Raw genomic sequence first — 124,747 nt, 5'->3', positions numbered from 1 at the left:
AGGTCGTTGGGTATATGTATGGCAGAGATTGATAGGTTCTTGATTGAACATGGCATCAAAAGTTATGGGAAGAAGGCCAGGAACTGGGGTTGAGGAGGAGATAGATAAAACAATCATCCATGATTCAATGGTGGAGCAGACTCGATGGGCCAGATGGCCTAATTCTGCTCCTATGTCTTATGGTCTTATGGTCTAACAACAATATTTAAAAAAACATTTGTACAGGTGCTTTGATAACAAAGGCTCAGAGGGATGTGGGCCAAGCATGGGTAAATTGGATTAGTTCAGGTGGAATATCTAAAACCAGAAGGTTTATGTTTAAGATAAGGTTTTCATGATTTAGAGGGAATTTAAGCAGTTTTTTAATACAGAGAATGGTTAAAGATTTAAACACACTGCTTGAGGAACGTTGGAGGCAGATACTTGTTAAGTATTGAGATGAGCATGTGAACCCTTGTGCAGAGAATGTTCTTGAGAAACTGAAAGGTCCAAAGGTAGATAAGTTATTTGGACCAGACAGTATACACCTAGGATTCTAAAAGAGGTGGCTGAGGAGATGGTGGAGATATTAATAATGATTTTTCAAGAATCACTAAATTCTAGAATGGTTCCAGAAGACTGGAAAATTGAAAATATCACTCCACTCTTCAAGAAGGGATAGAGGCAGAGGAAAGGAAATTATAGGACAATTAGTCTGACCTCAGTGGTTGGGAAGATGTTGGAGTCGATTGTTAATGATGTGGTTTTGGGATACTTGGAGGCACATGATAAAATAGGCCATAGTCAGCAAAGTTTCCTCAAGTGAAAAACTTGCCTGACAATTCTGTTGGAATTCTTTGAAGAGATAACAAGCAGGATAAATAAAGGAGAATTGGTTGATGTTGTGTATTTGCATTTTCAGAAGGCCTTTGACAAGATGCCACACATGAGGCTGCTTAACAAGCTACGAGCCCATGGTATTACAGGAAAGATTCTAGCATGGATAAAGCTGTGGCTGACCGGCAGGAGGCAAAGTGTGTGAATAATGGGAGCCTTTTCTGGTTGGCTGCCGGTGTCTAGTGGTGTTCAACAGGGATCTGTATCAGGGCCGGTTCTTTTTACATTATATGTTAATGTTTTGGATGGTGGACTTGATGGCTCTGCTGCAAAGTTTGCAGACAATACAAAGGTAGGTGGAGGGGCAGGTAGTTTTGAGGAAGTAGAGAGGCTAAAGAAGAAAAGACAGCTTAGGAGAATGAGCAAAGAAATGGCAAATGGAATAAGTGTTGGGAAGTGCATGATCATGCACTTTGATAGAAGAAAAATCTTCTTTCAATCGTGATTCAGTGATGCCTACAATATCATACATGTCAATCTGTAACTGTGCTACAAGTTTATCTATCTTATTCCATATAATGCACATATTCAAATATAACACCTTCAGACCAAATGCTGGAGGAATTCAGCAAGCCAGGCAGCATCTATGGACAAAAGTACAGTGATATTTCGGGCCGAAACCCTGCTGAAGGGTTTTTTTCAATGGATGCTGCCTGGCCTGCTGAGTTCGTCCAGCACTGTGTGTTGCTTGGATTTCCAGCATCTGCAGATTTTCTCTTGTTTGTGATTTGACAACACCTTCAGTCCTGTATTCACTCTTTTCAATTTTGTCCACCTTTTGCTTTGCAAATTCATCCTGATGACTGCAATTTTGTCCTATCATCAGCCTCTCCATGCTAGGAGCTCACAACACATTGCATCTCTTTGTAAACTAATTACCTCATCTTCAGCATTATCATTCTTCCCACCCCCCGCTAAATTAGTTCAAACCTACCCAAACAACTCTAGCCAAGCTGCCTGCAAGGATATTGGACCCCTCGGGCTCAAGTGTAACCTATCCCTCTTTGTGCAGCTCATACCTTCCCAGAAGAGATCCCAGTGATCCATAAATCTGAACCCCTGCCCACTGCACCAGCTCCTCAGCCACGCAGTCACCTGCCAAATCATCCTATTCTTACCCTCACTGGCACATGGCATAGGCAGTAACCTAGAGATTACTACTCTAATGGTGCTTTTTTTTCAGCTTTATACCTAGTTCCTTAAAATCTTTCTTCAGGACCTCCTCATCTTGTCTACCAATGTCATGAAGTCCTGGTGAAGGGTTTTGGCCCAAAACATTGACTGTTTATTCCCAGAGAAAGCAGGATCTCCTTCTTCTACTACCCATTGTTTTCCTGCCTATGACGTCGATGCTTCCTCTCCCCCACCCTTTCGTCTTTCAAATTACTGGTCTTTCAACTGAACCTACAAGCATTCTTCAAATCCTTCCACCTCCTTCATTCTTCAGTCCTAACAAAGGATTCTGGCCCAAAACGTCGACTCATCATTTCCACTGATGCTGCCCGACCTTCTGAGTTCATCCAGCGTACTGTAAGTGTTGCTCCCTTCCCATGATCCTCTCCCTTCTCCAACCTTGTATCCCTTTTGCCAATCAACTTTCCAGATCTTAGCTTCATCCCTTCCCCTCCTGTCCTCTCCTATCATTTCGGATCTCCCCCTCCCCCTCCCACTTTCAAATCTCTTACTAGCTCTTCTTTCAGTTAGTCCTGACGAAGAGTCTTGGCCCGAAACGTCGACTGTACTTCTTCCTATAGATGCTGCCTGGCCTGCTGCGTTCCACCAGCATTTTGTATGTGTTGTTCGGAGTTCTAGTACAGGATTCCCCAGCGGTTAACTTGTAGGCTGAGTCGGTGGTAAGGGAGGCATATGCAATGTTAGCATTCATTTGCAGAGGACAAGAATATAAATGTTAAGAAGGATGTAATGCTAAGACTTTATAAGGCTCTTTTGGAATATTGTGAACAGTTTTGGGCCATATATCTAAGGAAGAGTGTGCTGGCATTTGGGAGGGTCCAGAGGAGGTTACAAGAGTGATCCTCATCGTGAAAGGTTTAATGTATCAGTAGTGTTTGATGGCTTTGGGCCTGTACTTGCTGCAGTTTAGAAAAACGAGGGTGATCTCATTGAAACTTACCGAATATTGAAAAGTCTAGCAAGAGTGTAGGTGAAAATGATGTTTCCATTTGTCGGAGAGTCTAGAACCAGAGGGTACAACCTTAGAATTCAAAGATGTTTGTTTAGAACAAGGATGAGGAGGAATTTCTTTAGCCAGAGGGTAGTGATTCTGTGGAATTCATTGCCAAAGGTGGCTGTGGAGGCCAAGTTATTTGGGTATTTTTAAAGCAGAGATTGATAGGTTCTTGATTAGTAAGAGTGTCAAAGGTTATGGGGAGAAGACAGGAGAATGTAATTGAGAGTGAAAATAAATCAGTCATGGTTGAATGGCACTATTTAAGTTATGGATTTCCTTTAGTTATCAAACCACTTGCCTCCCTTGTGGACTAATTGAGTCCACTCCACTTTTTCCTCCATGTTTACTGTATAAGCCCACTTGTCCAGTGAGCATAACTAAGCCAGCTGTCAAAGTCTGGTCAACATTTTGCTGGGCAGAGCCCATTATGCCCCACACCTTGTTTACATTGAGAAGGTCTGTCACCATGCAGACCCTTGCTGTTGCTTTTCAAGCTTGCCTTTTCCAGCAAATGCTCATTAGGAATTGCTAAAAGCTAAATAAGAACTTGACCATCATCAAAAACAACGATATGCTTATAATCCTGCTTAATGAAAATTAAATTAACTATTGTTTCATCAGGGCCATGTTCAAGTCCAAATATTCCCAACATGACACCACCCAGAAGATCTTCATAGAGAGATGGAGAATCACCGAATATTAGATGTGCACAGCGGTTCAGATTGCAAAGAAATAAAGTAATCACATGCAAGGATGGATAATGGTTTGCCGACCAATCTTATCCAACTTGTATTGGTAACTTGTCCATATTATTACTAAAATTAAATGAAAATGATGATAGAACTATGGCAGCATACATCAAAGTTGCTGGTGAACGCAGCAGGCCAGGCAGCATCTCTAGGAAGAGGCGCAGTCGACGTTTCAGGCCGAGACCCTTCGTCAGGACTAACTGAAGGAAGAGTGAGTAAGGGATTTGAAAGCAGGAGGGGAAGGGGGAGATGCAAAATGATAGGAGAAGACAGGAGGGGGAGGGATGGAGCCGAGAGCTGGACAGGTGATAGGCAGAAGGGGATACGAGAGGATCATGGGACAGGAGGTCCGGGAAGAAAGACGGGGTGGGGGTGACCCAGAGGATGGGCAAGAGGTATATTCAGAGGGACAGAGGGAGAAAAAGGAAAGTGAGAGAAAGAATGTGTGCATTAAAAAGAGTAACAGACGGGGTACGAGGGGGAGGTGGGGCCTAGCGGAAGTTAGAGAAGTCAATGTTCATGCCATCAGGTTGGAGGCTACCCATACGGAATATAAGGTGTTGTTCCTCCAACCTGAGTGTGGCTTCATCTTTACAGTAGAGGAGGCCGTGGATAGACATGTCAGAATGGGAATGGGATGTGGAATTAAAATGTGTGGCCACTGGGAGATCCTGCTTTCTCTGGCGGACAGAGCGTAGACGTTCAGCAAAGCGGTCTCCCAGTCTGCGTCGGGTCTCACCAATATATAAAAGGCCACATCGGGAGCACCGGACGCAGTATATCACCCCAGTCGACTCACAGGTGAAGTGATGCCTCACCTGGAAGGACTGTTTGGGGCCCTGAATGGTGGTAAGGGAGGAAGTGTAAGGGCATGTGTAGCACTTGTTCCGCTTACACGGATAAGTGCCAGGAGGGAGATCAGTGGGGAGGGATGGGGGGGACGAATGGACAAAGGAGTTGTGTAGGGAGCGATCCCTGCGGAATGCAGAGAGAGGGGGGGAGGGAAAGATATGCTTAGTGGTGGGATCCCATTGGAGGTGGCGGAAGTTACGGAGAATAATATGTTGGACCCGGAGGCTGGTGGGGTGGTAGGTGAGGACCAGGGGAACCCTATTCCTAGTGGGGTGGTGGGAGGATGGAGTGAGAGCAGATGTACGTGAAATGGGGGAGATGCGTTTAAGAGCAGATTTGATAGTGGAGGAAGGGAAGCCCCTTTCTTTAAAAAATGAAGACATCTCCCTCGTCCTAGAATGAAAAGCCTCATCCTGAGAGCAGATGCGGCAGAGACGGAGGAATTGCGAGAAGGGGATGGCGTTTTTGCAAGAGACAGGGTGAGAAGAGGAATAGTCCAGATACTTGTAAACGCAGTTGCAACATGCTGTAGTTACTCCACTGATTATGACACTGTTCAGACAGTCTGAGTGTTTTATTCAATAAGTTTGAGCTCACCATATCTGATTTTACATATTCTGCAATATCATTTTGAAAGACAAAATGACATGTTATAATACAATCCAGCATAACAGGAGCGGCCATTCTGCACTTAAATGTTTTCGGTTTCTGCTCATCCTTGAATGGACTCTTGGCAAATCTGTCTGCATGTCCCACAAAAGTATAACATAGCCCAGTTGTCACCTATGAACAATTGCGATACTCCAGGCCATCGCACGGCCACATTACTCCTGAAAGTACAGAGTATGAATCTACCAACAAGAAAAAAAAGAGTCCCATTTTTATACTACTCAGCTATTCTCAGTCAGGACAATTCTGAAGGTGTTTGTGCTTGTTGGATGTTAATCATCTCAACAGGAAGGTATTTCTATGGAAATTTCATCAGCCAGACCAGTGACTCCCTCCATTAGTGGCTCATATATTAAGTTTACCATCTTCAAAATGCACTGCACTAATTCACCAAAACGTGTTCGTCAGCACCTTGCAGCCTGAATGCTTGTTTCATGACCTTGCAACTTCATTACCTGGACTGTGGCAGTTCAAGACAACGACTAAACAGCAGCTCCTCAATGGTACTCAGGTTTATTGGCCAATTGATCCATTCATGACTCACGAAAACAACAGCTTTTGGGGTTACTGAACAACATTTTCTCTCTATTAATACTTTTGCCTAGCAAATAGCTCCACTCTTGCCATAACAGGACATACGTTCAATCAAACCACAATTTAATGGTCAGTTGAATAGGGTCCATCTATCTAAATTATGGATTTCCCTTAGTTATCAAATCACTTGCCTCCTTTGCAGACTAATTGTGTCTCCTCCACATTTACTTTATGGCATATTGGATATAAATTAAGAGTGTCTTTTTAATTTTAAGCATTTGCTACTTTTGACCAAGACAATTTGAGGAGGAAGAGTGATTTTATTTATATAATACATATAAGTTATTTATTTATATAATTCCTTTCTATGGGCCCAACCATCCCAGAGGATACCTATACTAATAGATTTGAGGTGTTGTAAGTATGATGGCCTTGCCTGTTTGAGGTTCCTGTGCTGGTGCCGAACTTCACCTCAACAGAGTCCATGGCCTGCCATGTGCAACACCTGTCTGATACGAAATCGATGAAATAGGTGGGAACACACATATTTGTGGGCAGCTCATGATCTGATAGAAAGTGGAAAACCCTATTTTAAACACAATATAAGATGCAGCAACAGAAACTTAAGCACAAAATATTTGTCTATAAGATATAAAACTTAGAATAAATACCAGCTTGTGGCATAAACCGCTGTATAGGGAGAGCAGTCACTTCATATTCTGAATGTGTTTAAATATTTGATGTTATAATTACCTCACAAAATTATTTTGCAAATGTCTACAATTCCATCCTGGACTTTAAATCTGATTACCTTAATAGAAGTGTAACAGGTATCAAGCAACGTTGATTGGTTGAAACAAACTGATTTCCAAAGGTGTGTGGCAAACACAACAGCCCAAGTAAAACTGAAAATAGTACTGATGAGAAGCTCTATTCTCCAGTAGCTGGCGTCATAGCTTTCACTGGAGATGATGGTTGGTGTTGCTTGAAGCTACTTATCTCAGAACCAGAATGATACCCTAGAGCAACGTTCCTGTCTTGATTATTATAGAAACATAGAAACATAGAAAATAGGTGCAGGAGTAGGCCATTCGGCCCTTCGAGCCTGCACCGCCATTTATTATGATCATGGCTGATCATCCAACTCAGAACCCAGCCTTCCCTCCATACCCCCTGACCCCTGTAGCCACAAGGGCCATATCTAACTTCCTTTTAAACATAGCTAATGAACTGGCCTCAACAGTTTGCTGTGGCAGAGAATTCCACAGATTCACCACTCTCTGTGTGAAGAAGTTTTTCCTAACCTCGGTCCTAAAAGGCTTCCCCTCTATCCTCAAACTGTGACCCCTCGTTCTAGACCTCCCCAACATCGGGAACAATCTTCCCGCATCTAGCCTGTCCAATCCCTTTAGGATCTTATACGTTTCAATCAGATCCCCCCTCAATCTTCTAAATTCCAACGAGTACAAGCCCAGTTCATCCAGTCTTTCTTCATATGAAAGACCTGCCATCCCAGGAATCAATCTGGTGAACCTTCTTTGTACTCCCTCTATGGCAAAGATGTCTTTCCTCAGATTAGGGGACCAAAACTGCACACAATACTCCAGGTGTGGTCTCACCAAGGCCTTGTACAACTGCAGTAGTACCTCCCTGCTCCTGTACTCGAATCCTCTCGCTATAAATGCCAGCATACCGTTCGCCTTTTTCACCGCCTGCTGTACCTGCATGCCCACTTTCAATGACTGGTGTATAATGACACCCAGGTCTCGTTGCACCTCCCCTTTTCCTAATCGGCCACCATTCAGATAATAATCTGTTTTCCTATTTTTGCCACCAAAGTGGATAACGTCACATTTATCCACATTAAATTGCATCTGCCATGAGTTTGCCCACTCACCCAACCTATCCAAGTCACCCAAAAGAGTCTAGAAAAGAGTCATGATGCATTTGCATCACACATAAATCATCTTGAAAAGGATGCCTATCCAGCGCCTCTTAACCTTCAAAGGCAAAATTGTCATCAGCTACTCGATTAACAGCAGTTTTCTTAGTTGGAAGTGGTGGAAATTTACTTCCATCGTAGAAATCCATTCACACTGGTTAGGAAAAGGAAGTAAGCATGGGTCAGATACAGATAATTGGGATGAAACAAATCCTTGGAGAGTTAGAGGGATGCAGGGAAGAAATCTATTTTAATGTTAGGAGCATTGTAAGAAAGGTGGATGAGCTTAGAGCATGGATTTATACCTGGAAATATGATGTTGTAGCTATTCGTGAAACATGGTTGCAGGAGGGGTGTGATTGGCAACTAAATATTCCTGGATTTCATTGCTTCAGGTGTGGTATAATCGGAGGGGCAAGAGGGGGAGGTGTTGCATTGCTTGTCAAAATATAACAGTGGTGCTTTGGCAGGATAGATTAGAGGACTCGCATAGGGAGGCTATTTGGGTGGAATTGAGGAATGGGAAAGGTGTAGTAACGCTTGTAGGGGTGTATTATAGACCACTTAATGGGGAGCAAGAATTGGAGGAGCAAATTTGTAAGGAGATAGCAGATATTTGTAGTAAGCACAAGGTTGTGATTGTGGGAGATTTTAATTTTCCACACATAGACTGGGAAGCCCATTCTGTAAAAGGGCTGGATAGTTTGGAGTTTGTAAAATGTGTGCAAGATAGTTTTTAGCAGCAATACATAGAGGTACCAACTAGAGAAGGGGCAGTGTTGGATCTCCTGTTAAGGAATGAGATGGAGCAGGCGACGGAGGTATGTGTTGGGGAGCACTTCGGGTCCGGTGATCATAATGCCATTAGTTTCAATGTAATTATGTAGAAGGATAGGACTGGACCTAGGGTTGAGATTTTTGATTGGAGAAAGGCTAACTTTGAGGAGATGCGAAAGGACTTAGAAGGAGTGGATTGGGACAATTTGTTTTCTGGGAAGGATGTAATAGAGAAATGGAGGTCATTTAAAGGTGAAATTTTGAGGGTACAAGATCTTTATGTTCCTGTTAGGTTGAAAGGAAAGGTTAAAAGTTTGAGAGAGCCATGGTTTTCAAGGGATATTGGAAATGTGATTCGGTAAAAGCGAGGGATCTACAATAAATATAGGCAGCTTGGAGTAAATGAGGTGCTTGAGGAATATAAAGAATGTAAAAAGAATCTTAAGAAAGAAATTGGAAAAGCTAAAAGAAGATATGAGGCTGCTTTGGCAAGTAAGGTGAAAATAAATCCAAAGGGTTTCTACAGTTATATTAATAGTGAAAGGATATGAGGGATAAAATTGGTCCCTTAGAGAATCAGAGTGGACAGCTATGTGCGGAGCCAAAAGAGATGGGGGAGATTTTGAACAATTTCTTTTCTTCGGTATTCACTAAGGAGAAGGATATTGAATTGTGTAAGGTAAGGGAAACAAGAAGGGTAGTTATGGAAAGTATGATGATTAAAGAAGAGGAGGTACTGGCATTTTTATGGAATATAAAAGTGGATAAGTCTCCGGGTCCTGACAGGATATTCCCTCGGACCTTGAGGGAAGTTACTGTAGAAATAGCAAGGGCTCTGACAGAAATATTTCAAATGTCATTAGAAATGGGGATGGTGCCGGAGGACTGGCATATTGCTCATCTGGTTCCATTGTTTAAAAAGGGTTCTAAGAGTAAACCTAGCAATTATCGGCCTGTGAGTTTGACATCAGTGGTAAGTAAATTGATGGAAAGTATTCTTAGAGATGGTATATATAGTTATCTGGATAGACAGGGTCTGATTAGAAACAGTCAACATGGATTTGTGCGAGGAAGGTCATGTTTGACAAATCTTATTGATTTTTTTTGAAGACGTTACTAGGAAAGTTGACGAGGCTAAAATGGTGGATGTTGTCTATATGGACTTCAGTAAGGCCTTTGACAAGGTTCCACAAGGAAGGTTAGTTAGGAAGGTTCAGTCGTTAGGTATTAATATCAAAGTAGTAAAATGGATTCAGCAGTGGCTGGATGGGAGACACCAGAGAGTAGTGGTGGATAACTGTTTGTCAGATTGGAGGCCGGTGTCTAGTGGTGTGCCTTAGGGATCTGTACTGGGTGCAAAGTCATATATATTAATGATCTAGATGATGGGGTGGTAAATTGGATTAGTAAGTATGCAGATAGGTGGAGTTGTGGATAATGAAGTAAGTTTTCAAAGCTTGCAGAGAGATTTAGGCCAGTTAGAAGAGCGGGCTAAAAAAAGATGGAGTTTAAAGCTGATAAATGTGAGGTGCTACATTTTGGTAGGACTAATCAAAATAGAACATACATGGTAAATGGTAGGGCATCGAAGAATACAGTAGAACAGAGGGATCTAGGAATAATGGTGCATAGTTCCCTGAAGGTGGAATCTCATGTGGATAGGGTGGTGAAGAAAGCTTTTGGTATGCTGGCCTTTACAAATCAGAGCATTGAGTATAGGAGTTAGGATGTAATGTTGAAATTGTACAAGGCATTGATAAGGCCAAATTTGGAGTATTGTGTACAGTTCTGGTCACTGAATTATAGGAACGATGTCAACAAAATTGAGAGAGTACAGAGGAGATTTACTAGAATGTTGCCTGGGTTTCATCTCCTAAGTTACAGAGAAAGGTTGAACAAGTTGGGTCTTTATTCTTTGGAGAGTAGAAAGTTGAGGGGGGACTTGATAGAGGTATTTAAAATTATGAGGGAGATAGATAGAGTTGATGTGAATAGGCTTTTTCCATTGAGAGTGGAGGACATTCAAATAAGAGTACGTGAGTTGAGATTTAAAGGGCAAAAGTTTAGGGGTAACCTGAAGGGGAACTCCTTTACTCAGAGAGTGGTGGCTGTGTGGAACGAGCTTCCAGCAGAAGTGGTTGAGGCAGGTTCGATGTTGTCATTTAAAGTTAAATTGGATAGCTATATGGACATGAAAGGAATGGAAGGTTATGAGCTGAGTGCAGGTCCGTGGGACTAGGTGAGAATAAGAGTTTGGCACGGACTAGAAGGGCTGAGATGGCCTGGTTCCGTGCTGTAATTGTTATATGGTTATATGGTTATAACAACAGAAGAGGTATTAAATATCTTAAATATTTGAAGGTGGATAAATCACCATAGCCTGATCTGATATATTCAAGACCATTATGGGAAGCTAGTGAAGAAATAGTGGGAGCCTTAGCTGAGATATAAGCACCATCATTAGCAATGGGTGAAGTGTCAAAAAACCAACGGGTGGCTCATGTTGTGCCTTTATGTAAGCTGAGCTTAAAAAATACATGGGAACTATAGATGTGTAAACATAAGGTAAGGTTCTAGGATGGATTCTGTGGAATATGATGTACAAGCATTTGGAAAGACAGGTTGGTTTAGAACAGTCAGCAAGACTTTACACATGGGAGATTGTGACTCACAAATTAATATAAGTACTTGAAGAAGAAACCAAGAAGACTAATTGGTGATGGCAATATATATAATCCACATACACTTCAGTAAGGCTTTTGGTAAAGATCTGTATGGTAAGCCTCAAACAAAAAGTAAGATTGTATGAGATCCAGGGGGAACTAGAGGGCACAGATTTAATGTGAAAGGGGAGAGATTTAATCAGTACCTGAGGGGAAACTTGTTCATTCAGAAGGTGGTCAATTTATGGAATGAACTGCCAGAGGAATAAGTTGATGCAGGTATATAAATAGCAGCTAAAAGGGACTTGCCCTAGTACTAGGATTTAAAAATAGAGGTTTATGGCCAAGTGCGGGCACATGGGATTAGCTTTGGTGTAGGACAACTTCCATGATGTATGTCTCTGTAAATTAATTTATAATCTAATAGATCCAAGGATGAATTTCATTACCTTGAAAGTAGTTATAATGTAGAACTAGGTAGCAGGAGAAATATTGGACCAAAGAGCAATTATGCATTGAAGTGGAAGTTATCAATGGAAGAAAGAAATGGAAGGATTTATTCCTGAGGTTATATGAAGTTATTTGTTTCCACTTCACAAGAGAAAACCCCTGTGAATTATAAACATGGGATGCTGGGCTAAATGGACCATCTTTATGCTGTAAATGAAGTGTAACTTTTTGACACCTATACAACGTTTGAAAATAAGCATTACCTTGGATGTAACATTCTTTAATTGAAACTGTAATCTTGCATTTGCTGATGTGAGTTGGGTGTCTCTAAGTTATCACATGGAAGTATTATAATCTTCTCCCACAAAGCAGAAGTTTGTACCTGTTGTTATTATTGTCCATTGAGTTTCCCACATTACCTGCAATTTCAGTGGTGGAGGCAGATACACTAGTGAAGTTTAAGAGACTACTAGACAGGTATATGGAGGAATTTAAGGTGAGGGCTTATACGGGAGGCAGGGTTTGAGGATCAGCACAACATTGTGGGCCGAAGGGCCTGTACTGTGCTGTGTTATTCTATGTTCTATGTTCTATGTTATCTCAAGGGTATAAAAGTTGGCATAACATTCAACAAACTGTATCTCTCTCTCTCTTTCATGCACCTTATATGTTCTTTGTATATGTTTAGGAAGTGCTTTTCATGTATTTATATCTGTTGTCTTATGGATCATATTAAATGTTACATTAAAAAGTAGTACAGCCTTAGATTTGATGAAAGGAGTCAACATTAAGACTAAAAGCTTGAAAGTTGGAAAGGTTAATGGAAAGATATTGACATAAAATATTTTCGGTGCAAATCACTTCCTATGAAAGTCAAAATTAATACTTGATGGATAAAATTGCCTTATTGTTAAGCATTATTAATTCAGAGTTACTGCTGTAGATTCTGAAACCAATACACATTTCAGCCGGTGTATTCTGATTGTGAAGAGGGGGATATTTTGGAGTATGGATTGAGTGCCAGTGGATAAAATTGAGTTTCCTTTGTATACTTGAATTTCCACTATGTTGCACATTCATCTATGGAGAATATTCAAAAAAGGCTTGAGCCAGCCACTGCAGTTTTTTTCTTAAAACTTAGTCCCAGTATTTATGCATCTGAGCCATCAGCTTCTGGTAGTCGTGTCCCCAACTCGTTTTCCAAATCCCATTACATTGATAATGAGAAACTGAGTATTGGGAATTCCAATGAACCTGAAGGAGATGTAGTTTTTCTGTCTCTTGTTAATAATGCACAGTCCTTGACTAAAGCTTGAGTGGGGGAAGTATTATTTGTTATTGATGCAACCAGTTTAGGTGATTCAAAAAATTTGATTGTTGCATTTTATTTTTGAAATTTATACTTGTGCTTATAATTCTGCTCAGGATCTGAGAGACTCCGTGATGATAATGTTGCCAATCATGATTTTGAAAGAACTGCATTCAAGTTCCTTTATATGGCTTTTACTGTCAAGTTTACACTGCAATTCAGATCCTAAACAAACTGACAGTCTGAATAGGTTTTTCATTCCTTTTCCTGATAATTTCAGGTACATTCTGTACTTTCTACTGTACTTTCTCTGTGTGCGTATTTTTTGTCATGAAAGGAATAGCTCCCCGCTGATCTTTTCCCACGGCTGCACAGAAATGCCAGTCTTGGTACAGAAGTGCCCAGTGTCTCCTGCCCCTCTTGCTGTAGTGACTCAAGAGTTCTTGGCAAAAGTTGGCAGACTGCTGCAGAAAGCAATAATTTTTATTGAAATATGGAATTGATCAAGAAAAGGTTATATTCCCCTACACTTGGTATACTTAATACATATTTAATGGCTACCAAATTCCAATGGATCAATAATAGGTGTCGCTTCAAATCAAGGCTCCACTGTCCCCTTAACGATCATTCATCTTTATTATCTAAAAATGATGGATGCCTCTTGTGAACAGTGTGTGCTCATAAAGAGAAAACAAACGCTATTGAGTTGGGGTTGCACTATTCTCAAATTTGCAGATTAAAGGTTTGTATCACCAAACATCCCTTTAAGACAAAAGATAGCACACTACTCTCATAAAACTTCGTATTCACCAAGAGTTGGAAATACATTGCATTTTTCAGCTCTTCCTCACATGCTCTTATTATTTCAAATATTATTTATCTATCAAAAGTTTAATAATTCTTCTAAAGCTGCAGTCTGCATTTAATGTTATTATCATGTTAGTACATTTATGATCATTTATTTATTTATCCATAACAGATGTAAGCTGTGGAGTTACAAGACAGAGAAAAGGCAATTAACTGCTCCCAAGAATTAAATATACAATATCCGAGTGAAGAAATTTAAGGATTGCTTCTTCCTTAAGTATTAATTCTAAAGCCGAAGTATGATTTTTGTAAACATGCTTAACTATTTCAATTACTGAAACTTTGCGAGGCTATTTCTGGAATAATAACGCATTCGACATAGTTTTAGTAAGTATCAGAACACTGATTTATTTTCATTAATATTAATGAAAACAGCAAACTCCAAAGCTTTGAAAAATGTTCATCTATGTGTGAAGCTGCGTTTTCCAAGGTCTCTTTTCATTTACTGTTAATGAATAATCTCTATGTTATGTAATGAAACATAATACACCTTGTGTGATCACTTCTTTGAATCCACAATGAATGAACCAGATGACTTAACATCCAGTTAAACTTATACGACATGAGAATGTTGATGAGGACATCATTTAGAGCAGTAGAGTTGTACAAATGTTACTAAAATTTAATAGCTGCTATATTATCTTATGCCACAGTTGCTTTTCTTGGATTTAGATTAATGCAACTATTACATGTATTGGTTTTATTGCAACATCACAATAAATATATTAAAATGTAACAATGTATTTGTTGATGAAAATTATAATCACATGAAAAAGTTATAATTATAATTAAGAATTATAATCACGTCAAAGTGTCTTGTGTTTTATGGTTGCTACCTGAAAGTCTGTGGTTTTCATAATAGCATTTCATAAAGGAGAAACACTCTGGGTACAGGTGTTCATTAAATTCAGTCAAGCAGTAACTCTAATATAGCTATACATTTCCAATTAGTAGGAACATTATTATACAAAATAAAGGATTAAACCACATACACTCGGTGGTCTCTTTATTAGGTACACCTGTACACCTGCTCATTAATGCAAATATCTAACCAGCCAATGATGTAGCAACAACTCAATATGTAAAAGCATGCAGATATAGAAACATAGAAACATAGAAAATAGGTGCAGGAGTAGGCCATTCGGCCCTTCGAGCCTGCACCGCCATTTATTATGATCATGGCTGATCATCCAACTCAGAACCCAGCCTTCCCTCCATACCCCCTGACCCCTGTAGCCACAAGGGCCATATCTAACTTCCTTTTAAACATAGCTAATGAACTGGCCTCAACAGTTTGCTGTGGCAGAGAATTCCACAGAACAGACCAAACATCAGAATGGGAAAGAAATGCGATCTAAGTGACTTTGACCATGGAATGAATGCTGGTGCCAGAAAGGGTGGTTTGAGTATCTTGGAAACTGCTGATCTCCAGGCATTTTCATGTGCAACAGTCTCCAAAGTTTACAGGGAATGGCGTGGAAAACAAATAAAAACACCCAGTGAATGGCAGTTCTACCGATGAAAATGCCTTGTTAATGAGAGGGGCTAGTGGAGAATGGCCAGAGAGGCTCAGAGAAGGTGACAGTAACACAACAGTGGCGTGCAGACGGGTATCTCTGAACACACATGTCGAACTTTGAAAGGCTACAGCAGCAGTAGACCATGCACATACACTCAGTGGCCACTTTATTAGGTACAGGAAAGGTTTTGGGAGCTGATTTCAGCAAGACTTAGAACTCCAGCATCAAAAAGCAGGACTGGCGATGGAAATCAAAGTTGAGTGTGGGGCCAGAATTAGAGGCCATGATTTGTAGGTCATGACGGGGCCACAGCAACATGTGCAGGTCAGAGCACAGAGCGGCCTTTCTCAAACTTTTTGTTCTGGAGGAACCCTTGAAGCAATTTCCTGGTCTCAGGGACACCCTGCATAAAAATGAATATATCTACGGCTCACAGTACGTTAGTGTGATCAGTACCTTGTGGATATAATAATTCAAAAATAATTGTCAATTCTCCTTTGAGTAGAGAATGAATTTTTAGCCAACCTTTCTTGAAAGAAAAAAAACAGGTAGTTAAGTTTAGTTTACTTTTCTTGAAATTAATTTCTTTCTTCCCTTTCCTCGCTCTCAAGCCCAAGCAGCAGTGGAAACATTTCAAGATTTCCTTTGGCAATATAATTTTTTCAAAGATTCACTTTCCTTGTAAATCCAAGAATCTTGCCACTTGAAGGCAAAACATTTTCTCCAGGGCCTTGCTGAGACTTGTTCAACAGGTTCATATGATGAAAAAGTTCTGTTAAGTTCTGTAGGCTAACTTCTGCAGCCATTCTTCATCTTCAAAGCACTCACCAAAATCTAGCCTGCTATTTTCTTGTAAGTACTCCTGCAATTCACCTTTCATCCTGTTGCAAAGTCTTCCCCTGCTAAGCCACTAGATTTCTGTATGTAGCAGGAGATTGGTGTGCTCTTTGTCCAGTTCTTCACACAGTTTTTTAAACATTCTTGAGTGAATTGGTCTTAAAGCTACTACATAACTTGCTACCTGAAAATTTTTGCTGACTGTGACTTCTTTTCAAAAGCTTCAATCTGTTTGTTTTGAGATTCCTATAGTTGTTTAAAATAATCAGCACTTTTCCATATCATATGGCTGTGATTTGTAGTTAAATGTTTTTTTCAATTTCGCTGGAGCCATTGCTACATTTGTAAGTTGTTTGCCTCTGCTAGGCACAATGGAATAGGACAACTCGGATCACCAGTCCATGTAAAACACATTGATAAGTATCTTTCACTGTAAAGATGGACTTCTTTTGTGTCCATTGCTGCACTAGTGCAGTGAAATGACTTCAGAAAATCGTAATTCTTCATCATTAACCTTATCAGAATTGTCTGTAGGCTTAGGCCCGGAATTCACCTCTTCCATCTCGCACCTCCTCCTCAAAAATTGCCCTACTGGACCATCTTTAGAATGAAATTTTCCTCCAATTTCCTATTACACTGGCAGCTAGTTTTCTCCCTTAAGTTAGTCAATGGTGCGTAAGGGGAAGTTGGAGGAGGTAATGCAGAAGGAAAAGGTTGACATCACAGCCCAAGTTGGGCAAGTCATTCAATGCTTGGAAAGCAGCCTACCGTCCTCCCCTCGTGCAAGGCAGTGCTCACCAATGAGATGATGGGGCTATCGGGACTTGAGACTTTTTTTTTAACCGTGCTCATGGTCTGCTCTTTATCAAATTACAGTATTGTTTTGCACTGTTGTAACAAGATGTTATAATTATGTGGTTTTGTCAGTTAGTCTTGGTTTGTCCTGTTTTCTGTGATATCTCTCTGGAGGAACATTGTAACTGTACAGGGTCTTTCTTTTTTTTGTATGTTAAATTTAAAATGGCTTCTTTGTCATGTTATACTGGGGAATGCTTCTTTGTTATGTTAAATGCTGAGAAAGTCTCTAGCTAGACAGTTGCTTGGGTTAATACAGATAGCAGGGTGCTATTAGCCAATGGGTGTTCATGTATCATTTCGTTTCCGGATGACAATGCTGTCTCATATGACTGGGGACGGGGTTTTTGGGGGGAGTCGGAGGAGAGACGGGGAGGACGGTGGATGGGGTTTTGATGGGGAGTCGGAGGAGAGACGAGGAGTCAGAGGAGAGACGGGGAGGACGGTGGAGAGACAGGGAGTCGGAGGAGAGACGGGGAGTTGGAGGACAGACGGGGAGGACGGTGGATGTGCGGAGAGGCTCCGGTCGATCACTCTGGGTGGTCCCGAGCCGTGAGTCGACAGGATCCGGGTGGTCGTCAGGAATCGATTGAGCTCCAACGGTTGCGCGCAAAGAACTTGGACTTTGATAAGTCTTGGCGCCTTTTTTTTCATTACTTCCTTTTCTGTATCGAATTTATATTAATGTCATAGATTTAGTAATATCTATAAAGTGTACTTGGTAAAACGCACTGGGTGTGCTGGATGATGATTGATTGATTGATTGATTCGGGTGGCAACCGACTCCATGGGAAGCGTTGAGGCAGGTGCTGGGTGGGATTTCCCCTAGACATATACGAGCCAATATAAATGAGCGTTACATAACATTTTTTAATGCATGCATTTCTGAGTGTCCTCATAATCTAAGGTGGGAGGTCAGCCAAGTATTTTCTGAAATCTTCAAAGTTTGAATTTTGTGTTTATTGCTCTAGATTTCCAGCATTTGCAGTCTCTCTTGTGTCTCCATTTTTCTACTCCACTGTAAAGTCTTTTTGAGGTATTCCTACTCTGAAGAAGTTTCCCTTCTCTCTCTAGTACAAGTTCTGTGAGACCCACTCACTAAACTTCCATTTGAGAGACACCTCATGCCACAGCTGGATCCTATGGCCCTTAAAATTCTTCCACCACCACTTTCCACCCACCCCTAGACTCACACATTCCCTGCCTCTCATTCTTCCTTCACTCCTCCGAGACCCTACTTCCTCCTACACCACCTTCCTTGACCCCTCTAATCCTCCTCTCTCCTCTGAACCCTCCAACCCTCTACCCTTGCCTGACCCAACTCCAATCCCTGCCATGTCTTCACTATGTCCTCTGAACTTCCACTCTCTGAGGCAAAACGTTCTGTCCTCCGCAGGGGCCTTGCCTATGTTCCTCTGCACCCACACTTTGATGAGTTCTGTGCCAGCTATGACACCAAGCTCTTCTTCCATTGCTTTTATCTCTGGGCCTCCTTCTTTGGCAAGACTACCTCAAACTCCACCAATAACCCCTTCTTCTGCCTTCAGCCCTCCTCCTCTTGGAGTCCCTGCTCTGGATTTTTTCATCATCGACTTCTGATAGGACATTAACTGTGTCGACCTCACCACTCTAATCGCCTTTTCCAAACTGACCCTCTTTGAACACACTGCCCTCCACTCTCTCTGCACTAATCCCAACCTCATCATAAAACTCGCAGGCAAGGGTGGTGCTGTTGTAGTCTGGCGGACTGTCCTCTACCTTGCTGAGGCCATACAGCAGCTCTCAGATACCTCTTACTTACAGCTGAACCAGGACACCACTGAGAAGCATCATATCTCTGTCTCCCACACCATCACTGAACTGATCGCCGATGGAGATTTCCCCTCTACAGGCTCTAAATTTATAGTTCCCCGACCCAACACTGCTTGCTTTTACATCCTAACAAGATCTATAAAACTATGTGCCTTAGTAGGACCAATGTTTCTGACTACTCCTTTTCCACTGAACTTGTATCTTTGTATAACTCCATTTTGACCTTCTTGGTTCAGTCCCTTTGCATCTACATCCATGGAACTTCATACGCTCTCTTCCATTTCAACAGTCCCCTGAACCTGCCCGCTTCATTTTCATCAGACATGTCCAATCCTTGCACACTTCCATCCTCCCCCCCGCACCCCCCGGAAGGCCTCAAGGCCCTCTGCTTCTTTCTTGATAACACATTCAACCAATTCCCCTCCACCACTGTCACCCTCCGTCAGGTAGAAATGGTACTCGCCCTTAACAACTTCTCGTTCAGCTCCTCCCACTTTTTCCAGACAAGAGGTACAGCCATAGGCATTTGCATCAGTCCCAGCCATGCCTACCTTACCATTGGCTAGGTGAAAAAGGCGAACGGTATGCTGGCATTTATAGCGAGAGGATTCGAGTACAGGAGCAGGGAGGTACTACTGCAGTTGTACAAGGCCTTGGTGAGACCACACCTGGAGTATTGTGTGCAGTTTTGGTCCCCTAATCTGAGGAAAGACATCTTTGCCATAGAGGGAGTACAAAGAAGGTTCACCAGATTGATTCCTGGGATGGCAGGTCTTTCATATGAAGAAAGACTGGATGAACTGGGCTTGTACTCGTTGGAATTTAGAAGATTGAGGGGGGATCTGATTGAAACGTATAAGATCCTAAAGGGATTGGACAGGCTAGATGCAGGAAGATTGTTCCCGATGTTGGGGAGGTCTAGAACGAGGGGTCACAGTTTGAGGATAGAGGGGAAGCCTTTTAGGACCGAGGTTAGGAAAAACTTCTTCACACAGAGAGTGGTGAATCTGTGGAATTCTCTGCCACAGCAAACTGTTGAGGCCAGTTCATTAGCTATGTTTAAAAGGAAGTTAGATATGGCCCTTGTGGCTACAGGGGTCAGGGGGTATGGAGGGAAGGCTGGGTTCTGAGTTGGATGATCAGCCATGATCATAATAAATGGCGGTGCAGGCTCGAAGGGCCGAATGGCCTACTCCTGCACCTATTTTCTATGTTTCTATGTTTCTATGTAGACAGTGTCAGAATTAAGTGTAGTCGCTATTACTAAGGAGACGTTGTTTGGGAAGCTGAAATGTGTGAAGGTAGATAGGTTACCTGGACCACATGGATTACACCCCAGTTTTCTGAAAGAAGTAGGTGAAGAGATTGTGGAGGCATTAGTAGTGATTTTTCAAGAATCCCCAGATTCTGGAATGGTTCCATAGAACTGAAAAATTGCAAATGTCACTCCACTCTTTAAGAAGTGAGGGAAGCATAGGAGAGGAAATTATGGCCAGTTAAGATGAACTTAGTAGGTGACAAGTTGTTAGAGTCCATTATTAAAGATGAAGTTTCTGGGAATTTTGAGGCACCTGATAAAATAAGCCAAAATCAGCACGGGGAAAGGGGAAAGTTTGCCTGACAAATGAAATCCTTTGAGGAAACAATAAGCAAGATAGACAAAAGAGAGTCAGTTGATGTTGCTTACTTTGATTTTCAGAAGACCTTTGATAAGGTGCTGCAAATGAAGCTGCTAAACAAGATGAGAGCCCATGGTATTACAGGAAAGATACTGACTTGGATAGAAGGCTGGCTGACTGGCAGGAGGAAAGAGCAGGAATAAAGGGTGCTTTTTCAGACCGGCTGCTTGTGACTAGTGGTGTTCCCCAGGAGTTGGTGATGGGTCCACTACCTTTCACATTATGAGTTAATAATCTGGATGATGGAATTGATGGCTGTCTGGTCAAGTTTGATGATGATACAAAGATAGGTGGAGCTTAGACAGGTTAGGAGAATTGGCAAAAAATGGCAGATGGAATGTAACATGGGGAACTATATGGTCATTTGGTATGGCAATATGGTAGAAGGAATAAGGTATAGACTGTTTTCTAAATGAGGAGCAAATCCAGAAATTGGAGATACAAAGAGACATGGGAGTCCTCATGCAGAGTTTCCTAAAGGCTAACTTGCACGTTAGTCAGTAATAAGGAAGGAAAATTCAATTTATTTCATGGTGATAATGGAATCTCTTTATTAGAATTGACATACTAGGGATAAAAATTCAAATGGCAGCATTTACAAATGCAGCATCCAGACTGGTTATCTGGTGAAAACAGTTGAAAAGTTGTCAAAGGGCAAAATATATCAATGGTATTTACACATGGGGTAAATTCTGGTTCTTGCTTCAGACCATATTAATACTTTTACCAGGAATAGATTCTTCTCTTCAACTGCACACTCCAGATCTACTCTCCGTCCTTCTCTGGCAGCTAAGCTCATAAATGTCCAATTTTATTGATAGACTGTCAGAAAATCCCATTGAGCATAAGTATAGGAGGAGAGAGATCTTTTAATGTCCTGTGATCACTGTTTGGCTGTACCCAGGGCACATTTTTCTTTCCAATGTAATCCCAGAATGCAGAGTTCATATTTCCAATGTTCTTTCTTATGCACAATATATGAATCAGATATTAAATCAATAAAATCAACTGTTTAAAAGTTAGCACATTAATGGCTGGACTAAAATATATTGCACAAAACTGTAACACCATGTGTAGATCAGAACCACATAATTTTGTAACAGTATTTGGAAATGTGCATAGTTTTAATCAGCTGTGACAGATCCATGAAGCTTTGGTCGAACTGACCACCATTCATTTCTTGTATGGACTTCACATGCAATTAAAATCATGTTTTTTTTAAAAATATAATTTTTATTGAGTTTTCAAAAAGAATACATGAAAAGATAAAATCTACCCTCCCCCCTCCCCTTAACCCTCCCCCCCCCATATATATAGTCCTAGCTAAAAAGAAAGAAAGAGAGAAAAAAGAAAAGAACCGCCTGGGTATTGGAAGGTTTCCACATGCTCCATGGGATTCAAAATAAATTTGGTATAATTATTTGTTACTTTCCCCAAGGGACCAAGGTCTTTATCGGAGCACTTAAATATGCCATCCTATCTTTTGTAAATAAGGGCGCCACATATTCAAAAATGTTACATATTTATCTCTTAAATTATAAGTAATTTTTTCGAGTGGAATAGAACTAGCCATTTCATTATTCCAACGATCCATATTTAAATACGAATCAGATTTCCAAGTAACTGCTATAGTCTTCTTAGCTACTGCCAATGCAATTTTTATAAATTCTTTCTGATATTTATTCAATTTAAGTTTCGGTTTTATCCCTTCAATATCACCTAATAGAAATAATACAGGGTTATGTGGAAGTTGAGTTCCAGTAATTTGTTCCAATAAGACTCTTAAATTTATCCAAAAGGGTTGAATTTTAAAACAAGACCAAGTAGAATGTAAAAAAGTACCAATTTCTTGATTACACTAAAAGCATTTATCAGATAGATTTGAATTTAATCTATTTATTTTTTGTGGTGTAATATATAATTGGTGTAAAAAATTATATTGTACTAATCTAAGTCGAACATTTATTGTATTTGTCATACTGTCAAGACACAGTCTTGACCAATTTGTTTCATCAATATTAATATTCAAATCTGTTTCCCATTTTTGCTTTGACTTATGGGTTCCTTGTTTAATTGTCTGTTCTTGAATCAAATTATACATACAAGAAATAAATTTTTTAATTTTCCCTTTTTGAATTAAAATTTCAATTTCATTAGGTTTTGGCAAAAACATTGTTTGACCCAGCTTACCTTTTAAATAAGCCCTTAATTGAAAGTAACAAAAGAAAGTATTATTAGATATTTTATATTTATCCTTTAATTGTTCAAATGACATCAATATACTTCGCTCAAAACAATCTCCTATAAATTTAATTCCTTTTTGGTACCAATTATATAAAAGTTGATTGTCCATTGTAAAAGGAATAAGTCTGTTTTGAAACAAAGGTCTCCTTGCTAATAGAGATTTCTGTGTTTCATTATCATCATTTATCTTATTCCATAAATCAATCAAATGTGTTAATATAGGAGATTCTTTCTTTTCCCGTATCCATTTAGATTCCCATTTATATATAAAATCTTCAGGTCTAGTTTCTCCTATCTTATCTAGTTCTATTTTAATCCATGCTGGTTTTTGATCATCGAAGAAAGATGCAATAAATCTAAGTTGATTTGCTTTATAATAGTTTTTAAAATTTGGAAGTTGTAACCCTCCTAACCTAAATTTACATGTCAATTTTTCCAATGATATTCTTGACATTTTACCTTTCCAAAGAAATTTTCTCACACATTTATTTAACTCTTGAAAAAATTTCTGTGGCAATTGTATTGGTAATGTTTGAAACAAATACTGTAATCTAGGAAATATATTCATTTTTACAACATTGACTCTACCTACTAATGTTATTGGTAGTATCATCCATCTGTCAAAATCTTCTTGAATTTTTTTCAACAGTGGTAAATAATTAAATTTATATAAATTCTTTACATCATTATCAAGTCTTATACCTAAATACTTTATACCATTTACCGGCCATCTAAATTGGGTTACTAAGCGACATTGACTATAGTCTCCTTTAGTAAGAGGTAAAATTTCACTTTTATCCCAATTTATTTTGTAACCTGATACCTTCCCATATTCATCCAATCTAGAAGATAGTTTATGTAACGAATGTTGTGGGTTTGTTAAATAGATCAAAACATCATCGGCAAAAAGATTAATTTTATATTCCTCCTGATTAACTCTAAAACCCATAATATCTGGATCAATTCTGATTAGTTCTGCTAATGGCTCTATCGCCAGTACAAATAAAGCAGGTGATAATGGACAACCTTGTCTAGTTGACCTTTTTAACTGGAATGGTGTTGAAATTTGAGAATTTGTCACTACTTTAGCTTTAGGGTTAGAATTTAAAGTTTTAATCCAATTTATAAAAGATGTTCCCAACCCATATTTTTCTAATACTTTAAATAAAAAATCCCATTCTGATCTATCAAATGCTTTTTCTGCATCCAAAGCTACTACTATACTCTTCTCATCCCTTTTTTGTGCCAAATGAATTATACTGAGTAGCCGGGTTACATTATCTGCCAATTGTCTATTTTTAATAAATCCTGTTTGATCCATATGTATTAATTTTGGTAAATACTTAGATAATCTATTCGATAAAATTTTTGCTATTATTTTATAATCCGTATTCAATAAAGAAATAGGCCTGTATGATGTTGGTTTCATAGGGTCTCTGTCTTTTTTTGGCAATACTATTACAATCGCTGTTGAAAAAGATTCTGGAAGTTTATGTATTTTTTCTGCTTGACGTATTAGTTCCATAAAAAGAGGAAATAATAAATCTTTAAATTTTTTATAAAATTCAGGTGGAAAACCATCTTCTCCTGGAGATTTATTACTTTGGAGTGATCCTAAAGCTTCTTCAACTTCTTTTAATGTAAAAGGCATATCTAATCCCTTCTGTTCTTCCAAATTCAATTTGGGAAGAGAAATTTGTGATAAAAACCTTTCTATCTCATTAACATCATTTTGGGATTCTGATTGATATAATTCAGAATAGAAATTTTTAAAAGTTTCATTTATTTCAAGAGATTTATAAGATATTTTATTTGCCCTTGTTCTAATTGCATTTATTGTTTTGGAAGCTTGTTCTGTTTTCAACTGCCAGGCAAGAATTTTATGTGCTCTCTCACCTAACTCATAATACCTTTCTTCAGTTCTTATAATTGCTTTTTCCGTTCTATATGTCTGAAGCGTATTATATTGTAACTTCTTATTAACAAGTTGTCTTCGTTTTTCTTCTGACATATATCTTTGAGATTCTTTTTCTATTTTTGTAATCTCTTTTTCCAATTGATCTAGTTCTGCCATATATTCTTTCTTAATTTTAGACGTATAACTTATTATCTGGCCCCTAAGATATGCTTTCATCGCATCCCATAATATAAATTTATCATCCACTGAATGAAAATTTGTATCCAAAAAAAATTGAATCTGCTTTTTCATAAAATCACAGAAATCTTGACGTTTTAATAATGTTGAATTAAATCTCCATCTATAAGCCACTTCTTCCTTATCAGCCATTATTATTGTCATTAATAAAGGGGAATGATCTGATAATATTCTTGCTTTATATTCCATATTTTTCACTCTGTGTTGAATATGCATTGATAATAGAAACAAATCTATCCTTGAGTAAGTTTTATGTCTATGGGAGTAGAACGAATAGTCTCTTTCTTTAGGATTGATTCTTCTCCATATATCAATCAAATTTAAATCCTTCATCAATGATAAAGTTAAATTAACTACCTTCGATTTTATAACAGCCTTGGTTGATCTATCTAAGACTGGGTCTAAGCAAAAATTAAAGTCTCCTCCAATTAATATTTTATCATGTGCATCCGCCAAATTCAGAAAAGCTTCTTGTATGAATTTTGCATCATTTTCGTTTGGTGCATAAATATTCATAAAAGTCCATAATTCAGAAAAAAGTTGACAATGTATAATCACATATCTCCCCGCAGAATCAGTTATTACATTTTGTATTCTAATTGGTAACGTTTTATTGATCAAAATTGCTACTCCCCTCGCTTTTGAATTAAAAGAAGCCGCAACAACACTACCCACCCAATCTCTCTTTAGTTTCTGATGTTCTGTTTCTGTTAGGTGCGTTTCCTGTAAAAAAGCTAAATCTATCTTCATTTTTTTAATATGTGTTAAGATTCTTTTTCTTTTTACTGGTCCGTTGAGCCCATTAACATTAAAACTCAAAAAATTCAATAAATTAGTCATTATTCTTAACAAAGTTACTCCAATCTAAAACATTACTTATCTTCTCAACTCTCATAGTTCCTTGGGGAATCTCTTTAAACTTCACCATGTTGTTATGTGTTTCCCTCCCAACCTTCCAGGCAAAAAGAAAAGATAGAAAGAATACAAAAAAAGAAAAAACAAAATACCCCCCCCCACTAATGTTGTGAATGAAAAGATACACAACACTACCCCCCTCCATTTTACGGGTTGTGGCAAAAACCACGCTTGCACACATGATTAGCGTAGCAATCGATCAGTGCTTCTTCCAGCTCCCCAGCAACAAAAAAAAATTATATATATATAGGCAAAATTAATGTTACTATTCCCAACTAATATTCCTCCAGTTTTAACCTTTCTTACCCCCCCGTATAATTAATGATATATTTATACATTCATCCAGCTTCAAAAATCCAACAAGTCCATTCTTTAACCCAATCTTCATCTTCAATCTATCTCGCTCCCCTGGATTTGTTCTTGTATCTGGTGAATATTCAGAGAATCTCGCACAAACTGCTCTGCTTTCTGGTAGTCATCAAAAAATCTTTTTTCTCCACCAGGCAAAAAAATCTTCAAGGTTGCAGGATAACGCAGTATAAATTGATAACCATGATCCTATAGGGATTTTTTTCACTGGATTAAATTTCTTCCTTCTCTTCAAAAGTTCATAACTTATATCAGGGTAGAAAAAAACTTTTCTCCCTTTAATTATCAATGGCCCTTTTCTATCCTTGGCAGCTCGAGCAGCTGCCTGTCGAATCCTTTCCTTGTCTTGAAATCTTAAGAATTTTATTAAAATCGATCGTGGATATTGGTCATCTTTTGGTTTTGGTCTTAGAGCTCTATGTGCCCGCTCAATTTCAATTGGTCGAACCTCCTCTTCCATTTGCAAAACATCCGGGATCCATTTTTGAAAAAATTCTATTGGTTTTTCTCCCTCCATACCTTCTTTAAGACCAACAATTTTAATATTATTACGTCTACTGAAATTTTCCAACATGTCCACTTTCTCCAAGAGTTGATTTCTTTCCGAGTTCCAGACAAGCAAATCATTTTCTGTTTTTTCCACTCTATCATTCATATGCCCCATTGCTCTTTCCATCTTTTGAAGCTTCTTATCCATTTTGTCCTGTCTTTCCATAACTTTATTATAGCACATCTTCGTATCTCTAAGCTCTTCTCTTACTTTTCTTAGTTCAGCCGTTAATTGCAATATAGCCTCTCTTATGTCTCTATCATCTCCTTTACTTCCAATCGCTTCCAATTCTTCCTCCTCTTCTTCATCTGTGTTCTCTGCAGAATCCAATTCTGACTCTGAGTCATTTTCAATTGCAGTGGCTGTCGGTTCTTGTAGTTTGTGTTGTGTCGGTTTGCGCGTGCACTCTTCTTTGCGCATGCGCATTTCCAGCATCTTCTTCGGAGAGACCGCTACCGCCGCCATTGCTCCCTGTTCTACCGAAGGAGATCCAACCTGAGTCCGAGGCTCCATCGTTGCAGTAGGCCCTTTTTTCTTCCCCTCTCGCGGCTGCTTCGCAACAGCAGACTTCTTTTGTTGCGGTTTAGGAGGCATATCATAAAGTAGTCTTACAAAGTTTATAAATAGTTTTCAGAAAATATTTATTAACTTTGTTTTGTTTAAACGGTACTTTACTGATTTGTTGCGGGAGAGCTGGATTTACACGTCTCAATCCCACGTCATCACGTGATGCCCCCCCAAAAATCATGTTGAATGGGAAAGACTGAGAACAGATCTGGATGCTCAGATTGGCTTTCTGGACATACTAAGGACCATTAGCAGCAGTAGAAATGTACAACCTATAACATTTTACTTGGCATAACAGTAATACCATTATAATCACCAAGTCAGGGGATCAACCCTGATTCAAAGTGGATTGCAGAAGGATCTTGTCAGAGCAGCACTAGAAATATCTCAAGGGTTGAGGTTTCAGCCTGATGAAATGTAGGGTTTACTGCATACCACGTTGAAAGGAATAAACAGATCTGAACGTTCTTATAGCCAATTGATCAGATTGGAGCTCCACATGATAGTGCACATTTACTGTGCACAATACATCATGGATCCTCAGTTTTAGGTTTCAGGAGCCATCCTGAGTGTATTCCACTTACAGGAATGTGAAGCCACATAGTTTCAGTGTGAACATCAAATTTGTTTTCACAAGGAAATTGCAATGGTCACTTCTACAAAGCTCTTACGGACAGATGTTTCTGGTGAGGACAAGGTCATGAGCATGCCCCAAATGCTGTTTTAATATCAAAAAAATTGAGTCCGCTTCTTTGCATGACAATGTACTTTTTATTTGTGACTGATGGGCTGAATTGTTCAATTTAACATCATATATAACTATATAACAATTACAGCACGGTAAAAGGCCATCTCGGCCCTTCTAGTCCATGCTGAACGCTTACTCTCACCTAGTCCCACTGACCTGCACTCAGCCCATAACCCTCAATTCCTTTCCTGTCCATATACCTATCCAATTTTTCTTTAAATTACAATATCAAACTTGCCTCTATCACTTCTACTGGAAGCTTGTTCCATACAGCCTCCACTCTCTGAGTAAAGAAGTTCCCCCTCGTGTTACCTCTAAACTTTTGCCCTTTAACTCTCAACTCATGTCCTCTTGTTTGAATCTCCCCCACTCTCAATGGAAAAACCCTATCCACGTCAACTCTATCTATCCCCCTCATAATTTTAAATACCTCTATCAAGTCCCCCCTCAACCTTCTACGCTCCAAAGAATAAAGACCTAACTTGTTCGACCTTTCTCTGTAACTCAGGTGATGAAACCCAGGTAACATTCTAGTAAACCTTCTCTGTACTCCCTCTATTTTGTTGACATCTTTCCTATAATTCGGTGACCAGAACTATACACAATACTCCAAATTTGGCCTTACCAATGCCTTGTACAATTTTAACATTACATCCCAACTTCTATACTCAATGCTCTGATTTATAACGGCCAGCATACCAAAAGCTTTCTTCACCACCCTATCCACATGAGATTCCACCTTCATGGAAGGACACCATAGAGGAAAACACTGATCTCCAAAAAAACTTTGCTGTACTTCTCAAATCTGCAAAATACCGCCTGCTTTTTCCACAACACTCTGGAACAATGCTCTGTGGATGGATGAAACAAATATTGAACATTCTAGCAGAAATGCAGACCACCGTTTGGAGGAAAACGGGCACCTCATTCCAACTGTGAAGCATGGTGGAAAGAGCATCATAGTTTGGGGCTGCTTTGCTATCTCAGGGTCTGATCTGCTTGCAATCATTGAGGGAACAATGAATAAAAAATTGTATCAAGACATTTTACCAGAGAATGTCAGGGTGGTGGTCCATCATCTGAAGCTTAATAGAAGTTGGATGATGCAACAAGATAATGAATTGAAACACAGAGTAAATCAAAAACAGAATGGTTTAAAAAGAAGACAATTCATGTTTTGGAATGGCCAAGTCAGAACCCAGACCTTAACTCAATTGAGATGCTGTGGCATGACCTGAAGAGGGCTGTTCATGTGAAGTATTCCAGAAATACTGATGAACTGAAACAGTTTTGTACAGAGGAATGGTCTAAAATTCCTCCTCACTGTTGTGCAAGTCTGATCAGCAGCTACAGGAAACATTTGGTGGAGGTTACTGTTGCTAAAGGAGGTTCTACCAGTTATTAAGTACATGGGTTCACATACTTTTTCCAGCCTGGACTGTGAACAATTAAACAATGTATTCAACAAAGACGTGAGAAGTACAATTCTTTGTGTGTTACTAGTTTAGGCAGATTGTACAGTTTGTCTATTATTGTGACTTAGATGAAGATCAGACCACATTTTATGAAAAATTAATGCAGAAAACCAGGTAATTGCAAAGAGTTCACATACCTTTTCTTGCAACTATGTTCATAAAACCAAATTGTAAAATTTACATACAAGATTCAAGGTTCAGGATTCAAAGTGCATTTATTATCAAATAATTTATTAATTATGCAACCTTGAGATTTGTTTGTTTATAGGTAGGGACAAAGCAAGAAATCTGAAAAATCCAATTAAAGAAAAATAAAAATATATAAATAAAATAAAAGACCAACATCCGATGACTGTATGTGGGAATTCGTTTAATAGTTCCTTTTATGGAGTTGGCTAACACTTGCTAAACTTTCATGCCATCTCAATGTCTTCCTGTCATTAAATTGAATGACATATTTTGAGAAACAATAACTTCTCTGAACACTTCACTTAAGACATACTATCACTTAATTATTGTCTATACGTTCACATGTTCTGTTTCTTTAAAGAGCTTAATAATGTCCATTCACAACTTACATATTTATAATTGGCACCGGTATTTCGTGTGCGAATGCTACATGAGGTTTTCTAAAAAATTGTTCATTCTAAGTCTCAACTCAACAGAAGCAAGCAGTTGTTGGGTGTGTTGTTATGCTGATCACAATAGTTTGTTTTCTTCCTGGAATTGCTGCAGTCACGACATTATTAAATATTTTGAACAACACAAGTGGTCTTCCTTCTGCCTTCATAGTAGTGACTAAGGGAGTGCTCCACCTTTATAATAGACACTGAGACAACAGGAGTGGTTAGTCATGGGCAGGTGTGAAATGGGAACAAGACTGTAACAGCCTCAACTACCCTTGACCTGGCCCTGAGGATGGAGAACTTCCCTCCTCCACTGTAATTTCTCTACCAGAACATCTTATGAAACATCTCTCAATCTTTGATTCTATACCTTTGTTTCTGAACCATCCTGATACATGATTATCCATCATATCTTCTGCAGCAAATACTCATTTAGTGTGGGGGAGTGAAGACTTCACACCACGATAATTGTCCTGATCTGTGATTTGATGTTGGATATGCAGCTGTCTCTTTAGCGCTTTCAGCTCCATCTCTCTAGCAAGCGATGTCTGCTTGTTGTTCACACTGCAGTCTGTCTGTTTCCATTCTTTCTAGCTACAGAAGTAGAGAGATTTGATTGCCTAAGGGTGGTTGTGGGGGCTGGGTGGTGGTGGTTTGGGAGGGAGAGGTAAATTGACACAAAGTGTGTATGTGACCATTATGCTTAATGAGTATTTTGTTGGCAATGTTGGACCTCCACCAGCCTGTCCCCAAACCCCATCTGCAGCAGCTTTCTCCAGGTTCTTAATTGGCATTTTATAAGGACAGTCATTAACTAATTTCAGTTCACTTCACTTCCATACAACTGAATTCAATGCAATTCCTGAATACTGAAGCAAAACTTTAAGGAGGGCAGTCCATGCAAAGGGAACTTGCTCTGGTCTAAGTGTGTTCCAGGACCAGCACGCTTAAGTACATCCTAAAATAAGCAATGCATTCCACAGTATATTTGTTCAGTAACAGTTCTCAATTTGTTTAATACAATTAGTTACTGAATAATTACTCATTATCGTTTCATGAATGTAAATTCCTCAGAACTTGACCAGTTGTGCACTATTTGATAAGCTGGAAGTAATTTTGCAATATTTGCAATGATGTTTGCATGTTACTCAAAGAGAAAATTGTTCAATAATTGAATTTCTGAATGCACATTTAATTTTGCCCATAATGTTCTGTATTAATTCTGAGCTACGCTGAAGAACGAGGCAGCTGGGAGAAATCAACCTGTTCTTCACTGTCCAGATAGACAATAAGTTTATTCCTGTGATCATCATCACCATAAAAGCCTATCACTGGTGAACTTGATTTACTTCACAAGATATGAAGGAATAGCTAAAAGCACTGAATATAGCCAAAACTGGAAAATTGCCCAGGTGTGACCTGCTCACAAAAAGCAGAACAGATCTGCTTAGTGTAAAAGACTGTTGTAGGTTAAAATTTGACATTGACAGAATATGAAGCTGGGCTGAGAAGTGGCAGAAAGAGTTCAATCCAGTAAAGTTTGAAGTGATACACTACGGAAGGTTGAACAAAATGGAAGTGTACAACGTTACTTACAGGATTAGCAGTGTGGAGAAACAGTGGGATCTTGGGGTCCATGTGCATAGATCCCTCGAATTTGCCCTGTAAGTTGATAGGGCTGTTAAGAAGGCATGCAGTGCATTGGGCTTCATTAGTCAGAGTTCAAGATCCATGAGGTAATGTTGCAGCTTTATAAATCTCTGGTTAGACGCACTTGGAGCAGTGTGCTCAGTTCTAGCCGTCTCATTATAGAGAGGAAGAGGAAGCTGGGGAGGAACAAGAGCGCAGAGGAGATTTATCTGAATCCTGCCGGGAGTAAAGAGTTTGTTTTATGAGGAAAGGTCGAGTGAGCTAGAGCTTTTCTCTTTGGAGTGAAGTAAGATGAGGGAAGTCTTGATAGAGGTGAGTAAGGTGATATGAGGCATAGATAGAGTGACTATCCAGCGCATTTTTCCTCGGCTGGCAGTGGCTAATAAGATAAGGATGTAATTCTTAAGGTGATTGGTGGAAAGTCAAGCAAGGATATCAAAGGTAATTTTTTTTCCAGAGCAGTGGTGCATTGCACTGCTGGAGGTGGTGGTTGAGGCAAGTACATTTGGGACAGTTTAGAGAATCTTACATAGGCACATGGGTGAAAGAAAAATTGGAGGACTGTGTGGGTAGGAAGGGTTAGATTGATTTTGGAGTAGGTTAAAAGGTCAGCACAGCTCAGAAGGGGCTGTACTGTGCTGTACTGTTCTATGTTCTAAATCATTCTGGCTAATTACTACTCACTTAGCCTATTCATCATCATCAATGAAGTTGTGAAAACTACCAGCATCAGTGCTATTAACTGTTATTAATGTTAACTTGCCAATTTACCATGCCTAGTTTGGGTTGGACCAGGAGAACTCTGTTCCAGACCATGTCACATCCTTGGGCTAAGCATGAAGTTGATTTCCAGAGGTGAGGAGTGACCTCCTGCCCTTGATTTCAAAGTATTATTCACCTGGATGTGGCATCAAATCAGCCTTATAAAAGCGAACTGACATCAATGTATAATAACTCCAGCTATTGGAATCCAACCTACCATTAGCAAGACTGGTTGTGGTTGAGTGAGATTGACCATCCAAGCTTTGGATCATCATTGTAGAAGCTGGTCAAGGTAATAAGCCCAACCATCTTCAGCTAGCTCTTGCCATCATACTGAGATGTTCATTGATGATTGCACAGTTATCAATTCCACTAGCAACTCCCCTCTAAGTGAGGTGGTTCATACAGCAAGTCGCAGACAACATTTAACCTTGATGTGATTAGTGGCAAGTAATATTTGAGACACGTGCAACACATACAAAATGCTGGAGAAACTCAGCAGGTCAGGCAGCATCCAAGAAAACGAATAGCCAATGTTTGGACTGACACCCTTCTTCAGGACAGTCAACATAGATGCTGCCTGACCTATTGAGTTCCTTCAGTATTTTTTGTGTGTTGCGTTGGATTTACAGCATCTGAGGAATTTCTTGGGTTCATGATTTGTGTCACAGAAGAGCCAAGTAATGAGCATCTCTCCCTAGAGAGTCTAACCATATACTCTTGACATAGCATAACTGAGTCGTCCAATCATCCATACCTGCTAGCAGATTATTATCTGAATGGTGGCCGATTAGGAAAAGGGGAGGTGCAACGAGACCTGGGTGTCATTATACACCAGTCATTGAAAGTGGGCATGCAGGTACAGCAGGCGGTGAAAAAGGCGAACGGTATGCTGGCATTTATAGCGAGAGGATTCGAGTACAGGAGCAGGGAGGTACTACTGCAGTTGTACAAGGCCTTGGTGGGACCACACCTGGAGTATTGTGTGCAGTTTTGGTCCCCTAATCTGAGGAAAGACATCTTTGCCATAGAGGGAGTACAAAGAAGGTTCACCAGATTGATTCCTGGGATGGCAGGTCTTTCATATGAAGAAAGACTGGATGAACTGGGCTTGTACTCGTTGGAATTTAGAAGATTGAGGGGGGATCTGATTGAAACGTATAAGATCCTAAAGAGATTGGACAGGCTAGATGCGGGAAGATTGTTCCCGATGTTGGGGAGGTCTAGAACGAGGGGTCACAGTTTGAGGATAGAGGGGAAGCCTTTTAGGACCGAGGTTAGGAAAAACTTCTTCACACAGAGAGTGGTGAATCTGTGGAATTCTCTGCCACAGCAAACTGTTGAGGCCAGTTCATTAGCTATGTTTAAAAGGAAGTTAGATATGGCCCTTGTGGCTACAGGGGTCAGGGGGTATGGAGGGAAGGCTGGGTTCTGAGTTGGATGATCAGCCATGATCATAATAAATGGCGGTGCAGGCTCGAAGGGCCAAATGGCCTACTCCTGCACCTATTTTCTATGTTTCTATGTTTCTATAAATAATATGGCAATGAGAACAGATTAGAAACTTGCTATTCTGTACCAACTGATTCAGCTCCAGAAACCCCACAGTCTTTATGGAATATAAGGGAAAACTTTCCACTCGCCTAGATGATTTGCAGTATCAACAAATCTTCAAGAGCTTAGTTCCATCCACCACAAAACAGCCTGCTTGACTTGCACCCATCTGCCACCCTGTGTTCATTCCTTCACCCGCAGGTGCACCAGCTCTGCTGTGTGTTCCAATCATAAAATCGAAGCAGTCCAGGCAACTCCCATAGCACTCGGCAAACATGTGACCTCCACCACCAAGAACAGTAGGTACATGGGAAGATCGTAATTTGAAGGTTTCCCTCCAATTTGCACACTACTCTTGTTATGTATTTGATATCTGAATACTATTTGAGTAATTTTGCATCTATATTGGTTGATTAAGCATTCTTGTTTGTTTAAATAATTAAATACAAGTGTATGTGCGAAAATATGTTAATTGAATACATTATCATGCTAACACATGGTACATGCCTTGCTTAAAGTAAACTTGAACTACACCTGTATCTTCAGACTCCATTTGAATTAATTTTAATGTTTTGAAATTGCAAAACATAACAGTTCTGACTGAGAAATATAATGCCGGCTTCTTTTTATTGCTTAGTCTAACTCATTGAGATCTGTGGGAGAACCTTCACCAGAAGCAGTGAAGGATCCAATAAGATGGCAACCATCATTTTCTCAAAGCAAATGTGTCTCGAGCAATAAATGCTGGGCCTGCCAGTGAAATCTGGATAGTAAAAATTAATTTTGAAAATCTCATGTTTATTTTTAACCTCCTATCAGTATCAAACAATATATTACCTACTTTTTTCCATGTGTGATGGTGCTTTTAATTGTTTTGAAATTTTCAAAATAATCCTGAATTTTTAATGCTTCCAGTCTGTGAAGGCAAAGGCAAATAATCACTTCAGTAACATTGCAACTGGCTATCAAAGTCTTTCTGAAGGCATGGCTGGTCACATGCATTGGGAAAGGCCCATGTTGCATTGTGCTTCACTGATTCACACTAATGTAGATGAAGCCAGCTCCGCAGCAAAAGCCCAGGTCCATACTGGAAGAAACAATATGGCCTTAGAGACAATGATTTTAGAGCAATGAATGACCCACCCCATTACTTTTGCTCACTGGGACATTTTAATTGTTGCTAATAAAATTGGATATTTGTGATATTAGTTTCCAGAGAAGGAAAAATTGTAGATTTGGAGTCAACACAATAATTTGAAGGATCTCAGTGGATTAGGTAGCATCTATGGAGGGAAAGATGTAGCTGACATTTTGGGTTGAAACCATTTCTGGGTTGCCTTCAATGCCACATTTTGATAGATCTGAGTGTTCAGTTGCAAGTCACTGAAGGGAAGAATCCACTCCAGGTAACAGTATGAATGTATTTCACTCTTGGATTATTTTTACTCTCTTTCTCCCCCAGGAAGCACACTTCTGCATTTTTAAAAGTCATCATTTGCTGGTTATCACTTCTGATAAGCATGATGAAATACTTTTCAATTGAGGCTGTTTGCAACATACATTGCACTTTCGACTATTTCAGCAAACTCTAGGCTCACCTCCTACTTCATTCTTTCTTAAACACGAGCTTATACAAAAACTTGCTGTCCTTCCAAATAGTGTCAAGTCCAGTTCACCCATCACCTGACTGATGATGATGTTGACATACCTGTTTTAAAAAGCTTTGATTGATTTTTAAAACTCTTTATTCCCTTCTGTTACATGTGACGTCTATGATTTGTGCACATTGCTAATTCTGGCCACTTGCCCAGTCCTATTTTCAGCACTTGTCATGCATTTGAAAGCCAGGGCCCTTACTCTAAACTAATGAAACTGTCTCTCAAAATCTCTCCACCAAGGCAGTATTTTCTCATTCCAATACTACAAAGACTTACTGTAAATATGTGGTTTGATCTGTAATCTTTTAAACAAAGTTTCTGTTAATTGGAATGTTTATGTATATTAAGTATGCCACAAGGGAATTTTAATAATGTTTATGATCAGAACATGCTGAAACAAGGACAATGATTTTTTTTTTCAAAGTTTCAACCCACAAGATAAAGATTACCAAATATAAGGCTCTAATCTTGGAGTGATTACAGTTCTCATTAAAACAGACATATATAGTATTGCTAAATTTTAAGATGCACTTAATTTGTAGTTACACTAAAACCAGGGCATACAGAAATTAAATTACAGTAAAACAAATTGCAGAAAAACAGAAGCAGCATAAAACATTTAATTAAATATTAATAAAATTGGGAACTAATTGTATTGCAATAAATGGTATGGCCAACAATATTTTCATGCATTATAATTAAAATTTCATCATATATTAAATGAGCCTGTTTATCCATTCCTGATACAAAGAAATGAATACACAATATGCTTTTCTATTGTTACACAATATAGCTGACAATAGAGAAAGGAAGTCTGAAAAGTAACTTGATTAATTTAAGCTTTTCTCATCTTTTAAAAGATTGTTTCCATTAATAATAATTAAGGCAATCCATAAAAGGAAAGTAAAGTTTGAAAATTCTAATATTTCCTAAAATCAGATGAATCTTCAAGAAACATTCTCCAGATGTTCCAGCATAATTCATACTTTGCTTCACAATTAATAGATGTGTAAGGATCTATCCTATTAATAACCCTCATTCAGAAATCAAATCCTTATAACTTGGGAGAAGTCAGTCGTCATTTCTTGAAGTTTGTAACAACCCATCTTGCATCTGTTATTGATGTAAACACATACTAAAAATCATTTATCATTTGTGCATTAAAGAAGAGAATGCAAAAATACAAAACAAACAACAGCATTTAAGATAATAACTGTGACTTGTGTGGTACAAGGGTATTTTAATTTAATGTTCATATTTAAAAATTGCTGCATATTAAAATCAGGACAGTAATCAACCATTCAGACTGCGGTCCTCAGTGCACAACTGATTTTTACCAAGTATTCCATGGTGGTTGCACCATGAGTGACAGGAGATAGGAAAAAGAGACTGAACATTTCTGAAATCAATTCTGACATTTATATGAAACTGTGGGAAATATTCAGCAGGGAACTGTAATACCATAAGACATAGGAGCAGAATTGGGCCATTTGGCCCATTGAGTCTGCTCCGCCATTCAATCATGGCCAATCCTATTTCTCCCCTACTCAGCCCCACTCCCCGACTTTCTCCCTGTAACCTTTGATGCTGTGACCAATAAAGAACCTATCTATCTCCACCTTACATACACCCAACAAAGTGGCCTTCACAGCTGCCTGTAGTAACAAATTCCACAAATTCACCACCTTTTGGCTAAAGAAATTTCTCCGCATCTCTGTATTAAATAGATGCTCCTCTATCCTGAGGTTGTGCCCTCTTGTCCTAGACTCCACCACCATGGGAAACATCCTTTCCACATCTACTCTATCTAGGCCTTTCAACATTCAAAGGGTTTCAATGAGATCCCCTCTCATCTTTCTAAATTCCAGTGAATACAGTCCCAGAGCCATTCCTCAAATGATAACTCTTTCATCCCTAGAATCATCCTTGTGGGCCACCTCTGAATCCTCTCCAATGCCAGCACAACTTCTCTTAGATGAGGAGCCCGAAACTATTCAGAATACTCAAGGTGAGACCTCACCACTGCCGTATAAAGTCTCAGCATCACATCCCTGTTCTTGTATTCTAGACCTCTTTAAGTGAATGCTAACATTACATTTGTCTTCCTCACCACTGACTCAATCTGCAGGTTAACCTTCAGGGTGCTCTGCACAAGGACTCCCAAGTCCCTCTGCGTCTCAGATTTTTGGATTTTCTCCCCGTTTAGAAAACAGTCTGGACATTTATTTCTTCTAACAAATTGCATGACAATGCATTTTCCAACATTGTATTTAATTTGCAACTTTCTTGCCCATTCTCCTAATCTGTCTAAGTCCGACAGCAGCCTTTTTGTTTCCTCAACACTACTAACCCCTCCACCAATCTTCATATAATCTGCAAACTTGGCAACAAAACCATTTATTCCATCATCTAAATCATTGATATGCAACATAAAAAGAAGTGGTCCCAACGCCAACCCCAACAGAACACATTTAGTCACTATCAGCCAACCAGAAAAGGATCACTGCCTCCTACCAATCAGCCAATACTCTAACTTTGCTAGTAATTTTCCTGTAATACCATGGGCTCTTAACTTAGTAAGCACCCTTATGTGTGGCAACTTGCCAAAGGCCTTCTGAAAATTCAAATATAGAATATCTATTGCATCCCCTTTCCCTATCCTACTTGTTATCTCCTCAAAGAATTCCAACAAGTTAATCAGACAAAATTTTCCCCTAGGGGAACCATGCTGTCTTGTCCTGTGTCACCAGTGAGTCCATAACCTCCTCCTTAACAATTGCCTTCAACATCTTCCCATCCACTGAAGTCTGGCTAACTGGTCTATAATTTCATTTCTACTGCCTGCCTCTTTTGTTAAAGAGTCAAGTGACATTTGCAATTTTCCAGTCCTCTGGCACCATGCCAAAGTCTAATAATTCTTGCAAGATCATTACTAATGCCACTACCTTTTTTAGATCCCTAGGTTGCAGTTCATTTGGTCTGGGGACTTATGTACTTTTAGGTCTTTCAGCTTTTTGAGCTTCTTCTCCCTGGTAATAGTAACTGTAATCATTTCTCTTCCTTTACACCCTTCAACACCTGGCTCACTGCTAGTGTCTTCCACAGTGAAGACTGATGTAAAATACTCATTTAGTTATTTAATAATACTCATTATTATTTCAATCCACCATTATTATTTCTCTGGCATTACTTTCTAGCGGTCTTATATCCACTCTCATCTCTCTTATTTTTTATATACTTGAAAAAGCTTTTTCTATTTACCTTGATATTGTTTGCTAGTTTGTTTTCCTATTTAATGCCCCCCCCCCAATAACTGTTAAGTTTTTTCTGTAGGGTTTTAAAAGATTCCCAATCATCTATATTCCTGCTAATTTTTGCTTTGCTGTATGCCCTCTCTTTTGCTTTTACATTAGCTTTGACTTTCCTTGTCAGCCATGGTTATATTATTTTCCAATGCAAGTATTTCTTTGTTTTCAGAATACGTCTATCCTGCACCTTCCTTATTTTTCCCAGAAACTCACACCATTGCTGCTGTGCTGCCTTTCTTGCCAGCATCTCCTTCCAATTTATTTTGACCAACTCCTCTCTCACACCATTGTAATTTACTTCACTCCACTGAAATACTGCTATGTTAGGTTTTACTTTTGCCCTATCAAATTTCAAGTTGAACTCAATCATTTTGCGATCACTGATTCCTAACGGTTCCTTTACCTTAAGCTCCCTAGTCGTCTCCAGTTCATTACATAACACCCAACTCAGTATAGCTGATCCCCTACTAGGCTCAAAAACAAACTGCTTTAAAAAACCACCTTGTAGGCATTCAACAAATTCAGTCTCTTGAGATCTATTACCAACCTAATTTTCCCAATCTACCTGAATGTTAAAATCTCCCATGACTATCATAACATTGCCCTTTTGACATGCCTTTTCTATTTCCCATTGTAATCTGTGGTCCACATCCCAGCTACTGTTTGGAGGCCTGTATATAACTGCCATCAGGGTCCTTTTACCCTTGCAGTTTCTTAACTCAACCCACAGGATTCAACATCTTCTGATCCCATCTCACATCTTTCTAATGATTTGTTGCCATTCGTTACCAGCAGAGCCATCACATCTCCTCTGCCTACCTTCCTATCCATCTGATACAATGGTAACCTTGGGCGTTTAGCTCTCACTACAACCATCTTTCAGTGATGGCCACAGCATCATACCCAACAATCTGTAAAAGTGCAACAAGATCATCCACCTTATTAATTATACTCCATGCATTGAGATATAACACTTTAAATACTGTATTTGGTACCTTTTTTGATTCTGCATTCCTAATACTCACCTTGCCGGCTGCAATTTTGTCCTATCATCTGTCTGTCCTTCTTAACTGTCTGACTGCACACTAGCTTTGCTTTTTTACCATCTGTCCTAGCCTGAATCCCTTCACTCCAACTCCCACCTCCCTGCCAATTTAGTTGAAACCTTCCCCAACAGCTCTAACAAACCTGCATGTGAGAATATCGGTCCCTCCCTCTTGGGTTCAGGTGCAACCCATCACTTTTGTACAGGTCATACCTCCTCCAGAAGATATCCCACTGATCCAAGAACCTGAAGCTCTCCCTCCGCACCAGCTTCTCAGCCATGCATTTATCTGCCAAATCTACCTGTTTATACCCTTACTGGTGCGTGGCACAGGTAGCAATCCAGAAATTACCACCCTGGAGGCTCTGCTTCTCAGCTTTCTGCCTAGATCTCTAAAATCTCTCTTCAGGGCTTCTTTGTTTTCCTTCCTATGTCATTGGTACCAATCTGTACCAAGACATCTGGCTGCTCTCCCTCCAAAATGCTGTGGTCTACACTATACATGGTAAAGAAATAGACACATTGAGTCACAAATGCTGTAGCAATAATTTAGCTGATCTGATGAGAAAAGGGAAAGGAAAAGTAAAATCCAGCCTTACTGTTGCTGTAGTTGGGATTTGAATTGTGGAGTGTGCTTTAGTATTAGAACTCCCGTGACTCGCTCAAACCTCCTTTAATACCTTTCATTTGGTTATGTAGATTCAAAGAGTCGCACAGTTTGGAAACAAGCCCTATGGTCCAACTGGTCCATGGCAAACAAGATTCTCACCCAAACTAGTCCCATTTGTCTGAATTTGTTTCATATACCCCCTCTCCTGTCCAACTCTCTTTTAATGTACCTGCATCTACCACTTCTGTCAGCTCATTCCATTTACTGACCATCCTCTGGTATACAAGTTGTCCTTCAGGTTCCTGTTAAATTTCTCCCTTCTTATCTCATGCTCTTTGGCTCTTAATTCTCCCACCGTGGGTAAAAGATTGTGCACGTTGATTCTAGCTCTGCTCCTTGTGATTCTACACAGCTCTACAAAGTCACCCTTCATTTCCCCTAGGTTCTAAATGAAAAAAGTCCCAGCCATCTTAAGCTCTCTCCAAAACTCAGTTCCTCACGTTCTAGCAACATCCTTGGAAATGACCTACGCACCAGCTTCATGGCATCCTTCCTGTAATAGGGTGACCAAAACTGAAATCCAAAATCTTGTACAAGAGCAATGTAGCAACCCAACTTCTATATTCAAAACCTTGACTGATAAAGGCTTCCATGACAAAAGTCTTCATTACCCTGTCTATCTGTGTCTCCACTTTCAGGGAACCATGTACTTCTCTGCCTCAGTCTTTCTCTTCTACAATACTCCCCAGGGTTTTACTAGTCATTGTGAAAGTAATACCCTTGATTATTTTCCCAAATGCAACAAGTCATACAGATATCTCAAGGATGTCTTTTAGTCCATGCTCAAATGTCATCTATAAATTCACCTATGATACCACTGTTTGTAGAATCTCAGATGGTAAAGAAAAGGCTTACAGGAGTTAGATAGATCGGCTGGTTGAGTAGTGTTAAATACAACAACATCACACTCAACATTTGCAAGACCAGTGATCTAATTGTAGACTTCAGCAAGGGGAATTCAGGGGAACACACACATAATTCTCGTTAATGGGTCAATGGTGGCAAGGGTGAGCATTTTGAAGTTTCTGGATGTCAACATCTCAAGGGATTTACCCTGGGCCTAATGCACTACTGCAATCATGAATTAGGCACATTAGCAGCTTTACTTTGTTAAGGCTTTGAGGATATGTAGTATGTCACCAGATATTCTTACAAATTACTAGATGTGTGGTGGAGAAGGTTCTGACTGGTTGGACCACTGCCTGGTATAGAGTCTCCAATGAACAGGACTGCAAGAGGCTGCTGGGATTATTGACTCAGCTACTCCATCCTGGGCACAACCCTGCACACCACTGAAGTAATTTACAAAAGGCGATCCCTCAAGAAGGTGGCAACCATCATTAAGTACCCTCACTGTTGAGGACATGCCCCCTTTTCGTTACTGCCATCAGATAATCGGTACAGAAGCCAGAAGACACACAATCAGTGATTTAGAGACAGGTACTTCTTCCCCACTATCAGATATCTGAATTGTCCGTAAGCACTACCTTGTTATTTCTTACTTTGCGTTATTCATTTATTTTTCTAATTTATATATTTTTTATGTTTTTGCACTTTTCTGCTGCAAAACATCAAATTTCATGTCATGTCAGTAATAATAAATTTGATTTTCATTTTGTTCTCACCTTGCACCCAAAGTGTGACACCTCACATGGTGGAGCTCCAGTCTACTGAAGAAATTTAGTGCTTATCAACTGGCACTCTTTCCATGTTCCAATCATCCACCTTCTCACATGAGAATATGGTGGATGCAGTATGTATTGCCTATTATATTAAAATATAATAATACTTGTATGAAGAATGTTTGATCGCTCTGAGCCTATACTTGCTGGAGTTTAGAAGAATAAATAGGGATCTCATTGAAACCTATCAAATATTGAAGGGCCTTGATAGAGTGGACATGGAGAGGATCCTTCCAATAGCGGGGGAGTCTAGGACCAGAGGGCACAGCCTCAGAATACGAAGACATCCTTTTAGAACAGAGATAAGGCGGAACTTCTTTCGCCAGAGGTTCGTGAATCTATGGAATTCATTCCCACAGACGACTCTGGAGGCTTAGTCATTGGGTGTACTTAATGGGAGATTGATAGGTTCTTGATGAGTAAGGACATGAAAGGTAATGTGGAGAAGGCAGTAAAATGGGGTTGAGAGTGATAATATATCAGCCACGACTGAATAATGGAGCAGAGTCGATGGACTGAATGGCCTAGTTCTGCTCCTATGTCTAATGGTGTCATGGTCTTAAGAACAAGTCAATTTTGGTAATCAAATATTGATTCTGACTTTCCTAGAAGGTGATTTGTACCAGAAAAATATATATTTTTTGTCAATATGGTCACTTACCATTTCAACTTTCAAACTTTTAGCTCTCATATTGACTTTTTTTTATCAAATCTAATCCTGAAATTTCCGGAGAATGTAACATTGAAAGTGATCTACAAGACAAAAATTATAAACGCACATCAAACGACTCTTCCAAAACATACACAAAAAGCACATAAAGTACATGGGGGTCAGGGAGAGATGCACTTTTTGAACGTATGCCCTTGAGGTAAACCAGATATCTGTGCAGCCAGTTACCTAACTTATGCAGACAAATGTGGCAACTGATTTCTGCTCAGCCAAACCCCACAAACTGAAAAGATATGACCAGATTAACTATTTCAGTGCTGTTTGCTGAGAGTTGTACATTGGCTAGGATGCAGAGAATTCCCGTGCACCTTTTGCTTGAGTAGTGAAATTAACTTCTTTTTGCCTATGTACAAGAACCAACAAACCCAGCATCCTAATTTAAAAAAACAATAATGTCATCTCCAGCAGTTGTCATCAAATAAGCACCCAGGACCTTCCTCTCTCACAACTGTATGTGGATTATGCCCGATGAGTAGTCTTCTAATTAATGTAGGAAGAGTAATGGATTCAAGCTGCAAACAAAATCCTTTTAGAATAAGAATGAAGAAACAAAATCCTTTCAGAATAAGAATGAAGACATCTTGAGCAAACAGATAAAAACAGATGCTGGACTATGTCATTAAGCATCTCCCATCTGCTGAGAGTTGACCTTTTCCCACAGCATCCTTTACAGTACTAATCCTGTATCTCTGATTCACTTGTTCCCAAGAAAATCTGTTTGATTTGTCTTGAATGGTTTCAGTCACTGAGCTTGACAGCCTTCTAGGGGTGGAAGATTTTTGAAAATTCCCTACATGTGTGAAAAAAAACTTCTAATCTTAGTCCTGAATGTCCAGCTCCTTATAGGGATCCCTGGGTCTGCACACTCAAGCCAAGGGAAATATCATCTTTGCACCTACTCTGTCAAGACCTGAAAGAACATTGTAAGGTTCACTTCTCTTTCTTCTAAACAACCAAGAGTACCAGCTCAGTCTGCTAAATCTCCTCTCATATTCAACTCCATCATCCCAGGACTCAATCCAATAATACCTTCAGAAATACATCTTTACTCCTCTACTCAGTTCCTTGCACAATAAAGGCTAGGCCATTACTCAATTTCCATCTCTCAGCATTTTAAGACATATCCACCCTTTCATTTCTTTGCACAACATCCTACCTTCCATTACCTTGCTATTCATATATCTTGTCCATTTTCTTTTGAAGCTTTTCTGCATTCTCCTAACAACCTACATACTTCCCAGTTTCCTATCACCAGAAAAGTTGCAGATATTATACCTAATCCATTCAAACAAATTACTGATATAAATGATGAACCAGCTCCCCCCATCTCTCCATAAGCTGCAGCCCTCCATCTGAAAAATAACCCATCTACACTTCAGATTCAGATGCAATTCAGATGTGCAGGAACATAAAGCAACTGAAGAGAATAGTGAACTCTGCCCAATACATCACAGGCACATTTCTCCCCACCATCAGCACTACCTACAGCAGGCACTAGCTCAAGAAGAAAACATCCATCATCAAAGATACCCATCAACTGGGCCCTGCCATCTTTACATAGCTACCATTTGGGCAGGAAGTACAGAAGCCTGAAGGCCCATATCACCAGGTTCAAGGACTACTAATTCCCTTTAACCATTTGGTACTTGAGACAACTGACAAAATCATAATCACTAGAGTTTATTGACTGTGAACACTTTAAACACTTCGCAGTAAAATGGACTTTGTTTTTCTGTTGCAATTGTAATATTTTTTCTTGTAAAAATTGTGTATTATTTATGTTTCCTGTATAAGTTATGTTTTTCTTTAAAATATTGTTTATATAGTTCCATGTGCCTGTGATGCTCCTGCAATTAAGTTTTTCACAGAGAGTGGGAGATGTGTGGAATTCACAGCCAGGTTCAGTGGGAGAGGCAGATACATTAGGGACGTTTAAGAGGCACATACACTTCACCAGAGGACAGAATGGAAGCAATTCTGCATTCTCCCTGTACCGCAATCTCAAAGGCAGTGACGTTATAAAGGGAAGTACAGATCAGTATCCTTACAAAATTATTCTGGGGAATAATGTACTGTGAAAGTTAATGTAATTACCTTCTGAAATCTCAATTCATAGTTTTCCTCAAGGCTATGATGTTATATAGAGGGAAGTGCGTATGTGTATACTTACTGTATTAGTTCTGGTAAATGGAAAGCAATATTCTCCTACTGCAGGTTGTTCATACAGTATGCTTTGAGGCTCTGTGCCAAATATTACTTCCATTTTTGCATTTTTGGATTCTTTTATAAAAAACTTTAAAGTGGTTTTTCTCGTTGCTCTGGTAGTCTTCACTGAGAACAAAGCATTGCTCTTTTTTCCGTGACCATCTAATAAAACTGTGCTCAGATCTATGTATTGAAACAAGATATTTACAGATAAATCAGAGAAAATAGAAAATATGCATAAAATCAAAATATATTCCTTTATTTCAACAACAAAACAAAAACTGCAACAACTAACAAGCAATAAATAACATTTTTTCCAAAGTCAATTAAGCCTTTTCATATGAGAACTTCTGAATGTGCAAATGTTTAAAAGGCTCATTCAATCAATTTGGCATCATGGGTTGATGCTGCAAAGAACATAGTCCAGGCTCAACTTTAAAATTGAGATTAGTTTGGCTTTGCTGTGAAAGGACCTCAAAAGTTCATGAAATATTAACCCAGAAATGTTACAAAAGCACTACTATTGAGACTGTGAATTGACTTTTAAAAATGAAGAGCAATTACCAAAAGGTAATCTCTGGATATATTCGAAAAATATCTCCTTGTGGTAAATTGAGATGTGTTCTCACTAAGAAGATATAAGTAGATGGAAATCATATTTTTAACCACTCCCAGATGCTTGGAAAGATGAAGAGATCATTACAACTCCCTTTGTTGAATTTCTGAAAAGTTATTGAGAGTCACAGATTTTTAACTTTGAGGCATTTGAGATTCTTTAACTTTTTAATGTAGTTTTACTTATGACTACAGAAATATAGCTTAACAAATGGAAATTAAGATGGGAGACGTCCTCAGCTGCTGCTCTGCAGGTTCATCCTTGCTTTGCTTTCTGACAGTTGCAACAAGGTTGCTCCAGACTAGACAAGATGCCACAGATATTTTTCATTTAATACTTAATGCATTATTATTGCACACCTGAATCAATTGCAAGATACTGTACTATACTAGAAGGGACATTGGGAAAAGAAATTACCTGGTCTTGTTATTGATACCCTTTTTGAATTATATTCAGTACAGATTTCATCATTTCTACATGATTGGCAAGCAAAATATTCTAAATGACTGCATTCATTCCTAACATCTGCAGAAGAAAAAGACATGTTAAAGATGGTACTAAAAGCTAAACATTAAAAGCAAAATAATTCAAAAGTACTACCATTAAATATTAAATCCACCAAGTTTTAGAAAATGTGGGAAACTCAACAGCCAATAATAATGACAGGTACCAATGCTCCAATAAAAATCTTCTCCTTTGTGCCTTATTACTTCCAAATGGTAACTTAGATGTATTCACTTCATGTCAACAAATGTAGTATCATAGTTACAATAAAGAAATTTGTTACATTCAAAATAATACTTATGTTCAAAAGTGTGTCAAAGACAATGAGTTACTACTACTATTGCTACTACTACATCGACTCAGGCCTAGGGGGCTGGCGTCGGGCACGATGACGGACTCTCCACTTCTCCCTCTCCCTCATCAGTGTGTTCAGTTCATCTACATTAGCCGCGCCGCTGTCTTCTATGAGCGTGTTGACCACAGTCTTGGGAGGGCACTCAGGGTTCATCCTCCCGTGATTGGGCTCCCATATGATGACTAGGCTGGCAGGTAGCTCGGGATGGCGTAGACAGTGCCCCGCTAGTTGCAGTCTTCTCGTCTTGATTTTAGTGGAGAGCATCAGTAGATTGTTATAGAGCTCAACGTTCGTCATGTGCTGTTGTCAACTCACTTCAAGAGGATTCGTATATAGCAACCATCCAGAGACTTTCACATCATCTTGGTGAGTGTCCACGTCTTGCATCCGTACGTGAGAATGGACTCTATGACTGCTTTGAGTTACACCTTATTTACTGCATAGAAACGGATATTTAGCCCAATATACCAATGTTTAACATGTTTTCTCTTTTGAAGTTTAAACAAATAAACTTATAACCTCCTGAATAAAAGCTTCCATTCCTTTCTCCCATCTGTAACCATCATTGCTCTTTGCTCCACCATTTCTCCTGTTACCTAATTCTAAATTAAAACTACTTTCAAGCTGGTGACATTCATCCTGTGATCTCTACTGGATTAGTGATAAGTGTTTCATTTTTCAGGTCTCTAGTTCTGGTTGCATGAGCTGGATGAACTAGCCTTTATATCTTTAATGTATAAACCTGAGCCATCAGATCCTATCTGAGACATTCTTTTCCAGAGAATCAGCATTTCCTGATAGATCTGCTGCCTCAGTTCCATTGCCATTTTAGGAAATAGTTTTATCGTCTTTTCCAGTACAACTACATTCTCTTAACGACATCTATAGATTGTGTTGTGTAATTAACCCATGCAGACAGAATGTAGCTTTAATGGTTTTGGCAACAATGATGTTAATAACTTTGCTCGATGCATGTAGCACATCTCATTGAGAACCACTTACTGAATCGCAAGCTTTGAACTTCATTAAAATGTACACAGGAAAATTGTTCCTTGTAGCTTTCTACTGAGATTACATTTACCCTTTTACCTTTTACTTCTTTGAGTAGGATGTCTTGTATTTATATATTTATTTATGTTGCACTACAAGAGGAATGCCTGTATATACACAGGTCTGTTATAACTATATATAGTTATTGCTGACATCAAGACAGCCCACCAGTTCCTGTGCAGCTGTGGCCTGTAGACTTTGTCAATTTCAAAGCAGTTTATAAGCATCAAACATAACAAGCACTCATTATAAATCAATCAGAAACTAACCAAATGATCAATGATCTCTTTAACTAGATGGGTAAGTCCTTTCCACAACACACAATCTTCCACAAGTGCTATATGTATGTAGTATGTGCAATATTGTGCTCCATTTTGGGAGAGCTGATGTTAAACAGAGATGCTTACAAACTAACATCAAGATTAATCTATTTGCCGACAAATACAATGTGTCCAAATCTTTTCCTATCATTTGACCAGCGCTACAGTAAAATGCCCATACTGCACTTCAGATAATATACTGGAACTAAATGGCAAATAATGTTTGCAGCGTTGCTGAAATATGGAAGTTCAACAATAGGATCTTTTAAACTCAGAGCATTTTTAAGACTTCCAAATGTGGTCTCACTAAATTTTATGTGTTCTACACAACTTCTTTGATTTTCATTTCTACCCCACTGTAAATACGTGACATAGAAAATTCACCACGGAATTGGGCTTCAAGCCCAAACTGTCCATGGTTCTGCTTACGTGGTAGGTAATAAGTTTCTTCCACAGTTAATCTGCTTTAACAACATGATCCTAAAGCTATTCACCTAGAAGTGAACTCCACATTTGCAGCGCTCTGTGGGTAAACACTTTCAAAGTAATTTTTATTTTGCAACAATCACATTGATGACCACTGCTTTTGTTTGCTTCCAGAAGCAAAAGGTCTCCATTTTAGCAAAACATCTTTATTAAAGTCACACTTGAGATTTCTCTTTCCCTGAGGAAGGATTCACCCGCTCCATCCTATCCAGTAAGGAATAAACTTGCATTCTTACAGTATATTGTACTCAGGTAGCTAGCTGACGCCCATATTTAATTCCCTATAACCTATCCTCTCACACATGACCATCAACTTCATCCTGAGTATCCTATTACATCAAGGTAACTTACAGTAGCCAATTAACCTACCAACCCTGAGTTCATGGCTTTCTAACATAGTGTACTACATTTAACTGAAGTTCATTCACTTATTCAAAATTCATTCTGAAAATTCTAATGACATTTTTTTTTGTTTGCTGTTACCTGCAATATTTTTAATGGAAATCATGGGAAACATTGTTCTCTCTCCCAAAGATACCTGTCTCTTACTTACAGGGGCATTTTCAGCTGCAAAATTCCTCTGTTGTTTTCTTTAACAAACAATGCAAAATTAAGTTATTTGTTGAGGTAGAGGTTAAATAAAAAGCTAAATGGCAGTTCAGTTTTATTTACATTGATCAGTTTCACTTACCACTAATGCACCTGGGAATTTCCAAATGTCCATTACGGCAGTATCTCCGTGCTGGAGGTTCAATTTCATATCCTTCACGGCAGCTGAATTCTAAAACATCCCCATCTTTCACATCTATTCTTGTTTCGAATTTCCACTTCAATGCTACACCTTTATTTGTAAAATCTTCTTTTGTCAAAATACATGGTGCTAAATTACAGGGAAGTATCAGTGAAACATTTACAGTTGAAATGCACAATTTTTACATCAACAATTCTCATAAAATATCAATTTATATTGACTAAATCCTGTGAACTATATTTAAATGCCTTGATTAAAATACTATTTCCTGTTTTTGCAACCAATGTCTCATAAAGTTATTGAAATCATGAAATGAAAAATTACAATAAGCTTCAGGAGACTGTGTTGTCTCTTGGTTGGATAGCAGACTTTTCCAGTGGGACATTTTATTGGTGATGGCCAAAGACTTACAGAGGAAGCCTGGACCACAATCTTACAACAAACCACGCCAATCAGCAGACTTTCTTGGAGAGTGTCAGTATATGATAGAATGCTGGGACACTGTGACAGATTTAATGAGAGCCAAAGAAATAGTGAACCATTTGCAATCTTCTGTGCATTTATACTACATGCACCAGCAAAGCCATCAAAGGATATGCCTTATTCTTCTTGCTCCGTGCTTTATTGTGGAAGCCCATCAGGTTCAATGGTTCCATTTAATATCACAGAATATATACAATATATAACCTGAAATTCTCACTCTCCGCAGACATCCTCGAAAGAGAAGGAAAAACCCCAAAGAACGAATGACAGGAAAAAAAGTACAATCGCGAAGCCTCTTCCCCCTCACCCATGCACATGCAGCAGCAAACAGCATATATCCTCCCACTCCCCCTCCCCCCACTTATTCTAGGATGAAGCATCAGCATTCCCACCACTCAATATGTAAGCACCAGCAAAACTCCAATGAGAGACCATGGTCTACCATACATCAAAAACAAACCGTTCACTCCAATATTTCAACATCCCACAGGCTCTCTCTCCCCCTCTCTCTCTCTCACTAACAAGGGAGAGACAGATATCACTCCTTCCACAACGAGGAATCATCCACTTCAACAGTGCTTATGAGTAGCAGAAGCTAAAGCAGGGCTTTTCAACCTGAGGGCCTTGCTTAATGGTCGGGAACCATTAAAAAAGGCTGGGAACCCCTGGGCCTTTAATCCTCACGTCACCAGTTTTATTGACAATACGTTTATTCAGACTACTAGTGAATAATCTCTGAGGTGCTATAACACTGAGGGATATTCTGCCAACGTAGATGTAGTAGAGGCCACAGCAAAAACTCATGATATCAATGCACACAATCCTGGCAGGATTAGTTAGCAGTTGTTTTGTTTGAAAATAACAGAAGAACACATTGATGGCTTCTCAGTCTGCAAGGAATTACTTTTGAACAAAACAATTTTGTTTTTAAAACAAAATTGTTCTGGAAACAGCAATGAAGAATCTTTCTACGTCTGTGTGTGAAGGTATTCCTGAGTCTCCACCTAGCATGTGCATAGCTGACAGCAGTGAAAACAGAGGAAGCTGGCTTGATGAAGGAAGCCCTGAACACTGCCAAGACCAAGAGCAAGATTGGTTTTGATAGCCAAGGACACATAGAGATGGAGGACAGGACCTTCATTGCTGTCCTAAACACCAGTGGTGGAATGGCCACTAAGCAAGTTTCCAAGGTGCCTTAATATAATAGATTGAAACTGGAAAAATGGACACTGAGAAAAAAATGAAAGATTAGGAGACATCTAGAGAAGTACAAGACATCATGAAAATTACTGGTATATCCCCAGAAATATCTTGTTTCATTAATTAAGATTCCAACCAACTGACTGCAGTCTAGCTACTCTAGCTCTTTGCAAAAGGTTTCGAAAGTATCATTACATGGACATTGGCACTGGTTAATCCCTTTACCATCTCACAAGTTTATCTGTGAAGGATGCATCCACCTAGGACAACACTGGATCACTGCATAGTCCTTATGGAGAGAAAATCTCATTCCTGACTGAAGTAAAGCTCCATAATACTACAGTGGTGCCAAATGGCTGGCACAAGACTTTGCATCTGTGAAAGTTTTGCACTATCAAGCAGAAGCAACAATGTATTTCATCTTATGGTTCAGAAGATCACTTCTTTGCTTCTACAATCTAGCAAGGAGATGATCCTGGTTCAATGAGAAATGCAGAGAGGCATGAGGTTTGAACACGGGGTTAACCTAACAATCAGATAGCAATTGTCAAAACTGTACTACAGACAAAAGGTGTTGGAAATCCAGGCCAACACACAAAGTGCTGGAGGCAATCAGCAGGTCAGGCAGCATTTATGGAGGGGAATGAACAGTCGATGTTTCAAGCCTTAATACATGCTGACTGATCTGCCGACTCCTTCCAACACTTTGTTTGTTGCCTCGTACCACAGAGCTACATACATGTGCCAGGTGACAAAAGTCGCATGCAGTAGATGGAGCTTTGTGTTCCTATGTTCATTAGGCCAAATCATTACTTGTTTGTGGCCTGCCATGTCTAATTATGAAGCATGGTGGACAATAAAACAGTTGATTGGAGGAGATGATTGAAAATGATCCCCACCCTCAATGCCTACAGCATCTAGGGTGAGAGAAATTGAGTTATTTCACAATCAGGTTTGTTAACACCGGCATGTGTCGTGAAGTTTCTTTACTTAGCAGCAGCAGTACAATGCAAACATGATAATATAGAAAGAGAAGAAATAAATAATTAAATCAATTACAGTATATCTATTAAGTAGTTAGATTAAAAAGTGCAAAACAGAAATAATACAAAAAAAAGGAGGTAGTGTTCATGGGTTCAATGTCGATTTAGGAATCGGATAGCAGAGGGGAAGAAGCTGTTCCTGAATCACTGAGTGTGTGCCTTCAGGTTTCTGTACCTCCTTTCTGACAGTAACAATGGGAAAAGGGCATGTCCTGGTGATGGGGGTCTTTACTAATGGACACTGCCTTTCTGAGGCATCGCTCCTTGAAGATGTCTTGGATAATATGGAGGCTAGTACCCAAGATGGAGCTGATTTATTTTACAACTTTCTGTAGCTTATTTTGGTCCTGTGCAGTTGGCCTCCCCCTCCCACCCACTCAGAATGCCACACAGTGATGCTCCTGTCAGAATGCTCTCCATGGTTTTTGAGTTTTCTTTGGTGACTGTCAGGAAGCTGAAGCAGGGAGCCCATCACAGACCACGTCCTGTGCGCACTGTGATATTTACTGAGTAGCAAATCTGGGGGTGGGGGGGGGGCAACAAAGTCAGTGCCAAAGCTCAGGCAGAGATCAAAAATTCCAGAGAAATCCAAAAACCAGAACTGGGAGACAGGCAGAGTCGATATTCAGATGGACAGTGCTCACTGCAAATTGCAGTGGGTCCAGGTCCTTGCTGAGGCAGGAGAACAGTCTGGCTATGACCAATCTCTCAAAGCATTTCATCACTGTAGATGTGAGTGCTACTGGGCAATAGTCATTAAGGCATCACACTACTTTCCTTGGGCACTGGTATAATTGTTGCCTTTTTGAAGCAGGTGGAAACTGCTGACTGTAGCAGTGAGAGGTTGAAAACGTGCTTGAGTACTCCTGCCAGTTAATTGGCACTAGTTTTCAGTACTACATTGCAGACTGCAGCCTTGCAAGGATTCACCCTCCTGAAAGACAGCCTGGCATTGGCCTTCGACTCAGAGATAACAGGGTCACCGGGTGCGGCAGGGATCTTCACAGCCATAGTTATATTCTCCCTTTCAGAGCGGGCATAGAAGGTCTTGAGCTCATCCGGTAGTGAAACATCATTGCCATTCATGCTATTGGGTTTTGCTTTGTAGGAAGTAATGTCCTGCAAACCCTGCCAGAGTTGACGGGCATCCGATGTTGCCTCCAGCCTCACTCAGAATTGTCTCTTCACTCTTGAAATAGCCCTCGGTAAGTCATACCTGGTTTTCTTGTACAGACCTGGGTCACTAGACTTAAATGCCACAGATCTAGCCCTCAGCAGACAATGAACCTGGTTCATCCACAGCTTTTACTTTGGGAAGCAACAGTCACCACACGCTGGAGGAACTCAGCAGGTCGAGCAGCATCCGTGGAAAAGAACAGTCAACGTTTCAGGCTGGAACCCTTCGTCAGGACTGAAGGGGGAAGAGGCAGAGGCCCTATAAAGAAGGTGAGGGGAGGGTGGGAAGGAGAAGACTGGTAGGTGCCAGGTGAAAAACCAGTAAGGGGAAAGATCAAGGGGTGGGGGAGGGGAAGCAGGGAGGGGATAGGCAGGAAAGGTGAAGAAGGAATAAGGGAAAGCACAATGGGTAGTAGAAGGAGGTGGAACCATGAAGGAGGTAGTAGGTAGCTGGGGGAGGGGGCAGAGTGAAACTGGGATAGGGGAAGGGAGGGGGAGGGAATTACCGGAAGTTGGAGAATTCTATGTTCATACCAAGGGGCTGGAGACTACCTAGACGGTATATGAGGTGTTGCTCCTCCAACCTGAGTTTAGCCTCATCATGGCAGTAGAGGAGGCCATGTATGGACATATCTGAATGGGAACGGGAAGCAGAGTTGAAGTGGGTGGCTACCGGGAGATCCTGTCTGTTTTGGCGGTCGGAGCGGAGGTGCTCGACGAAGTGGTCCCCCAATCTGCGTCGGTTTCACCGATGTAGAGGAGGCCGCACCGGGAGCACCGGATGCAATAGATGACCCCAACAGACTCACAAGTGAAGTGTTGCCTCACCTGGAAGGACTGTTTGGGGCCCTGAATTGTGTCTTTCTCCTTACTGGTTTTTCACCTGGAGCCTTCCAGTCTTCTCCTTCCCACCCTCCCCCCACCTTCTTTATAGGGCCTCTGCCCCTTCCCTCTTCAGTCCTGATGAAGGGTTCCAGCCCAAAACGTTGACTGATCGTTTCCACAGATGCTGCCCGACCTGTTGAGTTCCTCCAGTGTGTTGTGAGTGTTGCTTTGACCCCAGCATCTGCAGATTATTTTGTGTTTTACTTTGGGAATGTACAGCAAGTTTTTGTAGGCGCACACTCATCCACACAGGTTTTAGTGAAGTCGGTAACAACTGCAGCATACTCATCCGGATTCAAAGGTGAATCCCTGAATACTATTCAGTCCACCGATTCAAAGCAGTTCTATAAAAGCTTCTGCGCTTCCCTTGTCTATACCTTCTTTAGACAGGTTTATGGAGGAATTTAAGGTGGGGGCTTATGTGGGAGGCAGGGTTTGAGGGTTGGCACAGCGTTGTGGGCCGAAGGGCCTGTACTGTGCTGTACTATTCTATGTTCTATGTTCTTGGTCCTCACTACTGGCGTTGCAGTCTTCAGTCTCTGCCTATACTCAGGGAGCAGAGATACAGCCAGATGATCAGTCTTTCCGAAGTGAGGGTGTGGAATAGCATGGCAGGCATTCTTGATGGTGATGTAACAGTGGTCCAGTGTGTTGTTTCCTCTGACATTACAAGTGATTTGTTGATGGTAATTATTTCATGATTTATTCAGGCTGGCCTGGGTGAAATTCCCCAAAATGATGGTGAAGGCCACCTATGCAGCTAAGGCTTAGAAGTGCTGAATGGATGATGTGCCCGAACCTCTTCCTGAGATACACATGCTCACCAAAAGTAATTTCCAGCCAATTGAATTCATTCCACATGTTATCAAAGGAAAATGAACAGGGCTTTGGGGTAGCATGCTGGTGCAGCTGACAGAGTTGCTGACTCACATTAGTGACCTGCATTTAGAATTGATGTCCAATGCCATAGAACAGAAAACAGTACAGGCTTTCAGCCTGCAATGTTGCACCAACCCTCTGATCTATTCCAAGATCAATTTAACCATTCCCTCCCATAAAGCCCTCCATTTTTCTTTCATCCATGTACCTATCTAAGAGTCTTTTAAATGTCCCCAATGTATCTGCGCCTACTACAAACCCTGGTAGCACATTCCATGCACATATAATGCTCTGTGTAAGAAAACACTACCAATGGCATCCCTCCAACCACCTTAAACTTATGTCATCTTGCATTAGCCTTTCCACCCTGGGATAAAGTCTCTGCCTGTCCACTTTTATATCATCTTGTATGTCTCTATCAAGTCACCTCTCTTCCACCTTCTCTCCAAAGAGAAAAGCCCTACATTGCTCAACCTATTCTCATCAGACATGTTATCTAATCCAGGCAGTATTCTAGTAAATTGCCTCTGCACCATCTCTGAAGATTTCACAGCTTTCTGATAATGAGGCAAACAGAACTCAACAGAATATTCCAAGTGTGGTCTAATGAGGCTTTTAGAGAGCTGCAACGTTTCCTCACAGCTATTGAACTTAACCTCCTGATTAATAGTCCTATATGCCATATGCCTTATGCCTTCTTAGCCAACCTTTTACCTTGCACTGCAAATTTGAGGGATTTGTGGAAGTGAACCCCAAGATTTCTCTGTTTCTCCACATTAATACTATGATTAACCTGTATTCTGTCTTCAACCTATCCAATTGTCTGCAATTAGGCCCTTTCCACTGCCTACCTTCTCATAGTCTCTCTGCAGGTTGCATCAAAATGGTCCCATCCTCTGACCGATCATTTTAGTTCCCTCCCCCTGCCAGTTTAGTTTAAACCCTCTCCAACAGCTCTTGTAATCCTACTCACAAATATATTAGTCCTCCACAAGTTCAGGGGTAACCTATCCCTTCCGTACAGGTCATTCCTTCCCCAGTAGGGACCATAATGATGCAGTATCTACAACTGTCTGCATGACATTTGCACACAGTGATTTCTTCTAGGTGCTCTGGTTGGCTCCTATATTCCCAAAATGGCTCAAGCTGGTAGAAGCCTCATAGGAAGTCATTCCTGCCTGTGGCCATCAAACTTTACAACTCCTCCCTTGGAGGGTCAGACACCCTGAGCCAATAGGCTGGTCCTGGACTTATCTCCTGGCATAATCTACACATTATTATTTAATTATTTATGGTTGTATATGGCTATATTTTTACTCTGTTCTTGGTTGGTGCAACTGTAACGAAACCAAATTTTCCTCGAGATCAATAAAGTATGACTATGACTATGACTATGAATAACTATCTTTGGGGTATAGAGTCTGGGAAACCCTATGATGGGGACTTGGACTAAATTAAATACGTGTCAGTGGATGCTTGACAGTTGCCATGGACTCAGTGGATTTAATAGCATATTCTCTGTGTGGTATAACTCTATGGCACTGGATAGCAAAAATACTCTGGGACCAGAAAGCAACCTGGCAATAGCACTGAAGATTTGCGCACCAGAACCATCCAAGCATGGGTGTAATACAATGGAAAATTATCCAGATATGCCCAGTCTGGAAGGAGGACAAGTTGAATTTGCTAGAGTATTTCAGAATCAGCCTACTTGCCAGCAAACTCATGGAACCTGAATTCCAAAGGCAAGAAGGAGTTACTGTCTTTAGCCTGAAGGTAACACTTAACTGAGTGTGGCGTCAGGAGTGCAGTAAGAATGAAGCCCATGGGTATCAAAGGAAGTAGATCCCAATGGTCAAAGCCACATCCTGCATAAAGGAAGGCAGTTTCTAGTGTTTCAGACATTACTACAGGAGTTCCACAGGGAAGTTCCTGAGGCCATTTATTACCTGTTTCATCAATTTTCTGTCTTTCATCATGAAATCAATAATCATAATGGATGCTGACAATGTTTGAATATTCATTTCCATTGGAACCATCCATGTCACCAAGGGTGGAAAAGTGGCTTCCATCATTTGCATCATGATACGTACTGACCATCTCCAAGATAGGAGTGCCAAACTACCCCTTAATATTCAATGAAATTAACATAGTTCATTTCATCATTACTATGGATAGGGAATGCAACTGGACCAGCCATATAAATGACTTGGTTATAACAGCTGACCAAATGAGTGTTTCAACACCTGACACAGCAAGCCTTTTCACCATCTTCAAGGCATATATGAAGCATAGAATTATTTTTACTCAAAGCACCATGTGCTTGAATGGCTCCCTTCCTCCACCATAAACATCCACTCCCTTAATGACCATTAATCTTGATTTCTACTAAAGGTTACTTGCCCAGACTATTCTGTCAATATAACCTTTATCACCTAAAACCACTTCAACTGCAAATCTTTTGGAATACCACCACCACCAAGGTCAAGATGTCACTGAGCTGCGACATTTGTTGAGTTGCGGCTCAGAGTTAGTTGTTTTTAATTGTTTATTGTAGGTTCGTAAGGACGGATTTGAGAACAGAGAGGGGAGTTAGGAGTCAGAATTAGAATTAGAATTTATTTAAATCTTACATCCATCCCACAATGTAAGAGAGTAATATTTTTTGTGTTATGACTCTGTTGCAATGCACAGACATGTGAATTTAAAAGTCTAATGGCTTGTAGAAAGAAGCTGTCCTTTAACCCACTGATCCTGGCTTTAATGCTGTGGTAGCATTTGCTAGACAGAAGCAGCTGAAACAGTTTATGGTTGGGGTGACTGGTGTCCCTGATGATCTTCCAGGCCTTCTTTCTGCACCTGCTGCTATAACTGTCCTCAGTGGAGGGAAGTTCACATCCTCAGATGAGCTGGGCTGTCTGTACCAATCTCTGCAGTGCCCAGTGATCAAGGTTGGCACAGTTCCCATACCAGGCAGTGATACAGCCAGTCAGGATGCTCTCAATGGTGCCCCTGTAGAAGGCTTTGAGGATTTGGGGGCCCATGCTGAACTTCTTCAGTTGCCTGAGGTGGAAGAGACACTGCTGTGTTTTTCTTTGCCATGAAGCTGGTGTGTACAGTCCAGATGAGATCATCGGTGATGTGTATACCGAGGTACTTGAAACTACTCACTCCTTCAACTGCAGACCCATTAATGTTGATCAGGCTGAGCCTGTCTCCATTCCTCCTGTAATCCACAATCAGCTCTTTTGTTTATTGGATATTAAGGGAGAGGTTGTTACCCTGGCACCACTGTGTCAGAGTGTCAATATCTCTTCTCCAGGCTGTCTCATTACCACTAGAAATAAGGCCAATTAAAGTTGTGTCATCTGCGAATTTGATCAGCAGATTGGAGCTGTGTGTGGCAGTAGAGTAGTGGGTGTAAAGAGAGTAGAGAAGAGGATTCAGAACACAACCCTGGGGCACCTGTGTTGAGGTGCAGAGGTGAGGGAGTCCATTTTTACCAACTGTCGGTAATCTGATGGGAAGTCTAGGATCCAGCTGCACAAGGTGGGGTGCAAGCTGAGGTCTCTAAGCTTTCTATCAAGTCTGGAGGGAATTATTGTGTTGAATACTGAACTGTAGTCCAGGAACAGTTCTAATGTATGCATCCTTCTTCTCCAGGTGAGTGAGGACAGTGTGTAGTGTTGTGGCGATGGTGTCATCGGTAGACCGGTTGTGTCGGTAGGCGAATTGTAGGGGATCCAGTGTGGATGGTAGCATGCCGCAGATGTAGTCCTTGATCAGCCCCTCAGAGCATTTGCTTAGAATTGAGTGAGTGTGACAGGGCGCCAATTGTTCTGACATGCTCCCTTGGCTTTCTTAGGTACACGGACAATGATGGATGATTTGAAACAAGAGGGCACTACACACTGGGAGAGGGAGACATTAAAAATGTCCATAAACACACCAGCCAGCTGTTCAGCACACACTTTGAGGATGCGCCCTGGGACGCCGTCCGGCCCCACTGCCTTGTGGCTGTTGACGTGTTGGAATGCTCTACATTCCTCAGCCTCGGAGATGGCCAAGGTGTAGGTCTCATTGGTGGCTCTCCTCGGGGGTAAGTAACATTTAGCTCATCCAGGAGCGAGGCAGCAATGTTGGCTGTACTGTGCTTCCCCTTGAATCCGTGATGGTGTACAATCCTTGCCGTGCTCTGCATGTGTCACCGTTGCAGAGTTGTGACTGGATTGCCATTTTGCCACCTTGAAGGCTCTATGTAAATCATAGTGGCATCTCTTGAGCTCCTGCTAGTCTCCGGAGGTGAAGGCTTTATCCATTGTACTGAGAGCAACACGCACTGAACTATTTATCCAAGGCTTCTGGTTTGAGTAGGCCCGGTTCAGGCACAGTGATATGAGGGAGGCAGTCAGGCTGGTGTTAAGTCTCCACTCCACATTCAAAGGCTAGCGACGGTGATGAGGGACATTCGTGGTTAGATATTGGGCCAGCGGAAAGTGGACAAGGGGCATCTCCAGTCAGCAGCTTCTGGAGTTGGAGTTCCGTGTCACCAAGAGGAAAGATTTCCGATGACCCCTGGGTTCATGAATCAGAGAGACCGGAGTTCAAGGCTTGTGCTTGAGGTCTCGTTATCAGCGAGTCTGAATGTCGAGGCTTGGTGTTCAGTGGTCAGCATGTCCTGGGATCGCAGCTGAGGACTGAGGCCTGAGGGTGGAATTGCAAGTCCACTAGTCGAGGGCTGTTGCCAGAGCCGAGTTGGTGAAACTATGAGTCCACTGGGGTAGTCAAGGCACAATGGTCGCAGGCCGAAGTCCGAATCTGATTCCACTGGAGGCTGGTGGCCTGTCCTGGGGTTAAAGGGCTGTGTATGTGGCTTGGCTGGGAGGGACAGGGCGTGTTTTGTTGCTTGTTGTGTTGTTGTTCTGCTGAGCATTGTGGGCAAGCTCTGTTGGTTCCAGAAAGTGTGGGCTGCCCCTAGCACACCCTTGGGCGCATTGATTGTTCATGAAAGCAATATATTTCACAATATGTTTTGATGTACACATGGTAAATAAAACTGAATCTTTAATAAATTTGAATTTTGAATCCCCTCTAAATAGCACACCAGCCTGACTGCGAATAAATGTCATTCCTTCATTGTTGCTGTTATAAACCATGGGAACTAATGCCCAACAACTGTGGGACTGCACCAGATCGTTCATCACCATCAATAAATGCTAATCTTCTCTTTATTGCTAGGTTATATGTGATATACAGGATTAAACAAGACTGCATCTAAAAAACATCGATTGTTGAGAATGAATATTTTCATCAAGAAAGAAATATCTATATAAAGGAGTCAAAGTCAAGGCAGAATTATGTAGATATGTCATACTGGAACTACATGAGAAGAACTGACACTTTGCAAATACCCTGCATTGGTTATTTCAAAACACTGAAGGCAGATGTCAGTGATAAAGTTGAGGTGAACCTGAGGTTTGATAAAGCAGTGGCTCTGAGACTTGGGAAATCAGGTGCCAGCAGAATTGTAATCAGTGTCCAGGATTGAGAGCGGACTGTGAATGGACTACTGTGACAGAAGTAAATTTCCACCATTTCCAACGAGGAGAACTGCTGTATATTGGGTAGTAGCTTGTACACATGCTGAGGGGGTTCACACCCACCTTTCGTCCCTGTCAGTTGTGCTACTTGTTGTGAAGCTCCACAAGAGATTTTGTTTTTCTGAATGCGTATTGTCTAAGAGTGATATGCCTCTTTTGTGTTTTGGTTAAGTGTTTTAAGGATCTGGAATCCTGGAATTGACAGTTGGAAGTTTTGATGGTCCAGTGTCTGGTATGTTTATTGGTCCCTAATTGAACTAGCATTGCAGGGTATCAGCAGGCTGTGCAACCCGAGGCATAGCTCACAACAAAGCTGTGCTGGAACCTGAATTGTGGGCTCCATGCGTGACTGCAGCAGGGTCTGCGATCTGGAAGACACGTGATCCTGAAAATGGGAGGGTTTGCAACAAATGTTGGAATCTGGAATACTTCAATATATCCCACAGTCTTTATACCCATCTGATTCACCAGAAATGTTATTACATGTCTGTGTAATGTGTAAAAGAAGTAAAATAAAAGTGTGTTTGGGTTTTAATAGGAGAGACGTTCAGTTGTCTAGAGAGTCTGCACACCAGGCTCCACTAAAGTCCCAACAGAGCTGTATCATTACAGTTTTACTCCAAAGAGAAATTCCTTTTCATTGTTATAAAGTTTATACTGGTAGTTTTAGCATTGTTTTGCCATATAAATTAATAAGATCACATTGGAAAGTTTATAGAAACTTAGTCTCTAACTTCTGTAAAATTCTGTGCTTCAAAGGTTGTCATATACTTGCAAAAGAGGGATAATGCCAAGTCAAGGGGAGCCTTGTTTTAAAGTTAATGCACCCATATGACCCAATACGTTTCAGTATTCCACTGTAGGAACCTAGATGCTCATGTTATATTATATTTTATATAAATGGCTGAAAAAGTGCTGTAGCTATTGAAGATTATAATGAATATAAAACATTACTCACCAAGGCAGTGTGGAGGTTTTGTCCATTTTCCACCAGAACAGGTAACTTCTCTTTTCCCTTCCAAGACATAGAAATTCTGACACTGATACGTTACTTTCCTACCATGACGATATGGTGGTGAAGTGATTTCTATTGTGTCTCCATTTTCTACTTGAGGTGGAAGATCACAGTCTTGATCAGGATCTAATGGACGAGATACAAATGCATTCTTTATCATTTTTGGTCTTAAGTGATTTCAAGAAATCGTCAGAGGGCATGTTACAAAGCTGCTTATGCACATGTGCTAAACACTTGATGTATGATGGCCAGCAGATCATAGCTGTAGATGATTAATTAAGTTTTTTCTTATCTATTTCACTGAGAGTGAGCAAAGTACCCAATATCACTATGGTAGCCAAGTGCAGAATATGAGGAAGTGTCAAATAAATGAATGGCTGCAGAGAAAAGGATGGTCTGGCTTATCATCAGGCCTCAAAATCTTTCACACCAGTATCTTTAAATTCCATTTGAGGTCTATTAAATCAATTCACTTATTTCAGTATCTTTGAAGAAAACTGGTGATGAACACTCCCCTCCCCCCCCCACCATTCTTCCACTGTAATGATCAAACATATCGCATTCCTAAATACTCGCATTGTCACATTTTGATCATTTATTTCACCTGGAGGAGCATTGCACGTTGGAGGGTCTGACCAATTTCCATTAAGACACATTACCACATCTGAGCCGTCCATAATATATCCAGCACGACATGTATAAATTATTTTGTATTGTTCTACAAAACCGATGTCTCCGTGTTCTATTAATGGATATGAATCTGGACAGACATTTTCCACATCTGTAAGACACGTAACCAATTTGAAATTGTCCTCTAAATCAATGGTTGCATTTTTTTTGCCAACAAATATAAGGTATCAATTGACAGGTACAGGAAAGCACCAATTTGAAATAATGTCATCCACAAACTTTATTTCCTTTTCAGAAGGTGGGAATCAATGGACAGGTTAGAACAGCATTTATTTCATATTTTGAATTGCCTTTAAGAAATTGTTTTTGAATTAGTTAGAAATTGTTTTTGATTTCAAGATGGTCCATAGGTGACTCAGAATAAGAAGAAGAAGGAGCTGGACGTGGTGGGACAAGGTAAGTTTGCAAAAAGTAAGGGGGGAGATAGAGTAGGAGCTTTGAGCAGTGGCCAATCCAGATATCAGAAGTTTGAGAAGAGGGGATTACACTTAGTTCCACTGCCCGAGTAGAAAAAGGGAGCAGCAGGTTGCGGAATGTAATAGAGCTTTGACCAGTGACCAATCTGTGTCTGAGATTGATTAGCAAGAGCAAATTAAAGGAAGGCAGGGCAAGTGCAGTGGCCGTCGTTGGAATGAACAGTCAGAATGGTGATCCTGAGGCTTAAGCTCTTTGAGGTTTCAGTCAGAGAAAGCAAGGAAAGAAAAGCTCAAGGTTAAATTATTTTTTCCATTTCCTTCTTTATATCTGCTGAACTAGGACAGTAGAGATGTCAGGCAGGATAGTGGAATGCTCCTCTTGTGGGATGTGGGAAGGCACATTGTCCAGTGTCCCTGACAATTACATTTGCAAGAAATGCATCCTGCTGCAACTTCTAACATTCTGCATTAAGGAGTTGGAGCTGGTACTGGATGAACTCCGATTCATTTGGGAGGCTGAGGGGGTAATGATCAGGACATATAGAAAGGTATATGTACACCAAGGTACAGGACATAGGAAACTGGATGACAGTCAGGAAGGAGAAAGGGATTAAGGAGGCAGTGCAGAGCACCCCTGTACAGAAGGGATGGTTTGCACCTAAACTGTATGGGGACTAATATCCTAGCGGGAAGGTTTGTTAATTCTGCATGGTGGGGTTTGAACTAGAATTCAGGGGGACGGTAACCACACTGCCAGAACAGGTAGTGAAGAAGCTGTGGTGGTACATATTAGTAAGACCTCAGCCAAAGTTAAGAATCAAAAGGGTGAGTGTGGTGTGACAAGTATCCTAAGAAGCACATACTTCAATGTGAGAAGTACTGTAGGAAAGGCGGATAATAGTGCTGGTTTACAAACAGAGGCAATGTGCAGTGAGGAGAGGCTGTTGACGGGGCAAAAATGCAGTCAATAGGATGAGTTGCAGGGATGACAAAATTGAAAAGGGGGGAATACAGGACTGAAGGTGTTATATTTGAATGTGCATAAAATACAGAATATGATAGATGAACTTGTAGCACTGTTACAGACTGGCATGTAGGTATCTCTGAATCATGGCTGAAAGAAGATGATAGGTGGGAGCTTAATGTCCAAGGATACACATTGTATCAAAAGGACAGGCAGGAATGCAGAGGGGGTGGTGTTGCTCTGTAGTAAAAAGTGAAATTAAATTATTAGAAAGTGGTGACATTGGGTCAGAAGGTGTTGAATCATTATGGATAAAGCTAAGAAACTGCAAGGGTAAAAATACCCTGATGGGATTTGTATACAAACCCACAAACAATCGTAAGGATGTGGTCTTCAAAATACAATGGGAGAAAGAAAATGTATGCCAAAAGAGCAATGTTATAATAGTCACAGGGAATTTCAATATATAGGTGGATTGGGAAAATAGGGTTGGTGCTGGATTCCAAGAGGAGGGATTTCTAGAATGCCTATGAGGTGGCTTTTTAGAGCAGCTCATGGTTGAGCCCACAAGGGGATCAGCTATTCTGAATTGGGCAATAAGTCAGAATTATTTAGAGAGCTTAAGGTAAAAGTGATCATAATATGATTGAATTCACCCTGAAACTGGAGTAACAGAAGATAAAGTCAGATGTATCAGTATTACAGTTGAGTAAAGGGTATTACAGTGGCATGAAAAAAGAATTGTCCAGAATTGATTGGAAAAGAACACTGGTAGAGCAGCAATGGCTGGAATTTCTGGCAGCAATTCAGAAGGCACAGGATATATACATTCCAAAGAGGAAGAAGTATTCTAAAGGTAAGGTGACACAACCGCGGCTAACAAGAGAAGTCAAAGCCAACCTAAAAAGCCAAAGTGAGGGTACATAATAGAGTAAATATTAGTAGGAAGTTAGAGGATTGGGAAGCTTTCAAAAACAACAGAAGGCAACTAAAAAAGTAATTAAGAAGGTAAAGATGGAACATGAAAGTAAGTTAGCCAGTAATATTCAGATACATAAAGTGCAAAAGAGAGATGAGAGTGGATGTCGGACCATGGGAAAATGATACTGGAAAGGTAGAAATAGGTGACAAGGAAAAGGTGGATGAACTGAATAATCAATCTTCACTGTGGAAGATACTGGCAGTACGGTGGAAGTTCTAGGTGTCAGGATCCATGAAGTGTGTGAAGTTACCATTACTAGAAGAAAGTTCTTGGGAAACTAAAAGGTCTGATGGTATATAAGTCACCTGGACCAGATGGTGTACACCCAGGGTTCTGAAACGGGTGGCTGAAGAGATTGTGGAAGCATTAGTAATGGTCCTTCAAGAATCACTAGATTCTGGAATGGTTCTGGAAGACTAGAAAATTGCAAATTACACTCTACTGTTCAAGAAGGGAGAGAGGCAGAAGAAAGGAAACTATAGGCTAGTTAGTCTAACCTCAGTGGCTGGGAAGATGTTAGAGTTGATTATTAAGAATGAGGTCTCAGGGTACATGGAGGGACATGATAGATTAGACTGTAGTCAGCATGGTTTCCTCAAGGGAAAATATTTCCTCACAGATCTGTTAGAATTCTTTGAAGAAATAACAAGCAGGATATACAAAGGAGAATTAGTTGATGTTATGTACTTGGATTTTCAGAAGGCCTTTGACATATGAGGCTATTTATCAAGCTACAAACCCATGGTACTACAGGGAAGATTCTAGCATCGATAAAGCAGTAGCTGAATGGCAGGAGGCAAAGAGTGGAATGAAGGTGATTTTTCTGTTTGGCTGTCAGTGACTAGTGGCGTTCTACTGGGGTTGGTGTTGGGACCAATTCTTTTATGTTATATGTCAATGATTTGGATGATGGAATTGATGGCTTTGTTGCAAAATTTGCAGATGATACAAAAAAAGGAGAAGGGACAAGTAGTTTTGAGGAAGTAGAGAGGCCATAGAAGCACTTAGATGGATTAGGAAGAATGGGCAAAGAAATAGCAGATGGAATACAGTGTTGGGAAGTGTATGGTCATGGACTTTGGTAGAAGAAATAAAATGATAGACTATTTTCTATCATTTACAAATACAAAAAACTTGGGAGTCCTTGTGCAGGATTCCTTAAAGGTTGATGTGCAGGTTGAATCTGTGGTTAGGAACATAAATGTGATGCTAGCATTTATTTCAAGAGGACTAGAATATAAAAGCAAGGATGTAATGTTGAGACTTTATAACGCACTGGTGAGGCCTCACCTGGGTATTGTGAGCATTTTTGGACAGCCTATCTTTGAAAGGATGTGCTGAAACTGGAGAAGGTTCAAATGAGGTTCACAAAAATGATGTCAGGATTGATGGCTTGTGATATGAAGAGCATTTGATGGCTCTGGGTCTGTATTCACTAGAATTCAGAAGAATGAGGGGTGACCTAATTGAACCCTATTGAATGGTGAAAGGCCTTGTTAGAGTAGATGTGGAGAGGATGTTTCCTATGATGGGAGAGTTCAAGACCAGAGGACACTGCCTCAGAATAGAGGGGCATCCATTTAGAATCAAAATGAGGAGGAACTTATTTAGCAGAAGAGTGGTGAATCTGTGGAATTCTTTGCCACAGGCAGCTGTGGAGGCCAAATCTTTATGTATATTTAATGCAGAGATTGATAGATTCTTGATTGATCAGGGCATGAAGGGATATGGGGCGAAGGCAGGAGATTGGGGCTGAGAGGAAAATTGGATCAGCCATGATGAAATGGTGGAGAAGACTCGATGGGCCAAATGGCCTAATTCTACTCCTATATCTTATGGTATTAAACTCATTGTCTGCACTTACTGTTCAAAATTACATCCCCTAAATTTAAGGGAATGAAATTAAGGGCTGCATCAGATAAGTGTTGAGATGGAGTAAACACTTTAATGGACAAGGAAGGTGGAAATGAGATTTTTGATGTACAAACAGTAGCTGCAAAGAAGTTGCAGCAAACTAAAAGGCAAATGTTAGACTTTGAAAATGCTGCTTCAAGTAAATTACGGGAAGAACATTTCAAGGAGTGAACACCTCTAGAAATTAGTTGTTACAAACATTGCAAGATGCTGGATACCTGTTACAAGTCCATTAAATCAATTAGATTTAAAGTGCAGGGGGGAATTATAGACATATGGAATAGAATTGTAACATCATAGATTCTGAAGACATTTAAATACATTCAGTATATGAAACAAAGGCTCTCTCTTCACAGTGCTTTCTGCTGCAAGCATGTACTTACAAGAAGCTCGGAGGTGATAGGTGGAAGAAATAAAGGGCTAAAGAAGAAGTAATCTGATAGTAGCAGACAGTGGGCCATGGGAGAAAGGGAATGAGGAGGACACTAGAGGAAGGTGATGTACAGGTGAGGAGAAGAGAAGGGGTATGAAGGGAGCCAGAATAGGGAATGGAAAAGGAAAGAAGGGCAAGAGAGTGAAATTACCATAAGTTAGAGAAATCCATGTTCATGCCATCAGAAATCAGGCTGGTACCCTCCAGCCTGATTTCTACCACCTCCCCCTTCGCTCCTGCCAGATTAGATTTAAGACCATAAGCCACAGGAGCAGAATTCGGCCATTTGGTTCATCAAGTCTGCTCTGCTATTTCATCATGGCTGATCCATTTCCTCTCAACCACATTCTCCTGCTTTCTCCCCATAAGGTTCGATGTCTTTACTAATCAAGAACCTATCAACCTTCACTTTAAATATACCCAATGACTTGGCCACCACAGCTGTCTGTGGCAACAAATTCCACAGAGTCACTACCCTCTGGCTCAAGAAATTCCTCCTCATCTCTGTACAAAAGAGATGTCCTTCTATTCTGAGGCCGTGCCTCTGGTCCTAGAGTTCCCACCTATAGGAAACACCCTGTCCAAATCCACTCTATCTAGAACTTTCACCAGTCGATAGGTTTCAATGACGTCTCCCCTCATTCTTCTAAATTCTAGTGAGAAAAGACCCAGAGCCATCAATCTCTCCTCGTATGATGAACCTTTCATTCCAAAACCATTTTTGTGAACCTTCTCTGAACCCTCTCCAAAGTCATCACACCCTTCGTTAAAAAAAGGGACCCAAAGCTACTCACAATACTCCAAATGAGGTGATATCAGTGCCTTATATAGCCTCAGAATTACATCCTTGTTTTTATATTCTAGTCCTCTTGGAATGAATGCTAACACTGTATTTTCTCTCCTCACCACTGACTCAACCTGCAAATTAACCTTCAGGAAATCCTGCAGAAGAACTCCCAAGTCCCTTTGCACCTCTGATTTCTGAATTTGCTCCCCACTTAGAAAATGTTATTTGCTTTTGTTCCTCCCACCAAAGTGCATAACCATGTACTTCCTGACACTGTATTCCGTCTATCATTTCTCTGACCACTCTTGCCCACTTTGCCACATCTTCCACTCCACCGCCCCCCCCCCCACCATCTTATTCTGGCTCCTAGCTACTTCCCTTGTGTGTGTTGCTTTGGTGTTGTTTCAAATGGGTTTTGTGATTGAACAATAAAATACTTTGCTTACCAACACAAGTAGGTTCCTGTGGCCATCTATTGGAAATACATTGCAAGTGACTTTTTCCAAAAAGTTCAAAGCCTTTCTTACAAGAGTAAGTCACAGATTCACGTTCAGCATAATTACGTCGATGAGGAGTAAATTCTCCATTTTCTATGTTTGGTGGTGTCGCACATCCCTGTTCTGCAGAGTAGTCATTTAAATTAGATCTTTAGGCATACAATTTTCACATTGAAAACTGGTACAACATCATGAATTATCAAATCTTAATATTTCCCTCTTTGTCACTTTTATTATCTCACTTTCTGCCAGATCATGAGATGCCCATAAATATGTGTGTTCTCACCTACGACATCATCATATCAGCAAAATATTGTACTTTCCAGCTCATGAACTTTGCTGACAGGAGGCACTCAGTAGAATCACAGAAACTGTAGGCAGAGGGGGCCTTGGCACTTACAGTTTGACATCCCAATTGTTCTTGGTTCTGAGATTTTTTTAGGGGGATATTCAGTGCCATAAAAAGAATTGTATAAATAAAATTACTGTCCTCCTCAAATTGTCTTGGAGCAAATGCTTTTAGTGTAAGTTAAAAAGGCACTCTTAATGTATGCCCCGTGTTCCATGAGGAGACTCATTGATCCCTGATGGGAGGCAATTGAATTGATATCTGAAGCAGATACATAGGTGAAATGATGAACTGAGCATTAAGCTGTGGCTTGATTGAATGAACATTGCATTGTGGGAAGAGTAGAGCTATTTGCTTGGAGAAAAGGTAAACAGTTAGAACTTGGTGTTTGATCCCAAAATACTGTTGTTTTCATAAGTCATGAACAGATCAATGAGCCAATGAGTCTGAATTCCCTTGAGAAATTCTGAGTCATTATCTGGACTATAACAATTCAAGACAATAAAAGATCAGCCATAGAGTTTGAGAGGAGCTGATGAACAAGCTTTGGATTAATTACTGCAGTGCCTTTTGGAAATGGTACACATTATAGAAAAACTGAGCTATTGATGGGAGGAGTGACTGTTTTGTTTGCTGAAATTGCCATAGAAATGCTTTCCTGTTGAGATGGTTGACATCCAAAAAGCACAAACACCTCAATTTCTGTAAGGATTGTCCTAACTAAGAATAGCTGAATAGTATAAAATGGGACTTTTGTCTTGTTGGTGGTGGATCCATTCTCCGTATTGTGATGGCCTGGAGTATCGCAATTGTTCAAAGGTAACAACTGGGCTACGTGCGATGCACAAACAGATTTAGCAAGAATCCACTCAGGGTTGAGCATAAATCCAAAAACATATAAGCAGAGCTAAAAATGGCCACTCCTGATATGTGAGATTATATTATATCAGGTCATCCTGACTTTCAAAGTAATATTGCAGAACAAATATGCAAAACCAAATATTGTGAACCCAAACTTATTGAATAAAACACTTAGACTGTCTGAACAGCGTCATAATTAGCGGAGTGACTACAGCATGTTGCACCTGTGTCTACAAGAAAATGTTAGTAATTCTGCTAATTGACATATTTCTATCATCATTTTCATTTAATTTTAGGAATAATATAGACAAGTTACCAATACAAGTTGGATAAGATCGGCCGATAAACCATTGTCCATCCCTGCATGTGATTACTTTAACTCCTTGCAATCTGTACCCATAAGCACATTCAATACTCAGTGTTTCTCCATCTCTGTATGAATAACTTCTGGGTGGTATCATGTTGGGAATATCTGGTCTTGAACATGGACCTGATGAAACAATAGTTGATTTAATTTTCATTAGGCAGGATTATAAACATATCGTTGTTTTTGATGATGGTTCTCATTTAACTCTTAGCAGACCCCAATGAGCATTTGCTGGAAAAAGCAAGCTCCAAAAGCAACAGCAAGGGTCTGCACGGTGACAGAACCTTCCCAGTGAAAACAAGGTGTGGGGCATAAGGGGCTCTGCCCAGCAACATGTTGACCGGACTTTGACAGCAGGCTTAGTTATGCTCACTGAGAAAATAGGCTTATACAGTAAATATGCCAAAGTAGAGTGCTGTTTCTGACATTTTGAAAAACTTTCCTAGGCTTTCCTAGTGTTGGGCACGTGGCCAAGTGGTTAAGGAATTCGTCTAGTGATTTGAAGGTCGCTAGTTCGAGCCTCAGCTGTGGCAGTGTGTCGTGTTCTTGAGCAAGGCAGTTAACCACACATTGCTCTGGTGTCTGTGTGAGGAGTGGCGCCCCACACAGACTTCCAATCTGTGCCTTGTAAGGCATGAAAATGCCTGATGCAGGCCTCTCATGGTCTGAGTCAATGTTCCCTCTTCCTCCCCTACTCCTCCCCCTCCCCCTCCCCCCTCCCCCTCCCTCTTCCCCCTCCTTCCTGGACTACAAAAATTTAATAAAATATCTAAAACAAGCCTATTTAATTTCAATAAAGAGATAATATTTAAATATTAAAAATATTGAACAACATTCAAAAATGTTCAAATGCTTTAAAAAAGATTGTAAAATATAAATATTTACCTCAATCTCTACATCCATCACTTTCAATTAATATCAAGGGAAGAGAACTCGCTGAAAGTTGCCTAACCTGTTGCAAATAGTTTTTTTGTTGGATTCTCCAATGGGCATGTTGCAGCTCTATAAAACCCTGTTTAGAGCACACTTCAAAGTTCAAAGTAAATTTATTATCAATGAAGGTATATGTCACCACATATTCCTCTGAGATTTGTTTTCTCGCAGGCAATTCACAGTAGAGCAAAGAAATACCATATATTCAATGAAAAACTAAATACAAAGACTGACAAACAATATGCAAAAGATGACCAACTGCGCAAGTACAAAAAAAATAATAATTACATAAGATAATATATAATATTGAGTACATGAGTTGTAGAGTTGTTATCCACTCTGGTTCAGAAGCCTAATGTTTGAAGGTTAATAACTGTTCCTGAACCTAGTGGTGTGGGACCTAAGACTCCTGTACTTCCTTCCTAATGGTAGCAGTAAGAAGACAGCATGGCCTGGATGGTGGGGGTGTCCTTGATGATGGATGCTTCTTTTATGTGGCAGTGCTCCTTGTAAATGCGCTCAATGGCAGGGAAGGTTTTTCCTTTGATGGACTGGGCTGTATCCACCACTTCCCATTCCTGGGCATTGGTGTTTTCATACAGGGCCATGATGCAATCAGTCAGGATACTCTGCATTGTGCATCTATGGAGCTTTGTCAAAGATTTAGGTGACATGCTGAATTTGCGCAAACCTTTAAAAAAGAACCTCTACGTTGGTGGCATTTAAGTCTGGTGACCCAGGTCTGTACGTGACTTTTCAAGGACAATTTCAAGAGTGAAAAACATTTCAAAGCGAGGTTGGAGGCAACATCAGATGCAGGACAACTCTGCAGGGTTTGCAGCACATCACTTCCTACAAAGTGAAACCCAATGGCATGAATAGCAATGATGCTTCACTACCAGATGAGCTCAATGCCTTCTATGCCTGCTTTGAAAGAGAGCATCTACTCTAACTACAGCTGTGAAGATCCCTGCTGCACCCGGTGACCCTGTGATCTCTGTCTTGGAGGCCAATATTAGGCTGTTTTTAAGGAGGGTGAATCTTTGCAAGGTGGCAGGGCCTGATGGAATACCTGGTAAGGCTCAGAAAACCTGTGCCAACCAACTGGCGAGATTACTCAAGGACATTTTCAACCTCTCACAGCTATGGTCGGAAGTTCCCACCTGCTTCAAAAAGGCAACAAGGTACCAGTACCGAAGAAGAGTAGGATGAGCTGTCTTAATGACTATCACCCAGTAGAACTCTACAGTGATGAAATGCTTTGAGAGGTTGTGACGAATCTACAGTGATGAAATGCTTTGAGAGGTTGATAATGACGAGAATAAACTCTTGCCTCAGTAAGGACGCGGACCCACTGCAAATCTGCAACTTGCCTATTACCACGACAGGTCTACGGCAGATGCAATATCAATGACTCTTTACATGGCCTTAGATCACCTGGATAATATAAACACTAATGTCAGGATGCTGTTCGTTAATGATTGTTCAGCATTTAACACCATCATTCCCACTATTCTGATTGATGCTACAGAATCTGGGCCTCTGTACCTCCCTCTGCAATTGGATCCTCAATTTCCTAACTGTAAGACCACAATCTCTGCGGATTGGTGATAACATTAGCATGTGGCTAGGTATAGCTCAAAACCATCTATAAATTTGCTGATGATACAACCATTGTTGGTAGAATATCAGATGGAGATGAAAGGGTGTACAGGAGTGAGGTATGCCAACTAGTTGAGCAGTGTCACAGCAAAAACCTTGCACTCAACGTCAGTAAGCCCATAGAGCTGATTGTGGACTTCAGGAAGGGTGAGACGAGGGAACATGAACCAATCCTCATAGAGGGATCAGAAGTAGAGAGAGGGAGCAATTTCAAGTTCCTGGGTGTCAAGATCTCTGAGGATCTAACCTGGTCCCAACATATCGATGCAGCCATAAAGAAGGCGAGGCAGCTGCTATATTTCATTAGGAGCTTGAATAGATTTGATTTGTCACCTAAAACATTTGAAAACTTCTACAGATGTACTGTGGAAAGCATTCTGACAGGCTGCTTCACTATCTGGTATGGAGGAGCTGGTACCGCACAAGACTCAAAAAAATCTACAGAAATTTCTAAAATTAGTCAGCTCCATCTTGGGTACTAGCCTCCATAGTATCTAAGACATCTTCAAGGAGAGGTGCCTCAGAAGGCAACGTCCATTATTAAGGACCTCCATCACCCAGGACACGCCCTCTTCTCATTGTTACCATCAGGAAGGAAGTGCGAAGCCAGAAGGCACACACTCAGCGATTCAGAAACAGCTTCTTCTGCTCTGCCATACAATTCCTAAATGGACATTGAACCCATGAGCACTATCTTACTTTCTTTAATATATATATTATTTCTGTTTTTGCACCATTTTAATTTATTTAATATATATATATATATATACTTACTCTCACAGCTACCTGAACTATACCTTGTCCCACCCTGTTACTTGTTAAAACGCCATCCTCTTGTCTCAATTCCATCGTCTCTGCCACAACTGCTCCCAGGATGAGAGAACGAAGGAGATGGCCTCCTTTTTCAAAGAAAGGGCCTTCCCTTCCTCCACCAATGCTGCCCTCAACCGCGTCTCTTCCAGTTCACGCATGTCTGCTCTTACCCCATCCTCCCGCCACCCTACGAGAGATAGGGTTCCTCTTGTCCTCACCTACCACCCCGCCAGACTATGTCCAGCACATAATTCTCCAAAATTTCCACCACCTCCAACGGGATCCCACCAACTAGCACATCTTTCCCTCCCCCACTTCTGGCTTTCCACAGAGATCATTCCCTTGTCCATTTGAACCTCCCCACTGATCTCCCTCCTAGCACTTATCCTTGCAAGTGGAACAAGTGCTACACCTGCCCCTACACCTCCTCACTCACTACTATTCAGGGCCATAAACAGTCCTTCCAGGTAAGGTGACACTTCAACTGTGAGTCTGTTGAAGTTATATACTGTTTTGTCGGTGCTCCTGGTAAGGCCTCTTGTATATCAGTGAGACACAATGCAGATTGGGAGACCACTTCACTGAGCACCTATCTTCCATCCATCAGTAAAAGTGGGGTCTCCCAGTGGCCACCCATTTTAATTCCACCACATTCCCATTTGGATATGCCCATCCATGGCCTCCTCCACTATCGTGATGAGCCACACTCAGACTGGAGGAACAACACCTTATATTCCGTTTGGGTAGCCTCCAACCTGATGGCATGAACATCGATTTCTCAAACTTCCAGTAATGCCCCCCATTCCCCACCACCTTCACCATTTCCCATCCCCTTTTCCCTTTCATACCTTATCTCCTTGCCTGCCTGCCCATCTCCTCCCTCTGGTGCTCCTCCCTCCCTTTTCTTTCTTCCATGGCCTTCTGTCTCTTTCACCAATCAACTTCCCTGCTTTTTACTTCATCCTTCCCCCTTGAGGTTTCACCTATCATCTTCTGTTTCCCTCTTCCCTCTCCCCACCTTTTAAAGCTACTCGTCAGTTTTGTTTCTCCAGTCCTGCCGAACAGTTTCGGCTCAAAACATCAACTGTACTCTTTACTTGGTTGCTGCCTGGCCTGCTGAGTTCCTCCAGCATTTTGTGTGTGTTGCTCAGATTTCCGGCACCTGCAGGTTTTCTCTTGTTTACATACTTACTGTAATTGGTTTTCACTCTATATCATCACATATTGCATTGTACTGCTGCTGCTAAGTTAACAAATTTCACAACATAATAAACCTGATTCTGAAAGTAGAGTTGCTGCCATGCCTTCTTTGTATTAGCACTTTTGTGCCAGTCCCAGGAATGATCCCCTGAGATGATAACACCAAGAAATTTAAAGTTACTGACACTCTCCACCTCTGGTCCCCAAATGAGGACCGGCTCATGGACCTACCGTTTCTTTCTCCTGTAGTCAATAATTAACTCTTTGTTTTTGCTAATTTTGAGTGAGAGGTTTTTGTTGTGGTACTATTCGACCATATTTTCATCTTCCTTCCTATATGCCAATTCATCACCACCTTTGATTTGGCAACTACATTGGTGATGTCAACAAATGGCACTGGAACTGTACTTAGTCTCACAGTTATAATTGTAAAGCAAATAGAGCAGGGGGCTAAGCACACAGTCTTGCAGTGCAGCTCTGTTGATGATGATAGTGGAGGAGATATTGTTGCCAATGCAACATTACTCTGGTCTACAGGTGAGGAAATCAATGATCCAATTGCATAAGGAGGTATCGAGGCCGAGGTCTAGCAACCTAGTGATTAGTGTCAAGGGGATGATAGTGTTGAATACATAGCTGTAATCAACGAAGAGCAGCTTGATGTGTACACCTTCATTGGCCAGATGTTTCAGAGCTGAGTGAAGATCAAACAAAATAACATCTTATGTTGACCTGTTCTGATGGTGGGCAAGTTGGAAAGGATTGAAGTCACTCCTCAGGCTGGATCTGACATAAATCATGACCAACCTCTCAAGGCACTTCATCACAGTGGATGTAAATGCTGCTGGTTGATAGCCATTGAGACAGGTTTCCACGCTCTTCTTGGGCATGATTGAAGCCTGTTTTAAAAACTGCCAAAATAAGATGTCGAATTGAAAACACTCCAGCCAGTTGATTAGCGTAGGACTTCAGTACTCGATCAAGTACGTAGTCTGGGTTCACACTCCTGAGGGATTCTTTCAGATTGGCCTCACAGACTGAAATCACAGTGTCATTGAGGGCTGAGTGAGTTATTGAAGGTGTGACCATGTTTTGTTGGTCAAAGCAAGCATAAAAGGCGTTGAGCCCATCTGGGAGTGAAATCTTGTTGTCACATATGTTGCTTGGTTTTGCTTTGCAGGAGGCTTCCTTTACCTCTTCTTTCTAACTCAGCTGTGGCTCTGCTAATGTTGGAGCCTGTTATCTACATTCTGGTGGCGTGTTTTCCAGCCAGTCGGGTGATCTGGTGCCTTGCTGTCTCCGAGAGGGTTCCATGAGGTTGTGATCAAAGCATGCAGCTTGGAGGCCGGAAAGCCAAGAGGTGGGGACGAGCCCATGTTCAACTCTGTCTCTCACCGATTAAAGCTCCAAGGAAGATTGAAATCATGGAAGTGGGTGCGAAGGGTGAGCAAATGTTCAGCAGCATCTGTCAGCCTCTCGCTCGCTGCTGTAGGAGGATGGTGTCTGTGTGTGACGTTCTCTTTCTCCCTCTTGCTGCTCCCGAGGGAATGTCCTTGCATTCAAGTGGTCTCTCTCTCCTCGATACTGTTGGAGGTTGATGCTGGAGCATGGTTTGTGGATTGTGGACTCTAATTCATGTATGATGTGTTTCTATTTTTACAGATCGCTCCTATTTTTGTGGCTACTTTGGGTGATTTTGAATTAGGGAGTGATTATCAGTGCAGATAATGAACACTGCGCTGAACTGAACATGCCTTTTAACATTGTGTTTTATATTCTGTGTTTTCGCTCTCCTTTTGTTGCCGTTTGTGTGTTCAGTTCTTTTTGCATGTGGGGGGGGGGAGTTAGTGGGTTGATGTTTTTTTCTCTTTCAGTGGGTTCCATGGTTTTTCTTTGTTTTGAGATTGTCTGTGAGGAAGACGACTTTCAGAGTTGTATTCTGCATGCATACTTTGATAATAAATGTACTTTGAATTTTCAAATGGCATTCAAGCCCTGGCACAGCTGTTGAGCAGTTTTCTGTGTTTCATATTTTGTCTAGAATTGCAACTTCGCATGTGAAATGACTTTCTGGAGGTCATACCTGGACTTCTTGTCTCTTCCTTGATCGCCAGACCTAAATGCCACTGATCTAGCCCTCAGCAAATTGCATATATCTTTGTTCAATCAGACTTATACTTGGAACTTCCAGTATAAGACTTCACACTTATGAGGATGTTGCCTGGATTAGACAGCATGTCTTATGACCATTGGCTGAGCAGGGTAGGGCTTTTCCTTTATGTGTGAAAGATTATCAGAAGTGACTTGATGGATGTGTACAAGATGACAAGAGGTATAGATCAAGTGGTTAGCCAGAGACTCTTTCCCCCCTAGGCTGGTAATGGCCAATACAAAGGGGAATAAACTTAAGGCGATTGGAGGAAAGTATAGGAGGGATGTCAGAGGTATGTTTTTTATAGACAGGGCGTGATGGGTACATGGACATTTAAGAAACTCTTAGATAAGCACATGGATGATAAAAAAAACATGGAAGACTATGTAGGAGGGAAGGGTTAGATTGATCTTAGGGTAGGATAAAAAGTTAGCACAATGTGTGGACCAAAGGGCCAGTACTGTGTCATAATGTTCTGTGTTTCTATGGAATCATCTCAATATCATGGAGTCACAGGAGACTGCGGCTGCTGCAATTGGGAGCAGAAAACGAGCTGATAGTACCAATTCAGCATGCCAAGAATAAGACGTTGATGAGAGCTAATTTGGAGTAACGTGTGCAGTTTTGGTCACCTACCTACGGAAAAGATATCAATAGGATTGGAAGAGTGCAGAGAAAATTTATAAGATATTGTTAGGACTTGAGGGCATAAGTTATAGGGAAATGTTGAATAGGTTAGGATTTTATTCCCCTGAGCATAGGAGAATGAGAAGAGATTTGATAGAGGTATACAAAATTATGAGGGATATAGATAGGGTAAGTGCAACCTGGCTTGTTCCGCTGAGGTTGTGTGAGGCTAGAACTACAGGTCACGAGTGACTGGTGAAAGGTGAAATGTTTAAGGGGAACATGAGGAGGAACTTCTTCGCTCAGAGGCTGGTGAGCATGTGGAGTGGGCTGCCAGCAGAAGTGGTGGATGCGGGTTTGATTTCAACACCTAAGATAAATTTGGACAGGTACATAGATAGGAGAGGTATTGGGGGGGGGGGGGAAGCTATGGTCCAGGTGCAGGTCAATGTGACTAGGCAGAATAATAGTTGGACATGGACTAGATGGGCCACAATGCCTATTACTGTTCTGTAGTGTTCTAAGACTTTAGGACTCTAAGAATAATCTATGGAGCAAAATGGACAGTCAATGATTCCGTCACAGTGCCATGCTTTATAATTGTCTGTGGTGTACAGGTATGAGAGAGCACCCTTTCAGTCATTAGTGTTGATGGTGGCTCCATGACATCTTGTGCCACTGGGTTAGATATGATCAAGCAAACCTCCTCCTCCATCTGCTGATGAATCAGTACTTCTCTTGGCTGAGCAACACTGGAAGGAGCACTGAACGTGCAAGGATTCAGATGGTACCAAGGATGGGATGTTTAATATCCATCACCAAGAGTGACTAGGCAGGAACACCAGTCTAACTTAGCCAAATGCTGAAGGACATAGCTTCCTGAGTGTGTCTGCACTAGGCTGTGTGTCCACCAACACCAAGGGTTAAAACAGTTGACTTGTTCTTTAACTATCTATCTGGGGAAGGTGCAGTTGTCCATGAGAGCTTTGGTAAAAATGACAAGTTGTGCAGTACTTGTGGAGATAAGGTCCCATCTTCACTCCGAGGACACCTTCCATTGTGTTGTGGCATAACAGAAGTGCTAGAGGGCGTAGACTTAGAATGGATTTGCTATCTTAAACTGGAGATCCACGAAACACTGTGGACCATCAGCCACTACAGAGAAATACATTAACACAATCTATTACTGCTATGTCCCACACTATCATTGTTATCCAGCCAGGAAATCAACCTAGGAGTGCAGAAAGGCCTGCTGAAAGCAGCACTATGCAGAACTAAAGATGAGATACCAGCCTTGTGAATCCATCATGGTAAAGAACTGTAGACTAAACTCTAGAAACAGGAGAACATTGACAGAGCCATGTAATCTCACAACCAAATGACCAGATCAAAGGTCTGCAGAACATCTTCTCACGAATGGTGATAAATAATAGTCAACAGGAGAAGGAGGTTCCTAGTACTGTATATTCCTTTCTTCAATGAAGCGAGACCCAGCATGCAAGTGCCGAAACAAAGGATCAATCATCCCGTTCCCATTCATCCAGGAATTCCGAATGGCTGATCCATTTCAAATTTCTGCAGATAGTGCCAAAGGTAGTCTCCAATCCAAGTGATATCAAAAAGTAGGTGAGAGTTCAGAAGCATCAAGCTACACCCATAACAGACGACAACTCACCCTAAAATTGAAGAACTACATGTACATTTAGCCAAGTTGTTCTAGTTCAATAGACGTGACAAATTTTTCAGGCGTTCTCATCTCAAAAAGCAGACAAATTCAGCCCAGATAATTCCCAGCCAATCAGTCTGTATTTGGTCATCAGAAAAGCTATGGAACTTCTGCTTGACAGTGCTAACATCTACGACCTACTTATCGACAATCTGCTATCCAGTTTATGTTTCATAAATGTCACTATTCCACTGACACAGCACGCTGCCTAAGGCAGCAGGAGAGATTTACCAGACCCCTTTAATAATTCTCATTTTGAGTTTTCACATCATTATATGCCATTATCATTTCTGTGAATGAGTAATAGTTATGGTTCAAACCAAGAAAGGGCTAGAGTGAGCATATTTCTTGCACAAAGTTCAGTCTCATTAGCCATGGACATTGAAACTCTCGGAGAGTGCCTAAAAATTGTTGAATGCTGTGTTCGTGAATATTTCCAATTGCATTTCCTTAAGTGCTGCATTATGAAACTCACAGCTATTATAGAATTTGGGAATAATTTTTAAAAGCAAATGCCAGTCCATGTAAATACAAATGATGTGGATAGGAAGAGAGATGACGTTCTGCAACGTGAGTTCAAAGTTAAAGGGCGGGACCTCCAGGGTTCTGATCTCAAGATTGCTCCTCATGCCACGTGGTAGTGAGGCCAGAAATAGGAAGATTATACAGTTTAACATGTGGCACATGAATACGTGTAGGAGAGAGGGCATCAGTTTTTTGAATCATTGGGTTCTCTTCCAGGGAAGGTGCGACCTGTTCAGAAGAGACGGCTTGCACCTGAACTGGAAGGAAACTAATATCCTAGCAGGAAGGTTTGCTGGTGATGACATGGGGGGGGGGCGCGGGAAGAGGGTGGGTTAGACTAGAGTTGTAGGGGGGATGGGAACCAAAGTATCAGAACAGATAGTGGAGAGATTGTGGAGACAGATGTTGTTAAGGCCTCATACAAAGTCAGGGATCAAAAGGTTGGGCATGGTGGGACTAATGTCCTGAGCTGCATATATTTCAATACAAGACATATTGTAGGAAAGGCAGATGAGCTCAGGGTATGGATCAACCCATTGAATTAGTAGCTATTTGTGAGACTTGGTTCCAGGAGGGGCAGGACTGGCAGCTTAATATTCCGGGGTTCCATTGTTTTAGGCGCAACAGGGCAGGAGGGATTAAAGGGCAGAGGGGTGGCATTACTAGTCAGGGAAAGTGACTCAGTGCTCAGTCTGACATGTCAGTCAGTCAGACTGAGAGGTTGTCTAGTAAGTCTTCATGGGTGGAACTGAGCAATAAGAAAGATACGACCACGTTAATGGGGTTATGTTATTGACCACCCAACAGTCCACAGGATTTCGAGGAACATGTCTGTAGAGAGATTGCAGACTGTTGCATGAAACATACAGTAGGTTATTTGAAATTCCAACATATTGACTGGGACTCCTGTACTGTAAAAGGACTATATGGAATAGAGTTTGTCAAATGTGTTATAGAGGAAGAGGTATTTGTTGTCTTGTGGCAAATTAGGGTGGATAAATCCACACAAGATGTTCCCTCAGACTCTGTGGGAGGCTAGTGAAGACATTGCAGGGGCCCTAGCAAAGATATTTAAATCATCATTATTGACAGTTGAGGTACTGGAGGGTCGGAGGATAGCTAATGTTGTTACGTTGTTTAAAAAAGGCTCTAAAAATAAACCAGGAAATTTAGACCAGTGATGGTAAAGTTATTGGAAAATATTCTAAGGGACCCAATATTCAAGAATTTGGATAGAGATGGACTGATTAGGAATAGTCTGCATAACTTTGTGTGTGTTGGATCATGTCTAACCAATCTTGTAGAGTTTTTTGAGGAAGTTACCAGAAAGGTTGATGAAGGCAAAGCAGTGGATATTGTCTATATAGACTTTAATAAGGTATCTGACAAATTCTCACACGGGAGGTTGGTCAAGAAGGTTCTGTCGCTCAGTATTTAAGATGATGTAGGGAAATTGGATTAAACATTGACTTCGTGGGAGGAGCCAGAGAATGGTGGTTGCTGGGACTGGAGGACCTGGGTTATAAGGAACAATTGAATAGGTTTGGAGTTTATTCCTTGGAGCATAGTAGATTGAGGAGAGATTTGATAGAGGTATACGCAATTATGAGAGGTATGGCTGAGGAAAGACAAGCAGACTTTTTCCACTGAGGGTGGGTGTGACTACAACTAGAGGTCATGGGTTAAGGGTGAAAGGTGATAAGTTTAAGGGGAATACGAGGGGAAGGTAAGAGGGGTACGGTCGATACTTCTGCTGCTGCTTATGCGTGGAGGGCCGAGGGTGGCTTTGGGGTTCTGATGTTTCTGTTACTCATTCTTCGGGGTATACTGTCTACTGTATACACTCTCTGATATTAAATTGAAATGGAACTATTTGAAACTTCTTCACTCAGGGTCATGAGAGTGTGTAACAAGTTGCCAGTGCAAGTTGTGCATGAAAGTTCAATTGCACTGTTTAAGACAAGTTTGGATAGGTACATGGATGATAGGAGTAAGGAGACCTAGGGTCCTGGTGCAGGTCGATGGGACTAGGCAGTTTCAATAGTTCAGTCTGGACTAGGTGAGCTGAAGGGCTTATTTCTGTGCTGAACTTGTCTATGACTCCATAACTAGAAATTAAAAAATAAGATTCTGTAGATATTTTTATTTCCCATGTATGTATATGATTAGGGATAACTTAAGATATACATCTCCTTTTAATTGACAATGTGCTAATTACTCCCTCCTTTGAAGGACTCCAACAGTTTTATGTAAGCAGACTGATTAAGATTTTATTCAGTGAAATATCAAATATTTGTTTATACCAGATTTAAAAATCATTTATTTTATTTTATCATTTCTCATGGACCAATGAAAAAAAAGGACACATACCAGTGCATTTAAGAGGGGGTTCCCATCCATGTTCTGTGCATCTAGAATTGTGTGACGATCTATCAACACGGCAGCTATATCGTATCCAGTCTCCAACTCGTTTTGCCCATGAATTCGGGTAAATAGCTGCATCTATTTCTATGTAGCATCTGATTTCTGAGGACAGTCATATGACATTATCAAATGTTATTGTTGAAATTGTTCATGGCATTGCAACCAAAACAAGTCTAATAATTGAATGATCCTCCCATTGTCAAAAACACAACTTCTATTCTCTGAATGAGATTATGCTTAAGAATATCTTCAAACTTCTCCTATAAATGCTCCAGAAATTCCATATGTCTAGAATACAGAATAAAATAAAAACAGAAACAAACAAACCCATTCATAAGCATCATTTGATAATGCTGTAATTACCATTCTTTCCTGGGAGATTTTATTTAGTAAGTTGAAATGAAACATATGGCCATTTGCTCATGGTGTGTAATGAGTATGAGTTTGTTTTTTTCAACCATCTCGTTCTACATCTCTGTTTTCTATTTGCTATTTTCTTCTTGCTCTGCCTTTTACTTTCTTTGAGGTGAGGGAGAATGCTAGAATGGGATATGACACAAAAAGTGCCAACAGTGTTTAGGAAGAAGTTGAAGGAAACTATGGCTCTCCATGGACACAGGTTTTGTATTAGGTAACCAGTCTTCTAAATATATGTGAAAGGGAATTTTAATAATGACAGGAACTCACCAAGTGGAATCAGCAAATTGCCGGCACTTAAGTGTTAGGGTTCATGCCTGGATTTAGGCGCAGGAAAACACAGAGACTCAGAATAACTGAATTAAACTCAGAGTTTAATTAAACAAGTAAAGCAAGGACACAGAGAACAGAAAACCTCGATCAGAAAAACTCCAAACTGGAGTCAATATTGGCTGAGCACTGAGGGGAGACCGTTGCCTCTTTAAATCTCAGTGCACGAAAAAAATTCATGCCCTACTAACTAACCCGCAAAAATCAGACAAAACAATAAACTCAAAAAGTCAAACAAGAGTACAAGTTAATGAAGGCCCAATGCCAGGCCAACAAGCCTCCACCTAAATGCAAATTATACAAAGACAAAACATTAGTCAAACAAAAACCGAACCTATTAAATTTAACACCTGCAAGGTCATGGCAAAATCAGAAACCATTACAACAGCCACAATGTGAGGCAAAACAATTATTGATACTCTAATCAAGAAATAAAAACAATGAAACTGTTAAAAAAAAACATGAACCCTCAGAAAACATGATTAATGACCCAAGGTTGTGACATTTATGCCTTCAAACAGGCTGCCCATCTTAAAGAAAGGTGGAAAATTAAACGAAGTTTGGTTTGGAATGGATCTGAAGGGAAGGCAGTAAAAATAAGAAGGATAGATTTAAACAATAGAGAAATATCAAAAGCACAACAAGCAAAATTGGCTGGATTAGTATAAGCTTAAGGACATGTATCATTGCTCATTCAGTGACCTGCACTGCAGACCATCCACATAGTACTTGACAATGGTGGAAGTGTATGTCCAAAACACAGGCTGAGTTTTGGTACTGAGAGAGAGAGAGAGAGAGAGAGAGAGAGAGAGAGAGAGAGAGAGAGAGAGAGATGAGATACAATTTCCAATGTTAATTTATGTTCACCATTAAAAATATAATTTCAATTAAAGAAAATCATTCATGTACTAACTTCCAGAATCTTTCATCATGTTTTGTTGATAAAGGGTCTTTAATTGAATAAAACATTCCAAAATTCACTATCACTATTTGACACCAAGTCAAACAAGAAGATAATGGGAAAATTTTGATCAGATCACAGTGACAAAAATAATCTTAAGAAGTGAAGAGAAGAGTTGGAAAGGATTTCAAGAGCTCTTGGTCTCGTCATGACTGTCAGTGATGGAGCACTTGAAAATTTATAAGGGACATGCATGTGAAGGCATTGGATGTACGCAAGATTCTCATTGCACATTTTGTACCCTTCTGCACAGAACGGGGAATTATATCGATGTACTAGTTATGTTGAACAGCGATGAAGCAGTGTATGGGATAAAAAATGATACTTGACAAACTGAAAATGTAAAAATCTGTTGGTCTGTAAATCTGAACCAAAATTATAAAATGCTGAAAACACTTTGCACCTGTGAAAAGGGAAACAGGTATAACATTTCAGGTCATAAGAACTGGGACTAGGAGGAAAAAAAAAGTTTACACTGCAGAGATGAGGTTGGGTAGGGAGGAATGACAGATACAGGGAGGGACCAATCTGTGACTTGTCAGGGCCAGGATAGCAATGAGAATGAGTTGTAAATGGGGCAGTTGGAGGGTGACAAGTATCTGTCTTGGTTTATGCAAATAGCAGTTCAGAGTGTCAAATACAGAGGGGAAGAAATCTGAGCTGATTTTACAGGTCAGCTGATATGATGAAATGGCCATTTTGGTACAGATAGAGGAAGTGAATTATTGGAAGTTGGAGAATCCGATAGTGAGCCTGGAAGTCCTGCAATGTGCCCATGGAAAGACAAATTATTACGTTATTTATGATATCTGAATGTGAATAAATCCATATGAAATGGACAAAATTATATAGGCACTGATTATAGATTTTCGATCATCGCAGGCTGCAGCAGTGATGCGAGACACGCATGCTGGTGTACAAAAATAAAAAGGAATCGATCACAGATCAGTTTCATTTCACTGGTGCAAATGGTTACAGTTAATTCTCAAGCACTGTATGATTCATTTAAGGAAATACATATCATGCATGGACTTATTAAGGAGAAGTGGTTCATATACCCTTTGAGGAGTTCACAAGTTGTGTAGGTGAGAGTAATGATTTCGAAGTAGTGCAAATGGATTTTTACCAAGGCTTTTGAGAAATGGCTACATTGAAGATCGTTAAAATATGAAACCCTATAGGATCTAAGGAAAGTGACAAATTAGATCCAAAAATGATCCGTAGCAAGGAGCAAATGTTTTGTGAGTGGAAAGTTGTTGACAACGGAGTTCCATTCCTTTTTTAAATATATGTTGATGTTTTAAGGAGAATGAGAAAACAATTTGCAGATGATGCAAGAAAATATGCCATGCTTGAAAGTGAGCAGAATTGCATTAGGTTGTGAGAAAATATTGATGGTTTACTCAATTAGGCAGAAAAGTGGCGAATGGAAGTTACTAATACATTTGAGATGGTGCAATCAGATAAAGGAATACAAGAGAGGACATCGAATATTGAGGAGGAACAAAGAAGTCTTTGTCTAAGACAAATGGATAGATCAAAAAAGAAGGCATGTAGTTGTGCAGAACAGAAGTGAGTCCTTCATCACACCACATAAAAAGATTTGGGTAGTTTATTTGGCAAAGAAACAGTGGTCGTCCGTGCTATTAAAATGCACTATGATCAAGCAAGTCCTTTCTGGTAGATGATATTTTTTAGTGCCAGATATGGATGGATAGCCTTTTAATTATATGTGGTTCTTCTGTACAAACCTTCTGATTGCTCCATGCACAAAGTGTTACAATTCTCAAGGCTTTGTGCAATAACATCATGAACGATATTCTGTAATTTTTATTTTGAGATGCAAATAAATTAAATGCTACTCACTTTAAACTTGCAGATACTGTGACATATTGTTTGGATAGTGATTCCAATTATGCAATCTAATCTAGTTGAGTCAGTGGTGAAGAAGATGAATGCAATGTTGGCATTCATTTCTAGAGGAATAGAGTATAGGAGCAGGGATGTGATGTTGAGGCTCTATAAGGCGCTGGTGAGACCTCACTTGGAGTACTGTGGGCAGTTTTGGTCTCCTTATTTGAGAAAGGATGTGCTGACATTGGAGAGGGTACAGAGAAGATTCACTAGAATGATTCTGGGAATGAGTGGGTTAACGTATGAGGAATGTTTGTCCGCTCTTGGACTGTATTCCTTGGAGTTTAGAAGAATGAGGGGGGACCTCACAGAAACATTTCGAATGTTGAAAGGCATGGACAGAGCAGATGTGGCAAAATTGTTTTCCATGATGGGGGAGTCTAGTACGAGAGGGCATGACTTAAGGACTAAAGAGTGCCCATTCAGAACAGAAATGTGAAGAAATGTTTTTAGCCAGAGGGTGGTGAATCTATGGAATTAGTTGCCACAGGTGGCAGTGGAGGCCAAGTCATTGGGTGTATTTAAGGCAGAGATTAATAGGTATCTGAGTAGCCAGGGCATCAAAGGTTATGGTGAGAAGGCAGGGGAGTGGGACTAAATGGGAGAATGGATCAGCTCATGATAAAATGGCGGAGCAGACTCGATGGGCCAAATGGCTGACTCCTGCTCCTTTGTCTTATGGTCTTATGGTCTAATCTTTCAACCAATTCATTAGATTGGTGCCTACCTAATTATTTTGACATTTATTCAAGTTTGAAATCAAGCCATCTTTAGCAAAGTCAGTCTTTATTGCCAGTGAGAAGATGGTAGTTGAGCTGGGTTCTCAAACTGTAGTGGTCTTCTGGGGAAGATACTTCAGTAATCCTTTTGTGGAGGGAGTTCGGGATTTAGACAGAAGAATGCACAATAAATGAAGGTTTATTTCCAATGCATTAAAAATGTAGGAGAACCTGCACATGGTGGTGCTGATATGCACCTGCAGTCCTTGTTCTTTCTTATGGTAAAGGCCAAGGACTTGGGAAGTGCCCAAGTGAATAACTCAAGATAGCAGAAGACTATATTGATGAAATCTCAGGAGCAAGCTAAGTTGGGTCATCTATTCAGCACTTCCATTTGTACATAATTACAAATACAACCAAATTTAATACAGCAATCTAGGAAAGCAGTGCAAACATCAATGGGCATTCTCACTTCTGACATAATGTTGTAATGAAAGCCATTGACATATTGGCTGAAGATTGATGGCCCAATGAGACTGTTTTACAGTAATGTCCGGGGGCAGGTCTTAGGTCTTGATTGACCTCCAACAAGCACAACAGTTTTCTCTTGTGCATATCTTTGTGCAAATTTATTCAAATCTTGAGAATTATTTTCAGATAACAGATTAAAGCATTCTTACAGAATATGAAAATCATCAATTATCTTGTCACTTGGATAAATCCAAAGCCAAGATAAATAGATGTCAATTGATGTAAATGGTACAGGGTGGACAATGCTCAAAAGAGTCTGTTTTTAACCACCTTTACATTAAAGTAACCTTCTTCAGCATATTACACCAAATATTTTAGCATAATATATCATTGCATACTGTGGAAGATACTTATTTTTAAGTTAACCTGATGAAATACACATCTTGATAAATTGATGTAATAATGTAATGTATTTTATGGAATGTGGGCAAGCCACATGACCTGTGTTCATTTTGACTAATTAGTGATGTATTAATAAATAAAAGTTAAAAGTTAATTACCTACACAGCTTGGACTTGGTGTCAACCCTTGCTCTTCACACCGAACTTCATTTGATACTAGAGGTTTATAATTTCTGTTACAAACAAATTCCACCGTTTCTTTATGGGAAAATATCCACTTGGTGGTTTCAAAATAACCATTTTCTATTGGTGGTCTTGAACATATTATTGCTGAAATACAAGAATGTTAGGCTTTGAACTGGAAACTGGCAGTAGTATCTGAACATTTGCATTTCTTTTGATCATTTTGATTAAAGGCAATGAAAATTGCTCGGATGGATGTTCATTATATCAATGGGACCAATACATAAAATAATTGACTACAATAACTTTCAGTTACCACTGCTATTATTTAGAAGATATTGTGATGGAACACAGCGGGTGGAACTAAAACTTTGTGCAAAATGAATGCAAGGAAATCAGCAATCTTTTTTACACTGGTCTAGATTTAAATTCTAATTGAAGTCAGCAGTTTATTTAATGATGTGACAATAATTGCAGTGATTCAGTCAAATAGCTACGGTAATATTCTGATATTGGCTAACTAGAGTCAAAGGATTTGATTTGGTTCTTATTCCCCCCCTTGCCCAACTGATGCCTACCAGGAATTTTCACTGATAAATTTAGATTTTACTTCCCAGGAAGCTTTTATGAAGAAAACAACTGTAAACATTTAAAATTAAACAGGTTGTACTAGGCGCATACGTCATGAGTCATACACAGAGAAAATACACTGAATGATAAAATATGGGAACCAGAGCACTAGAGCAGATAGTGGAGTGGTTGTGAGGAAAGATGTCGTTAAGCCTCCATGCAAAGTTAGGAATCAAAAGGTTAAGCATGGTGGGGCTAATTTTCTGAATTGTGTATATTTCAATGCAAGAAGTACAGAGAATGAGCTTAGGGCATGGATCAGCAAGTGGACATTGTAAATATTCATGGGAAATGGTTGCAAGAGGGTCAGAACTGGACCTCAATATTCCTGAGATCCATTGTTTTAGACATGATAGAGCGAAAGATACTAAAGGGGAAGTGTGACATTACCAGACAGGGAAAATGACACAGCGGTGCTCAGTCACAACAGGCTCGACTACTTGTCTACTGAGGCTATATGGGGGTAACTGAGGAATAAGAAAGTATGACCATATTAATGGGATTATATTAAAGACCATCCAACAGTCAGAGAGATGTAGGGGAGCAAATTTGTAGAGAGATCGCAGACTGTTGCCAGAAACAAGGTTGTGATAGTAGGTGATTTTAACTTTCTGTATATTGACTGGAATTCCCATTCTGTAAAAGGGCTGGATGGGATAGAGTTTGTCAAATGTGTTCAGGAATGTTTCCTTAATCAATACACAGAGATCCCAACTAGAGAGAGTGCAATACTAGACCTCCTATAAGGGAATGAGACAAGGCAGGTGATAGAAGTTTGTGAAGGGGACACTTTGCATCAAGTGATCATAATGGCTTTAGTTTCAAGGTAGTTATGGAGAAGGATAGGTCTGGACACTGGGTTCATCAGACATCAACAAAGGACCAGAAACTGCTTTCAGTGCCTACAGGAAAGATGTCAGTAAGATTGAAAGTGTGCAGAGAAAATTTACAAGGATGTTGCCAAGACTTGAGGACCTGAGTTAAAGGGAAGGTTGAATAGGCTTGGACTTTACTCCCTGGAGTATAGGAGAATGAGGGGAGATTTGATAGAGGTGTACAAGTTTCTGAGGGATATAGATAGGTAAATGGCAGCAGGCTTTTTCCACTGAGGCTTGGTGAGACTACAAATGGAGGTCATGCTTTACAGATGAAAGGTGAAATGGTTAAGGAGAACATGAGGAGGAACTTCTTCACTCAGAGGGTGAAGAGAGTGTGGAATGAGTTGCCAGTGGAAGTGGTGAGTGCAGGTTCAATTTCAACATTTAAGAGAAATTTGGATAGGTACACAGAAGGAAGGGGTATGGAGGACTATGGTTTGTGTGCAGTTCGAAGGGACTGGACAGATTAATAGTTTGGCATGGACTAGATGGGCTGAAGGGCTTTTATCAGCGCTGTAGTGTTCTATAACTCTATGTATCACTCAGATCCATGGAAGTGATGGAAGTACTCCAATATTGGGCTCTCTGCCATGACATTGACAGGGAATGTTTTGGCCCCAGCTCTTGGTGTTACCCACGTCAGCAGTGGTGTCATTTGCCACTTGCCACTAGCAAACCAAGTGTATGTTAGCAGGTGGTGTCTATGGATGGTTCAGATAGATAAGAGAGACAAGCAAAGCCATACTCTTCTCTGACCTACCTATAATTATTTTGCCACCCAGTCTGTGTTGCAATTCAATTATAGTCTAAGAACCAGATCCCAAGAAAAAATTACCTTCTACATGCAACACACATCAAAGTTGCTGGTGAACGCAGCAGGCCAGCAGCATCTCTAGGAAGAGGTACAGTGGATGTTTCAGGCCAAGACCCTTCATCAGGACCAACTGAAGGAAGAGCTAGTAAGAGAATTGAAAGTGGGAGGGGGAGAGGGAGATCAAAAATGATAGGAGAAGACAGGAGGGGGAGGGATGGAGCCAAGAGCTGGACAGGTGATTGGCAAAAGGGATATGAGAGGATCATGGGACAGGAGGCCCAGGGAGAAGGAAAAGGCGGGGGGGGGGAACCCGGAGGATGGGCAAGGGGTATAGTCAAAGGGACAGAGGGAGAAAAAGGAGAGTGAGAGAAAGAATGTATGTATATAAATAAATAACGGATGGGGTATGAGGGGGAGGTGGGGCATTTGCAGAAGTTAGAGAAGTCAACGTTCATGCCATCAGGTGGGAGGCTACCCAGATGGAATATAAGGTGTTGTTCCTCCAACCTGAGTGTGGCTTCATCTTTACAGTAGAGGAGGCCGTGGATAGACATGTCAGAATGGGAATGGGATGTGGAATTAAAATGTGTGGCCACTGGGAGATCCTGCTTTCTCTGGCGGACAGAGCGTAGGTGTTCAGCAAAACGATCTCCCAGTCTGCGTCAGGTCTCGCCAATATATAGAAGGCCACATCGGGAGCACCGGACGCGGTACATCACCCCAGCTGACTCACAGGTGAAGTGTCGCCTCACCTGGAAGGACTGTCTGGGGCCCGGAATGGTGGTAAGGGAGGAAGTGTAAGGGCATATTTAGCACTTGTTCTGCTTACGAGGATAAGTGCCAGGAGGGAGATCAGTGGGGAGGGATGGGGGGGGCAAATGGACAAGGTTACAGTAGAGGAGGCTGTGGATAGACATGTCAGAATGAAGCCACACTCAGGTTGGAGGAACAACACCTTATATTCCGTCTGATGGCATAAACATTGACTTCTCTAACTTCTGCTAATGCCCCACCTCCCCCTCGTACCCCATCTGTTATTTATTTATATACACACATTCTTTCTCTCACTCTCCTTTTTCTCCCTCCGTCCCTCTGACTATACCCCTTGCCCATCCTCTGGGTTTCCCCCCCTCCCCCTTTTCCTTCTCTCTGGGCCTCCTGTCCCATGATCCTCTCATATCCCTTTTGCCAATCACCTGTCCAGCCCTTGGCTCCATCCCTCCCCCTCCTGTCTTCTCCTATCATTTTGGATCTCCCCCTCCCCCATTCAAATCTCTTACTAGCTCTTCCTTCAGTTAGTCCTGACGAAGGGTCTCGGCCTGAAATGTCGACTGTACCTCTTCCTAGAGATGCTGCCTGTCCTGCTGCGTTCACCAGCAACTTTGATGTGTTTTGCTTGAATTTCCAGCATCTGCAGAATTCCTCGTGATTACCTTCTACATGGTCTATTTCACTATTGGAACAACTGAAAACAGAAGTTAAGCAATTTCTGCTAAAGGCCATAACTTGCTGTCTTTGTTAAGGCAATATTGGCATTAAATGTAAGGATACCACTTTGTTTAATTTGCATCATAAGGCTCTGTGGGACTGAGGACAGGATGGTGAAGGACTATGATCAGTACTGTATCCAGGTGCAGAATAAAAATTACATTTTCTTTCAACCTTTGTACAATTCAGGGCCAAGTGCCTTATAGTCTATAGTCCAAGAAATGATGTCTTCTGACGAATAAATTAATCAAAATAAACACACAATTATATAAACTAATCTACTTACGTGTACATAACGGTGGTGGACTCCATCCGGACTCGGTACATGTGGTTGATCGAAGACCAGAAGGCTTAAAATTACGATTGCAGGTGTACGATAAGTTTTCGAGATATCTAAATTCCTCATTCTCAGTCTTCACATTTGCATTGGGTATATCTGGTCTCTTACATTTTAATTCTAAAAATTCAAAAGTATTAAAAATATTTTGTACTGGCTTTCATTGCAATTTCTTGAAAATACTATAACCAAAGTAATAACTATATTGTATGTTAAAGGAGGGAATGGACATGTCAGTGATTAATGTATCAATTTTAATCATATCATACTCTTCGATTCCGAAAATTTAATGGATTTGCAATAACAATATGAATCGTGTAAAGTTGAAAAAGGTTTACATTATAACAACACACATAACATGCTGGAGGAACTCAGCCAGCCAGTCAGTATCTATGGAAAAGAGTAAACTGTCAACGTTTCAGGCCAAGACCATTCATCAGAACTGGAGAAAAAAGATGGGGTCAGAGTAAGAAGATGGGGAGAGGGGAAGTAGAAAAACAAGGTAGTAGGTGATAGGTGCAACTGGGAGGAGGGAACATGAGGGGTGAAGTAAAGAACTAGGAGGTTGATTGGTGAAAGAGATAAAGATCTGTAGAAGGGGGAATCTGATAGGAGAGGACAGAAGGCCGTGGAAGGAAGGGAAGGGGGAGGAGTATCCCCTTTGTTACATTATAACAATCTCTGATCAATCTATCCACAAAAAAGGCAAAGAACTAAAATTTGATCACATACTGTTTTTTGGCATATTCAGTGACAAACCGGAAAACACGTGACCAACTGTGAGGTGCAAGACTGATTTAATCTTTACTCTTGTTTTTTTGGATGAGCATTTCTCATTATTCCAATGTTCACTTGCCCACAATTTGGGTTTCATTTTTGCATGGAACACAATGGGATGGAGAGTTGTTAGTGAAAAAGTGAGGCAATGGCAGGAGGAAAGGGCAAAGTAAAGTTTGCGAATTTCCTCACAAAGTCAGCAAAAAGACCTATTGGTCTCAAACAATAAGAAACAGGGAAAGTAAGGAAATGGCAGAACAGTTAAACATGTACTTTAGTTCTGTCTTCACCTAGAAGGTAAGTACTCTCCCAGGTACAGTATGTCACGGAACAAAGGATTTAGTGGCAGGGAGAAAATGAAGCTAATAATTATAACCAAAGAAATTGTGTTAAATAATTAATGGAAGTTGCATATCCTAAGAACCTTATATCCTTTGTTCCAGATTTCAAAATCAAGTGGCTCTGCAAATAGTGGAAAATACTACAATCTGTTAAAAAAACACACACAATTAAAAGAACAATTAGAAAGATTTTAATTGAATTGGACAAAATCACCATGGATTTCTGGAATTAATCAATCTGTTGTGTTATTTTAAGGATGGAATTAGCGAAATGGATAAGGTAAAGCAAGAAGATGTGGTGTGTTTGGATTTTCAAAAAGCATTTGACACGTTTTCCCAAAAGAAGTTACTAAAACACATGAATTGATGCATTAAATTGAATTCATTGACAATTAACTGATTGACAAGAAAAATGGGTCAATTTGCAAGTGCCAAACACTGATGCTATGCTACTCACAATAGATGTTAATACTTTGGATGATGGAACTAAGTGCATGATCTCCCAGTTCTGCAGGTGATGTGGTGTTGAGGAAAGGTTGAGATGTGAGGAGAGTGCAAGTTATCTTGAATGTGATTTAGAAAAGTTGAAATAGTGGGCAGATGCAGTTAAATGTGAACAAGTACGGAGTTGTCACTCTCAGAAGAGAAAGGCAAATGATCTGAAAGGTAATAACACAGGGGAAATGGCAGATATGATGATCTCTTGGTGTCTTTGCATTCCAACAACTGTGACCACATGTTGAGGTGCAGCAACTAGTTAAGAAATCAAGAGATTTCCCAGAGAATGCAGATAGTGGAATCTGAAGCAAGAAAAGGAACCCAATGGTTAGGAAGTATCTGGGGAGGGCAAAAGGATAGTTGGTGTTTTAGCTTGAGACCTTCCATCAGGACTGAGAATGTAGACAGGCAGTACAGTATGCTTGCCTACATTTTCAGAGAATTTGAGTGTAGCTACAAGACTGCCTTGCTACAGCTGCAGAGGGCATTGGTGAGACCCATCTGTATAGTTTTTCAAAGTCTCAAACGTTCATTCAATATCAGAGAATGTATGCGGTATACAACCTGAAATTCATACTCTTCACAGATATCCATGAAACAAGAGACCCAATTGAATGAATGATAGAAACATTGATACCCCAAATCCCCCCTTCCACCTCTCTTCACACAAGCTCCTGCTCCGTGGAAGAATGCTCATTCCTTGGGGATTGGGTGGGATGGTAGAACACAGATTTGTTACGCTGACTCCTGGGATGGCAGGACTGACAATGAGAGAGAGTGAGTTAGTCAGGCCTGTGTTCTTTAGATGGTAGAAGAATTGGAAGAATCTAACATAAACTTGTCAAATTCTGACAGGACAAGAAAGACAGGGAGAAAGTACCTTACAGCTTGAGAGTCCATATCCTAGGTTCATGCCTCAGGATATGACAAAAGCTATTTAGAACTGAGGTCAGGAGAATTTTTTTCACCTAGAGGATGGTAAACCTGTGGAGATCTTTGACAGAGTTTAGTGCTCAACAATTCATCATGTATCTTTAAGGATCAGGTAGATATCATGTGAGGGCAGAGCTAAAGATGATGCCAATGGCCAACTTCTCCCAGCTCATCAGCGATGCAGTTAAATTCTTCCTGTTCTAATGTCTCTATTTTCCTTTTCAGGGTGGTCGGGATCTTATCGGGATCTTTGATCTACGGTCACACTCAAAAACAGCGGTTCTGCACGACAGCGTATTCCTGTGCTTGGAGCTCGCCAATCGGCCACTTTTCAATATGTCCAGGTTCGGCCTGATGTCAGGCGACTTCGGGGCCCATGCAGCTCTGTGGATACGAATCCTCACTGGAGTCATAAACTGAAATGTAGCGGGAGCGGTAACATAGAAGACAGCGAGAGTGGCTGTCAGAGGGCTCTGCACGCAGTAATTGACTTGCTGATTCTCGAGTTGGAGAACTTGAAATAAAAAGCAACGCTTCAGACTGACTAACAACAAAACAGCGACTGTTGTCTCCTCTGTTGCTGTGGAAGGAACGATATCTGCCTCTCCCTTGTTAGTGAGAGAGAGAAAGCCTGTGGGATGTTGAAATCTTGGAGTGAATAATTAGTTTTTGATGACTGTAGAACCATGGAGGCTGGGTGGTGGAAATGCTGATGCTTTATGCTGGAATAACGGGGTGGGGGGGCAGTTGATGCTGCTTGCTGCTGCTTGTATGTGGTGGGGAGGACAGGGGGCTTTGGAGTTCTTACATCTTTTTTCTGTCATTCATTCTTCGGGGTTTTTTTTCTTCTGTTTTGAGGATGTCCGTGGAGAGTAAGAATTTCAGGTTGTATATTGTATACATTCTCTGATATTAAATTGAACTATTGATATATTTCTTAATGCTAAATAGATCAATGAATACAGAAGAAAGCAAGAACAGGAAGCTCAAGTAGATAATCAACCTAATTATGTTGTATGGTGCAGCAGGCCAGTTGGGCTGAATGGCCTGCTACTGTTTTCCATGCTTCTAAACAGGTGATGGTTGTTAGGTTAATTGGCCACTACAAATGACCATTTTATAGATGAGTAGAAGTGAAACAAGGCTGGTATTAATGAGCATGTGTAAGGGAAATGAGAATGAGATCTGCCTGAGCACTGTCATGGACTTGATGGACTGAAGGGAATACAGTGCAGAGAGGAAGTATGAAATATAAAACACTGTGATGGAAAAGGGTCAAATGCAAGCTAGCAGTTACTCTTAGAAAGAGTTGTAGATTCACCACAGTACCATCGCCCTCACAGAAAGTGTGTTATAGTCATAAAAACAATCATTCTTCTTGGCAACTGCTGTAAAAGCCAAAGATACTGTTGAAAAATTGAGACTGAAGTCAGCCTCCAAGTCCAACCTAAAATAAAAGCTCAACTGGACAAACACAGCAGTTCAGGCAGCATCTGTGGAGAAAAAGTGGACAGTTGACATGTTTGGCCAAGATCCTTCAGTTGAACTGAAAGAGTAGGGGGAGATGAGATGAGATGAGGGGAAGGGGTGCAGCAGAGCTGGCAAGTGATAGATTGATCCAGGTGAGGAAGGGTTATGGACAGATGGAGGAGGGAACAGCTCTGTTGTTGGAAGTAGCAACAAAGGTTGAGAGGTGATGTGTGGTGGTAACAAAGCGCTATGGATGATAGAATCTGATGAAAAAAAGAAAATGGATCATTGAACCAAATAGGGGAGGTGGTATGGGCAGCTGGGAGGGGGAAGGGACCTAGTGGGACAAGGATCCAATTTCTGTAAGAGTCCTGAAAATTTAGGTTCCTTATTTACATATCCATGATAGCCAAAGGTTGTTCAGGCAGGTATTGTATGAAATAGAGCAGCAACTTTTACGTTTCATTGTGCTTCTAACCTTGCTGAAGATCAGCTGCAGGATATTACTCCTTCAGGTCTGTGCTTTCACATTTCCAATGCACAAAGCAAAGTCCCATTTCAACCCCAAATAGTTCTACCATAAATACTAACCTTAGCACAGAGCACATAGCACATACAGTACAGCACAAGAACAGGTGCTTCGGCCCACAATATTGTGCCAAAACAAATAAATTGGTGACCAAATGACCAACTAAGCAAATCTCTTCTGCCTACTTAAGGACCATATCCAAAAAATGCTGGTGAACGCAGCAGGCCAGACAGCATCTATGAGAAGAGGTACAGTCGACGTTTCGGGCCGGGACCATTCGTCCTGACGAAGAGTCCCAGCCCGAAACGTCGACTGTACCTCTTCCTATAGATGTTTCCTGGCCTGCTGCGCTCACCGGCATTTTTTGTGTGTGTTGCTTGAATTTCCAGCATCTGCAGATTTCCTCATGTCTAAGGTCCATATCCTTCCACTTTCCTCTCATTCACCTGCCTATCTAAATGACTCTTAACAGTCCCTAATGTTTCTGCCTCTTCCTCTGCCCCAGGCAATGCATTCCAGGCATCCAATACTCTCTGTGTAAAAAAACTTGCCCTACACATCTCCTTTAAAATTACCCCCCTCACCTTAAATGCGTACCCTCACGTATTAGACATTTCAACCCTGGGAAAAAGATACTCCCTGTCTATTCTACTCATGCCTCTCATAATCTTATAAACCTCTATCAGATATCCCCACAGCCTCCACAGAAAACAACCCAAGTTTGTCCAACATCTTGTTATAGCACACAACATCCTGGTAAAGCTCTGCACCCTCTCCAAAGCCTTGACAGCCTTCCTATAATGGGGCAACACGTACAGTATGCATATAGATTTTTAAATTGAAATACAATTCTGTTCTTCATACAACCCATCATATGTCTAGACTATTAAATGTATTAAGCTGACAAAGTTTTGCCATTGCTCACTTGTTCTTGCACTGACCTGGTTACGAAAATCTGGTGTGAATTGGATTTTGATATGTATGAAAAGTATACTGAGCAGATCCACGTGACTTTTCAGAATGATTGCACTTTGAACAAGAATACTTCATAAGATTATTCAACAGAGAAGGTCAAAATGCGTGTAGTTTAAATAGCAAAGGTGGTATTGTTAAAACATTGTCTCTCTTGTTTGGAATGAATAATATTATGGTTCTATTATGTCTTCACGTTGAGTTACAATTTCCTTGTACAAAACTTTTCCAAGCAATTAAGAAAATTTGACCTTATCCTTCCTAACCCAGTTAAAACTTTATTTTGTTACAACAAACAAATGTCTGCTGCCAAATGATTTGGAAACTTCCATGAAATGCCAATTTTATGTTTAATAGGCATTATGATATATCTGGGAAAGAGAAATTGCATTTCATTGATTGGGCTATCTCTATATGAAAATTGTTGGATAAGTTACCAAGATTTGCTGCTGCATGAGAGGGAATAATTTAAGCATGGAAATGTTTAAGGTCCTCAACTCTGTGTGTACAGGAAGAAAATAGAATCACAGAGAACTTCTTGCTAGTGGCAAACTACCCGCATTTGCTGATAATCTACCTCAGTCTTAACTTCGCTTTTACAAATCTACCATTGTCAACATTTGTTCAAATTCATCCCAATTCTAAATGTTAGATCTTTTGTTTTTCTATATAATGGAGAAATCTATTGATCTTGGTTTTGAATGAACACAACAACTGAACCTTCACAGTCTTCTAAGATAGAAAATTCCAAGGATTTTCCATCTTCTAAGCAGAGAGATTCCTCCTCATCTCAGTGCAAACTGACATTCCCTTATTCTGAGACTGTGGTTTTAGTTTCCTCAGCCAGGGGAATCTCTCCGTTTACATAGCCTGTCAAGTCCAGTAAAAAATCTTAAATCTTCAAGGAGATATCCCTTCATTTCTCAAAATTGTAGAAAATAAAGGGTTAGTCTAATCAATTTCTCTTCATACTTGACATCTCTAGAATCAGCCTTGTAAATTCTTACTGCACTTTGATGTGGCCAGTAAATCTGGAACTTCTGTGCTTGTGTGGAAGTCTTAAACGTGAATGATGAGTGTGGAGAGAAATATTTCCAAGCAGGATTTCTGATATTTTCCCATAAGAAATGGCCAGTAATATGCTGATGTGGACAGATCATGATTTGAAAACTGATCTGTACTAAATTTGATTTTTTTCTACAGGAAGGCTCACACTGATTCATCAGCGTCCAACACTAACTTTGGTTTCTACATTTATGGAAGATTTGGATGTGTTGCAGTTTTGATTGGATAGATTGATTTCTGGGATGAAGGATTTTTTGTAAGGAAAATTTCATCTACTCTTGCTGGGGTTTGGAAAAATATGAATACATTATTATGAATGGATTTTTTGGGGAGATGATTCAAGCTTGTTTTCTCTTGCTAGATTATTGAGAGGTTGAGGATGAAAAGATCAGCATTTAGGACTTAGATAAATGAGATTCCAGTTTCAGGTGGCAGCGCATCATCAAAATGTTTTACTCTGTTAAGAATCAAGATGTGTAGAAAGGAAAAGTGGGCATGATAGAAGATCATTTATGATCTCATGGAATGGTAGAGCAAGCTTGAATAGCAGTATAAGTTCATCTTGCTTACATTTCTGAGGTTTGGTTCCTTTTCGTGAATGTCAAATAAGAAGCTTTTGTGAAATTTAGTCAAGAGGTGAACACTGAATCTTACCTTTGCATTTGGGTACTGGATTACTCCATGTTCCATTTTCTAAACAATAAATTTGCCTAGCCCCATGAATTTCCATATTAGGAGAATTGCACTCAAATCTCAGGAAGGAGCCAAAAGGATAATCATGAGCATTGTCCAAAAAGCTAGGCTCTGCAATCCTTCCATTTTCAGGGTTATTCACAGGCGGACAGGTCCTTACTGTAAAACACATGTAATGGTACTATTATTTTCAGATCAAATGCAAAATATCGCAAGAGTGTGGACTGTTTCCTTTTCCGTTGCTCATCAAGATCCAAAGAGGAATCTGAAAATGCAAACTGATTGTTAGTCTACATGGAAAGGTAGACCTGAATGTTTATAAATGACATGGAAGTTATGCATCCATTCTTAAGGAATGTACTACTGAAAATACCCACATTTCTGGAGTGGTGTAATTTCACAAAGGAATTATGTTAGTCACATTCCACTCCATAAAGGACTGAATTTTCATGCTCTGTGTTTTGAGATTGCTATATTTTATTCAGTGTTTTATCTCACAGTAATAATCCATTACAAATTAGTGGTGACATATTTAATATTTATCTTTTCATTACCTTCACAATATGGGACAAGACCAGTCCAGCCAGATAGTTCACAATTCATGTAATTTCTTGTACCCACCAGCCGATATCTTTAAAAGGACAGATATAAATAGTGAGTATATTTCATTCTTAAAATGTGGATGGATGTCACTATAAGATATCAACAGAGAAGCACAGAAAGGGCAATTATTCAACTTTACTCGAGTTGCAAAGTGTATTGTAATGGACTGGTTGGCTACAGGTGCCATATTCAACTACAAATCCCCACTATCATTTTCCATAGAAATGATCTTGTTAAGATGTAAATAAGCAGTGACGTGTAAAAACTAAAATTTCCACCAATGTATCTGGTTTTCTGAGGATTTTGAAATCAATTCTTCTTTCTCCATTAAATAAACCAGCAATTAATTCTTCTCTGAGCTTGAAAGTAGTCATTTTCATATCAATTCAGCATTAAGAATGTGAGATTAATTGAATGAAATTTGTTATCCATCTTTTTAGTCTAAGGAACTTTCTTGTATAGAAATTCATCCACTTGGCTAATATCTTATCTTAACCTTTTCTCACCAATTTCCTTTGAGGTCAATGGGCTCATAGATCCTGCACCAGGAGTAAACTGACACAGGGTCAGTGATTTAATTCCTTTGCAAGATAGAACTATAATTGAGTGCAGTTGGAAAGGACAAGTCTGCAACTTCAAGTGAGCAGGTTCAAGACTTTTACTATTGAATTTACATTCACAAATCATTGACTAGCTTTCTAGCTCATTGATTTTTACATGCATTAGCACTTTTACTTTCTATACTCAACTGTACTGAGCAAAAGAACACTTCTGGCTTGTGTGCCTTAAAGTGACTTCAAAGAAATTAAGGTATATTATTCCCCATATACAGAAGATGAATTGGACTGATCATTGTTTGTTATGCAACCGTTATATTTATAACCATTGTAAGGTAGGAAAGGGAGAAAGCTGGGAAAGATTGCAACTTCGTGTATTCAGACATTGTCTTGGAGGTACAGACAATCTGTTGGAGGAATTCAGCGGGTTGAGCAGCATCTCTGGGAGGAAAGAAATTGTAGTTGTTGGTGCTTGGCAAGTGTATGTAACTTCGGAAGTTGAGTAATGAACCTTTAGTGGACTTTCATTTCATTGCATTGATGGATGAAACAGACTTATCAAACCAGGATGCTGCATAGTAGCGTGAAGCCTCCAGAATAGTAGGCTTCAACTTAAGTGATCATTACTAGCTGAACACTGAGAGAGTGGACTCCCTTTCCTGTCATGTAAATTGTAATGTTGAATGATCAAGTACATAGGTGATCACCAGATGATACAGAATAGCCTTTGGTGCCATGATTAATGACTTTGGAAAGTTAATTCCCATTGCCCATGGAAGAACTGTGGTTGGCAATGTGTTTGACAAGCATTTGAAGAAAGTCTTGTTGGACTTTAAAGAAACAAGAAAGAATTCACTAGATTTGGCAGCATTGGAGTAATGATCTCTCAGCTTTAAACATACAGAATAAACAAAAGGCCTCAATGACTCGATTTCATTCTTATATATCTCCCAGCTTTATGTAATTTTGAAAAAAATTCACTTTTTTGTTCATGTAATTTTGAAAAACATTCCAGGAGAAAGTGCTGGTAGAACTAGCATAATAGGGCCAATGGTTTTCAAATACATACTCTATGTTCAATTCCAAGTTGTAGCTTCAACTAAAAGTTATAACTCAGCAGGAACATCAAGACCAAACATTGACACTGGCAGTTCAGTCATCAAGGAGAGGAGAAGATGGCGACACGACGCAGCTCACAGCGGCCACACCGGTGGTGATGTCTGTTATTTGTCAAGTAGGGTGTTGTGCCCAATCCTGATTTGATGGAGAGGGACGTGAGAGCACGGAGGAATATCTGGTGAAACTTCTGAAATGCCTGCTTTGCTGCTGCTGCTACTGTGTGGTCCAAAATCTCCGGAGGGGAAGGCCCCAAGTCCTCGGCTTTGCTTGTTGCTCGGCGGCCGGGTTGAAGCGCTCGGCAGAGGATGGCACTCAGTGCTCAATATCGAAGGGCTGGTTGGAGGCTCGAAGTTTTCAGATGGACTCAGAGTCCGCTGCAGTTGGTTGCTTCCAATGGTGCTGCATCGGCAAGTTTGCGGCGCTTGGAGGTTCATGACAGGGAGAGTTTCTCCCTTCTACCGTCTGCGTGAGGTGATGAGGCTATCGGGACTTTGAGACTTTTTTTTACCGTGCCCATAGTCTGCTCTTTATTAAATTATGGTATTGCTTTGCACTGTTGTAACTATATGTTTTAATTATGTGGTTTTGTTAGTTTTAGTCTTGGTTTGTCATATGTTTCTTGTGATATCATTCTGGAGGAACATTGTATCATTTTTTAATGAATGAATTTCTAAATGATAATAAATGAGGACTGAGTGTCCTCATAATCTAAATCTAATCTAAAATCTAAAATATCAAAAACCCCTTTGAAAATGATGAAAGAAATAAAAGGTTACTGTGAAATATATAGTCCTTTTTCATAAGCATATTTAAAACTTGTTCTGGTATTATGCATTGCATTTACTGAGAAAAGGCAGGATTTTTCTTTCAAATAGCACCAAATTGATTATTCAAATATGATTTATGAAGACAAAACTGCTGATGTATTACACTCATTGTAAATATCAGAATCGATTTTCATTGTTATTTGTTTTACATATATGGTATTACAACAAAAATTACATAGATTACCTCCGTGATAAATGCCAATGTAAAAGTATACTCAAAATTATGATTCAGACAGAACACAATCTGCATCTCAGTGTGAAACAAAACGATTAATTACATAATTGTTTTGAATTTATCTTTCTTTCTTTGTCTACTAGAGTGTAGCTAGTGCAGTGAAAATGGGTTCAGGTTTAGTGTTCTTTGTGTCAGATGTAGGAATTCTCCAGTCTTTCCGATAACCACATCTGTGTGAAATGCATTCAGCTGCTGCTTCTTACAGACTATGTTAAGGAACTGGAGCTACAGATGGATGATCCATGGCTCATACGGGGGAAGGAGGAAGAGATAGATAAGCTGTACAGGGAGATAGTCACCCCTAAGTTGCAACAGGCAGGTAGCTGGGTGACTGTCAGGAGAGGGAATGAGAAGAGACAGTGCAGAGTATCTCTGTGACCATTCCCTTCAATTACAGGTATACCACTTTGGATATTATTCTTGTGGAGGGGTGGTGACCTACCAGGGAAAACTACAGACACCAGGTCCTCTGGTTCTGCAGTTCAGAAGGGAATGAGGGAGAAGGGGAGTGCTGTGATAATAGGAGATCCAGTAGTTAGAGGAGCAGACAGGAGATTCTGTGGATATGAAAAAGATACCTAGATGGTATATTGCCTCCCAGGTGTCAGAGTTAGGGACATCTCAGATCAGGTCCACAACATGTTAAAAGGGGAGGGTGAGCAGCCAGAAGTCATAGTACATATTGGTGCTAATGACATAGGCAGGAAAACGGATGAGGTCTTGAAGAAGGAATATAGGGAGTTATGTAGGAAGCTGAAAAGCAGGACCTCAAGGGTCGTCATCTTTGGATTTCTGCCTGGGCTACCTCCCAGTGAGGGTAAGAATAGGACGACTTAGCAGATGCATGTGTGGCCGAGGAATTGGTGCATGGGGACAAGGTTTCTGGGGAAGGTATAACCTTTTAAAAAATGGAATTGTTACACCTGAACTTGGCAGGGGGGTGCAAAATCCTTATGGCAGATTTGCTAGAGCTAACGGGGAAGGCTCAAACTAGTTTGGCAAGGGGATAGGATCCAAAATGACAGTTTAGAGGATGGAGTAGTTGATGTACAGGTAGATCAGAATCAGAATTAGGTTTAATGTCACTGGCATAAGTCATGAAGTTTATTGTTTTGCAGCAGCAATACATTGCTATTGCTATACATAATTAAATGAAAAATATAAATTACCATAAGATATATATACATATACTGAGAAAAAATTAAATTAAATAAATGGGACAAAAGGTAGAAGAAAAATAGTGAGATAGTATTAATGGGTTTAATTTCCATTCAGATATCTGATGGCAAAGGGGAAGAAGCTGTTCCTGAAACAGTTGTGTGTCTTCAGGCTGCTGTACCCCTTCCTGATGGTAGCAATGACAAGTGGGCATGTGCTGGGTCATGGGGAACCTTAATGATAGATGCTGCCTTCATGAGGCATCGTCTTTTGAAGGTATTGGATGCTGGGGAGGGGGGCTAGTGCCCATGGTGAAGCTGGTTGAGTTTACTACTTTAGAAACATAGAAAACCTACAGCACAATACGGGCCCTTCGGCCCACAAAGCTGTGCCGAACATGTACTTACATAGAAATTTCCGAAGGCTACCCAAAGCCCTCTATTTTTCTAACCTCCATGTACCTATCCAGGAGTCTCCTAAAAGACCCTATTGTATCCGCCTCCACCACTGTTGCCAGCAGCCCATTCCACGCATTCACCACTCTCTGTGTAAAAAACTTACCCCTGACATCTCCTCTGCGCCTACTTCCAAGCACCTTAAAACTATGCCCTCTTGTGTTAGCCATAATTTCTGCAGCTTTTTCAGATCTTGTGCAGTGCCCCCTCCATAGGATCACAGCTGCAGAAAGAGCGGACTTGTACAGGGATTATTTACTGGATCAGAATGGGTGGAAGTGGGAAACAGGAGAAGAGCAATCACTTTATTGGGAGTATTCTATAGACTCCCCAATAGCAACAGAGACACAGAGGAACAGATCAGGAGGCAGATTTTGGAAAGATGCGAAAATAAGAGGGCTGTTGTCACAGGAGACTTTAACTTCCCTCATATTAATGGGCACTTCCTCAGTGCAAAAGGTTTAGATTGGGTGCAATTTGTTAGTTGTGTCCATGAAAGATCCCTGACTCAATATGTAGACAGGGGGACGAGAGGAAAAACGTACTGGATTTGGTGCTGGACAATGAACCAAGATGGTTGTCAGTTGAACATTTCTGTTTAGTGCCCACAACTCCCTGGTCTTTAGTTTCACCTTGGAGATGGATAGAAGCAGATAGTATGAGAAAGTAGTTAACTGAGGGAGTTGGAAGTATAATGCTATTAGGCAGGAACTGGGGAGCATAAATTGAGAACAGATGTACCTAGGGAAATATACAACAGAAATATGGAGGTTGTTTGGGGAGCAATTGCTGGGGGTTCTGGATAAGTTTGTCACAGTGAGGTAGGGAAAGGATGGTAGGGTGAAGAAACCATGGTTGACAAGAGAGGGAAAGAAGCTTACTTAAAGTTCAGAAAGCAAGGATCAGATAGGGCACTGAGGCTCCAGGCAGCCATGGAGGTGCTGAAGAATGGACAAGAGAACTAGAAGAGATGAGAAGGCCATGGCAAGTGGAATTAAGGAAAATCCAAAGGTGCTCTACATGTATGTGAAGCACTCAAAAGTGTCTAGATTGAGGTAGGTCCGATCAGGTTCAGTGGAGGAAACATGTGCCTGGAGTCGGAAGAGATAGATGATGTCCTTAATGAATACTTTGCTTCAGTATCCACCAGTGAGATGGAGCTTGTAGCTTTGTGAATACAGCGTAAAAGAGACTGATGTGCTTGAACATATTGATGTTTAGAAAAAGGATGTGCTAGAACTTTTGAAAATCATTAGGATAAATAAGTCCCTGGAGCCAGTCGGGATATATCCCAGATTACTACCAGATGTAAGGAAGGCGATTGCTGCACTTCTAGTGATGATCTTTGCATCCTCACTGGCCACTACAGTAGCACCAGATGATTGGAGGGTGGCAAATATTATTCCTTTGTCCAAGAAAGGCAGTTAAGGATAACCCTGGGAGTTATGGACCAATGAGTTTTATATCAGAGAATGACAAAATATTGGAGAAGATTCTTAGAGGCAGAACTTACAAGAATATGGAGAAACAAAGCCTGATTAAGGATAGTTAGCTTGTCTTTGAAAGAGGGACAATCACGAGCATGATTGAATTCTTTGAGGATCTGACAAAGCACATTGATGAAGATTGAGCAGTAAATGTGATGTATATGGATTTTAGTAAGGTTCGCCATGGTAGGCTTATTGAGAATGTCAAGAGCCATGGGATACAAGGAAACTGCATGGACACAGAGAACTTCCTTGCCCATAGAAAGCAGAGGGTGGTAGATGGAATGTATTCTGCCTGGAGGTCAAAGGCCAGAGGTGTTCTGCAGGAATCTGTTTTTGGACCCCTGCTCTTTGTGATTTCTATAAATGACTTGGATGAGGAAGTAAAAGGGTGGGTTAATAAGGTTGCAGATGACACAAAGGTTGGTGGAGTTGTAGATAGTGTGGTGAGTTGTTGCAGGTTGTAATCGGATATTGGCAGGATGCAGAGTTGGCTGATAAATCACAGATGCAATTCACCCTGAAAAAAATATGAATTGATTAATTTTGAAAGGTTGACATTGAAGTCAGAATACGGGGTTAATGTCAGGTTTCTTGGCAGTGTGGAGGACCAGAGGGATCTTGGGATCCATGTCCATAAATCCCTCAAAGCTGCCAGCTGTCACTCAGGCTGATGGGGTTGTTAAGAAGGCATATGATGTGTTAGTCTTCATTAGTTGGGGATTGAGTTCAAGAGTCAGGAGATAATGTGGCTGATCCATAAATCCCTGGTTAGACAACTCTTGGAATATTGTAAACATGAGGAATTCTGCAGATGCTGGAAATTCAAGCAACACACATCAAAGTTGCTGGTGAACGCAGCAGGCCAGGCAGCATCTCTAGGAAGAGGTACAGTCGATGATTTGGGCCGAGACCCTTCGTCAGTCCTGACGAAGGGTCTCGGCCCGAAACGTCGACTGTACCTCTTCTTGGAATATTGTGGTCATCTTATTATACGAAGGATGTGGAAACTTTAGAGAGGGTTCAGAGGAGATTTGGACCAGAGGGGCCAGAGGGAATGTCTTATGAAGGTAGGTTGAGAGAGCTTGGATTCACTCTTTGGAGCAAAATGACCTGATGGTGACTTGATAGAGGTAAAAAGAGGCATAGATAGAGTTGATAGCAAGAGACTTTTTTCCCAGGGCAGGAAAGTCTGATAGAAAGGAGCAGAATTTGACAGTGGTTGGAAGAAAGTATAAGGAGGTGTCAGAGGTAAGCTGTTCTCACAGAGAATGGAGGGTGTGTGGAAAGCTCTGCCATGGCTGGTGGTAGAGCCAGATATATTAGGGACATTTAAGAAACTTTTATATAGCTACATGGATGACAGAAAAATGGAGGACAATGTTGGAAGAAGGAAGGGTTAGAATGATTTTAGAGTAGATTAAAAAGTCGACACAACATCGTGTACCAAAGGGCCTGTTCTATGCTGTAATATTCTATGTTCTATGTACAATAGATTAGACAATATTATGTAACACGCTGTAAGGTTTCACTGCTAAGGCTAATGTAATGGCTTCTATGCAATGTTCCACTGTTAAGGTAATGGTTTCTCTGTCACAGCAGTGTTTGGGTTATGACTAGAGATAATGGGACTTTGGAATTCAGTGGCTAGCCAATAAGAGATTGTTGCTGTTCTTGTGATTCTGGAAGCAGTTGTTTTTGCGGGATTTTGCCAGAAGAAGGAGAGGGAGAGATGAAGAGAGAAGACGTGAATGGAGAAATCTGGTAGACTGCCGGACGGGGTGGACCCTGAGTGGGAGTCCGAAGGTTGGTGACATTCAGAGGTGATCGATGGTGGAAGAGTGCCTACTGAGTGAGCTCCAGCTGGGACTTTGACTTTGACTCGGGCCCTTTTTCTTGCTTTGTTTTTTTTCCATTCCTAACCCTATATTCAGATCAAGATTCACAAAGTCTATCATTTAATTGCAGATGGTGTACTATCTGATATCTAGTGTTGTGGGTTTGTAACTGGGGGTACATTACACAGCATCCACAGAAATGTGATTACCCAGTTTGGCGGGGCTGCAGGCTGGTTCCCCTAGACGGATGCGAGCTGGGAGAGCCTGAGGGTTACATTACATTCATTGACCAGTTCATCAAAATAGTAATGAGAGACCATAGGTCTAAAAGACTATAAAACAGGAGCAGGATTAGGGCCTTCAGCCCATTGAGTTTACTCTGCCATTTGGTAATTTCCCAGTCAACCTTATTCTCCTGTCTTTTCCCCATAACCTTTGACCCACCTCCTCATCAAGAACCTACCTACCTCTGCTTTAAATATACCAAATGATCTAGACTCCACAACCATCTTTGACAATGGTTTACCACCCTCTAGCTCAAGAAATTCTTCCTCACCTCTGTCCTAATGGATGCCCTTGTATTTTGAGGCTGTGCCCTCTGGTCCTAAACTGCCCCAGAAATGGAAATATCCTCTTACGTCCATCTACCTAGGCCCTTCAATATTTGACCAGTATTATTGAGATCCCCTTCATAGTAGTTATGTTGTCATGTGTAACTATTCTTTCTCCTGGCAAGTAAATACAATCAGATTGTTAAAATTTACTCCTTACCCTTCATCGCACTTGTATTCAATGCGAGCACCAAACACCAAGTCTTCACCTTGAGTCAGCTTAAATGTTCCATGTAAAATATCTTTTGGAGTTCCACAACGCTTTACTAATGTTTGACGTTGGGTTTGAAATAGTAGTGAACATTAATTGGCAGTTTTATCAGTACAGAATAGTCAGTAGAATTTGATATTTATTATCTAACATCATGCATATTTAAATATTGCAATGAGTGCCAAAAGAACATAAGGTAATAGGAGCAGGAGTAGGCCACCCAGCCCCTCAAACCTGCCCTGTTCAATAAGCTCATGGCTAATCCATTCTAGGCCTCTTCTGTGCCAATTTTCCATACCTTTCAATTTGCTGTTTTTCAAACATTTATCACTTCTCCTTTATGTTACCCCTAACTCTTAAACCCTCCAGGTTAGAGAATTCCAGAGATTGCACCTCAGTTTTAAATTACCTTGGTTCAATGTTCTGTCACCTTGTTCAAGATTCTCCTGGTGGAAACATCACAGCAGCAGCCAGCATTATCCCCACCTACCCACCAAGGATCTTGTATTCAATAGGATTACCCCCTGGTCTTCTAAATCAAAAAAATAAACATTTAATTTTCTTAGCTATTTATTAAATAAATAATCAATATGTTGATATTGAAAATGACAAAATATGAACATGCAGTGGTCTATTATTGCAATTGTCCAATACTAATTAAAGTCCTTTAAAGGGGATGTATATTATGGCCAGAAAAATTAACCAGGGTGCTCTTCACAGCTTTTAATTTCCGTTTGTTCTTATGACATTAAATGATGCTACTTAGCCAAGGTACTCATGCTGGCCCTCAAGGTAATCTCGTCAAACATATTTTCTACTTATTTTGCTTCACTTTATATCCTTGCACAGTATTAACAACTATTCATCCACCAAGAAACCCAACAACCAACACTTCTCTGGGATGTGGGAAATTAAAATAACTGGAGGAATTCCACTCAGTTATAGGGAGCATGTGCAAACTTCATCTGGACAACACTGGAGCATATTATCGAGTGATTGCAGTTGCATGTGTGAGGAAGATACACCATCTACAGCATCACTGTTCTATCCCAGAGGATTCAGGTGCTGTATGAAAGGAAATTAGAGAGATAGGAGGTAACACAGAGCTGTGGAAAGAAGATTGAGTGGTTAAGAGGAAGCACAGAGTAGCCACCAATGAACCACCTTCCAGTTGGTGAGATGTAATGAGTTACTGTATGTGCAGCAGGACTTATTCCTGGAGTCTCTGCATTTTATAATTTATATGAAAGAATTAGATGAAAGGTCCAAAGAAAAATGTGCTGACTTCAAACACAGTTGGGAGAAGTAAGTTGTGAAGAGGACAAAATGAAGCTACAGAGAGGTTATACAATCTGCAACAATTCTTAAAATGGAGTATAATATGAGAAAATGTGAAATGCTACATTTTGACAAGAAAGCGAAAATTTTCTAAATGATGAGAGATTTCAGAAATCTGACTTGCATAGGGATGTGTATGTCTTACTGTAGATGTGATTCTCAGCAGACTTGTATGCAGGTACAGAAATTAATTAAGAAAACTGAGAGAGTTCTAATGGTTTATTGCTAAGAGGATTTAATACAAAAGTGGAGATAATTTTCTTCAATTGCATAAGTCTCTGGTGATACCAGATCTGGAGTACTATGTACAGAATCAGTCTTCTTATATCAGGAAGAGTGTTAGTATATTGGAAAAAGTTTGGAGAAGGTTTATTGCACTGGGAATGAGTTAACTGCCTTATGAGGAAGATCGTGCAGTCTAGTGTTCGTATCTGTTGGAGCTTTGGAATATGATAGGGGATGATAAGAGCATGAGGTGTCTTGATGGAGTGGATGTGGAGACAATGATTCCCCTTGAAGAAGAATCTAGAACAGGTGGTTATTCTTAAAAGTAAGGGTCATCACTTTAAGATGGAGCTCAAGTGAAATTCTTTTAGTCTTTGGAACTATTTTCCATAAAGAGCTGTGGAAGCAGAGTCTGTGAGTACTTTTAGGACAGAAGTCAATAGGTATTTAATAAAAAATTTTACTGTTAAATATGTCTATTTTACACTTTCAATTAGTTGATTCTTTCTAACCCCTGACAGTTTTTATAAAAACTTACTTCTGCAAAGATTTATTTTTAGACTTATGTATATATTTAGTATTTTGCTTTGTTTTTATTGTAACTAAAATATTAAACTACATGTAGAATTTTAGGATTCTCCTGTTAACTGCTAAATACAAAATAGATTAACATAACATTCTGAGCTTATTGTTTGATAAATGAGAATCAGTGTTGAGTTTACATTCAGATTAGCCATGATCTTGTTAACTAGCAAAGTTAGTTCTTGGAAACAGGGCAGGATTTTTTTATTTTTCCCAAGTTTTATCTTAAACAGTAGGAAACCACCAGAGGATACATTGCATCCATGCAGCTTAGGCCACAATCTTGTATCATATATTGTATTAACAAATTATTTTTAAGTAGAGTAAGGAAAGCAAATAAATATCTATGTCTCAGTCTCACTTACAACTGCAAGTATGCTCTGGATTGCTCTTGATCCATTCTCCATTCACACACATGTATCGTAAAATACCCACATATCCTGAATCACAGTGATAAGGCACGAAAGAATTATGAGGATAACGATTATTACTGGCGCTTAATCTAGGTGCTGCATTTTCAATTCGTTTGGGTTGGCTGCATTCTAATGTAAGAGAAAGGTTAAGTTCAATATTAGTTATGATTATATAAAGCTTATATAGAATTGACTACGTAATAGCAAAAATATTAAGTGCAAATATTCTAAAAAATATTTGGATTTTATGCTGACTTAAGCAGCCAAAACCACACAAGATCTGCACAGATCCAACAATTTCTTCTATTCCCTGAACATTATTCAAACAGAGACTTTACTCATTCTATATTTCTTCCCTTTAGACTACATGGTTCTTCTTATTTTAACCCTTAATTTTATTTTCCTCTGAAAAAAATTCTGTTTGATACTTTCAACTAATTCAATACTATCTTTTGACTACTTTTGTAAAGATTTCTTTCGGTAAAGGTTTATATTTAAACTTGGGTATATACATATACATATGTTCTGTTTTTATTGTAACCAAAATTTTAAATTACATGTAGAATTTTACATTTCTCCTGTTTTATTGCCAAACGTAAAACAAGATAACACATCATTATGAGCTGGTATGTATTCAATATTTTGATAAATTGTTGGAAAATTCTCGTTCCTCCCCCCACTCCCCCAAGAAATCTTATAAACTGATTGGGCCCCAACGCTTACTTAACTGAAAATACTTAGTTGGTAATTAATGACAGTTTCAAACTTCAAAGTAAATTTATTATCAAAGTACATATACAGTATGTCAGCACGTACAACCTTGAGATTGCTTTCTTGCTGGCATACACAATAAATCCATGAAGCACAATAAAATCAATGAAAGACACACCTGACAGGACGGATAAAAGAAAACAATGTGCAAACTGTGCAAGTATGAAAGAGAAGAATAAAATAATAATAATAAATTAATAAGCAATAAATATTGAGAACATAAGAAGAAGAGAATGTGGAAGTGAGTCTATAGGTTGGGGGAACAGTTCACTGATGGAGCGAGTGAAGCTGAGTGAAGTTATCCCCTCTGGTTCAAGAGCCTGACGATTGAGGGGTAATAACTGTTTCTGAACCTGATGGTGTGAGACCTGAGGCTCCTGTACCTTCTTCCTGATGGCAGCATTAAGAAGAGAGCACGGCCTGGGTTGTGGGGTTCATTGATGTTGGATGCTGCTTTGCTAGTGAATGTGTTCCATGTAGATGTGCTCAATGGTGGGGAGGGCTTAACCTGTGATGGACTGGACTGTATCCACTATGTTTTGCAGGATTTTCCATTCAAGGGCATTGGTGTTTCCATACCAGGCCGTGATGCAACCAGTCAATAAACTCTCCACCGCACATCTATAGATAGTTGTCAAAGTTTCAGATGTCATGCCAAATCTTTGCAAACTTCTAAGGAAGTAGAGGCACTGCCATGCTTTCTTTGTAATTGCACTCACGTGCCTGGCCCGGGACAGATCCCCTGGAATGATAACACTGTGGAATTTAAAGTTGCTGACCCTCTCTACTGCTGATGCCCTGCTGAGGACTGGTTCATGGACCTTCGGTTTCCTCCTCCTGAAGTTAATAATTATCTCTTTGCTGACATTAAGTGAGTCCTGAAGAAATGGCCCAAAACGTCTACTGTTTGTTCATTTCCATGGATGCTGCCTGACGTGCTGAATTCCTCCAGCATTTTGTGTATGTTGCTTTGAGTGAGAGGTTGTTGTTGTAGCACTATTCAGCCAGATTTTCAACCTCCTCCTTTGATTCATCACCATCGTTGATTCAGTCAATGACAGTGGCATCATCAGAAAACTTAAATATGGTATTGGAGCTGTGCTTAGCCTCACCATCATAAGTATAAAGTTAGTAGAGCAGGGACTAGGTACATCTGTGCTGATGGAGATTGTAATGGAGATGTTGTTGCCAATCTAAACTGACTGGGGTCTGCAAGTGAGGAAATCAAGGATCCAGTTGCACGAGGAAGTATTGAGGCCAAGATCTTGAAGCTTATTGATTAGTTCTGAGGGGATAATCATGTTGAATGTGAGCTGTAGTTGATAAAGAGCACCCTGATGTATGTATCTTTGATGTCCAGATGTTCCAGGCTTGAGTGAAGAGCCAATGAAATAGCTTTGGAGCTATTGTACTGGTAGGCAAATTGTAGTGGATCCAAACAACAGGAATTCTGCAGATGCTGGAAGTTCAAGCAACACACATAAAAGTTGCTGGTGAACGCAGCAGGCCAGGCAGCATCTCTAGGAAGAGGTGCAGTCGATGTTTCAGGCCGAGACCCTTCGTCAGGACTAACTGAAGGAAGAGTGAGTAAGGGATTTGAAAGTTGGAGGGGGAGGGGGAGATCCAAAATGATAGGAGAAGACAGGAGTGGGAGGGATGGAGCCAAGAGCTGGACAGGTGATAGGCAAAAGGGATACGAGAGGATCATGTGACAGGAGGTCCGGGAAGAAAGACAAGGAGGTGGGGGGGGGGGGGAACCCAGAGGATGGGCAAGGGGTATATTCAGAGGGACAGAGGGAGAAAAAGGAGAGTGAGAGAAAGAATGTGTGTATAAAAATAAGTAACAGATGGGGTACGAGGGGGAGGTGGGGCATTAGCAGAAGTTAGAGAAGTCGATGTTCATGCCATCAGGTTGGAGGCTACCCAGACGGAATACAAGGTGTTGTTCCTTCAACCTGAGTGTGGCTTCATCTTTACAGTAGAGGAGGCCGTGGATAGACATGTCAGAATGGGAATGGGATGTGGAATTAAAATGTGTGGCCACTGGGAGATCCTGCTTTCTCTGGCGGACAGAGTGTAGATGTTCAGCAAAGCGGTCTCCCAGTCTGCGTCGGGTATCGCCAATATATAAAAGGCCACATCGGGAGCACCGGATGCAGTATATCACCCCAGCCGACTCACAGGTGAAGTGTTGCCTCACCTGGAAGGACTGTTTGGGGCCCTGAATGGTGGTAAGGGAGGAAGTGTAAGGGCACGTGTAGCACTTGTTCTGCTTACGAGGATAAGTGCCAGGAGGGAGATCAGTGGGGAGGGATGGGGGGGACGAATGTACAAGGGAGTTGCGTAGGGAGCGATCCCTGTGGAATGCAGGGGGGCGGGGAGGGAAAGATGTGCTTAGTGGTGGGATCCCGTTGGAGGTGGCGGAAGTTACGGAGAATAATATGTTGGACCCGGAGGCTGGTGGGGTGGAAGGTGAGGACCAGGGGAACCCTATTCCTATTGAGGTGGCAGGAGGATGGAGTGAGAGCAGATGTACGTGAAATGAAGGAGATGCGTTTAAGGGAGTGAGAGCAGGGGCTCTCTTCCTCCACTATCAACTCTGCTAAAGGGGCTTCCCTTCCTCCACTATCAACTCTGCTAAAGGGGCTTCCCTTCCTCCACTATCAACTCTGCTATAGGATGAGGGAGATGTCTTCCTTTTTTAAAGAAAGGGGCTTCCCTTCCTCCACTATCAACTTTGCTATAGAACGAGGGAGATGTCTTCCTTTTTTAAAGAAAGGGGCTTCCCTTCCTCCACCATTAACTCTGCTCTCTCAGGATGAGGCTTTTCATTCTAGGATGAGGGAGATGTCTTCCTTTTTTAAAGAAAGGGGCTTCCCTTCCTCCACTATCAACTCTGCTATTAGGACGAGGGAGATGTCTTCCTTTTTTAAAGAAAGAGGCTTCCCTTCCTCTACCATCAACTCTGCTCTCTCAGGATGAGGCTTTTCATTCTAGGACGAGGGAGATGTCTTCCTTTTTTAAAGAAAGGGGCTTCCCTTCCTCCACTATCAACTCTGCTCTTAAACGCATCTCCTCCATTTCACGTACATCTGCTCTCACTCCATCCACCCGCCACCCCACTAGGAATAGGGTTCCCCTGGTCCTCACCTACCACCCCACCAGCCTCCGGGTCCAACATATTATTCTCGGTAACTTCCGCCACCTCCAACGGGATCCCACCACTAAGCACATCTTTCCCTCCCCGCCCCCCTGCATTCCGCAGGGATTGCTCCCTACGCAACTCCCTTGTACATTCGTCCCCCCCATCCCTCCCCACTGATCTCCCTCCTGGCACTTATCCGTGTAAGCGGAACAAGTGCTACACGTGCCCTTACGCTTCCTCCCTTACCACCATTCAGGGCCCCAGACAGTCCTTCCAGGTGAGGCAACACTTCACCTGTGAGTCGGCTGGGGTGATATACTGCGTCCGGTGCTCCTGATGTGGCCTTTTATATATTGGCGAGACCCGACGCAGACTGGGAGACCGCTTTGCTGAACATCTATGCTCTGTCCGCCAGAGAAAGCAGGATCTCCCAGTGGCCACACATTTTAATTCCACATCCCATTCCCATTCTGACATGTCTATCCACGGCCTCCTCTACTGTAAAGATGAAGCCACACTCAGGTTGGAGGAACAACACCTTATATTCCGTCTGGGTAGCCTCCAACCTGATGGCATGAACATCGGCTTCTCTAACTTCCGCTAATGCCCCACCTCCCCCTCGTACCCCATCTGTTACTTATTTTTATACACACATTCTTTCTCACTCTCCTTTTTCTGTCTCTGTCCCTCTGAATATACCCCTTGCCCATCCACTGGGTCCCCCCCCCCACCTCCTTGTCTCTCTTCCCGGACCTCCTGTCCCATGATCCTCTCGTATCCCTTTTGCCTATCACCTGTCCAGCTCTTGGCTCTATCCCTCCCCCTCCTGTCTTCTCCTATCATTTTGGATCTCCCCCTCCCCCTCCCACTTTCAAATCCCTTACTCACTCTTCCTTCAGTTAGTCCTGACGAAGGGTCTTGGCCTGAAACGTCGACTGCACCTCTTCCTAGAGATGCTGCCTGGCCTGCTGCGTTCACCAGCAACTTTTATGTGTGTTGCTTGTAGTGGATCCAAATCGCTTCTCAGGCAGGAGTTGATATCTTTCATCACCAGCCTCTCAAAGCACTTCAACACGGTGTATGTAAGTGTTACTGGACAATAGTCACTGAGGCAGGTTACCACTTTCTTCTTTGGCAGTGATATAATTGAAGCTTACTTGAACCAGGTGGGCATCTTAGATTGCTGGAGCGAGAGGTTAAAATTATCGGTGAACACTCCAGCCAGTTGATTAGTACATGTCTTTAGTAGTCGACCAGGTACCCCATCTGGGCAGGCTGCTTTCTGTGGGTTTAACCTCCTGAAGGATGATCTCTCATTGGCCTGAGAGGGTCATTGAGGGCTGTAAGAGTTTGCAAAGGTTCCTCCATGTTTCAATGGTCAAAGTGAGCATGGAAGGCATTGTGCTCATCTGGGATTGAAGACTTGTTGTCACCTATGTCATTTGGTTTCATTTGGTCAGAGGTAATGGCATTCAAGCCCTGACACAGCTGTCGAGCATGCCCCCGTGACTCAAGTTTAGTCTGGAGTTGCCACTTTGCACGTGAGCTGGCTTGCCAGAGATGGTACTTGGACCTCTTGCATCTTACTTGGTTACCAGATGCTGAATGCACTGATGTGGCCTTCAGTAGATTGTGGATCTCATGGTTCATCCAGAGCGTCTGACTGGGGAAGACACTGAGTGACTTTGTGGGGATGTACTTGTCCACAACTGCTTTAATAAAGTCAGAGACAACCACGGCAAATTCATTCAGATCTTCTGATGAGTGCTTGAACATGACCTATTCCAGCGAATCGAAGCAATCCTGTCGCTGCTTCTCCGCCTCCCGCAACCACCTCCTCATTGTGCTTATTTCTGGTGCCTTTCTCTTTAGCCTCTGCCTATATTCATCTAGGAGAAGGACAGTCAAGTGATCAGATTTCCCAAAATGTGGGTCTGGGCATGGAAAAGTAGGCATTCCTAATGATAGCAAACCAGTGATCTACTGTGTCAGGAACCCTGGTTCTGCAGGTTTTATGCTGATGCTAATTGGGCAGAGATTTCTTCAAACAAGCCTGATTGAAGTCCCTGACTATGATTGGAAATGCTTTGGGATGGACAGTTTCTTGTTTGGTGATGGCAGAATTCAATATCTTGGGTGCCTTATTAACATTGGCTTTTGACAGTATATAAACTGCAGTCAGGATCGCGGACAGGAATTCTCTTGATAAGTAGAACGGTCAGCACTTAATCACTAGATTTTTCAGATCGGGGGAACAAAAGTTTAACAAGGACAAGTGTGCTGCATTCGAGCACCACAGAGAGTTTATCATGAAACACAGACCCCACTTTTTGTCTTCCTTAAATCAGTAGTTTAGTCTGTCTTGTATATTGAGAAACCCTTGGGTCTGATTACTGAATCCTCTGTGCTTGGAGAGAGCTGTGTCTCCATGAAACATGGAACATAGCAATGCCTCATTTTCTTCTGATACAGCAATCTTGCCCTTAGATCCTCAGTCTTGTGCATTTGGTAACAAGATGCTTGGTGGATGAACATTCATTGTTTAGTGTTTGAAGCCTGGCTTGGAGTCCTCCTCTCCCCTCTCTCTTCTGGCTATGGCAATGCACCTTCATCTACTTATCTGCCCAATTACCAAGGTGCTGTACCTGCATGCTAGAGAGTTAAGTCTGCCAAGACCTTTAGAAGATTGCGAAATCACTAGTTCATTAAGGTGGATCAAAAATACATGCTTGAAGAGAAATTACAAGCTTCCAGATTGCAGTGAGTGCAATTCAGAAGAGGTATATTTAGAAGTTTTGTAAGCAGCCTGTAGCATGTTGCCATGGTTCACTGGCACCACCTTGGCTGAATGATAGTGAAGTTTAGTCCTATTTTCAGGTTGAGGTAACATACTGGTGTCATGGTCCGGTCCGTGAAGTCCGCATTCCAGTTCACGGTCCGGTCCGTGGACTTAGGACTTTGGGTCTTCTAGCTGTCCCTCATTTGATTGAGTTAAGCATAGGCACCTGATTCATATCTTGGGGCTTGGAATATAAGTAGCCTTGGGGTTGAGTGTGAGATGCTGGTTTGTCTCATCAGTTCCCCTGGAGCAACCTGCTGGTGGAAGGCTAGAGCAGCCACTTGTCATCTTTAGGCCGTGTTGGAGAACCATCGCTTCATGGAGCCTTGCTGTTGGTAGTCGGAGTTGTCTTTGTGGTATGGATTCCGCTGTTTCCTGGGCCAGCTGAATGGCTGCCAGCAACTCCGAGCTAGGTAGGGATCCGGCTGTTTTTGTAACCAGCTGAGGTTGCTGGCTGAACTGAGACTTGGAGCTTCCCTGGAGCAGAGATAGAACTGTCTGTCGTTCTTTGCTGTTTGTCTCTTCTTCTCCTCGCCTCCGTGGGGTAAGCCAGGCTGTTTTGCCATTGCTCTGCGGAGGGATCTGTCTTGTTTTGCCCTCGCCTCGTGGGGGTAAGTCAGGCTGTTTTGCCGTTGCCCTGTGGAGGGTCTTGTCTTATCCTCGCCTCTGTGGGGTAAGTCAGGCTGTTTTGCCATTGCCCTGCGGGGGGGGGATCTGTCTTGTCTTGTCCTCGCCTCTGTTGGGTAAGTCTGGCTGTTCTGCCGTTACCTGATGGAGAGACCTGTCCCACCTTGGTGTGGAGATGAAGTTGAGTCCTGGCTCTATGTCTATGTTCTGTCCTGTCTCATGTTAGTGTCGTGTTAAAGATGAGTCCTGGCTTGTCGAAGGATAAGTCCTGGCTCTATGTTGATGTTCGGTTCCCAGTCTGTCTCTGAGCTCCAAGAACCCAAGCCTCGAAGATCCCACAGCCAAGCTCCAAGAACACAGGCCTCGAGGATCCCGCGGCCAAGCTCCGAGAACCCAGGCCTCGAGGATCCCGCGGCCAAGCTCCGCGAACCCAGGCCTCGAGGACCCCGCGGCCAAGCTCCAAGAACCCAGGCCTCGAGGATCCCGCGGCCCAGCTCCGAGAACCCAGGCCTCGAGGATCCCGCGGCCCAGCTCCGAGAACCCAGGCCTCGAGGATCCCGCGGCCCAGCTCCGAGAACCCAGGCCTCGAGGATCCCGCGGCCCAGCTCCGAGAACCCAGGCCTCGAGGACCCCGCGGCCAAGCTCCAAGAACCCAGGCCTCGAGGACCCCGCAGCCAAGCTCCGAGAACCCAGGCCTCGAGGATCCTGCAGCCAAGCTCAAGAGCAAAGACCCCAGCCTCAAGCCTTGAGCGAAGACCCCAGACTGTCTCCAAGCTCAGGCCTCTAGACCCCAGCCACGTCGTGTCCTGAAGCCACGTCGTGTCCTGAAGCCACGTCATGTCCTTGCCTGGTTCTGGGGTCCGAGCCCAAGGCAAGACCCAGGTTTTGGGTCCTTGTCCAGTCTTGGGCTCGGAGTCCAAGCCTTGTCTCCTAGTCCATGGTTCCTAGTCCTGGTCCTGCTTTCCCGAGCCCAAGTCAGCGTTTTCGTCCCTGCTCCTTGCCTGTATCCTGTCACATCCCTATTGCAGTCAAGTCCTGTTCCTTGTACTTCAGTGCCTGTGTCTCCCATTTGGGTCCGTTCCCAGCGCCCCATTGTGACACTGGGCTCAACTTTCATCTAAGTAACTGTAGTAACTGTATCTGATTCCATCACATTCTCTGACACCCACTCTCTATGTAACAAAACATATGACTCAGATATGCCAAAGTCTTTTAGAAAATAGATTAGATTAGATTCAACTTTATTGTCATTGTGCTGAGTACAGATACAAAGCCAATGAAATGCATTTAGCATCTGACCAGAAATGCAAAGAATAGTGTTATTTACAAAATAACTGCGAATAAAGTAAGTGCTACAGCACACAAATATAAAAGTACTGAGACAGTACAATACCAATGCAATACTGCTTAGCACTGTGATGAGAGGTTCAGCAGTGACATAGCCTCAGGGAAGCAGCTCTTCCTGTGCCTGCTGGTGCGGGAGCGGAGGTTCCTGTAGCGCCTACCAGATGGGAGGAGAGTAAAAAGTCCATGGTTAGGGTGAGATGCATCCCTGATAATGCTTTTCGCCCTGCCCAGGCAGCGTTTATAGTGGATGTTCTCAATGGTGGGCAATTGGGTGCCGATAATCCGCTGGGCAGTTTTCACCACAAGCTGGAGTGCTTTGCGGTCTGATACGAGACAATTGCCGTACCACACTGAGATGCAGTTGGTCAGTATGCTCTCAATGGTACAGCCAGCACTAAAAGTCCGTCAGTATCCTGGGACAGAGGTGAGCTTACTTCATGCTCCGCAGGAAATCAAGGCTCTGTTGCGCCTTTTTGATCAGGAGGGAGGAGTTCAGGGACCAGATGAGATCCTCAGAAATGGGGACACCAAGGAATTTGAGGCTTGATACATGCTCCAGTACAGTTCCGTTGATGTAGATGGGGATGTGAGTGTGGCTCCAAGCATGCCTGAAGACCACAATAATCTCCTTGGTCTTCTGGGTGTTAAGGGCCAGGTTGTTGTCGGCACACCATGTGGCCGGGTGCTGGACCTCGTCCCTGTAGGCCGTCTCGTCATCCTCCCTGATCAGACCAACCACCGTGGTGTTGTCTGCGAAATTGATTATGGAGTTAGAACCATGTACAGGAACGCAGTCATAGGTGAAAAGGGAGTACAGAGGAGGGCTTAGCACACAGCCTTGAGGCACGCTGGTGTTCAGGGTGAGAGTGGAGGAGGAGTGGTTGTCTAACTTAACAGATTGGGGTCTGTTAGTCAGAAAGTGAATGAAAATAGCAAAAATGTTTTATTACTGATTGTCCATGAAAATTCTGATGGTTGGAATAATTATATATTTGGCCTTCAGAGATCATAGAATTTTGTGCAGCTTTCATGAACTTGTTGCCAATATTAAACATTTGCTCAACTGAAATGTACTTCTTTAATAAGAAGGGAAAATGCTGGAAGCAGCAGGTCAGGCTGCATCAGTGGGATGAGAAAGGCCATCATTTTGATTCAGGGAACCATCTTCAGAGAATCTTTGGCTTGAATTGTTGAAGCTGCTTCTCTTCTCACAAAGGCAGCCAGACCTGCTGAGAATTTCAAGAATTTTTATTTTTTTTTCTAGCATCTGCCATTTTTTTTGTTCCCCGTCCCATTATTTTTAAATGGATATTGCTACTGTTTATCCAGCAGATGGAGATGTTGCACAAGATATTATTTACAAATTTGAGCCTCTGATATAAGCAGTCCCGTTCACTGGATTGTCTCACCAAATATCTGCTTCTTTTTATTTATTCTGACAAAATTATTTACTGCATTTATGCAGCAAAGCTGGTAATCAGAACAAGCCCCTTAGTCATCAGTCTGCTGGCATACCTATGTTGTTGGTGTTTTTTAATATTAGAAACATAGAAACATAGAAAACCTACAGCACAATACAGGCCTTTCAGCCCACAATGCTGTGCTGAATATGTCCTTACTTTAGAAATTACCTAGGGTTACCCATAGCCCTTTATTTTTCTGAGCTCCATGTACCTATCCAGGAGTCTCTTAAAAGACTCTATCATATCCGCCTCCACCACTGTCGCCAGCAGCCCATTCCACGCATTCACAACTCTGTATATTTTTAAAAAAACTTACCCCGACATCTCCTCTGTACCTACTTCCAAGCACCTTAAAACTGTGCCCTCTCGTGTTAGCCATTTCAGCCCGGGAAAAAAACCAGGACTATCCACACAATCAATGCATCTGATCTGATTTTATTCAAAAGTACCATCCTCTGAATTCATTTCTATTTCTGCCAGCTTTCTTGCCAATACACTTTTCTCAACAGTTCATTACACCTTTCCAGGATACGCTCTTATCATGGAAATTTGCTAAATTTCTCTTTCCTGATTGAAAACAGCACATGACAATGTTTCTATTTCTGTAAATACATTCCATAAAGACATTATAACATCACTATACCTCAAATACATTTCTCTGTTAAGTATAAAGGTTTGCCAATGCTGGCAGTATCAATAGGGCATTCTAAAACTGTGTGATAAGAGATCAACCCTCACACGGTCCATCATTCTATTTTCCTGGAAATCCTGTTAAAATCATCACAACTATCCCAAACAAGAAAAAATCTGCAGTTCCTGGAGATCAAATACATTCAACTATCCTAAAGTTCCTTTTATGATGAAGTGGAACCATTGAACAATTAATGCTTTTGTTAATTTAATGGTCTTTATGAAAGTAATGCTACTTTATTTTCAGTGTTTACCATGTACTACTGTGTGTGACTTGTGTCTTGTTCCAAATTTTGCTCATGTTCCATAAATATTTTTATCATTCAGGGTACTAGCTTTCCTCAAGGTTAATTCTAAAAATGTTTTTTGTCCATTTGTACTATTGTTGTGCACCAAGATTACACAACACATAATGCAATTTATGCCCATTCATTTCTATATTTAAAGCTTAGATTTTCATAGGGCATTCCGTAACCTCAGCATGTCACAAAGTACTTTACAGAGACATTAGGTACTTTATAGGTATAGTCACTGTTAAGTGAAAAATTGGGGAGATGAAATCAATGAACATTTTGATGAACAGGAATTGCAGTGAACCGTACAATTTATACCAAGCATATTAGCACATAGTTGGATACTTGAATAATTACTAAGTACTTTGTACCAATGTTAAAAGGATGTCATTGTGAAAAATTAGAGGTACTCACCCTTGGGAGTAACAGCAAAGGAACTGTCAAACATGCCTAGAAGAATAACAAAACATGTTAGTTTCATTTTGAAAGATAAATTGGAAGTTTTAGACTTGTAGCCTTGTGATGAACCTGTGAAATACAGACTGAAACTGATCTGTTAAAGTTTTACTGCAAATGTAAATATCTAACTCCTTGCCTGTTTGAATAGCGACATTTTAGTTGAATGAACTTAAAATTACATCAACAATATAAATTCCAAATATTGGTAAATGAAATAAATTGCACTTCTGATGCATGCATAATTTCATAGCGGATGCATTCATTTTAATTGTTTGGTTTATAAAAAGAATAGAATTAATTTTGGGTTATCATGTTTCAAATATATGCTCTTTTTATTTGGATCTGATGTAACTGATAAGGGTGTAAATATCCTAACCAATTACATGAAAGAGAGGTGTAGGCTCCATTTTCGCACATGAGGTATGTATTGTTACATGAACTTAGTCCATTTCTTATTACTTGACCAGGACTTTGTTGAATTGTAATATCTTTCTGATGGATACCCTCACTGAAAATTCCAGAGTCATTACCCCTTTAGGACAACGTAAACTGTAATTGCATAAACTATGCCCCAAATAAGAATGGTACCTTTTGAACTCAGGCAAAACATAGCTTTTATAGTGAACGCATTAATAGATTTAATTGCTTTGTCATAAACATTAGGTGCAGATATAGGGTTATCTTAGAATAAGACATGAGTTGGGTCAGATTTTATATGATTCCTAAAATCATGCTGATTATATTTACATAAATGATACAATTCAAGATGGTACGTTGTGTTAGATTAGATTTTGTAAAACATTGGATAAATGTCTGTAAGATCAAAATGACAAAATAGCTCTTTCTGATCTTGTAGCATATGGGATCTGCTAATATCTGTAGTGTATTTGTTGGTAGTAGCGGGATTCTTTCTTAGTTTCAGGCACCATTAAAATTCAAATGTCTGCCAAGAATTTTGATAGTTGGCTTGATAGATTCATTTGGGATCAAGCTTATCATTTATATGTAAACATTAATGTACAGTTGAAGTCAGAAGTTTACATACACCTTAGCCAAATACATTTAAGCTCAGTACTTCACAATTCCTGACATCTAATCCTAGAAAACATTCCCTACCATTGGTCAGTTAGGATCACTACTTTATTTTAAGAATGTGAAATGTCAGAATGATAATGATTTATTTAAGCTTTTATTTCTTTCATCACTTTCTCAGTGGGTCAGACATTTACATACACTTTGTTAGTATTTGGTAGCATTGCCTTTAAATTGTTTAACTTGCGTCAAATGTTTTGTATAGCCTTCCACAAGCTTCTCATAGTAAGTTGCTGGAATTTTGTTCCATTCCTCTGGGCAGAACTCGTGTAACTGAGTCAGGTTTGTAGGCCTCCTTGCTCGCACATGCTTTTTCAGTTCTGTCCAAAAATTTTCTATCGGATTGAGGTCAGAAAATGATGTCAAGTCTGGTTCATCCTTGGGAGCAGTTTCCAAATGCCTGAAAGTACCACGTTCATCTGTACAAACAATAGTACTCAAGTATAAACACCATGGGACCACGCAGCTGTTATACCACTCTGGAAGGAGACGCATTTTGTCTCCTAGAGAAGAAAGTACTTTGGTGCGAAAAGTGCAAATCAATCCCAGAGCAACAGCAAAGAACATTGTGAAGATGCTGGAGGAAACAGGTAGACAAGTATCTATATTCACAGTAGAACGAGTCCTATATTGACATATGAAAGGCTGCTTAGCAAGGAAGAAGCCACTGCTTCAAATCTGCCATAAAAAAGCCAGGCTACAATTTGCAAGTGCACATGGGGATAAAGATCTTACATTTTGGAGAAATGTCCTCTGGTCTGATGAAACAAAAATTGAACTGTTTGGTCACAATGACCATCGTTATGTTTGGAGGAAAAAGGGTGAGGCTTGCAAGCCAAAGAACACCATCCCAACCGTGAAGCACGGGGGTGGCAGCATCATGTTGTGGGGGTGCTTTGCTGCAGGAGGGACTGGTGCACTTCACAAAATAGATGGCATCAGAAGGAAGGAAAATTATGTGGATACAGGTGTCTCCCACTTTTTGAACGTTCGCTTTACGAAACCTCACTGTTACGAAAAACCTACATTAGTTACCTGTTTTCACTAACAAAAGGTAATTTCACTGTTACGAAAAAAGACAGCGCGTGGGAAAAAGCAGCGTGTGATAAAAAGCAGTGCACGCCCCAAGCAGCTGCTCCTCCCCCGGATTCGGAACTTCATTCTAGCCGGCATTGCTTCAACACGTGCGTGTGAGCAGCCGTTTGCAAGATGAGTTCTAAGGTATCGGAAGAGCCTAAAAGAGCTCGTAAGAGTGTTATACTTAGTGTAAAACTAGACATAATTAAGCGTTTCGATTGTGGTAAACGAAGTAAGGACAAAATGAGTTTGGCTTGTGGAAGTTGACGAAGATGATATTGAAG

At 40.8% G+C, this 124,747-nt stretch overlaps 1 protein-coding gene across 1 annotated transcript; it reads right to left on the bottom strand.

The window, feature by feature from the left end:
* Positions 1-36,215: 36,215 nt before the first annotated feature.
* LOC134354709 (complement factor H-like) lies at positions 36,216-122,391 on the bottom strand. The gene is made up of 17 exons (XM_063063857.1): positions 122,250-122,391; positions 110,613-110,789; positions 108,052-108,157; positions 99,556-99,632; positions 98,963-99,160; positions 91,673-91,843; positions 87,553-87,723; positions 82,127-82,282; positions 70,068-70,241; positions 68,491-68,664; positions 62,463-62,639; positions 61,802-61,984; positions 49,518-49,706; positions 46,529-46,636; positions 45,461-45,678; positions 43,222-43,313; positions 36,216-36,968 (listed from the first exon to the last, which is right to left on the bottom strand). Exons 1-16 carry the CDS (start codon positions 122,314-122,316, stop codon positions 43,248-43,250), a joined length of 2,412 nt encoding a protein of 803 aa, XP_062919927.1. The 5' UTR covers positions 122,317-122,391; the 3' UTR covers positions 36,216-36,968; positions 43,222-43,247.
* Positions 122,392-124,747: the final 2,356 nt, after the last annotated feature.

The sequence above is a fragment of the Mobula hypostoma genome, chromosome 12, assembly GCF_963921235.1.
Source record: "Mobula hypostoma chromosome 12, sMobHyp1.1, whole genome shotgun sequence".
Classification (NCBI taxonomy): domain Eukaryota; kingdom Metazoa; phylum Chordata; class Chondrichthyes; order Myliobatiformes; family Myliobatidae; genus Mobula; species Mobula hypostoma.
This window is presented reverse-complemented; position numbering and strand designations above follow the sequence as displayed.

Coding starts and splice junctions, on each gene's coding strand:
- LOC134354709 (XM_063063857.1), bottom strand. CDS start 122,316: ATGAAACTAACATGTTTTGTTATTCTTCTAGGCATGTTTGACAGTTCC. Junction 70,242..82,126: donor ACCCCCTCTTAAATGCACTG/GTATGTGTCCTT, acceptor TTGTTTCATCAG/GTCCATGTTCAAGACCAGAT. Junction 43,314..45,460: donor CATTTACCAGAACTAATACA/GTAAGTATACAC, acceptor TTTGTCTTGTAG/ATCACTTTCAATGTTACATT.